The 144179-nt window shown below is 33.9% G+C and overlaps 13 protein-coding genes and 3 long non-coding RNA genes across 25 annotated transcripts; 6 read left to right on the forward strand and 10 right to left on the reverse strand.

The window, feature by feature from the left end:
- Positions 1–15314: 15314 nt before the first annotated feature.
- LOC148550123 (uncharacterized) lies at positions 15315–16050 on the reverse strand. The gene is made up of 2 exons (XM_088492516.1): positions 15449–16050; positions 15315–15336 (listed from the first exon to the last, which is right to left on the reverse strand). Exons 1-2 carry the CDS (start codon positions 16048–16050, stop codon positions 15315–15317), a joined length of 624 nt encoding a protein of 207 aa, XP_088348642.1.
- Positions 16051–22908: 6858 nt separating this feature from the next.
- Positions 22909–23644, reverse strand: LOC107606465 (uncharacterized). Its single transcript, XM_088492515.1, has 2 exons — positions 23043–23644; positions 22909–22930 (listed from the first exon to the last, which is right to left on the reverse strand). Exons 1-2 carry the CDS (start codon positions 23642–23644, stop codon positions 22909–22911), a joined length of 624 nt encoding a protein of 207 aa, XP_088348641.1.
- LOC107608002 (uncharacterized) lies at positions 23036–38753 on the reverse strand. 3 transcript variants are annotated; one of them, XR_015891982.1, is made up of 3 exons: positions 37894–38603; positions 36848–37649; positions 23036–23115 (listed from the first exon to the last, which is right to left on the reverse strand). XR_015891982.1 is itself a non-coding variant. In XM_021106866.2 (3 exons), the coding sequence occupies exons 2-3, from the start codon at positions 38228–38230 to the stop codon at positions 36931–36933; spliced, it is 1056 nt and encodes a 351-aa protein (XP_020962525.2). In that variant the 5' UTR covers positions 38231–38251; positions 38612–38753; the 3' UTR covers positions 36780–36930. The 3 variants fall into 3 exon arrangements, 2 of the variants coding, with proteins under 2 accessions (XP_020962525.2, XP_088348640.1); XM_021106866.2 differs by lacking the exon at positions 23036–23115 and adding an exon at positions 38612–38753 and having other exon boundaries at positions 36780–37649; positions 37894–38251; XM_088492514.1 differs by lacking the exon at positions 23036–23115 and adding an exon at positions 38612–38746 and having other exon boundaries at positions 36780–37649; positions 37894–38255.
- Positions 33041–33507, reverse strand: LOC107606464 (uncharacterized). The gene is made up of 3 exons (XR_015891970.1): positions 33390–33507; positions 33246–33303; positions 33041–33126 (listed from the first exon to the last, which is right to left on the reverse strand). It is a non-coding gene; the product is annotated as an uncharacterized LOC107606464 (long non-coding RNA).
- Positions 38754–41941: 3188 nt separating the features above from the next.
- LOC107606463 (cellulose synthase-like protein E6) lies at positions 41942–62938 on the forward strand. Of its 3 annotated transcripts, none has more exons than XM_021106870.2 (9): positions 42203–42339; positions 42576–42667; positions 43630–43969; positions 44339–44479; positions 49282–49413; positions 49488–49700; positions 50374–50604; positions 60808–61155; positions 62286–62938. In XM_021106870.2, exons 3-9 carry the CDS (start codon positions 43646–43648, stop codon positions 62823–62825), a joined length of 1929 nt encoding a protein of 642 aa, XP_020962529.1. In that variant the 5' UTR covers positions 42203–42339; positions 42576–42667; positions 43630–43645; the 3' UTR covers positions 62826–62938. The 3 variants fall into 3 exon arrangements, with proteins under 3 accessions (XP_020962526.1, XP_020962529.1, XP_020962528.1); XM_021106869.2 differs by having other exon boundaries at positions 42206–42339; positions 42579–42667; XM_021106867.2 differs by lacking the exon at positions 42576–42667 and having other exon boundaries at positions 41942–42339.
- A 1395-nt stretch (positions 62939–64333) lies between these two features.
- LOC110262490 (cellulose synthase-like protein E1) lies at positions 64334–69522 on the forward strand. 3 transcript variants are annotated; one of them, XM_021106871.2, is made up of 8 exons: positions 64334–64903; positions 65806–66121; positions 66680–66820; positions 66920–67054; positions 67279–67491; positions 67593–67820; positions 68355–68702; positions 68823–69522. In XM_021106871.2, exons 1-8 carry the CDS (start codon positions 64596–64598, stop codon positions 69387–69389), a joined length of 2256 nt encoding a protein of 751 aa, XP_020962530.2. In that variant the 5' UTR covers positions 64334–64595; the 3' UTR covers positions 69390–69522. The 3 variants fall into 3 exon arrangements, with proteins under 3 accessions (XP_020962530.2, XP_088348906.1, XP_088348907.1); XM_088492780.1 differs by having other exon boundaries at positions 64695–64903; positions 65853–66121; XM_088492781.1 differs by having other exon boundaries at positions 64695–64903; positions 65856–66121.
- On the reverse strand, positions 69435–70768 carry LOC148550124 (uncharacterized). Its single transcript, XR_015892060.1, has 3 exons — positions 70533–70768; positions 70087–70172; positions 69435–69588 (listed from the first exon to the last, which is right to left on the reverse strand). It is a non-coding gene; the product is annotated as an uncharacterized LOC148550124 (long non-coding RNA).
- A 13363-nt stretch (positions 70769–84131) lies between these two features.
- Positions 84132–90113, forward strand: LOC107608720 (cellulose synthase-like protein E1). Its single transcript, XM_016310430.3, has 8 exons — positions 84132–84621; positions 85727–86045; positions 87001–87141; positions 87241–87375; positions 87944–88156; positions 88243–88470; positions 88930–89277; positions 89396–90113. Exons 1-8 carry the CDS (start codon positions 84314–84316, stop codon positions 89951–89953), a joined length of 2250 nt encoding a protein of 749 aa, XP_016165916.1. The 5' UTR covers positions 84132–84313; the 3' UTR covers positions 89954–90113.
- Positions 90114–90232: 119 nt separating this feature from the next.
- On the reverse strand, positions 90233–92098 carry NOI (RPM1-interacting protein 4 (RIN4) family protein). 2 transcript variants are annotated; one of them, XM_016310431.3, is made up of 3 exons: positions 91945–92098; positions 91040–91228; positions 90233–90603 (listed from the first exon to the last, which is right to left on the reverse strand). In XM_016310431.3, the coding sequence occupies exons 1-3, from the start codon at positions 91948–91950 to the stop codon at positions 90559–90561; spliced, it is 240 nt and encodes a 79-aa protein (XP_016165917.1). In that variant the 5' UTR covers positions 91951–92098; the 3' UTR covers positions 90233–90558. The 2 variants fall into 2 exon arrangements, with proteins under 2 accessions (XP_016165917.1, XP_016165918.1); XM_016310432.3 differs by having other exon boundaries at positions 91040–91225; positions 91945–92082.
- A 2021-nt stretch (positions 92099–94119) lies between these two features.
- Positions 94120–100150, forward strand: LOC107609258 (NOL1/NOP2/sun family protein / antitermination NusB domain-containing protein). Its single transcript, XM_088493217.1, has 16 exons — positions 94120–94336; positions 94465–94527; positions 94686–94840; positions 94959–95069; positions 95280–95345; positions 95734–95817; positions 95905–95991; positions 96215–96306; positions 96623–96683; positions 96786–96845; positions 97028–97088; positions 97161–97268; positions 98854–98972; positions 99056–99213; positions 99304–99400; positions 99487–100150. The coding sequence occupies exons 1-16, from the start codon at positions 94189–94191 to the stop codon at positions 99616–99618; spliced, it is 1602 nt and encodes a 533-aa protein (XP_088349343.1). The 5' UTR covers positions 94120–94188; the 3' UTR covers positions 99619–100150.
- LOC107609259 (uncharacterized) lies at positions 97371–98674 on the reverse strand. The gene has a single exon (XM_016311147.3). The coding sequence runs from the start codon at positions 98632–98634 to the stop codon at positions 97789–97791; it is 846 nt and encodes a 281-aa protein (XP_016166633.1). The 5' UTR covers positions 98635–98674; the 3' UTR covers positions 97371–97788.
- Positions 100151–101457: 1307 nt separating the features above from the next.
- On the forward strand, positions 101458–103900 carry LOC107608194 (uncharacterized). Its single transcript, XR_001612759.3, has 2 exons — positions 101458–101825; positions 102546–103900. It is a non-coding gene; the product is annotated as an uncharacterized LOC107608194 (long non-coding RNA).
- Positions 103901–105147: 1247 nt separating this feature from the next.
- LOC110264445 (organ-specific protein P4-like) lies at positions 105148–105681 on the reverse strand. The gene is made up of 2 exons (XM_088493563.1): positions 105599–105681; positions 105148–105485 (listed from the first exon to the last, which is right to left on the reverse strand). Exons 1-2 carry the CDS (start codon positions 105644–105646, stop codon positions 105258–105260), a joined length of 276 nt encoding a protein of 91 aa, XP_088349689.1. The 5' UTR covers positions 105647–105681; the 3' UTR covers positions 105148–105257.
- A 1633-nt stretch (positions 105682–107314) lies between these two features.
- LOC107610076 (Concanavalin A-like lectin protein kinase family protein) lies at positions 107315–110183 on the reverse strand. Its single transcript, XM_088493677.1, has 3 exons — positions 108703–110183; positions 108276–108605; positions 107315–108117 (listed from the first exon to the last, which is right to left on the reverse strand). Exons 1-3 carry the CDS (start codon positions 110084–110086, stop codon positions 107675–107677), a joined length of 2157 nt encoding a protein of 718 aa, XP_088349803.1. The 5' UTR covers positions 110087–110183; the 3' UTR covers positions 107315–107674.
- A 278-nt stretch (positions 110184–110461) lies between these two features.
- Positions 110462–114894, forward strand: NMNAT (nicotinate/nicotinamide mononucleotide adenyltransferase). 3 transcript variants are annotated; one of them, XR_015892189.1, is made up of 11 exons: positions 110462–110761; positions 110848–110918; positions 111052–111125; positions 111543–111628; positions 111910–111993; positions 112125–112209; positions 112666–112745; positions 113081–113182; positions 113288–113346; positions 113450–113610; positions 114576–114894. XR_015892189.1 is itself a non-coding variant. In XM_016309962.3 (10 exons), the coding sequence occupies exons 2-10, from the start codon at positions 110851–110853 to the stop codon at positions 113550–113552; spliced, it is 738 nt and encodes a 245-aa protein (XP_016165448.1). In that variant the 5' UTR covers positions 110462–110761; positions 110848–110850; the 3' UTR covers positions 113553–113677. The 3 variants fall into 3 exon arrangements, 2 of the variants coding, with proteins under 2 accessions (XP_016165448.1, XP_016165447.1); XM_016309962.3 differs by lacking the exon at positions 114576–114894 and having other exon boundaries at positions 111055–111125; positions 113450–113677; XM_016309961.3 differs by lacking the exon at positions 114576–114894 and having other exon boundaries at positions 110476–110761; positions 113450–113677.
- Positions 114895–130597: 15703 nt separating this feature from the next.
- Positions 130598–135798, reverse strand: LOC148550125 (uncharacterized). Its single transcript, XM_088493376.1, has 4 exons — positions 134822–135798; positions 132053–134489; positions 131666–131959; positions 130598–131575 (listed from the first exon to the last, which is right to left on the reverse strand). The coding sequence occupies exons 1-4, from the start codon at positions 135796–135798 to the stop codon at positions 130598–130600; spliced, it is 4686 nt and encodes a 1561-aa protein (XP_088349502.1).
- Positions 135799–144179: the final 8381 nt, after the last annotated feature.

The following is a 144179-nucleotide window of genomic DNA, read 5'->3' on the forward strand; positions in this document are numbered from 1 at the left end:
ATAACGGGTCACTGCACCAGCCCTTTTTGGCCATTAAGTTTGAAGTCCCACATCGGTGATATCTATTGAAGAACAAGAGTATATATAATTAATGATACAATTGGGCTTGAATGGGTGTTTGTTGACCTGTTCTCTCGTACCGAGTTGGGCCTCGGTTGTGCCTGACTCACAACACTAAAGGGATAACGGGTCACTGCACCAGCCCTTTTTGGCCATTAAGTTTGAAGTCCCACATCGGTGATATCTATTGAAGAACAAGAGTATATATAATTAATGAGAAGTAATGATGTTTGCCAAGCTTGGCAATGCAAGGCATTATGATGTTACAATTGGGCTTGAATGGGTGTTTGTTGACCTGTTCTCTTGTACCGAGTTGGGCCTCGGTTGTGCCTGACTCACAACACTAAAGGGATAACGGGTCACTGCACCAGCCCTTTTTGGCCATTAAGTTTGAAGTCCCACATCGGTGATATCTATTGAAGAACAAGAGTATATATAATTAATGAGAAGTAATGATGTTTGCCAAGCTTGGCAATGCAAGGCATTATGATGTTACAATTGGGCTTGAATGGGTGTTTGTTGACCTGTTCTCTCGTACCGAGTTGGGCCTCGGTTGTGCCTGACTCACAACACTAAAGGGATAACGGGTAACTGCACTAGCCCCTTGAATGGGTGTTTGTTGACCTGTTCTCTCGTACCGAGTTGGGCCTCGGTTGTGCCTGACTCACAACACTAAAGGGATAACGGGTCACTGCACCAGCCCTTTTTGGCCATTAAGTTTGATATAATTAATGAGAAGTAATGATGTTTGCCAAGCTTGGCAATGCAAGGCATTATGATGTTACAATTGGGCTTGAATGGGTGTTTGTTGACCTGTTCTCTCGTACCTAGTTGGGCCTCGGTTGTGCCTCGGTTGTGCCTGACTCACAACACTAAAGGGATAACGGGTCACTGCACCAGTCCTTTTTGGCCATTAAGTTTGAAGTCCCACATCGGTGATATCTATTGAAGAACAAGAGTATATATAATTAATGAGAAGTAATGATGTTTGCCAAGCTTGGCAATGCAAGGCATTATGATGTTACAATTGGGCTTGAATGGGTGTTTGTTGACCTGTTCTCTCGTACCGAGTTGGGCCTCGGTTGTGCCTGACTCACAACACTAAAGGGATAACGGGTCACTGCACCAGCCCTTTTTGGCCATTAAGTTTGAAGTCCCACATCGGTGATATCTATTGAAGAACAAGAGTATATATAATTAATCAGAAGTAATGATGTTTGCCAAGCTTGGCAATGCAAGGCATTATGATGTTACAATTGGGCTTGAATGGGTGTTTGTTGACCTGTTCTCTCGTACCGAGTTGGGCCTCGGTTGTGCCTCGGTTGTGCCTGACTCACAACACTAAAGGGATAACGGGTCACTGCACCAGTCCTTTTTGGCCATTAAGTTTGAAGTCCCACATCGGTGATATCTATTGAAGAACAAGAGTATATATAATTAATGAGAAGTAATGATGTTTGCCAAGCTTGGCAATGCAAGGCATTATGATGTTACAATTGGGCTTGAATGGGTGTTTGTTGACCTGTTCTCTCGTACCTAGTTGGGCCTCGGTTGTGCCTGACTCACAACACTAAAGGGATAACGGGTCACTGCACCAGCCCTTTTTGGCCATTAAGTTTGAAGTCCCACATCGGTGATATCTATTGAAGAACAAGAGTATATATAATTAATCAGAAGTAATGATGTTTGCCAAGCTTGGCAATGCAAGGCATTATGATGTTACAATTGGGCTTGAATGGGTGTTTGTTGACCTGTTCTCTCGTACCGAGTTGGGCCTCGGTTGTGCCTGACTCACAACACTAAAGGGATAACGGGTCACTGCACCAGCCCTTTTTGGCCATTAAGTTTGAAGTCCCACATCGGTGATATCTATTGAAGAACAAGAGTATATATAATTAATGAGAAGTAATGATGTTTGCCAAGCTTGGCAATGCAAGGCATTATGATGTTACAATTGGGCTTGAATGGGTGTTTGTTGACCTGTTCTCTCGTACCGAGTTGGGCCTCGGTTGTGCCTGACTCACAACACTAAAGGGATAACGGGTCACTGCACCAGCCCTTTTTGGCCATTAAGTTTGAAGTCCCACATCGGTGATATCTATTGAAGAACAAGAGTATATATAATTAATGAGAAGTAATGATGTTTGCCAAGCTTGGCAATGCAAGGCATTATGATGTTACAATTGGGCTTGAATGGATCTATTAAAGAACAAGAGTATATATAATTAATGAGAAGTAATGATGTTTGCCAAGCTTGGCAATGCAAGGCATTATGATGTTACAATTGGGCTTGAATGGGTGTTTGTTGACCTGTTCTCTCGTACCGAGTTGGGCCTCGGTTGTGCCTGACTCACAACACTAAAGGGATAACGGGTCACTGCACCAGCCCTTTTTAGTAATGATGTTTGCCAAGCTTGGCAATGCAAGGCATTATGATGTTACAATTGGGCTTGAATGGGTGTTTGTTGACCTGTTCTCTCGTACCGAGTTGGGCCTCGGTTGTGCCTGACTCACAACACTAAAGGGATAACGGGTCACTGCACCAGCCCTTTTTGGCCATTAAGTTTGAAGTCCCACATCGGTGATATCTATTGAAGAACAAGAGTATATATAATTAATGATACAATTGGGCTTGAATGGGTGTTTGTTGACCTGTTCTCTCGTACCGAGTTGGGCCTCGGTTGTGCCTGACTCACAACACTAAAGGGATAACGGGTCACTGCACCAGCCCTTTTTAGTAATGATGTTTGCCAAGCTTGGCAATGCAAGGCATTATGATGTTACAATTGGGCTTGAATGGGTGTTTGTTGACCTGTTCTCTCGTACCGAGTTGGGCCTCGGTTGTGCCTCGGTTGTGCCTGACTCACAACACTAAAGGGATAACGGGTCACTGCACCAGCCCTTTTTGGCCATTAAGTTTGAAGTCCCACATCGGTGATATCTATTGAAGAACAAGAGTATATATAATTAATGAGAAGTAATGATGTTTGCCAGGCTTGGCAATGCAAGGCATTATGATGTTACAATTGGGCTTGAATGGGTGTTTGTTGACCTGTTCTCTCGTACCGAGTTGGGCCTCGGTTGTGCCTGACTCACAACACTAAAGGGATAACGGGTCACTGCACCAGCCCTTTTTAGTAATGATGTTTGCCAAGCTTGGCAATGCAAGGCATTATGATGTTACAATTGGGCTTGAATGGGTGTTTGTTGACCTGTTCTCTCGTACCGAGTTGGGCCTCGGTTGTGCCTGACTCACAACACTAAAGGGATAACGGGTCACTGCACCAGCCCTTTTTGGCCATTAAGTTTGAAGTCCCACATCGGTGATATCTATTGAAGAACAAGAGTATATATAATTAATGAGAAGTAATGATGTTTGCCAAGCTTGGCAATGCAAGGCATTATGATGTTACAATTGGGCTTGAATGGATCTATTAAAGAACAAGAGTATATATAATTAATGAGAAGTAATGATGTTTGCCAAGCTTGGCAATGCAAGGCATTATGATGTTACAATTGGGCTTGAATGGGTGTTTGTTGACCTGTTCTCTCGTACCGAGTTGGGCCTCGGTTGTGCCTGACTCACAACACTAAAGGGATAACGGGTCACTGCACCAGCCCTTTTTAGTAATGATGTTTGCCAAGCTTGGCAATGCAAGGCATTATGATGTTACAATTGGGCTTGAATGGGTGTTTGTTGACCTGTTCTCTCGTACCGAGTTGGGCCTCGGTTGTGCCTGACTCACAACACTAAAGGGATAACGGGTCACTGCACCAGCCCTTTTTGGCCATTAAGTTTGAAGTCCCACATCGGTAATATCTATTGAAGAACAAGAGTATATATAATTAATGATACAATTGGGCTTGAATGGGTGTTTGTTGACCTGTTCTCTCGTACCGAGTTGGGCCTCGGTTGTGCCTGACTCACAACACTAAAGGGATAACGGGTCACTGCACCAGCCCTTTTTAGTAATGATGTTTGCCAAGCTTGGCAATGCAAGGAATTATGATGTTACAATTGGGCTTGAATGGGTGTTTGTTGACCTGTTCTCTCGTACCGAGTTGGGCCTCGGTTGTGCCTCGGTTGTGCCTGACTCACAACACTAAAGGGATAACGGGTCACTGCACCAGCCCTTTTTGGCCATTAAGTTTGAAGTCCCACATCGGTGATATCTATTGAAGAACAAGAGTATATATAATTAATGAGAAGTAATGATGTTTGCCAGGCTTGGCAATGCAAGGCATTATGATGTTACAATTGGGCTTGAATGGGTGTTTGTTGACCTGTTCTCTCGTACCGAGTTGGGCCTCGGTTGTGCCTGACTCACAACACTAAAGGGATAACGGGTCACTGCACCAGCCCTTTTTGGCCATTAAGTTTGAAGTCCCACATCGGTGATATCTATTGAAGAACAAGAGTATATATAATTAATGAGAAGTAATGATGTTTGCCAAGCTTGGCAATGCAAGGCATTATGATGTTACAATTGGGCTTGAATGGGTGTTTGTTGACCTGTTCTCTCGTACCGAGTTGGGCCTCGGTTGTGCCTGACTCACAACACTAAAGGGATAACGGGTCACTGCACCAGCCCTTTTTGACCATTAAGTTTGAAGTCCCACATCGGTGATATCTATTGAAGAACAAGAGTATATATAATTAATGAGAAGTAATGATGTTTGCCAAGCTTGGCAATGCAAGACATTATGTTGTTACAATTGGGCTTGAATGGGTGTTTGTTGACCTGTTCTCTCGTACCGAGTTGGGCGTCGGTTGTGCCTGACTCACAACACTAAAGGGATAACGGGTCACTGCACCAGCCCTTTTTGGCCATTAAGTTTGAAGTCCCACATCGGTGATATCTATTGAAGAACAAGAGTATATATAATTAATGAGAAGTAATGATGTTTGCCAAGCTTGGCAATGCAAGGCATTATGATGTTACAATTGGGCTTGAATGGGTGTTTGTTGACCTGTTCTCTCGTACCGAGTTGGGCCTCGGTTGTGCCTGACTCACAACACTAAAGGGATAACGGGTCACTGCACCAGCCCTTTTTGGCCATTAAGTTTGAAGTCCCACATCGGTGATATCTATTGAAGAACAAGAGTATATATAATTAATGAGAAGTAATGATGTTTGCCAAGCTTGGCAATGCAAGGCATTATGATGTTACAATTGGGCTTGAATGGGTGTTTGTTGACCTGTTCTCTCGTACCGAGTTGGGCCTCGGTTGTGCCTGACTCACAACACTAAAGGGATAACGGGTCACTGCACCAGCCCTTTTTGGCCATTAAGTTTGAAGTCCCACATCGGTGATATCTATTGAAGAACAAGAGTATATATAATTAATGAGAAGTAATGATGTTTGCCAAGCTTGGCAATGCAAGGCATTATGATGTTACAATTGGGCTTGAATGGGTGTTTGTTGACCTGTTCTCTCGTACCGAGTTGGGCCTCGGTTGTGCCTGACTCACAACACTAAAGGGATAACGGGTCACTGCACCAGCCCTTTTTGGCCATTAAGTTTGAAGTCCCACATCGGTGATATCTATTGAAGAACAAGAGTATATATAATTAATGAGAAGTAATGATGTTTGCCAAGCTTGGCAATGCAAGGCATTATGATGTTACAATTGGGCTTGAATGGGTGTTTGTTGACCTGTTCTCTCGTACCGAGTTGGGCCTCGGTTGTGCCTGACTCACAACACTAAAGGGATAACGGGTAACTGCACCAGCCCCTTGAATGGGTGTTTGTTGACCTGTTCTCTCGTACCGAGTTGGGCCTCGGTTGTGCCTGACTCACAACACTAAAGGGATAACGGGTCACTGCACCAGCCCTTTTTGGCCATTAAGTTTGAAGTCCCACATCGGTGATATCTATTGAAGAACAAGAGTATATATAATTAATGAGAAGTAATGATGTTTGCCAAGCTTGGCAATGCAAGGCATTATGATGTTACAATTGGGCTTGAATGGGTGTTTGTTGACCTGTTCTCTCGTACCGAGTTGGGCCTCGGTTGTGCCTGACTCACAACACTAAAGGGATAACGGGTCACTGCACCAGCCCTTTTTGGCCATTAAGTTTGAAGTCCCACATCGGTGATATCTATTGAAGAACAAGAGTATATATAATTAATGAGAAGTAATGATGTTTGCCAAGCTTGGCAATGCAAGGCATTATGATGTTACAATTGGGCTTGAATGGGTGTTTGTTGACCTGTTCTCTCGTACCGAGTTGGGCCTCGGTTGTGCCTGACTCACAACACTAAAGGGATAACGGGTCACTGCACCAGCCCTTTTTGGCCATTAAGTTTGAAGTCCCACATCGGTGATATCTATTGAAGAACAAGAGTATATATAATTAATGAGAAGTAATGATGTTTGCCAAGCTTGGCAATGCAAGGCATTATGATGTTACAATTGGGCTTGAATGGGTGTTTGTTGACCTGTTCTCTCGTACCGAGTTGGGCCTCGGTTGTGCCTGACTCACAACACTAAAGGGATAACGGGTCACTGCGTGCCTGACTCACAACACTAAAGGGATAACGAGTCACTGCACCAGCCCTTTTTGGCCATTAAGTTTGAAGTCCCACATCGGTGATATCTATTGAAGAACAAGAGTATATATAATTAATGAGAAGTAATGATGTTTGCCAAGCTTGGCAATGCAAGGCATTATGATGTTACAATTGGGCTTGAATGGGTGTTTGTTGACCTGTTCTCTCGTACCGAGTTGGGCCTCGGTTTTGCCTGACTCACAACACTAAAGGGATAACGGGTCACTGCACCAGCCCTTTTTGGCCATTAAGTTTGAAGTCCCACATCGGTGATATCTATTGAAGAACAAGAGTATATATAATTAATGAGAAGTAATGATGTTTGCCAAGCTTGGCAATGCAAGGCATTATGATGTTACAATTGGGCTTGAATGGGTGTTTGTTGACCTGTTCTCTCGTACCGAGTTGGGCCTCGGTTGTGCCTGACTCACAACACTAAAGGGATAACGGGTCACTGCACCAGCCCCTTTTGGCCATTAAGTTTGAAGTCCCACATCGGTGATATCTATTGAAGAACAAGAGTATATATAATTAATGAGAAGTAATGATGTTTGCCAAGCTTGGCAATGCAAGGCATTATGATGTTACAATTGGGCTTGAATGGGTGTTTGTTGACCTGTTCTCTCGTACCGAGTTGGGCCTCGGTTGTGCCTGACTCACAACACTAAAGGGATAACGGGTCACTGCACCAGCCCTTTTTGGCCATTAAGTTTGAAGTCCCACATCGGTGATATCTATTGAAGAACAAGAGTATATATAATTAATGAGAAGTAATGATGTTTGCCAAGCTTGGCAATGCAAGGCATTATGATGTTACAATTGGGCTTGAATGGGTGTTTGTTGACCTGTTCTCTCGTACCGAGTTGGGCCTCGGTTGTGCCTGACTCACAACACTAAAGGGATAACGGGTCACTGCACCAGCCCTTTTTGGCCATTAAGTTTGAAGTCCCACATCGGTGATATCTATTGAAGAACAAGAGTATATATAATTAATGAGAAGTAATGATGTTTGCCAAGCTTGGCAATGCAAGGCATTATGATGTTACAATTGGGCTTGAATTGGGTGTTTGTTGACCTGTTCTCTCGTACCGAGTTGGGCCTCGGTTGTGCCTGACTCACAACACTAAAGGGATAACGGGTCACTGCACCAGCCCTTTTTGGCCATTAAGTTTGAAGTCCCACATCGGTGATATCTATTGAAGAACAAGAGTATATATAATTAATGAGAAGTAATGATGTTTGCCAAGCTTGGCAATGCAAGGCATTATGATGTTACAATTGGGCTTGAATTGGGTGTTTGTTGACCTGTTCTATCGTACCGAGTTGGGCCTCGGTTGTGCCTGACTCACAACACTAAAGGGATAACGGGTCACTGCACCAGCCCTTTTTGGCCATTAAGTTTGAAGTCCCACATCGGTGATATCTATTGAAGAACAAGAGTATATATAATTAATGAGAAGTAATGATGTTTGCCAAGCTTGGCAATGCAAGGCATTATGATGTTACAATTGGGCTTGAATGGGTGTTTGTTGACCTGTTCTCTCGTACCGAGTTGGGCCTCGGTTGTGCCTGACTCACAACACTAAAGGGATAACGGGTCACTGCGTGCCTGACTCACAACACTAAAGGGATAACGAGTCACTGCACCAGCCCTTTTTGGCCATTAAGTTTGAAGTCCCACATCGGTGATATCTATTGAAGAACAAGAGTATATATAATTAATGAGAAGTAATGATGTTTGCCAAGCTTGGAAATGCAAGGCATTATGATGTTACAATTGGGCTTGAATGGGTGTTTGTTGACCTGTTCTCTCGTACCGAGTTGGGCCTCGGTTTTGCCTGACTCACAACACTAAAGGGATAACGGGTCACTGCACCAGCCCTTTTTGGCCATTAAGTTTGAAGTCCCACATCGGTGATATCTATTGAAGAACAAGAGTATATATAATTAATGAGAAGTAATGATGTTTGCCAAGCTTGGCAATGCAAGGCATTATGATGTTACAATTGGGCTTGAATGGGTGTTTGTTGACCTGTTCTATCGTACCGAGTTGGGCCTCGGTTGTGCCTGACTCACAACACTAAAGGGATAACGGGTCACTGCACCAGCCCTTTTTGGCCATTAAGTTTGAAGTCCCACATCGGTGATATCTATTGAAGAACAAGAGTATATATAATTAATGAGAAGTAATGATGTTTGCCAAGCTTGGCAATGCAAGGCATTATGATGTTACAATTGGGCTTGAATGGGTGTTTGTTGACCTGTTCTCTCGTACCGAGTTGGGCCTCGGTTGTGCCTGACTCACAACACTAAAGGGATAACGGGTCACTGCGTGCCTGACTCACAACACTAAAGGGATAACGAGTCACTGCACCAGCCCTTTTTGGCCATTAAGTTTGAAGTCCCACATCGGTGATATCTATTGAAGAACAAGAGTATATATAATTAATGAGAAGTAATGATGTTTGCCAAGCTTGGAAATGCAAGGCATTATGATGTTACAATTGGGCTTGAATGGGTGTTTGTTGACCTGTTCTCTCGTACCGAGTTGGGCCTCGGTTTTGCCTGACTCACAACACTAAAGGGATAACGGGTCACTGCACCAGCCCTTTTTGGCCATTAAGTTTGAAGTCCCACATCGGTGATATCTATTGAAGAACAAGAGTATATATAATTAATGAGAAGTAATGATGTTTGCCAAGCTTGGCAATGCAAGGCATTATGATGTTACAATTGGGCTTGAATGGGTGTTTGTTGACCTGTTCTCTCGTACCGAGTTGGGCCTCGGTTGTGCCTGACTCACAACACTAAAGGGATAACGGGTCACTGCACCAGCCCCTTTTGGCCATTAAGTTTGAAGTCCCACATCGGTGATATCTATTGAAGAACAAGAGTATATATAATTAATGAGAAGTAATGATGTTTGCCAAGCTTGGCAATGCAAGGCATTATGATGTTACAATTGGGCTTGAATGGGTGTTTGTTGACCTGTTCTCTCGTACCGAGTTGGGCCTCGGTTGTGCCTGACTCACAACACTAAAGGGATAACGGGTCACTGCACCAGCCCCTTGAATGGGTGTTTGTTGACCTGTTCTCTCTTACCGAGTTGGGCCTCGGTTGTGCCTGACTCACAACACTAAAGGGATAACGGGTCACTGCACCAGCCCTTTTTGGCCATTAAGTTTGAAGTCCCACATCGGTGATATATATTGAAGAACAAGAGTATATATAATTAATAAGAAGTAATGATGTTTGCCAAGCTTGGCAATGCAAGGCATTATGATGTTACAATTGGGCTTGAATGGGTGTTTGTTGACCTGTTCTCTCGTACCGAGTTGGGCCTCGGTTGTGCCTGACTCACAACACTAAAGGGATAACGGGTCACTGCACCAGCCCTTTTTGGCCATTAAGTTTGAAGTCCCATATCGGAACAAGAGTATATATAATTAATGAGAAGTAATGATGTTTGCCAAGCTTGGCAATGCAAGGCATTATGATGTTACAATTGGGCTTGAATGGGTGTTTGTTGACCTGTTCTCTCGTACCGAGTTGGGCCTCGGTTGTGCCTGACTCACAACACTAAAGGGATAACGGGTCACTGCACCAGCCCCTTTTGGCCATTAAGTTTGAAGTCCCACATCGGTGATATCTATTGAAGAACAAGAGTATATATAATTAATGAGAAGTAATGATGTTTGCCAAGCTTGGCAATGCAAGGCATTATGATGTTACAATTGGGCTTGAATGGGTGTTTGTTGACCTGTTCTCTCGTACCGAGTTTGGCCTCGGTTTTGCCTGACTCACAACACTAAAGGGATAACGGGTCACTGCACCAGCCCTTTTTGGCCATTAAGTTTGAAGTCCCACATCGGTGATATCTATTGAAGAACAAGAGTATATATAATTAATGAGAAGTAATGATGTTTGCCAAGCTTGGCAATGCAAGGCATTATGATGTTACAATTGGGCTTGAATGGGTGTTTGTTGACCTGTTCTCTCGTACCGAGTTGGGCCTCGGTTGTGCCTGACTCACAACACTAAAGGGATAACGGGTCACTGCACCAGCCCTTTTTGGCCATTAAGTTTGAAGTCCCACATCGGTGATATCTATTGAAGAACAAGAGTATATATAATTAATGAGAAGTAATGATGTTTGCCAAGCTTGGCAATGCAAGGCATTATGATGTTACAATTGGGCTTGAATGGGTGTTTGTTGACCTGTTCTCTCGTACCGAGTTGGGCCTCGGTTGTGCCTGACTCACAACACTAAAGGGATAACGGGTCACTGCACCAGCCCTTTTTGGCCATTAAGTTTGAAGTCCCACATCGGTGATATCTATTGAAGAACAAGAGTATATATAATTAATGAGAAGTAATGATGTTTGCCAAGCTTGGCAATGCAAGGCATTATGATGTTACAATTGGGCTTGAATTGGGTGTTTGTTGACCTGTTCTCTCGTACCGAGTTGGGCCTCGGTTGTGCCTGACTCACAACACTAAAGGGATAACGGGTCACTGCACCAGCCCTTTTTGGCCATTAAGTTTGAAGTCCCACATCGGTGATATCTATTGAAGAACAAGAGTATATATAATTAATGAGAAGTAATGATGTTTGCCAAGCTTGGCAATGCAAGGCATTATGATGTTACAATTGGGCTTGAATGGGTGTTTGTTGACCTGTTCTCTCGTACCGAGTTGGGCCTCGGTTGTGCCTGACTCACAACACTAAAGGGATAACGGGTCACTGCACCAGCCCCTTGAATGGGTGTTTGTTGACCTGTTCTCTCGTACCGAGTTGGGCCTCAGTTGTGCCTGACTCACAACACTAAAGGGATAACGGGTCACTGCACCAGCCCTTTTTGGCCATTAAGTTTGAAGTCCCACATCGGTGATATCTATTGAAGAACAAGAGTATATATAATTAATGAGAAGTAATGATGTTTGCCAAGCTTGGCAATGCAAGGCATTATGATGTTACAATTGGGCTTGAATGGGTGTTTGTTGACCTGTTCTCTCGTACCGAGTTGGGCCTCGGTTGTGCCTGACTCACAACACTAAAGGGATAACGGGTCACTGCACCAGCCCCTTTTGGCCATTAAGTTTGAAGTCCCACATCGGTGATATCTATTGAAGAACAAGAGTATATATAATTAATGAGAAGTAATGATGTTTGCCAAGCTTGGCAATGCAAGGCATTATGATGTTACAATTGGGCTTGAATGGGTGTTTGTTGACCTGTTCTCTCGTACCGAGTTGGGCCTCGGTTGTGCCTGACTCACAACACTAAAGGGATAACGGGTCACTGCACCAGCCCCTTTTGGCCATTAAGTTTGAAGTCCCACATCGGTGATATCTATTGAAGAACAAGAGTATATATAATTAATGAGAAGTAATGATGTTTGCCAAGCTTGGCAATGCAAGGCATTATGATGTTACAATTGGGCTTGAATGGTGTTTGTTGACCTGTTCTCTCGTACCGAGTTGGGCCTCGGTTGTGCCTGACTCACAACACTAAAGGGATAACGGGTCACTGCACCAGCCCTTTTTGGCCATTAAGTTTGAAGTCCCACATCGGTGATATCTATTGAAGAACAAGAGTATATATAATTAATGAGAAGTAATGATGTTTGCCAAGCTTGGCAATGCAAGGCATTATGATGTTACAATTGGGCTTGAATGGGTGTTTGTTGACCTGTTCTCTCGTACCGAGTTGGGCCTCGGTTGTGCCTGACTCACAACACTAAAGGGATAACGGGTCACTGCACCAGCCCTTTTTGGCCATTAAGTTTGAAGTCCCACATCGGTGATATCTATTGAAGAACAAGAGTATATATAATTAATGAGAAGTAATGATGTTTGCCAAGCTTGGCAATGCAAGGCATTATGTTGTTACAATTGGGCTTGAATGGGTGTTTGTTGACCTGTTCTCTCGTACCGAGTTGGGCCTCGGTTGTGCCTGACTCACAACACTAAAGGGATAACGGGTCACTGCACCAGCCCTTTTTGGCCATTAAGTTTGAAGTCCCACATCGGTGATATCTATTGAAGAACAAGAGTATATATAATTAATGATACAATTGGGCTTGAATGGGTGTTTGTTGACCTGTTCTCTCGTACCGAGTTGGGCCTCGGTTGTGCCTGACTCACAACACTAAAGGGATAACGGGTCACTGCACCAGCCCTTTTTGGCCATTAAGTTTGAAGTCCCACATCGGTGATATCTATTGAAGAACAAGAGTATATATAATTAATGAGAAGTAATGATGTTTGCCAAGCTTGGCAATGCAAGGCATTATGATGTTACAATTGGGCTTGAATGGGTGTTTGTTGACCTGTTCTCTCGTACCGAGTTGGGCCTCGGTTGTGCCTGACTCACAACACTAAAGGGATAACGGGTCACTGCACCAGCCCTTTTTGGCCATTAAGTTTGAAGTCCCACATCGGTGATATCTATTGAAGAACAAGAGTATATATAATTAATGAGAAGTAATGATGTTTGCCAAGCTTGGCAATGCAAGGCATTATGATGTTACAATTGGGCTTGAATGGGTGTTTGTTGACCTGTTCTCTCGTACCGAGTTGGGCCTCGGTTGTGCCTGACTCACAACACTAAAGGGATAACGGGTCACTGCACCAGCCCTTTTTGGCCATTAAGTTTGAAGTCCCACATCGGTGATATCTATTGAAGAACAAGAGTATATATAATTAATGAGAAGTAATGATGTTTGCCAAGCTTGGCAATGCAAGGCATTATGATGTTACAATTGGGCTTGAATGGGTGTTTGTTGACCTGTTCTCTCGTACCGAGTTGGGCCTCGGTTGTGCCTGACTCACAACACTAAAGGGATAACGGGTCACTGCACCAGCCCTTTTTGGCCATTAAGTTTGAAGTCCCACATCGGTGATATCTATTGAAGAACAAGAGTATATATAATTAATGAGAAGTAATGATGTTTGCCAAGCTTGGCAATGCAAGGCATTATGATGTTACAATTGGGCTTGAATGGGTGTTTGTTGACCTGTTCTCTCGTACCGAGTTGGGCCTCGGTTGTGCCTGACTCACAACACTAAAGGGATAACGGGTCACTGCACCAGCCCTTTTTGGCCATTAAGTTTGAAGTCCCACATCGGTGATATCTATTGAAGAACAAGAGTATATATAATTAATGAGAAGTAATGATGTTTGCCAAGCTTGGCAATGCAAGGCATTATGATGTTACAATTGGGCTTGAATGGGTGTTTGTTGACCTGTTCTCTCGTACCGAGTTGGGCCTCGGTTGTGCCTGACTCACAACACTAAAAGGATAACGGGTCACTGCACCAGCCCTTTTGGCCTTTTATTTTTGTTTATAATTGAATTTTTTTAACAACAATTAAAAAAAATTGTCTTCATATATTTTCTTTTGCACAACCATTAAATAATTTTTTCTATTCATATTTTTTTGGAAAACAAAATTTTAAATCCAATAAAAATTAAATTTCACACTAGTAAAATAGTACTCCAAAATTTATATTGTTGACAAAAAAATTCACAAAAAATATTAACAACAAATAAACTTTCTTATAACTTTTAAATTTCATTAATTAGGTCGAGTTTTATAATTATCTAAAATAAACTACTAAAATGGTACTCAAAAATTTATATTATTAACAAAAAAAATTACAAAAAATATTAACAATAAATAAGCCTCTAAAAGATTTAAAAATGAGGCGAAAAGAATCAGATATATATATTTTAAAAATAGATTTTAGAGATCAAATTTTTTATTCAAATATTTATAACATTGTTCTAAATTCTTCGCTTGACAAGTCTCACCTCGGTCATATATATTAGAGCACACGGGTTTATAAAACTTATGAGAAGGTGTAACATTTTTTGAACTTAATATCGCAAGCTTGTGACCTGAGTGGGGGCATTATTGTGATGGAACATGGGTTTGGATATTCTTGGTTGGGCTAAATGGATTTGCAATATGCTGTCCTGTCCTCTCCAAGTTGAGAGTTGGGTCTCGGGACTTGGGTGTAGGCGAGAGGGTAAAGGGTTAATAGGCTGCTGCACCCTCGGCCCACATGGCCTGGTATGTTTTGCTCATAAACCATCACTTTTTTTTTAACTAATTTCTTTTTAATAAAAACTTTAGAAGTAGATTATAGTTGAATTTTTTTTAACAATTAAACAATGTTTTCCGTTCATAATTTTCTTTTGCACAACTATTAAACGATGGAATACTTTTTTTTAACAACTGTTAAATAATTTTTTTCATCCGTAATTTTTTTTTGAAAAATACTTTAGAATCAAACAAAAATTAAATTTAACACTAACAAATTATCTAGCTAATCAATTTAATCCTTAAAATTTTTAAAATTGATTAATTAAGTCGAGTTTTATAATTATCTACTTTGACATTGTTAATAAAATGACAATAACAACGTCGTGCCAATATGGTCCAATATCTTTTGAATTTTTTTCACCAACATATATCGATAAACTTTATTTTAATTGTTATTCAATAATTAATTTAGTCATGAGTTTTATAATAAAGTAAATTAACTTAGTCTCTTATGTAGATTATTTCTTTGATGAAATTAGTAAAATCCTAAAATAATGATGATCATTATCTTTTTCTTCATTGATTAGGTTAAGGAATCAATAAATAAGGGATTTGAAATAATAATAAAAAAGTGGAAATGCTTTGTGTCACTCATGCTTCCAACCTTCCTGCAATCATATGATTCAACAAATAAATTGTTAAGCATTACATTTTTTTCCAGATTGCTACAAACATTAAGCATAAAGCTTACAAGTTAATCTCATTTTCTGGCTTCCATATCCGAACAAGTTTGTCATAGAATGAGCAAGTAGCCACAATTGGTTTGGTTCTCTCAACTCTGTGATTTGCTTCACCTTTCTGCCAATCTGCTCCATATGCCAGGGAATCATGCTTCTTGTAAGTTTCCAACACTTGCGCTTCGTTGCCCTTGATGGACACAATTGCAAAACCATTGTGCATACATGCAGCCAAGACCAAGTTTGGAATGTAGGGATGGTGCTTCACCCTCCAAACTCCTCCCCCTAAGCCAATTGAAGTCTCATTAACAGGTTTTGAGATTGTTCTCAAGTCCCATACCCTCAAGGTTTCGTCGTAGCTACCGGTTACTAAGCTATTTGGATCATGAGAACTCTTTTGAATGCAACAAACACCCATTTTATGAGCTTTGGAATTCTGAAATACCAGATTGGAAGGACCATCCCTTAAATCCCAACAACTGAATTTACAATCATCAGAGCCAGTATATACCAAATTTGGTTGGTGGATATCAAATGCGGTTGTCCAGAGTTCAAAGTCATGTGCCTTCCATTCTTCTTGTATTTCCAACTTGGATTCAAGGAAAGAAACAATGGATACAGAGCCATCAGAAAGCCCCACGGTCATGGATGTGCCTGAAGGGTTCTAGTCCAAATCTGAGAGAATATTAGAATAAGATGTCAGTTATACATGTATCAGTTACTGTCTAATCTTTTTGGATAGTGCCATTTGTGGGGGTTTGGATTTCACCTACAAATAGGATAATGTGTTCTTTCAAATCTTAATTGTCGTTGTTATTTCTTAACTTGCACAAGCTATGACCCATTATCAACTGAGGTAGATGTGGATATATATTATTAATTAATTTATTATGGTACTATATACTATACTATATACACCTTAAAGTTGTGTTATTTTATTCCACTTCCTTTGGAAAATGAAATATTAATGGTATGCTTTGAGTTTGTACTTATTGAGAATGAGAATGTTTTGAAGCAAAGACTATGAATTGGGATGTTTGTTAACAAAGATGACTCATCTCATGCATTTTCTTTTTGGGGCTCATGTAATGATATCTTCTGTACTGATAACGATATATACTGTAAAATTGCAGCAAAAATTTTAGTACTACTATGACATGATAGTGAATTTATTAACCGAATCCCCAAGTTATTATGAGTGTTGTTTCTTTTTCGGTCTTGAGTTATTGTGAGTTATTTATCAATCACCTTTATTTTCTTCTTCTATACTTTTCATAGATTTATATTCAGAAGGAAACGGTCCATGAAATGATTTTTGGCAAACACAATATATTAATTACTTTTAAAAATTGTGTTTATGAGCAATGAAGATGTTCATATAGTTGCACTTAAGCTTCCTAGTTCTTAAGAGGAATGGAAAAGATGCAATATAATATATACTTTAACCACATAGAATTTCCCTTAAAAGTAAAGTATAAGCTAGGTATAAGTAATTTTTAAAAAGTCAATTATAAACTAGGTATAATGAATAATGCAGTCCACAATTTCTCATTGCAATTGGAATCAAATTTTTTCCTCCAAAATTAAGGAATTTTCTCTTCTTCCTTACTTGTTTTACAATCAAAATGTGTCACATAACATTATCTCATTGTAATTGAAATTAAATATTTTCCTCTAAAATTAAAGAATTATTTCCTTCTCTTTACTAATTACTAATTTAGTAATTTTACAACAAAAATATGCCACATGTCACTCCCTCGTTGCAATTGAAATCAAATATTTCCCTTCAAAATTAAAAGAGTTCTCCTCTCCTCACTCTTTCTTTTTCTATTTCTCTCATTCCTTCAATCACTCTATCTATTTTAAATATCATTATCAATATCAATGACTAATGACTAATTTGACAATTAAAATATGCAAAATGACATTCTTTAATTGTATTAAAATTAAAATTGAAATATACCTATATTATGTATCATATATTACTATCTAATTTAATAATCAAATGTGTCACATGACACTTTCTTATTAAAATTGAGAGAAAATATTTTTTTTTTCAAAATTAATAAACTCCATTCCTAAATTCTCTCATTTAATAACCTACTAAACGCGCTGCTTATTTTACGTGTCTCTTTAACAGACTTTTAAATCTATTCAAATCAATTAACGCGCAAATATATAACTTCCATTTTTCAAAAGATTTCGTTTTTTTTTTTCGAGTTTCTTGCCAAATTTGTTGGATCTCCTTCGTGCATTCTCTCTTTGCTTCGTTTTTTTTTTCGATTTTCATAGTTTTTGAAATCAAGTTTTGAAGATAATGGAACTTTAAAAATACACCCAAACGATTACATAAATACACACAAACGGTTACAGAAAGTATTAGAGAAATACAACTAAACAGTTACAGAAATATACCCAAAAGATTACAGAAATACACCCAAAGATTTAAGAAATACACCCAAAACAGGGAGAGACAGTATATTTCTTCTTGAAATCTTTTAATGTTTTGCTGGTTAAGGATGAGGCACATGACAGAGACAATTTAGAAGAAAAATCTAGAAGAACAGTAAAACAGTATCTTGAATAATGTTTCTTCCTTTTTTATAATGATTTTTTATGGAGATTTGTATATTTTCTTCTTGATTTCTTCTACTTTTTGCGAGGAGTTGGAACGTTTCTCCAGAATCGTAGTTTGTTTCGAATGTCCCTTGAATCTTGACGGTTTGCATTTTGATTGAGGAAGAAGAGGAAGAGTGAACGTGTTGTGGAAAGGTGATTAAGGCGCGTGCGTTGGACGCTTGATTCTAAAAGAGTGGTGCGCGTATTTTTTTCTTAGACTTAGAGCAACTTGTATAGCTTGTAAACCAAAAAGACTTGTATGTATAGCAAGCCTCCTATTATTATTATTATTATATACATAATTTTTTTATTTAATTTTAAATTTTCACCGCTTATATTTATAATCTATATTTTCATTTCTCTTCTCTTCATTCAATATTCCTTACACACGCTTCGGCCGGCCTGCTAACTGACAACCTCGGCTTAACTTCTTCATGTTCCAACACATTTTTCGGCCTTTCACTGCTGTGTGTGCTTGCCATTTTGCTTCAATACATCAGATTCATCTTCAAACTTGACATGTGAAATCATTTCATAATCATGATCTGCTGTTCTATGTCCTCGGCCACGACCTCTACCTCTCCCCCTACCCCTACCCCTTCCTCTGCCACTAGTATTTCTGGCCTCTAGCTGCGCAAATTATAAGATAACATAAAAAAAAAAACTGATATATTGCTGCGGATTCATACGAGAAAAAGGAGAAGTCATATAACTTTTAATTTGAAGTAATTTAAAACATCAGCAAAATAACCACCTTTTAGTTTGACTGCGTGAATGGTTATCCAAAAGTACGAATATGATTGGACAATTGTGTAGAAGTTTTACACTGTCAGTGCATCAAAATTAAATTTATAAAATAAAATAAAAATATTACAAGCTTAAATTAAGATGGGAAATAACAATCTAAATATTGTCCTTATCTCTCATGGATTTTAATTGTATTCTACCTAAGTGCATCACAAATCAACTAGACTATAGAAAATATCAATCATTGTTCCATTCTTCTCTTTGAATGGAGAGGAGAGGCAGGAAGAATATAGAAGACTAGCCATTTTCTCCACTGTTTGTAGAACATGATCCTTTAGGAATAAATTATTATCAAATACGTCTTGTTGATGCTATTTATTTTGTTGTTGCTAATTATCAATACATTAAGAGCAAAAATCAGGTTGAGTAAACTATTAGAAGGCCAGTTTTGTTAGTAGAACTCTAATATATAAACACTTTCTCAACTACCATACAAATATGAGCAAAAATTTATGACAGTCATCTCCTTGAGAAATTGACAAGACATCATAAGAAAGAAGCTCTTACAAGAACAGATATGTAAGAATCCAGCTTTTGTAAATTTTGATATATAGAATTGATAGCATCCCTGATTTCACAATCTGTCCACTAGGAATCCTCCTGATTTATTTCCGGCAGCTTCTTAATCAGTAGTGGAATTGAATAGCTTCCATCAACAGAAGAATTAGTCTGAAAAGTGAATGTTGGTTCCAAGAAGAAAAGGTTAAATATGGAAAAAAAATTGCCAAATACAAGTTGAAATTTTACTGGAGTAAACTGTACTTTAACAAAATTTGACCGACAGCAATGAGAATAACATGAAAAAGGAACAATTAGTTTATTCATGTATACCTGATGCGCTGCATGTAGGTGACCAATTGAACTTTCTGTTAGTGTTGCAAGTGTGAGGAGTGTTGAAGTTAGTCCCACATCAAAGAAAGCATAGAAGAGTGAGGAGTTTATAAGATGAGAGACCCATTAATTTGACACTTTAAGATTTTGAGTTGGATATGGTATCTTTTTATTTTATGTTCTCTTGCTGTGGATCTTTCACCAACTCCTCTCCAATTTTATCAACTTCCACATAAAACTGAAAGCCAAGTCAAGAGTTTAAGTCAACAACTGAAATCATAAGTTTATGTCTCAACTTGATGAAAATTACTTAATAACAAAACTACATTCCTTGATGTGATCGCAAAAAACAATTATTATAATGATTTAAAACTAAGGGGGGAATTTTCAGCAGAGCACACCTGAGCTAAGAATGTTGCCAGAGCATATCTCAAGCTACTCAAAACCGTTACCCTCTCATGTATGAAAAGTTGAAAACAGATCCTTAAGCAGCATTTCCGCACAACAACTTAGCTGTTTGGTTGATAAAAGCGCTCGGACCCCTCTCAAAAACCATGAAATAAGCTTTACTAGCATCCGATTTCTGAACACATAAACAAGTTACAAGCATAAATATTTGCAGAACACACACATATTTGAATATCATGACTAAAGATGCTGAAAAACTGTAAATCTTAAAGAGTGTATCAAAACAAAATCATGATAATAACGAATGAAAACAATAAAATAAAATGAAATAAAACCTCTGATTTAGATTGCCAGAACTGGAGATTCTTCTCTATACTATGCAAGTTCAACAAAACATGTTCCAGTATATCCTCCAATACACCATGCACTCTAGATTCCTTTATGATCCTGCAAGATAACATCATCATAATCAAAACCTAAACCTAGCATTCATTGCACGTGAAAAAAAAAAGAATTATACAACGCGGAGAAATTAAATTCACGAGTAGAATCGAAGCACGTGACATCGATTTCAATTCAGTTAGAAGTTATCGGAAAATGAAAATGAGCATACATGGAAGAGTCGCGGAAATTGGAAGGGAGAGGAAGAGGTATGCATTGGCGGTGGTGGATTGATCGAAAATGAGCGGCGAGGTTGGAGAGGAAGCGGAGGAGATTGGATGGTGGAAGGGGTAGAAAGCGCGAAGATGGTTGCGGAGGTAGTTGGAGTAGAGTGAGACGATGGCTACGTTGCTGGTTTTGGTGGATTCGGTTTCCGCCATTAAGTTTGAAGTCCCACATCGGTGATGTCTATTGAAGAACAAGAGTTTATATAATTAATGAGAAGTAACGATGTTTGCCAAGCTTAGTAATGCAAGGCATTAAGATGTTACAATTGGGCTTGAATGTGTGTTTGTTGATCTGTTTTCTCGTACCGAGTTGGGCCTCGGTTGTGCCTGACTCACAACACTAAAGGGATAACGGGTCACTGCACCAGCCCTTTTGGCCATTAAGTTTGAAGTCCCACATCGATGATATCAATTGAAGAAAAGTAATGATGTTTGCCAAGCTTACTGCACCAGCCCTTTTGGCCATTAAGTTTGAAGTCCCACATCGGTGATATCTATTGAAGAACAAGAGTTTATATAATTAATGAGAAGTAATGATGTTTGCCAAGCTTGGTAATGTAAGGCATTATGATGTTATAATTGGGCTTGAATGGGTGTTTGTTGACCTGTTCTCTCGTACCGAGTTGGGCCTCGGTTGTGCCCTTTTGGCCTATTTGGCCTTTTATTTTTTTTTATAATCAAATTTTTTTAACAATAATTAAAAAAAATTGCCTATTTGGCCTTTTATTTTTTTTTATAATCAAATTTTTTTAACAACAATTAAAAAAAATTGTCTTCATATATTTTCTTTTGCACAACCATTAAATAATTTTTTCTATTCATATTTTTTTGGAAAACAAAATTTTAAATCAAATAAAAATTAAATTTCACACTAATGAAATTTATAGCTAATCAATTTAATCTTTATAACTTTTAAAATTCATTAATTAAGTCGAATTTTATAACTATCTAGAATAAACTAGTAAAATAGTACTCCAAAATTTATATTGTTGACAAAAAAATTCACAAAAAATATTAACAACAAATAAACTTTCTTATAAATTTTAAATTTCATTAACTAGGTCGAGTTTTATAATTATCTAAAATAAACTACTAAAATGGTACTCGAAAATTTATATTATTAACAAAAAAAATTACAAAAAATATTAACAATAAATAAGCCTCTAAAAGATTTAAAAATGAGGCGAAAAGAATCAGATATATATATTTTAAAAATAGATTTTAGAGATCAAATTTTTTATTCAAATATTTATAACATTGTTCTAAATTCTTCGCTTGACAAGTCTCACCTCGGTCATATATATTAGAGCACACGGGTTTATAAAACTTATGAGAAGGTGTAACATTTTTTGAACTTAATATCGCAAGCTTGTGACCTGAGTGGGGGCATTATTGTGATGGAACATGGGTTTGGATATTCTTGGTTGGGCTAAATGGATTTGCAATATGCTGTCCTGTCCTCTCCAAGTTGAGAGTTGGGTCTCGGGACTTGGGTGTAGGCGAGAGGGTAAAGGGTTAATAGGCTGCTGCACCCTCGGCCCACATGGCCTGGTATGTTTTGCTCATAAACCATCACTTTTTTTTTAACTAATTTCTTTTTAATAAAAACTTTAGAAGTAGATTATAGTTGAATTTTTTTTAACAATTAAACAATGTTTTCCGTTCATAATTTTCTTTTGCACAACTATTAAACGATGGAATACTTTTTTTTAACAACTGTTAAATAATTTTTTTCATCCGTAATTTTTTTTTGAAAAATACTTTAGAATCAAACAAAAATTAAATTTAACACTAACAAATTATCTAGCTAATCAATTTAATCCTTAAAATTTTTAAAATTGATTAATTAAGTCGAGTTTTATAATTATCTACTTTGACATTGTTAATAAAATGACAATAACAACGTCGTGCCAATATGGTCCAATATCTTTTGAATTTTTTTCACCAACATATATCGATAAACTTTATTTTAATTGTTATTCAATAATTAATTTAGTCATGAGTTTTATAATAAAGTAAATTAACTTAGTCTCTTATGTAGATTATTTCTTTGATGAAATTAGTAAAATCCTAAAATAATGATGATCATTATCTTTTTCTTCATTGATTAGGTTAAGGAATCAATAAATAAGGGATTTGAAATAATAATAAAAAAGTGGAAATGCTTTGTGTCACTCATGCTTCCAACCTTCCTGCAATCATATGATTCAACAAATAAATAGTTAAGCATTACATTTTTTTCCAGATTGCTACAAACATTAAGCATAAAGCTTACAAGTTAATCTCATTTTCTGGCTTCCATATCCGAACAAGTTTGTCATAGAATGAGCAAGTAGCCACAATTGGTTTGGTTCTCTCAACTCTGTGATTTGCTTCACCTTTCTGCCAATCTGCTCCATATGCCAGGGAATCATGCTTCTTGTAAGTTTCCAACACTTGCGCTTCGTTGCCCTTGATGGACACAATTGCAAAACCATTGTGCATACATGCAGCCAAGACCAAGTTTGGAATGTACGGATGGTGCTTCACCCTCCAAACTCCTCCCCCTAAGCCAATTGAAGTCTCATTAACAGGTTTTGAGATTGTTCTCAAGTCCCATACCCTCAAGGTTTCGTCGTAGCTACCGGTTACTAAGCTATTTGGATCATGAGAACTCTTTTGAATGCAACAAACACCCATTTTGTGAGCTTTGGAATTCTGAAATACCAGACTGGAAGGACCATCCCTTAAATCCCAACAACTGAATTTACAATCATCAGAGCCAGTATATACCAAATTTGGTTGGTGGATATCAAATGCGGTTGTCCAGAGTTCAAAGTCATGTGCCTTCCATTCTTCTTGTATTTCCAACTTGGATTCAAGGAAAAAAACAATGGATACAGAGCCATCAGAAAGCCCCACTGTCATGGATGTGCCTGAAGGGTTCCAGTCCAAATCTGAGAGAATATTAGAATAAGATGTCAGTTATACATGTATCAGTTACTGTCTAATCTTTTTGGATAGTGCCATTTGTGGGGGTTTGGATTTCACCTACAAATAGGATAATGTGTTCTTTCAAAGCTTAATTGTCGTTGTTATTTCTTAACTTGCACAAGCTATGTCTCATTATCAACTGAGGTAGATGTGGATATATATTATTAATTAATTTATTATGGTACTATATACTATACTATATACACCTTAAAGTTGTGTTATTTTATTCCACTTCCTTTGGAAAATGAAATATTAATGGTATGCTTTGAGTTTGTACTTATTGAGAATGAGAATGTTTTGAAGCAAAGACTATGAATTGGGATATTTGTTAACAAAGATGACTCATCTCATGCATTTTCTTCGCTTTTTAATATTGATATTGGACCCATGCCGGTGTATGAGAATGATATGGGGGTGGGAGGTGTCTAACAAAAATGTGGGTTCAGGGTAGTAGGAACTCGGACCCTTCGAGGACAGCAAGCAAAACCCACGGTCCGATTTCTTTGCGTTTGTATCTGCTTGGAGTGGAAGCAAAACCCACGGTCCGATTTCTTTGCGTTTGTATCTGCTTGGAGTGGAACTCGGACCCTCCGAGTTGCATGCAAAATTCTTCCTTGTGATATCGTTGGGTCCGATTTCATGCATACGAATTTTCATCTCTCACCCAAACAAATCGGACCATTCGATTTGTTACTAAAAATTTAAAATTCAAAAAAAACGCAGGGTCCGATTTCCTTCTGCCCAAACTGACAAAAAACCTGTCCCACAAATATGTCTGTTTCACCCCTAAATCATATCGGAGCAAAGCACACACATGCCCCCATTTCCAAAAAATTGAGCCCATTTTCTTTTTGGGGGTCATGTAATGATATCTTCTGTACTGATAACGATATATACTGTAAAATTGCAGCAAAAATTTTAGTACTACTATGACATGATAGTGAATTTATTAACCGAATCCCCAAGTTATTATGAGTGTTATTTCTTTTTCGGTCTTGAGTTATTGTGAGTTATTTATCAATCACCTTTATTTTCTTCTTCTATACTTTTCATAGAGTTATATTCAGAAGGAAACGGTCCATGAAATGATTTTTGGCAAACACAATATATTAATTACTTTTAAAAATTGTGTTTATGAGCAATGAAGATGTTCATATAGTTGCCCTTAAGCTTCCTAGTTCTTAAGAGGAATGGAAAAGATGCAATATAATATATACTTTAACCACATAGAATTTCCCTTAAAAGTAAAGTATAAGCTAGGTATAAGTAATTTTTAAAAAGTCAACTATAAACTAGGTATAATGAATAATGCAGTCCACAATTTCTCATTGCAATTGGAATCAAATTTTTTTCTCCAAAATTAAGGAATTCTCCCCTCTTCCTTACTTGTTTTACAATCAAAATGTGCCATATAACATTGTCTCATTGTAATTGAAATTAAATATTTCCCTCTAAAATTAAAGAATTATTTCCTTCTCTTTACTAATTTAGTAATTTTACAACAAAAATATGCCACATGTCACTCCCTCGTTGCAATTGAAATTAAATCTTTCCCTCCAAAATTAAAAGAGTTCTCCTCTCCTCCCTCTTTCTTTTTCTATTTCTCTCATTTCTTCGACCACTCTATCTATTTTAAATATCATTATCAATATCAATGACTAATTACTAATTTGACAATTAAAATATGCAAAATGACATTCTTTTATTGCATTAAAATTAAAATTGAAATATTAAAATTAAAATTGAAATATATCTATATTATGTATTATATATTACTATCTAATTTAATAATCAAATGTATCACATGACACTTTCTTATTAAAATCGAGAGAAATTTTTTTTTTCAAAATTAATAAACTCCCTTCTTAAATTCTCTCATCTATCTCCATTTTTTTATTTCTCTCTACTATTTTTACTCTATATATAATTTATATTTTATATTAGTAATTTGACAAATCAAAATATGTCATCGGATATTTTTTTACAATTAAAATAAAATTTTTCTTCCAAAATTAACAAACTCTCACTCTCATTCTCATTCTTCATCTTTATCTTTCTCTCTCTTTTCTCTCATTCTTCTATCTTTCTCTTCTACAGAAAATAAAATTGACAAAATAATATAATTTAAATAAAAAATATTATTATTAGAGAAAATCTCTACATACAAGTGTTTTGCGTTTACAAGCTTTACAAGTCTGAAGAGAACGAAACCCACTAAACGCGTTGCTTATGTGACGTGCCTCTTTAACAGACTTTTAAATCTATTCAAATCAATTAACGCGCAAATATATAACTTCTATTTTTCAAAAGATTTCGTTTCTTTTTTCGAGTTTCTTGCCAAATTTGTTGAATCTCCTTCGTGCGTTCTCTCTTTGCTTCGTTTTTTTTCGATTTTCATGGTTTCTGAAATCAAGTTTTGAAATCGTTTTAAAGATAATGGAACTTCAGAAATACACCCAAACGATTACATAAATACACCCAAACGGTTACAGAAAGGATTACAGAAATACACTCAAACGGTTACAGAAATACACCTAAAGGATTACAGCAATACACCCAAAGGATTTAAGAAATACACCCAAAAGAGGGGGAGACAGTATATTTCTTTTTGAAATCTTTTAATATTTTGCTGATTATGGATGAGGCATATGACAGAGACAATCTAGAAGAAAAACCTAGAGGAACAGTAAAACAGTATCTTGAATAATGTTTCTTCGTTTTTTTTAGTGATTTTTTATGGAGATTTATATCTTTTCTTCTTGATTTCTTCTACTCTTCGCGAAGAGTTGGGGGGGAATGCATGATAGTTAGTATTTAGTGATTTTTTATGGAGATTTATATCTTTTCTTCTTGATTTCTTCTACTTTTCGCGAGGGGGGGGGAATGCATGATAGTTAGTATTAGTCAAGAACAGTACCGGTTGTTCCACGTGATCCTTATAAAAGCCAACTGTAGAATCCTTTGCTTTTTGAACCCAATTATCAAGATCAGAACTTCCCATCAAACTACTATGTCGCAAGAGCCAAATGGAACAGGCAGACAGACCAATTGCACCACATGTATAGCCGATCCAATATTGGGTTATTTTCCTTGGTTTTCTGTGGTTGGTAACCTGAAAAAAAATAGAAACAAAAAATTCTAGCAAAGAATTTTGTCAAAGTCATTCGTAAACCAACTAGTTTTACCCTAACAAATAGTTGATTCATTGTTCAACTCATTGTTCTCCATTTCAACAGCCTCTAAGGAGCCAAGGAGGCAAGGTTGGAGGGAGGAGAGACTATAGAGGCTCAAGTAGTATCAAGCATGTATGTACTCATGAATTATAAAGTCCAACAAATAACACCTGATGGTAGGGTTTACTAATTAACTTCTTCACAATTCACAAAGTTAAGAAAAAGGGTCCTAACAGTTGGTTCACAGGTGAAGACAGGAGAGACAGGGAGAGAATGTGATAAAATAACAAGATGAAAAGTTTGGTAAGCCAACTCTGGGAAAAACCACATTTGAAAACTATAATCAGTTAATCACCAACAAATATCTATCATTCCGATATCTGAGACAAGGAGACTCTAGTAATACATAGTGATTAAACAGCAATTCCTTTAGAGGACTCCGTAGTGTGTCTTTTGTAAATGTTACAGAAGAAAAATAGCTATGAGTTCACGAGTGCTAAACAGCAATGGAAATAAAAATTACCAATACTAAAAGAATTAGCTGCTGGAAATTGAACGATGAACTTATGAGGAATAGATCCTTTTTTATTCTTGCTCACAATCTTAAGTTACAAATAGTTTACAATTTATACTTTATACACAGTTTAACCATTAGAAGGCCAGTTTTATACTTTTATTAGTAGAACTCTAATATATAAACACTTTCTCAGCTACCATACAAATATAAGCAAAAATTTATGACAGTCATCTCCTTGAGAATTTGACAAGACATCATAAGATAGAAGCTCTTACAAGAACAGATATGTAAGAATCCAGCTTTTGTAAGTTTTGATATATAGAATTGATAGCATCCCTGATTTCACAATCTGTCCACTGGGAATCCTCCTGATTTATTTCCGGCAGCTTCTTAAACAGTAGTGGAATTGAATAGCTTCCATCAACAGAAGAATCAGTCTGAAAAGTGAATGTTGGTTCCAGGAAGAAAAGGTTAAATATGGAAAAAAAATTGCCAAATACAGGTTGAAAATTTACTAGCATCCGATTTCTGAACACATAAACAAGTTACAAGCATAAATATTTGCAGAACACACACATATTTGAATATCATGACTAAAGATGCTGAAAAACTGTAAATCTTAAAGAGTGTATCAAAACAAAACCATGATAATAACGAATGAAAACAATAAAATAAAATAAAACCTCTGATTTAGATTGCCAAAACTGGAGATTCTTCTCTATACTATGCAAGTTCAACAAAACATGTTCCCGTATATCCTCCAATACACCATGCACTCTAGATTCCTTTATGATCCTGCAAGATAACATCATCATAATCAAAACCTAAACCTAGCATTCATTGCACGTGAAAAAAAAAAGAATTATACAACGCGGAGAAATTAAATTCACGAGTAGAATCGAAGCACGTGACATTGATTTTAATTCAGTTAGAAGTTATCGGAAAATGAAAATGAGCATACATGGAAGAGTCGCGGAAATTGGAAGGGAGAGGAAGAGGTATATATGCATTGGCGGTGGTGGATTGATCGGAAAGGAGCGGCGAGGTTGGAGAGGAAGCGGAGGAGATTGGATGGATGGAAGGGGTAGAAAGCGCGAAGACGGTTGCGGAGGTAGTTGGAGTAGAGTGAGACGATGGTTACGTTGCTGGTTTTGGTGGATTCGGTTTCCGCCATTAAGTTTGAAGTCCCACATCGGTGATGTATATTGAAGAACAAGAGTTTATATAATTAATGAGAAGCAATGATGTCTGCCAAGCATTGGCATCACTATTATACAATTGGGCTTGAATGGGTGTTTGTTGACCTGTTTTCTCGTACCGAGTTGGGCCTCGGTTGTGCTTGACTCACAACAATAAAGAGGGAAAATGGGTCACTACACCAGCCCGCCTTTCATTTTTTTTATTAATTGAATTTTTTTAACAACAATTAAAAAAAATTGTCTTCATATATTTTCTTTTGCACAACCATTAAATAATCTTTTCTATTCATATTTTTTTGGAAAACAAAATTTTAAAATCAAATAAAAATTATATTTCACACTAATAAAATTTATAGCTAATCAATTTAATCTTTATAACTTTTAAAATTCATTAATTAAGTCGAATTTTATAACTATCTAGAATAAACTAGTAAAATAGTAATCCAAAATTTATATTGTTGACAAAAAAATTCACAAAAAATATTAACAATAAATAAACCTCCTTATAACTTTTAAATTTCATTAATTAGGTCGAGTTTTATAATTATCTAAAATAAACTACTAAAATGGTACTCGAAAATTTATATTATTGACAAAAAAATTTACAAAAAATATTAACAATAAATAAGCTTCTAAAAATTTTAAAAATGAGGCGAAAAGAATCAGATATATATATTTTAAAAATAGATTTTAGAGATCAAATTTTTTATTCAAATATTTATAACATTGTTCTAAATTCTTCGCTTGACAAGTCTCACTTCGGTCATATATATTAGAGCACACGGGTTTATAAAACTTATGAGAAGGTGTAACATTTTTCGAACTTAATAACGCGAGCTTGTGACCTGAGCGGGGGCATTATTGTGATGGAACATGGATTTGGATATTCTTCGTTGGGCTAAATGGGTTTGCAATATGCTGTCATGTCCTCTCCAAGATGAGAGTTGGATCTCGGGACTTGGGTGTAAGCTAGAGGGTAAAGAGTTAACAGGCTGCTGCACTCTCGACCCACATGGCCTGGTATCAGTTATCACTGTCTAATCTTTTTGGATAGTGCCATTTGTGGGGGTTTGGATTTCACCTACAAATAGGATAATGTGTTCTTTCAAATCTTAATTGTCGTTGTTATTTCTTAACTTGCACTAGGGGTGCACATGGGGCCGGGTGAAGCCGGGTTTGCCGTGACCCGAACCCGACCCTAAATAATGATCGGGTCTATTTATGAGACCCTTACCCGATCCTAGACCCGATGAAATCGTGTTACTTTCGGGCCACACTTAAGCCGGGTCTAAACCGGGTGAAGCCCGGGTCTTGATCAAGTTTATCACGACATCACCAAAAATTAGATTCTACATCTTTTAAACCTCTAAATTTTGGAAAATAATTATTCCATAACATTGCAACATTCACATAATAATAATTTAGAATCTAATAATAATAATTTAAAGTTTCATAATAATAATTATATCAATTACACATTAAACATTCAAAGTTCAAAAGACAATTAAAACAAAGTTAACAACCAACACAAGATTAACATAATAATAATAATTTATATTGTCATACCAACCAATAACAACAAAATATTAAGTAGTAAACAACTACACGGGTCCAACGGGTCGAAACCAGGTGACCCGAGGCTTGGCCCGAACCCGATTTAATAAATAATCGGGACCATCAATTAAAATTTCGGGTCTGACCGGATCATAACGAAACCGAACCAAATTAATCTCGAAGTCATCGGACCCGGTCCGGATCTTCGGGCCAGACCGGGTCTTGTGCACCCCTAACTTGCACAAGCTATGTCCCATTATCAACTGAGGTAGATGTGGATCCATATTATTAATTAACTTATTATGGTACTATATACTATATACACCTTAAAGTTGTGTTATTTTATTCCACTTCCTTTGGAAAATGAAATATTAATGGTATGCTTTGAGTTTGTACTTATTTAGAATGAGAATGTTTTGAAGCAAAGACTATGAATTGGGATATTTGTTAACAAAGATGACTCATCTCGTGCATTTTCTTTTTGGGGGTCATGTAATGATATCTTCTGTACTGATAACGATATATACTGTAAAATTGCAGCAAAAATTTTAGTACTACTATGACATGATAGTGAATTTATTAACCGAATCCCCAAGTTATTATGAGTGTTATTTCTTTTTCGGTCTTGACTCTTGAGTTATTGTGAGTTATTTATCAATCACCTTTATTTTCTTCTTCTATACTTTTCATAGTTATATTCAGAAGGAAACGGTCCATGAAATGATTTTTGGCAAACACAATATATTAATTACTTTTAAAAATTGTGTTCATGAGCAATGAAGATGTTCATATATTTGCCCTTAAGCTTCCTAGTTCTTAAGAGGAATGGAAAAGATGCAATATAATATATACTTTAACCCCATAGAATTTCCCTTAAAAGTAAAGTATAAGCTAGGTATAAGTAATTTTTAAAAAGTCAACTATAAACTAGGTATAATGAATAATGCAGTCCACAATTTCTCATTGTAATTGGAATCAAATTTTTTCTTCTAAAATTAAGAAATTCTCTCATCTTTCTTATTAGTTTTACAATCAAAATGTACCACATAACATTGTCTTATTGTAAATGAAATTAAATATTTTCCTCTAAAATTAAAGAATTATTTCCTTCTCTTTACTAATTTAGTAATTTTACAACAAAAATATGCCACATTTCACTCCCTCGTTACAATTGAAATCAAATCTTTTCCTCCAAAATTAAAAGAGTTCTCCTCTCCTCCCTCTTTCTTTTTCTATTTCTCTCATTCCTTCACCACTCTATCTATTTTAAATATCATTATCAATATCAATGACTAATTACTAATTTGACAATTAAAATATGCAAAATGACATTCTTTAATTGCATTAAAATTAAAATTGAAATATTAAAATTAAAATTGAAATATACCTATATTATGTATCATATATTACTATCTAATTTAATAATCAAATGTATCACATGACACTTTCTTATTAAAATTGAGAGAAAATATTTTTTTTCAAAATTAATAAACTCCCTTCTTAAATTCTCTCATCTACCTCCATTTTTTTATTTCTCTCTACTATTTTTACTCTATATATAATTTATATTTTATATTAGTAATTTGACAAATCAAAATATGTCATCGGATATTTTTTTACAATTAAAATAAATTTTTTCTTCCAAAATTAACAAACTCTCACTTTCATTCTCATTCTTCGTCTTTATCTTTCTCCCTCTTTTCTCTCATTCTTCTATCTTTCGCTTCTACAGAAAATAAAATTGACAAAATAATATAATTTAAATAAAAAATATTATTATTAGAGAAAATCTCTACATACAAGTATTTTGCATTTACAAGCTTTACAAGTCTGAAGAGAACGAAACCCACTAAACGCGCTGCTTATGTTACGTGCCTCTTTAACAGACTTTTAAATCTATTCAAATCAATTAACGCGCAAATATATAACTTCCATTTTTCAAAATATTTCGTTTCTTTTTTCGAATTTCTTGCCAAATTTGTTGGATCTCCTTCGTGCGTTCTCTCTTTGCTTCGTTTTTTTTTTATTTTCATGATTTCTGAAATCAAGCTTTGAAATCGTTTTGAAGATAATGGAACTTCATAAATACACCAAAACGATTACATAAATACACCCAAATGGTTACAGAAATACACCTAAACGGTTACAGAAAAGATTACAGAAATTCACCCAAACGGTTACAGAAATACACCCAAAACAAGGGGATACAGTATATTTCTTCTTGAAATCTTTTAATGTTTTGCTGGTTAAGGATGAGGCACATGACAGAGACAATCTAGAAGAAAAACCTAGAAGAACAGTAAAATCATATCTTGAATAATGTTTCTTCGTTTTTTCTGGTGATTTTTTATGGAGATTTGTATCTTTTTTTCTTGATTTCTTCTACTTTTCGCGAAGAGTTGGAACGTTTCTCTAGAATCTTAGTTTGTTTTGAATGTTCCTTAAATCTTGACGGTTTGCGTTTTGATTGAGGAAGAAGAGGAAGAGTGAACGTGTTGTGGAAATGTGATTAAGGCGCGTGCGTTGGACGCTTGATTCTAAAAGAGTGGTGTGCGTGTTTTTTTCTTGGACTTGAAGCAACTTATATAGCTTGTAAACCAAAAAGGCTTGTATGTGTAGCAAGCTTCCTATTATTGTTATTATATACATAATTTTTTTATTTAATTTTAAATTTTCACCGCTTATATTTCTAATCTATATTTTCATTTCTCTTCTCTTCATTCGATATTCCTTACACACGTTTCGGCCGGCCTGCTAACTGACAAACTCGGCTTAACTTCTTCATGTTCCAACAAATTTTCCGGGCTTTCACTGCTATGTGTGCTTGCCATTTTGCTTCAATACATCATATTCATCTTCAAACTTGACATGTGAAATCATTTCATAATCATGATCTGCTGTTCTATGTCCTCGGCCACGACCTCTACCTCTCCCCCTACCCCTTCCTCTGCCACTAGTATTTCTGGCCTCTAGCTGCACAAATTATAAGATAACATAAAAAAAAACTGATATATTACTGCGGATTCATACAAGAAAAAGGAGAAGTCATATAACTTCTAATTTGAAGTAATTTAAAACATTTGATACATTACCATCTTATTTCTCTTTTGCTCCTCATCGCTGTCATTATCATCACCTTCCGCAACTTTCCTGATGTAAGATATAAGATAAACAAAATTCAGCGAGAATAGAACATTTTCAAAATAACAAACAACAGAATCAAGCAAAGCACAAACCTCCTCTTAGGGATAGAACGATCATCACCCGTCGCACCAGAACCACCTAAATCAGGAACCTTGTTGAGAATATCTTTCAGAAAATCAAACACATTAAATGTCTGGACACAATGCTTTATGCAAAGGCAAGGATTCAAGTAATTGAAGCTATTATCTTTCAAGGAATTATGGAAGTATAAGTACAAGTAAAATTTAGATAGTAAAATAAAGAATTTAATTTTGATGAGCAGTCAGTGTAAAGCAGTTCTACACGTGAATTCAATTACGTATTGTCACATCAGCAAAATAACCACCTTTTAGTTTGATTGCGTGAATGGTTATCCAAAAGAACGAATATGATTGGACAATTGTGTAGAATTTTTTTACTGTCAGGTGCATCAAAATTAAATTTATAAAATAAAATAAAAATATTACAAGCTTAAATTAAGATGGGAAATAACAATCTAAATATTGTCCTTATCTCTGATGGATTTTAATTGTATTCTACCTAAGTGCATCACAAATCAACTAGACTATAGAAAATATCAATCATTGTTCCATTCTTCTCTTTGAATGGAGAGGAGAGGCAGGAAGAATATAGAAGACAAGACAATTTTTCCATTTCAACAGCCTCTAAGGAGCCAAGGAGGCAAGGTTGGAGGGAGGAGAGACTATAGAGGCTCAAGTAGTATCGAGCATGTATGTACTCATGAATTATAAAGTCCAACAAATAGTTTACAATTTATACTTTATACACAGTTTAACCATTAGAAGGCCAGTTTTATTAATAGAACTCTAATATATAAACACTTTCTCAACTACCATACAAATATAAGCAAAAATTTATGACAGTCATCTCCTTGAGAAATTGACAAGACATCATAAGATAGAAGCTCTTACAAGAACAGATATGTAAGAATCCAGCTTTTGTAAATTTTGATATATAGAATTGATAGCATCTAGCATCCCTGATTTCACAATCTGTCCACTGGGAATCCTCCTGATTTATTTCCGGCAGCTTCTTAAACAGTAGTGGAATTGAATAGCTTCCATCAACAGAAGAATCAGTCTGAAAAGTGAATGTTGGTTCCAGGAAGAAAAGGTTAAATATGGAAAAAAAATTGCCAAATACAGGTTGAAAATTTACTAGCATCCGATTTCTGAACACATAAACAAGTTACAAGCATAAATATTTGCAGAGCACACACATATTTGAATATCATGACTAAAGATGCTGAAAAACTGTAAATCTTAAAGAGTGTATCAAAACAAAATCATGATAATAACGAATGAAAACAATAAAATAAAACCTCTGATTTAGATTGCCAAAACTGGAGATTCTTCTCTATACTATGCAAGTTCAACAAAACATGTTCCAGTATATCCTCCAATACACCATGCACTCTAGATTCCTTTATGATCCTGCAAGATAACATCATCATAATCAAAACCTAAACCTAGCATTCATTGCACGTGAAAAAAAAAGAATTATACAACGCGGAGAAATTAAATTCACGAGTAGAATCGAAGCACGTGACATTGGTTTCAATTCAGTTAGAAGTTATCGGAAAATGAAAATGAGCATACATGGAAGAGTCGCGGAAATTGGAAGGGAGAGGAAGAGGTATGCATTGGCGGTGGTGGATTGATCGGAAAGGAGCGGCGAGGTTGGAGAGGAAGCGGAGGAGATTGGATGGATGGAAGGGGTAGAAAGCGCGAAGACGGTTGCGGAGGTAGTTGGAGTAGAGTGAGACGATGGTTACGTTGCTGGTTTTGGTGGATTCGGTTTCCGCCGTTAAGTTTGAAGTCCCACATCGGTGATGTATATTGAAGAATAAGCGTTTATATAATTAATGAGACGCAATGATGTTTGCCAAGCATTGGCATCATTACTATACAATTGGGCTTGAATGGGTGTTTGCTGACCTGTTCTCTCGTACCGAGTTGGGCCTCGGTTGTGCCTGATTCACGACAATAAAGAGGGATTTCAGGTCACTACACCAGCCCTTTTGGCCAATTGGCCTTTTATTTTTTTAATAATTGAATTTTTTTAACAACAATTAAAAAAAATTGTCTTCATATATTTTCTTTTACACAACCATTAAATAATCTTTTCTATTCATATTTTTTTGGAAAACAAAATTTTAAAATCAAATAAAAATTATATTTCACACTAATAAAATTTATAGCTAATCAATTTAATCTTTATAACTTTTAAAATTCATTAATTAAGTCGAATTTTATAACTATTTAGAATAAACTAGTAAAATAGTATTCCAAAATTTATATTGTTGACAAAAAATATTAACAACAAATAAATCTCCTTATAACTTTTAAATTTTATTAATTAGGTCGAGTTTTATAATTATCAAAAATAAACTACTAAAATGGTACTCGAAAATTTATATTATTGACAAAAAAATTTACAAAAAATATTAACAATAAATAAGCTTCTAAAAAATTTAAAAATGAGGCAAAAAGAATCAGATATATATATTTTAAAAATAGATTTTAGAGATCAATTTTTTTATTCAAATATTTATAACGTTGTTCTAAATTCTTCGCTTGACAAGTCTCACCTCGGTCATATATATTAGAGCACACGGGTTTATAAAACTTATGAGAAGGTGTAACATTTTTCGAACTTAATAACGCAAGCTTGTGACCTGAGTGGGGGTATTATTGTGATGAAACATGGGTTTGGATATTCTTGGTTGGGCTAAATGGGTTTGCAATATGCTGTCCTATCCTCTCCAAGTTGAGAGTTGGGTCTCGGGACTTGGATGTAGGCTAGAGGGTAAAGGGTTAACAGGCTGCTGTACTCTCGACCCACATGACGTGGTATGTTTTGCTCATAAACCATCACTTTTTTTTTTTAACTAATTTCTTTTTAATAAAAACTTTAGAAGTAGATTATAGTTGATTTTTTTTTAACAATTAAACAATGTTTTCCGTTCATAATTTTCTTTTGCACAACTATTAAACGATGGAATACTTTTTTTAACAACTGTTAAATAATTTTTTTCATCCGTAATTTTTTTTTGAAAAATACTTTAGAATCAAACAAAAATTAAATTTAACACTAATAAATTATCTAGCTAATCAATTTAATCCTTAAAATTTTTAAAATTGATTAATTAAGTCGAGTTTTATAATTATCTACTTTGACATTGTTAATAAAATGACAATAACAACGTCGTGCCGATATGGTCCAATAGCTTTTGAATTTTCTTCACCAACATATATCGATAAACTTTATTTTAATTGTTATTCAATAATTAATTTAGTCATGAGTTTTATAATAAAGTAAATTAACTTAGTCTCTTATGTAGATTATCTCTTTGATGAAATTAGTAAAATCCTAAAATAATGATGATCATTATCTTTTTCTTCATTGATTAGGTTAAGGAATCAATAAATAAGGGATTTGAAATAATAATAAAAAAGTGGAAATGCTTTGTGTCACTCATGCTTCCAACCTTCCTGCAATCATATGATTCAACAAATAAATAGTTAAGCATTACATTTTTTTCCAGATTGCTACAAACATTAAGCATAAAGCTTACAAGTTAATCTCATTTTCTGGCTTCCATACTCGAACAAGTTTGTCATAGAATGAGCAAGTAGCCACAATTGGTTTGGTTCTCTCAACTCTCTGATTTGCTTCACCTTTCTGCCAATCTGCTCCATATGCAAGGGAATCATGCTTCTTGTAAGTTTCCAACACTTGCGCTTCGTTGCCCTTGATGGAAACAATTGCAAAACCATTGTGCATACATGCAGCCAAGACCAAGTTTGGAATGTAGGGATGGTGCTTCACCCTCCAAACTCCTCCCCCTAAGCCAATTGAAGTCTCATTAACAGGTTTTGAGATTGTTCTCAAGTCCCATACCCTCAAGGTTTCATCGTAGCTACCGGTTACTAAGCTATTTGGATCATGAGAACTCTTTTGAATGCAACAAACACCCATTTTATGAGCTTTGGAATTCTGAAATACCAGATTGGAAGGACCATCCCTTAAATCCCAACAACTGAATTTACAATCATCAGAGCCAGTATATACCAAATTTGGTTGGTGGATATCAAATGCGGTTGTCCAGAGTTCAAAGTCATGTGCCTTCCATTCTTCTTGTATTTCCAACTTGGATTCAAGGAAAGAAACAATGGATACAGAGCCATCAGAAAGCCCCACTGTCATGGATGTGCCTGAAGGGTTCCAGTCCAGGTACAAGCACATAGAGTCGCTGATTTTTTCACTGATCATATGCTTTAAATTAATCCCTGCCATAGCATCAATATTTATCAATTGAAAAAACTCTTATTAGAAACATTCCTTGGCAAAATAGAAACTTATGTCATAGAGAAACCAAATCCTAGTGCACTATTATTGTAATTGAAAACAAAAGTGCTACAATTACGAATAATACCTGCTATCAAGCTTAGAAAGAAATGAAGATCTAAAGTTGGATTGGTTTTGAAATATTCAAATAGTGTTAAGGAAGCTTAATGAAGAATATATCAATACCTTCAACCCCGTTACAGCTACTTTCCAGCACATGAATTCTCAAGTATCCATCAGCATCAGCTTGAGAAAGAAAAGGATTTGAATGCTGTCCGGGCGGGCTCCACTTTATGTCGAAAATGCCAGAGGTCTCCACACTGCAAACCAAGTCAAGGTGGTCATCACCACCAGCTATGTCACTGCCATCAACACTGAAGAGAGAAATGCTTCCATGTCGACTGGGACGGTCACCTTCTTGGAGATTGTATGTGGAGGCAGCCAGAACATGGTGGTACGAATCATGTGGACAAAACTCCACAGCATCAGCATTGCCATCCAAATAGTAATGTGCTATATCCATAACAAAATGGGGTTTGTCCAACTACCTTAGACACCAACCACGCATTAAACAAAAACCAAGTCATGTGATTGAATCAATGAACGTAAAATCGTTAACAAAAAGCTACATTGTTGACAATCAAAGTAGAAAATAAAGATCAAATGATTGATAAGTCAATATATCTTCTTAAAATAGTAATTATTCATAAGAAAACAAGGGAGTGACGTGATTGGGAACTTATATCAAACACATGGTGGGCAACTTATGAAGTATCAGCATAATAACAAGTAACAAACACCATAATATACAAACTCAAAGACTTCTCTTTCTCCTAACATATTCTCATTTATCTTTTTCAATTTGATCAAAAAAATCTATTGCTGCTTTACGTGATTTACAAACCTTTTCTTTGGTCCAAGTGTTTCTTCTTCTTCTTCTTCTTCTTCTTCTCTCTCTTTCTCTTTGGGCCTGTGCTTTTAAAAAGAAAAAAAATATTCCTAGAATTCGTTTCCTCTGACCAAAAAAACTCTTTGTTCTAATAAATTTTTGAATAATCACTCAAATTAAATTTTAAAAATGTTAGATAGAATACATTTCTAAAAGATAAAAAAAGATAGATTTTCTTATGGAAGAGATTAATTTTTTAATAATACCTTTAATTTATTAAAAATTATTTATTTAGTGTACATGTTGAAAATTTTATTAAAATTAATAGAAAGACTAATTTATTTAACAAAAAACATTTTTGAAAAATTAAAACGGTGTCCCACACTCCCAATTATTGAAGGATATATATTTATATATTTATTTTTAATTAGAACTATCATTGCTGAGTTGCAGTCATACCATACATTCATAGCTCAATTATTAATTTATTATTGTACCTTCAATTTTTCCTTTTGACTGTTAGCTCCAAAGTCAAAGCACCATGTTTATTTTGGTTACTCTTTGACAAGTCAATGATAAATTTATTCTAAATCAAAATTTTATTTAAAAATTTATTGTTAGTCAATTAATTATTATATACACAAAATAAAATTTAAATTTTTATATTTATTTAAATAGATAAATAAATTAACTACTAAACTAATTCAAATGGATTAAAGTAGCATGTTTATGATCATGACTCAATCTCATATGATTGCCACATTTGTATGCGTTAATTGATATTGGCAATTATTTCGATCACTTTTGAAAATTTAAATGTAAATTACTTTTATTAAATAGTATCATATAATAAATTTATGTTAAGCATTTTTAATACATAAAATATCATATACCTAATCAATTTAATTCATATTAAAAGTTTAAACAAAAATTAATTAAACTTTTGAAACATATATAAAATGTAATGTGTTATAAAATGATACAAATATTTTTTTTTCAAGCTGTATAATCTTATTAGAACAAAAAATAATATAATAAATAACTATTTAAAGTTCAATAAAAAAAACTTTATATCTAAATAGAACATATAAAAATAATTTATTTTATCCATTAAATATATGTACTAATAAACCTATTATATAATGTTATATATAATAAAAATTTATCTATCCTCTAATTTTCACAAAACGCAAAAACATGCAATTGCCTTGTAGCTATTAAACAGTGACACATATACGTTTTTTTTTTTTTTTTACCAAAAATATGAAGACTCGAATCCGCAACCTTTTAGATGAGAATGAGAGATTATGTCATTTGAACTATTAGCACTGAAACACACACGTTGTTATAGATAGATTAGAAAAATGTGATATCCACAATCAACACATTACAAATTCTTCACAAAAGCTTGCGTGATTAACAATCCAATTCTAATGAATAATGAGGCCGTGTGTCACAATCCAGTTCTAATGAATAATTGAATATTTTGCTATGAAAATTTTAATATTATTTATTTTATTATATTTTATATATATATGGGAGTAGTTGTAATCTTTTCATTTGTGGTGTCCATCACTAATTATTAAACTAATTAAACTAATCAAACAAGAGAATTTGCTACCACACAACACAACACAGAATATATCAATATATAAAAATATAAAATATTTATTAAATAAATTATAATAATATATTAATATTTTATAAATATTAAAGTATAAATTAATATTGTAATTATTTTTAATATTTTTTAATTATATAAAATATTTAAAATAATTTTTATTTTAATAAATAATAATATATATTATTTATAAATTTATTTAAAAAATATAAATTAAAAATAAAATATGTGATAATATTTAAATATATTTAAAAAATATTTTTTATTTTTATTAACATATGAATAAATATGGTATCCAAAATGTATGTAAGACGTAAACGGCTAATTTTTTTTGTTATGGAAGTAGAAGTGGTGATATATCTTAACATTATAATTTTTTGTGTTTTTAAAATTGGAAAAGTACACAAATCGGAGGGTCCAATTTCTATACCTCAAATTTTTTAATTTTTTTACCACAAATCGGACGGTTCGATTTCTGTACCTCTACAAATCGGACAGTCCGATTTGTGTACCTCTAAAAATCGGACGGTCCAATTTCTGTACCTCTAATAAATTGGACGGTCCAATCTCTGTTTCTCTAGTTAAACAATTTCACATTTAATTATAACATTCTAACAATCCACATTTTAAAAAAATACCACTACGACTCCAATATTAAAAATAAAATACACGACGCAAACATAACAACTCAGCAAGTGTTCTGACTATGACCTTTGCTGGCTTTGCATTATTGCATTGTCACTTCAATAAATAATAACAATGACTCTTATCAAATGTATGTTTGGACATTATTATGTTTAGATAACAATGACTCTCTCTCTCTTTCTATCTCTCTCTTAGATCATCACGTGCGATTTTTGTTGAATAATTGGATTTGACCATTTTAACTTTGTAGAGGATTCGGATCAACCGTAGTGATTTCATGTTTGAAAACAAGATTTGCCTATGATATCCTTAATTGCATTTGCAACGTCACTTGAAAATGAATTTTATAATGTCTTAGTTCTGTTTTTTTTCAACGTTCTTCTTCTTTTAATTTAATATTCTTTCCTAAGATTGGATTATTACTTTATTAGGTAATTACTTTTTGTAACTTTGATAGAATAATATTCTATTTCTTGGGTTAATTTGATCTTTATTGTCTAGCTAGCTATATTATAAATTTTTCTCTTTTAGTCAATAAAATCATTTTCTAATATATATAATTCATATAATAATACTACTTTTATCATAATAACCAGATAGTAAAATATATACATTAATATTAAAAAAGAATTGAAAAAGCTAAGGTGATAAATAAAACAAACAATAATGCTAGGAATTAAGATGGTTCAGCCAAAAATCAACCAAATATTTTTGGGTGAATCCAAAATTTTTACGTGTACGGTGTTTATACTATATATTAGGATTTTTTTTTTCTTTATAAATTGGATGATTTTGAATCTGTTTTCTGATTTATCATGTTTTAGGCATTTGAAGAGAGGAGGAGGATGAAGAGATCAATTTCCATGATTCACGTTGCAATGATACATTTCCTCCTAATTTGAATGTAGTGAAACATTTAATAACCAATATTTTAAATCATAAATAAATAAAACTAATTATTATATTTATAATTAATTAAGTTGTTCTATTTTTGCCTGATTTAAAGTTGGTTCCATATACTTTTCCTAAAACAAATGTTATATTCTTAATATATAATTTGCAGCATATATAGTAGCATAGCCAAACAAATTACAACACCTTCATCTTCATTTCATCAAAGTGTGAGTGAGAGAGTGTGTGTCTTTTCAGAGAGAGAGAGAGAGGGGAAAAAGAGAGAAATCAAGATGAGAGAAAAAGAAGATGATGAAATTATTGTTGGTGCTCCTTTATTGTTTGAGACAAAAGAAGCAAGATTCAGAGGTGCTTACAAGTTGTTTGCATCAACAATATTGGTATCCATATCTTTGATTTTGTTCTACAGAGTAACAAACTTCCCAACAGCAACAAGAACAGAATCATGGGCATGGATTGTTATGTTGGTGTCTGAGATTTTGTTTGGATTGTATTGGATCATCACTCAATCTGTTCGTTGGAGAATAGCTTTTCAATCTCCATCCAAACATACCCTTTTACAAAGGTAATATAAATAAGGTTTCTATGAATATATTCATCATTACTATATTATTCAACCTTAATTTATTAGCTTTCTATTCCTAGTCCCTTTCTCTAAACTTCTCAAGTATTAATTAGTGCTCTTTCTAATTATGTGTTAACATTAATTAATTCCCCATCATATCACATAGCCATCTCCATGTTTGAACATCTCTCTCATCGGTGTTTAGTTGCTTTTTTTAATTGTTTGGTATTGGAAAGAAGAAAGACAAAAGAAACGGAAGACAAGAAAGAAAAAACAAAAGAAGCCTAAGCTATGTCCTGCTGCATGAGAGAAAGCCAATCATCTAAAGGTTGGAGTCTATCACTTTATTAGTATCATAGTGAATTAGTACAAATCTGAATGAGGCTTGATTACACATCTTTAAATAAAAAAAAATTCTTTAAAAAAAATCATATTCTACATGCTGTATCAGCATATTCTCTTGATTTACTAAAAGATAAACCTCAGTAGAATCAGTTTTGCATTGAAAGAAGCACCATGCTCTAAACTCATCCTTACCTGCGGGTATCCAACCCATTCAAATAGGGTAGACTACCCGACTCGCTTCGGATAAAGTAGGATAGAATTTGAGTATGTCTGCGGGTAGGGTAGGATACGGATTTAGAATGTACTCTATCCTATTTTACCACCACTTCATATATAACACATATTTTATAAAAAATTGGTATATAGTGAAGGAAGTGAAAGTTGAACTTACAATCTCCTTTGTATAATGACTTACAATAAATAAACAACCATTAAAACTAGTTAGTTAATTTAGTAATTTAAAGCATTAGTTTTTTATTTTTTATGTTATTAATATGTATAAAATTCAAAATGATTGAATTTTATATTTATTTTAAAAAAATTTGATATTTTTACGAGTAAGATAGGATAGAGTAAGGTTTAAAATTTTAGGGTGCAGGTAGGGTTAGGGTTGAGAGATTCTCAACCCACGGATACCCTACCATACCCTACCAAATGTCAGCCCTATCCATAGCCCAATCCATATAGCCCATAATTAGGAATGAAAATAGATCAAGCGGTCTGTTAGGAGCTTGCAGTCTAATTTGTATTTAGCATGATTTGACTTAGCTTGTTATAAAATAAACACAAATTCTTGTAAAAGTTTTGATATATTAATAGAATAAGTTCAAACTTACTAATTAGTCTTTTTGGCCAGTTAAAATATAATTAAATATATAAATAATTTTTTATTATTAACAAAATTATTAGATATCGTAAAATTTGTATATGTTGTTATATATGCAGATATGATGAAGAGAAAATGCCAGGGGTGGACATTTTTGTGTGCACAGCTGACCCAAAATTAGAGCCACCATTAATGGTGATTAACACAATATTATCAGCAATGGCATACAATTATCCTTCAAATAAGTTGAGTGTGTATCTCTCTGATGATGGAGGATCAGAGTTAACATTCTATGCACTCTTCAAAGCTTCCATTTTCTCAAAACATTGGTTGCCATTCTGCCGAAAATTCAATCTTCAAACTAGGTCACCTCACGCTTTTTTTTCGCCCCTAAATCATAATTATCATAGCCATCATCATGATCATGATGACTTTCACAAACAATGGTTATTTATCAAGGTATGTATGTAGTGATATTTTTTAAAATAAAATTAAAATATTGATGATGACAAAATTATTAAATAAGCCTTTTTCCCTTGAAAATTAAATATTTGAACACATGGTTTGAGTAATAATAAAAATTTGGAACTTTTCATCGTGTATTTGAATGTATCAACAAATAATTTTTAAAAATGTACCGATAATACCTTTTTTATATTATTATTATCATTAAATTAATTTATATGTTTATGTATATTAGTAATGTTTAAGCATTAGATCTTAATTACTTTTATTATTGCAAAATATAATACATAATTATATATATATATATGTATGTATTTGATGAAGCGTTTCAATAATTTTGCATTGAAAAAAATTATATGGCAGAAATTATACGAAGAAATGAAAAGTGATATTGAAACAACATTAGCAAAGGGTAAGGTTGCAGATGGTGAGAGGAATTTTCACAAAGGTTTCAAAGAATGGAGTTCGAAAACCAAAAAGCAGGACCATCAGTCTATCGTGCAGGTATATATATAGCTAAATTAGTTATTTATTTATTTATTATTATATATAGTTGTTTAATTTAATAAGCTAAGTTATTAGAAGGGATAAATGATCAAATTTATCTTAAAAGATTACTCGTTTTTTAAGTTAGTTCTCAAAAAATTTTTTTAATCAAATTCGTCTTTCAAAAATTTTAAATTAATCATATTAATCCTTCTGTTATTTTCTTTGTTGACGATGCCAAAATTTATTAATGTGATATGTTAAGTGATATTATATACAATATATAAATAGGAATTTTAATTGACTATTAGTATGATAAGTTTATAAAATTAGATTAAATTAAAACTTAATTGAGGGAATAACTTAAAACATTGAAATCTCTCGATTTAAGGTTGATTTGATCTGATTTCATAAACTATCATGTTAACAGCCAATTATGATTACAAAGTGTGTATTATAGTGTCACTTAGACTTAGTTTGGTAAAGCTTTTACTTTTTAAAAGTAGCTTATAAAAGCTAACTTTTAAAAGATGACTTTTTAAAAGTTGTAGCATTTATGTTTGGTAAATTAAATTAAAAATTGCTTTTAATATTACAAGCAACAACAATTGCATTTGGTAAAATAGCTTTTAAAATTTAAAAATACTATAATAGACATAAATACAAGCATTAAATTTGAAAATTAGTTAACATATGAGGTTATATTAGACTTTTAAATTTTGAAAAACACAAGCCAACTTTGAAAAGCTCTATCTTAGGTGCTTTCAAAAGTATCCCGATCTTTTAAAAGCTGCAAGCACAAGCACATGATCTTTTTTATTTACCAAACACAAAATGAGGAGCTTGTGTAACACCCTACCACACAAAGCTTTACGCTTAAGTCGTAAAACAGAGGTGATGTGGTATTACGACCTCTAAAATAAAATAAGTACATATAATAGCAGAAAAGTTATAATATGCTAGGAGCCTTGAAGAAAAGGGGGAAATAAAAATCGCACAATAAAGGCGCAACGCTCAAGGAACGAGTTAACTTACGTGCTAAGAAAACCATAACTATCAAACATAAGCTAACAGAAGTGGGAATAGAGTGCCAAAGATACAAAATATCAAGCTCCTAACTCAGCCTGCGAAGTCAAGACTGGCCGGAGAATATTTACACATATATATACATACATATCCAAAACCCAAAAGTACATATACACAATCCTGCCTCTCCATAAACCTCTAAGAGGATCAAAAGAATAAGTCATGCGGAGAGAAAACTAAGTACATATATATACATCATAGCATAACAAAATATCCCAGTAACCACTTCGCTTCAAGAGTCCAGACGCCTAACGAGATGCCTCTCGACCTGCATCTGAAAAATAACAACATAGTATGGAATGAGAACCGGAGGTTCTCAGTATGGTAAAGGTGCCACACACATAATATATAAGGTCCTGGGAATGCCAGAGGCAATCCTAAAACGCCGACACTCAGATTATAGAGCTTAAAGTATTAAACAGAAGCCATAAAAGGTGGTTTCCTAAAAATATTTAATCCTAACTTAACTTAACCTTAACTCTAAGTCCTATACTGCCATTCCTCCATACCTCCAACTCCATCATGCATTTTCACGGACAAATAGACAGATAAAGGCAAACACAAGAAGGTTACAACTACTGCAGGTAACAAATACACATTTAGCATGGAAAATACAGATAGGCACACCCAATTAGAGCACAAGCAAGTAATTCAAGTAATATGCATATGATGCATGCCTGTCCTATGGCTGATGAGGCTCATCTGTCGGTTATCCAGCCAACCCGACAAGTCTGAATTGTCCTTAGACTGTCCCCCGACGTGCATCCCCAAGAGTCTATGCATAGATTTTTCTCAAATAATCAATATTGCTCAATGGGGGTAACATTCCCGGGAATTTATATAGTGCCCGGTCACACTTACGTCGTAGGGTCAACAGAGTATCGAGTTTCCAACCTGGTATACGTGGTGGCAAGCCACGGCACTTAATCCAGGGAATCTCGTATCTCAGATTATTCAAATTCATAAGCCATATAAATAATTCAATTATAATTCATCAACATCCACATCATTCTCAATTGCATCTCATTCATCATCATACATTAAACATATTCAATCCTTATCCTTCATTATATCACCTCCCATTCCATCCATCAATAGTTTCAATTCAAAACATAATTCATTCTTTTCTAAGAATCAAACTTCAAACTTAAAACATACTCACTTTCTTAATAACTCAAAATCAAACCTTATAACCTTTAAATCTAAATCTCTTTTAAATAATCATCTAAATAAAATCTCTAATTTTTTATAAAATTTCGGCAGCATCTCCTCTAAAACTCGGACTTTGCCACCCTGTTCGGGTGCAAACCTGTATTCTTTTCAATTCAACATACCCTTTCTCATCATCATAACAACCACCACAATAAATCTACCTCAAATCAACAATTAAACTCATACAATATTCAAATCCAACAACCAAAATTCAACTAAGGATCATAGTTCACAAATCCTAGGCTTTTAACACAAAATACCTCATTATCACAACAACCTCCACAATAGTTATACCTCAAATAAATAATTCACCAAATCATTAGTTAATCAACAATAACATTCAACCATAATTCTCTCCAAATTAACATAACAACATTCACCATCCAAAATTAAAAACTAATTATCCAATAAACTTCAACCAAATATATTCATCGACAAATTACTAAATATTAAATATACACCTGCATTCCAACTTATCCTATGGTCATCTAGTCTAAGTTTTCACAGAACATTATATATTAAATGTAAGAAACCTAAACCATACCTTAGCCGATTTCCACGTAACGACCAAAGCTATTTATTCAAAACCAAAACAGCCCCTCAAAACTCAACTAATCCGCTTCCTCCAAGTTCCAGTATTCACAATTTCAAGCTCCAATTATTTATTTTCAACCTAATACACATTCATAATACATATATACCCAATTTAATACTCAAAGCTCAAATTTAATGAAATTAAAATAGAATTATCGTATCCTCACCTTACCCAAGCTTCACATAAGCAAGAGTGAACGTTTCTCTCAAGCTAATTGGATCCTAAAACATCAGAAATCAAAGAAATTCAACATTCCCACTTAAAATTCGAAAATTGGGGGAAATGAGAGGCTGAAGTGGAATATCAAGTTACCTATGAAATTGTTCCGGTAGAAACGTAGAGCTCGACGCAGTGAATGCGTGGCCGCAAACGGTGCGACGATTGGAGCTCGAACGGAGGAATTACGGGATTTGGAACTTTGCCGTAAAGGTTCGGCGTTCCTTTCCTCTCCCTGGAGCTCAGCTGCGTCCTTGAGGAAATGAGGGAAAAAGAGCCCGTGGCTCTTTTTAATGGGCTGGTCCGGTTGGACCGATAGCCCGGTTCGGATTCGGTCCAACCGGTTCGGTCCTTTCGGTCCAATTTTGGACCGTTTTCTTCGAAATTAGTGTCAAAATTCTCGTTTCGATGAGCTCTACCCTAATTTAATATAGCATTCACATTTCTAATCCTCCTTATTAAAAACTAATTTATTAACTAATTATCTACTAATTTAACCGGGGTTTACAGCTTGAGCTTTTAAAAAGCACAAGCACCTCTTCGAAAAGCTTTACCAAACCAAGCCTTAATGTGTCACATTAACAAATTTTAACGTCGTTAGCAACAAAAATGACGAAATGACTAAAATAACTAATTTAAAATTTTTAAATGAATTTAATTTTTAAAAAATAGAGATAAATTTAAAAAAGGATAAGTATTATTTTGATCATTAATGTTTACAGTCAAAATCAAATTCATTCCAACATTTTTTTTTATTTGAAATAATCCAAAAATATTTTATTTCATATTAAAACCATCATTTTTAATAAAATTTTTAATTTTATTACTAAATTATTTCTATTTTAATAAAAAAAATATATAATTTTTTTTTTAAAAGAAAAGAACACAAGGGGAGGAAAGAAAAGGGGAAAGGACGCAAAGGGGGAGGAACAGGGGAAAGGGGAAGGGGGGAGGGGGACGGAGCCGGTAAAGTTTGGAGTTGCCATTGCCATTGGGAATCAGAGCTTGCAAGGGAGAGAGGAGACGCGAGCCAGGGAGAGAGCTCGCCGTCGCGCTCCACCACTGTCGCCGCTGATACCGACCTCGCCATCACTTTGCGTTCTCGTCGCTGCACCTCGCCGCCTCACCGTTACACCTCGCCGTCTTGTTGCTGCACCTTCTCGTTTTTGCTTCTGCTTCTGCTTCTTGCTTAGTCTTCTGCGTTTTGTGTTGGCTTTTGCTTCTTGTTTCGATTTTTGCTTTATGCTTTTGCTTGAGCTTATGCTTCTGCTTCTTCTGCTTTTGTGTCTGCTTTTATTTTTATTTTTGCTTTTGATTTGTTATTTTTTTATTTTATTGTTGTTGTGTATTGATTTTATTGTTGAATTTGATGTTGTTTCTGAATTTGAATAGTTTATTATTGTTAGTGTTCTTGAATTGATTATTAGTATTTGGTGGGGGTAAGGAAGGTGGTGGTGGTGGCAGTAAAGGTGCTGGTAGTGATAGAGGGTATTTTTGTCCGTAAAAAATTAAAAGGACAATTTTAATATTAAATAAAATATTGGGGACGATTCATAATCTAAAATAATATCGAAAACGAATTTAATTTTAATTATAAATCTTAGAGACAAAAATAGTACTTATCTCTTTAAAAAATAAATGATTTTTCAAAAACTAATATGATTATTTACTCTTATTAGAAATATGATCATTTATTATTTGATTTTCCCAGATCATAATCGATGGAAGGGATAAAAATGCTGTAGATGAAGAGGGAATACAATTGCCAAGAGTTGTATACATGGCACGTGAGAAAAGACCCAATTACCCTCACCATTTCAAAGCAGGAGCTATGAATGCATTGGTATATATCAAGATCAATTTTTTTTTTATCATAGAGTAATTAATTATACATATTAATTTATTGTTATTATACAGATAAGAGTGTCATCGGAGATAAGCAATGGTCCCTTGATTCTGAACTTGGATTGTGACATGTACCCAAGTAACGCAGATACAATTCAAGAAACACTATGTTTCTTCATGGATGAATCCAGAGGCCAAAACATTGCTTATGTTCAATTCCCACAAAACTATAATAATCTCACCAACAATGATCACTATGCCAGTTCTTGCCTTGCCACAGATATGGTAACTGGTTAACCATATTTTTATATAAAAATAATAACCTAGAATTGTTAGACTAAATTTTTTACTTATGAATAATTTTAATATAAAAATATTTGATTATTTTAGTATTTTATATTGTTATGGTATATTAACATAAAGCATCTATGATATTTTGGAAAAAAGATTTTAAAAAAATAATTAAAAAATAAATTTAATACATAATTTGGATTATTTATTGAGATATTTATTCCTAATAATTTAATATTAAAAAAATTAAATTTTTAATTGAATGGACATATTTAATTAAAATTATTTTTTGATATAATATGTATCTACATTTTAACTATTATCATCATAAAATATCTTTATTAGAGGGAACCACTTAAATAAAGACGTTTAAAATATTTTTTTTAAAAGCATTTTCTAATCATTAAAATTTAACATATATAATCGATTAAGCTGTATTATTTTTGTCAAAATTAGATAAGACAAATTAATTTGACAAAAAAACTAATATACCAAATTTTAAAGCGATCTAAATTAATATTTTTTTATAAAAAACAACTACAATATCTTTATTATAAAAATATAAAATACAATATTTTTCATCTTTTCTTTTCTTATTCTTACGTAATTTTATTATCCCTCATCATATAGTGACACTATTAATTTGTTGTGTATGTACAAATTAAAGATTGAGCTGGCTGGAATAAGTGGACATGGAGCTGCCCTGTATTGTGGAACAGGGTGCTTCCATAGAAGAGAAAGCCTCTCTGGATCTCACTTTAGAGATTACAAAGCCAAATTGGATCATATGATTATGAACACCAAAATAGAAGATAATAGAACAGTTGATGAATTGAATGAAGCATCAAAACTTCTTGCTACTTGCACCTATGAGCATGGCACCCTTTGGGGGAAGGAGGTATATATTTATTTATATTGGTATTTATTTGGAAATTAACAAATTTATTGATTACTTTAATTATTATTTCACAATTTGATATGCTTAACTTTGTGTTCTATGATATTTTAGCATAGATTTGAGAATTTAGTTTTGATGCACTCGTACATTTAATTATGTATTACTATATTAATAAAAATAATTAATTTTTTATTAATTGCGTGAATAGTCATAAAAAAAACAAATGTGATTAAATGTGATGGTTTTAGATAAACTTGAGAAGGGGGTTGAATCAAGTTAGTTTAAAATTTAGAGTTTCAAACTCTGTTGCAGTGGAAGCTTAAGTTGCAGGAGATTATTTGAAATTATCTCATACGCAGAACATTAAAAGAGCAGAGAAGAAGAGAAAGGGGCCAGCATGTATCCTGGTTCGGATTCTCAGTACCATGAATCCTACGTCCAGTCTCCACCACAAACCATGGTGGAATTTTCACTATAATCCTCAGATTACATACACCAATACTATTGAATTACTCCCTAATCCAACTAGTATCTACCCCAAGCTTTCTTCACCAAAGCTTAGCAACCCCAAAGTACTAACCCAACTTGGAAGGGGAATCTACACAGATTCAATTCTCACCAAGTGCTAACCCAACTTGGCAAGGGGAACTAATCCTAGTTCATACACCCAAATTACATCAGAAAACAAACAATGGTTATTTTGCATCACTCATGCATTTTCTCTCTTGGCTTTTGAACCTCACATAATAGCCTTTTCTCAAAACAGAAAATAACGCAAGACAGCCATAACAAAAAATTCAGAATTAAGCTTGAGTAGAAGAAAGAGATTCCAGCTCTGTGTTAGAGATGGTGCTCTGAATGTGTGTGCTCTCTTCCTTGGCTTGAAATGTTGGAGTGAAGCTTGTTATATATCTTCAACTTGGCTTCATTGTAGCTTCATCCTTTTGCTTGTCCTTGCTGCCCGTTGGAGCTGGCACAGCTAGCAAGCTGTCCTTCTTCATCATGCTCCACTACCCCTGCTGCTGGAGGAGCTCGTCCACCACCTCTGTGGTCCTTGGTTTTATTTTCTTCCTTGGCATGCTCTCCTTTTTCATCCTGCTCCATGATCTCTGCCATACGAGGAGCTTCACCCACTACCTCTGCTGCTTGGCAAGTTTGTGTTTTGTTTAACCACCAACAAAGTGTTGCTCTACTATTGTCATTGGGTTAGTGGGGTGTCCTTGTGTCTTGTTGCTTTGCTAGAGCCCCAGCTGTCCTTGATGTTGACAAATGTCCTTGTCTTTCTTTTCTTTTTGCCAAATGCATAACCTTTTATTCTTGCTGAATGGTGCAACAAGAATGAGGAGTATTAGTTCTTTACATGGCTGAAGCTTGCTAGACTTGGGCTGATGCAATGTGGACTTGGACATTTGGGCCTGCATCACTAACACTCACATTAAACAATATTGGGCTTTCAACCCAAAACAATGTTTGTCATCATTTATAAAATCCAAAATCAAACTTAGACTTAACAATCTCCCCCTTGATGACAAACATGATAAAATAGGAAAATTAAAGACTAATTTAGAAGAGTTAAGAACGCTTCCCTTTGATGACATTCAGATTGTGAGTTGCTCCCCCTGAATGCTAGCATTACTCCCCCTTAATCATGGCTTACTCGCAACTTCTGACAATGAGGGGGAGGACAATGGAACCTCTGATGAATCCAACTCTGATGCCTAGCTCATTTTATCTCATATGTGATTATGATTTAGTTTCCTTTTGAACTTGTTTAATATTTTGGATGACTATAAAAACCCTTAACTACTCTGCTACTTAAACTATATGCACCAGCCACTAACAAATTTTGTGCAGGTTGTTTTTCGTTTCCTCCCTTGATGACAAAAGGGGGAGAAAAGAAAAGGAATGTTAGCTTTGGTTTTGGGATTAATAGTAATAGTTAAGAACACTTCCCTTTGATGATATTCGGATTGTGAGTTGCTCTCCTTGAATGCTAGCATTACTCCCTCTTAATCATGGCTTACATCTTTACCTGGACAAAACTTAAAAAAACAGCCAAGACCAATATTTCCAAGAAATATATCATAGTAATGAAAGCACAGAGCAATTAACACTAATCACAACATAGGGCAAATCATAGCACCACAAAACATTGTTCTTAACTATTACTATTAATCCCAAAGCCAAAGCTAACATTCCTTTTCTTTTTTTTTCCCTTTTGTCATCAAGGGAGGAAACGAAAAATAACCTGCAAAAAATTTGTTAGTGGCTGGTGCATATAGTTTAAGTAGCAGAGTAGTTAAGGTTTTTTATCGTCATCCAAAATATTAAACAAGTTCAAAAGGAAACTAAGTCATAATCACATATGAGATAAAATGAGCTAGGCATCAGAGTTGGATTCATCAGAGGTTCCATCGTCCTCCCCCTCATTGTCAGAAGTTGTGAGTCCAACTTCTATATCCTCCACAAAGTCCCTCAGAATCCAAATTCTCTCCTTGGTCTTCTTCAGAGCATTTTCCTCCATAACCTGGTTCCTTTTGCGCTCGGCACCATGAGTGAGAAGAAGGTCAGTAAGATTGATGAACTCCTCAAGTACGTTCTTCAGAGTGCGTGTCATGACCGTGATTGTGGTGGAAGTTGAAGGGAAAATCAGAGGATCCTCATCATCAGAGGGAACATCAGTGCTGTCATCAGTTTGGCGACGCCTGAGTGCTGTTTTCTTTACTGCACCACCCCCGTTTATGTATGAGTTACAATCTTTTGAAATTTCAGCCCCAAAATCAACATTGTAATATTGAAAAAAATTTGTAAGAAGCATGGCATAAGGTAAAGCATTTTTGGTACTGACACAAGCATGCATATGTCTCACAAGCAAGTAAGCAAAAGAGATAGAAGTTTTGAAAAGAAGTGCAAACAGAACCAGTGTGTCACAAAATGAGACGCGTTAAAAATAGCCATATTTATATAGCACTGGTTTGTAGAAGATGAAGGAGTGGAGAGTGTAGTATGAATGGATGCATGCAGTGGGAAGTTATAATAAGCTTTAGAGAAGTGTAAAGGTTGCACCTTGAAAAGATAAAAATTCAAACTTTGAAAACGTTTTGAAAGTTACAGCTGTAACCTTTGTACGTTTGAAAATAAGGATAAAAAAGTAAACAAAGTTGAAATTAATGTATGGATGCAAATGAAGTGAAGCCCAATTAAACAAAGTGCCAATGCCAAAAAAAAAATTTGAGACTGACAAAAAATGAGGTAAGACCAGTTGTCTCAAAAAATTTAAGTTGAATTTAAGCCAAAAAAAAATTGAAATCCCACTATTCATAAAGACTTAGTCAAGAAAAATTTCAAATTCCCAAAAATTGAAAAAGTCCCAAAGTTTTCAATAAAGAAAAGCCCATGGTTCCAAAGACTTTTTCAGCACTTGACGTCCATCAATCATTATGATCATATTTGAATCCAATAGGTTCACAGTGAATTAATGAAGTTTACTCATCATCTGCCAAAAAATCTCACCGCGATTTATGAGACAAAACATAAAAGATCTCATTATCAGAAACATTAAGAAAACAGAGATGAATTAAGAATGCCCAGTTCAGTTTGTAACTTGCAGAACCTTTCCTCTATCAATGGTTTGGTGAAAATATCAGCCAGCTGACCCTCAGAATTAACAAACTGAATATCTAAATTTCTATTTTGCACATGTTCTCTTATAGAATGAAAACAAACTTCAATGTGCTTTGTTCTTGAGTGCAAAACAGGGTTTTTGGAAATATTAATAGCACTCATGTTGTCACAAAATAATGGAATATTTGAGACATTCAGTTTATAGTCAGCTAGTTGAGTTTTCAGCCATAATAATTGAGAACAACAAGAGGAGGCTGCAATATACTCAGCTTCAGCTGTTGAAAGTGCTATTGTAGCTTGCTTTTTGCTAGACCAAACAATGAGAGATTTTCCAAGAAAGCAGCACATGCCACTTGTGCTTCTTCTATCAATTCTATCCCCAGCAAAATCTGCATCACAGAAACCCATTAATTGAAATGAATCAGTCTTAGGAAACCATAAACCATAATTAGTGGTACCAAGCACATATCGGATGATCCTCTTCACAGCTGAGAGGTGGGACTCCTTAGGCTTTGATTGAAACCTTGAGCAAACTCCAACACTTTGAATGATATCAGGCCTTGAGGAGGTTAGATACATTAAAGAACCAATCATCCCTCTGTAGCGTGTCTCATCAACATCTCTACTATGTTCATCCTTATCAAGCTTGATGTTAGGATGCATAGGGGTTCTCATTGGCTTAGCACAGTCCAGCCCAAACTTCTTGACAAGTTCCTTTGCATATTTTTTTTGATGGATGAATATGCCTTCTGCAGTTTGCTTGATATGCAAGCCTAGGAAGAAATTGAACTCTCCCATCATGCTCATATCAAATTCATTGGTCATAAGCTTAGTAAAATCTGCACACAAATTCTCATTATCCGAACCAAATATAATATCATCAACATAAACTTGCACAAGAATAAAATGATCATGATAATTCCTAATAAATAAAGTGGTGTCAGTGGCTCCTCTTTGAAAATTATTTTTCAACAAAAATGAGCTAAACCTCTCATACCAAGCTCTAGGAGCTTGTCTCAAACCATATAAGGCCTTAGCTAGTTTGAAAACATGGTTAGGAAAAGATTTGTTTTCAAACCCAGGTGGTTGAGCCACATAAACCTCTCTATCTATTATGCCATTGAGGAAAGCACACTTTACGTCCATTTGGAATAGCTTGAAGCCACAATGAGCAGCATACGCAAGGAGCAATCTGATGGCTTTCATTCGAGCTACAGGTGCAAAGGATTCATCGAAATCAATCCCTTCCTCTTGATCATATCCTTGAGCAACCAATCTAGCTTTGTTTCGGACTATGGATCCATCTTCACCCAACTTGTTTCTGAAAATCCATTTGGTGCCAGTGACTTTATTTCCATTTGGATAAGGCACCAATGACCAGACCTAGTTCTTCTCAAATTGCTGCAATTCCTCCTTCATAGCTAACACCCATGAAGGATCAGCAAGAGCTTCTTGGATGTTTTGAGGTTCAATCTTCGATAAAAGAGCAATGTTATTGGATTCGGCTCTTTTCAAAGATGAACGAGTAGTCCTACCAGAGGATGGATTTCCTATTATGAACTCTTCAAGATAGTTTTTCAGAAACCTCCATTCTCTTGGTCTTCTTGACTGGTTTGAGGATTCAAGTTTCTCTTGATCAACAATGGCCTCTGCATCAGTATTTTCTGCAGCAACAGGAGATAATTCCAAATTGTCTCCTGTAGAATTGGAATTTTCGTTGCTAGCAGGTGCAGCTTCATGAGAACTTGAATTTTGTTGAACTGACTCATCGTTCTTGGGTAATTCAGCTTCAAAATCTGGACTATCATCTATGTAAACACTAGGAACAATGTTAGACTCACAGAATGTGACATGCATGGTTTCTTCAACAGTTTTGGAGTTCTTGTTATAGACTCTATAGGCCTTGCTATTTGTGGAACAACCCAGAAAAATGCCTTCATGCGTTTTAGGATCAAATTTTCCTAAATTTTCTTTGATATTTAGAATGAAACACTTGCAGCCAAACACATGAAAATAACTAAGATTAGGAGAATGCCCTTTCCAAAGTTCATATGGGGTTTTCTTCAAAAACTTCCTAATGATGGTTCTATTTAAAACATAGTAAGCTGTATTCACAGCTTCAGCCCATAAGAACTTGGGGATTTCATATTCACATAACATAGCTCTAGCCATTTCTTGTAAACTTCTATTTCTTCTCTCAACAACACCATTTTGTTGAGGTGTTCTTGGACAAGAGAAGTTATGTGATATGCCTTGTTCATCACAAAAAGATTCAAAGTATTGATTTTCAAATTCTTTACTATATTCACTTCTAATTGAAACAATTTTTGAACCTTTTTCATTTTGAATCTTTTTGCTGAACTTTTCAAAAATAGAAAAAGCCTCATGTTTATGAGCAAGAAAGAACACCCAGCCAAATCTAGTATAGTCATCCACAATTACTATGCCATAACTCTTTCCTCCAAGACTTTGAGTTCTAGTAGGTCCAAACAGATCAAGATGCAACAACTCCAATGGTTTCTTAGTAGAGACATCTTCCTTGGGTTTGAAAGAGGTTTTAATTTATTTACCCATTTGACAAGCATCACAAATGATGTTCTTATCAAATTTTATATTAGGAAGACCTCTAACTAAGCCTCTCTTTACAAGCTTAGAGATTTGGAACATGCTAGCATGTCCTAACCTCTTATGCCACATCCATTTTTCAGATTCCATTGAAGAGAAACAAGTTACATTTTGAACTTTTAGATCATATAGAGTGATACCATAAATATTGTCACTTCTTTTGGCAACAAATAAAACAGCCCCTGTTTTCTCATTTATGACTCTACAATCAGATTTTCTAAAGGTTACAGCATATCCAAGATCACACAATTGACTTATGCTCAATAGATTATGCTTTAACCCATCAACTAAAAAGACACTATCAATGTAAGTTGAAAAATCTTTGCCAACCTTAACAATGGCAATTATTTTACCTTTACTATTATCTCCAAAAGTGACAAATTCTCCATTATACTTGTTGAGTTTAATGAAGAAAGTATCACTTCCGGTCATATGCCTTGAACATCCACTATCAAGATACCACATGTCCATTTTCTTCTTGGATGCAAGGCAAACCTGCATGTTCTTCAACTAACCTTAGGTATCCAAATCCATTTGGATCCTTTGATGTGAAATCTTCTTGGTTGCCCAAGAGCATTATAATCATGAACAACTTTATATAATTTACTATCATTACCAAAAGACTTAAGAAAGATGAAACATTGAGGAGGATCATGACCATTTCTATTGCTCTTGTAGCAATGATTCTTGCTTACTGATTTTTGAGTTTTGCTGAATCCTTTTGGTTTAAAAAGCTTGGAAGAGGAGGCTTCAGATTTTTTAAAGTTTTGTTTGAAAACAGCCTTGTTTTCCTCTATGAATCCAAGTCCAGATTTTTCAGATCCAAACCTTTGACTAGCAAGTAGTTTGTTCAGATTTTGAGAACCTTGAACAAAATTTGCTAAGTCTTCATTCAAATTTTTTATTTGTTCATTCAGCTTTTTGTTTTCAGAAATCAAATCAGTGAAAGCAGTAACTTCATGCTTAAGTTTGAATTTTTCTAATTCAGCTCGCAAGACAATGTTTTCTTCTTTTAAAAACTTTTCATTTCTAGTTTCATTTGCCTTAACCTTTTTCAAAAGAAGATCATTTTCTGTCCTTAAAGCCTCATTTTCTTTCTTACATTTTGCATACTTATCCAAGAGTTTCTTAGAGTTCACAGAAATATCTTTGATAATGTAGTGCAATTCATCAATAGATAAGTCAGAGAGATCTACCTCATCTTCATCATTATGATCTGCCATCAGACATAGTTGAGCTTCTTGATCTGAGCTCTCTGAGCTGGTGTCGTTTTCCAAGTCCTCCCATGTTGCCATTATCACCTTCTTTTTGTCTTTCTTGAATTTTTCGCCTTTCTTAAGTTGAGGGCAATCTGTCTTGAAGTGACCAGGTTCCTTGCAGTGATGGAATGTGAACTTGACTTGCTCTCTCTTGACATCTTTGGATGAAGAGCTTCCTTTGCCTTTGCTTTTGTATCTCATTATTCTTCTCATTTTTCTTGCAAAGAGCACCATTTCTTCATCTGAGAAATTGTCATCAGATTCTTCTCCTTGGGCTGTCATTCTTGATTTTAGTGCTATACTTTTCTTTTTGTCATCTTTGTCTTGAGACATGTGAGTGGTTTCATAGGCCAGCAGCTTGCCTCTTAGCTCATCATAGGTGATTTTGATCAAATCATTCCTTTTAGAGATGGCTGTGCTTTTTACTTCCCATTTCTTAGTGAGACTCCTTAGGATCTTCCTCACTAAGGTTTCTTCAGAGTATCTCCTTCCCATGGCATCCAGATTATTGATGATTATTGAGAACCTTTCGAACATTTGATCGATGCTCTCATCCTCCTTCATGCTGAACATTTCATACTCCTTCATCAGCATGTCAATTCTGGTCTCCTTCACTTGCTTAGTGCCTTCATGAGTGAGTCTGAGCTTGTCCCATATTTCTTTAGCCATTTTGCACCTTGACACCTTTCTGAACTCTTCGAAACTGATTGCGCAGTGCATCAGGTTGATTGCCTTGGCATTGAGTTCAACCTTCTTCTTTTCTTCATCTGTCCATTCGCTGTCCTCCTTTGCCACAACTTCTCCATCAGCATTCTGTTTGGTGGGAACGTTTGAACCGTTGAGAATGATCTTCCAGATGTTGTAGTCGATCAACTGCACGAAGATTCTCATTCTCTCTTTTTAGTAAGAGTAGTTGCTGCCATTGAAGTAGGGAGGTCTATTATTGGAATGCCCTTCAGTGAGAGTGAAAGCCACGATGTTGGGATTCATGTTGTTGGCCATAGATCTTTGCTTCAAGCTGTGAAGCTTGACTCCTTGAAACCTTCCTCCTGATACCAATTGATTGTTCTAGATGAACTTGAGAAGGGGGGTTGAATCAAGTTAGCTTAAAATTTAGAGTTTCAAACTCTGTTGCTGTGGAAGCTTAAGTTGCAGGAGATTATTTGAAATTATCTCATACGTAGAACATTAAAAGAGCAGAGAAGAAGAGAAAGGGGCCAGCATGTATCCTGGTTCGGATTCTCAGTACCATGAATCTTACGTCCAGTCTCCACCACAAACCATGGTGAAATTTTCACTATAATCCTCAGATTACATACACCAATATTATTGAATTACTCCCTAATCTAACTAGTATCTACTCCAAGCTTTCTTCACCAAAGCTTAGCAATCCCAAAGTGCTAACCCAACTTGGAAGGGGAATCTACACGGATTCAATTCTCACCAAGTGCTAACCCAACTTGGCAAGGGGAACTAATCCTAGTTCATATACCCAAATTACATCAGAAAATAAACAATGGCCATTTTGCATCACTCTTGCCTTTTGAACCTCACATAATTGCCTTTTCTCAAAACAGAAAATAACGCAAGACAGCCATAACAAAAAATTCAGAATTAAGCTTGAGTAGAAGAAAGAGATTCTAGCTCTGTGTTAGAGATGGTGCTCTGAATGTGTGTGCTCTCTTCCTTGGCTTGAAATGTTGGAGTGAAGCTTGTTATATATCTTCAACTTGGCTTCATTGTAGCTTCATTTTTTTGCTTGTCCTTGCTGCCCGTTGGAGCTGGCACAACTAGCAAGCTGTCATTCTTCATCATGCTCCACTACCCCTGCTGCTGGAGGAGCTCGTCCACCACTTCTGTGGTCCTTGATTTTGTTTTCTTCCTTTGGCATGCTCTCCTTTTTCATCCTGCTCCATGGTCTCTGCCATACGAGGAGTTTCACCCACTACCTCTGCTGCTTGGCAAGTTTGTGTTTTGTTCAACCACCAACAAAGTGTTGCTCTGCTATTGTCCTTGGGTTAGTGGGGTGTCTTTGTGTCTTGTTGCTTTGCTAGAGCCCCACCTGTCCTTGATGTTGACAGATGTCCTTGTCTTTCTTTTCTTTTTGCCAAATGCATAACCTTTTATTTTTGCTGAATGGTGCAACAAGAATGAGGAGTATTAGTTCTTTACATGGCTGAAGCTTGCTAGACTTGGACTGATGCAATGTGGACTTGGACATTTGGGCCTGCATCACTAACACTCACATTAAACAATATTGGGCTTTCCACCCAAAACAATATTTGTCATCATTTATAAAACCCAAAATCAAACTTGACTTAACAAAATGATTGTGTAATTTAATCTCTCAATGCATAATTGAAATTAATAAACTCTAAATTTTATTTCATCTCTTAATTATAAAAATTTTGATATTATATCATAATAAAACTACTTATCTTAAAAATTTAAATTATTAAATAAGAACACATAAATAATTATATATATACTTATATAACTATAAGTTTAATTTTCATATTATCATTATAAATAAATTTTATACAAATAACTAATCGGGTATTATCACACCAACAAAAATAATTAATTTTTAAATCTACTACTTAATAAAAAAGTCATCTAAATGAATGATGAGTCAGATTGAATATCTCTATATATATAACTAACAAGAAAATATATAAATTATAATAACTTGTAGATGGGATTGGTGTATGGGATTCCAGTGGAAGACATAGCAAGTGGGCTTGCAATAACATGCAGGGGATGGAGATCAATATACTATAATCCAGAAAGGAAAGCATTCATTGGTGTAGCTCCAACAACCTTAGATGTTGCACTTGTTCAGCATAAGAGGTGGTCGGAGGGGATGTTCCAAATTTTCTTATCAAAGTACTGTCCTTTCATTTATGGGCATGGCAAGATCAACATTGGTATTCAAATGGGGTATTGTGTCTACCTCTTATGGGCACCTTTGTCACTTCCTACTCTTTCTTATGCCATTCTTCCTCCTCTTTGCTTGATTCGTGGAATACCATTATTCCCACAGGTTTGCTTTCCATTCTTAATTAAAGAGAAAGTTCTAGGCATTATTATTGCTATTGATTTGAATTAGGATTGAACTTGGTGTATGTTGTCATGCACTGAGATAATTTAATTTAAGTTTAATCATTTTGTTCGTCGTTATAGTTTTATTAATTTATAATTAGATTTTTATATATTTTTTTAATTAAGTTCTTATACTGTTTTTAATTTTATAATTAGATCTTTTAGTGTAAAAAATGTTAGAATTAATTGAATATTTATTCACAAATTGAAGGTATTTAACTATTTATAATTAAAAATTTAATTAGATCATTAATCACATATATTTAAAAAAAATATTATGTTAATTTTAATATTTTTTATATAAAAATTACTTAATTATAAAATTAAAAGCAGTGTTAAGACCCAATTAAAAAAATATATAAAAACCTAATTAAAAATTTGATAAAATTATAAGGATTAATAGAATAATTAAATCATTAATTTATTGTAGTACATATATATCTCTAAGATATTTTTCTTTGACTTAATCATTATTTGCCGAATCAACTTTGTGAAGGAGTCACCAAAAAAAACTTTGTGAAGGAAGTTCATAAACAATTAAGGATATTAGAGTGATCCATAACAAAATGATCAGACGAATAATAAATTACCAAAATAAATTAAATTTTGTGCATATGCTCTAAAATAATCAAATAGTACAAATCTTAGTATAATTTTACATCAATAACTTTTGCTAAATATATACTATTAAATTGTTATAAATCAAATTTAAATTATGAGTTTAATTTTAATTAGCTGAGAGTATTTATATGGTTTTTCAATTGAATTTATACATCTAAATGAAATTTAAGTGGTGGATTTAAAAATAAATCATTTTTATTAATATAATAATATAATTTTATATAAAAAATTTTATGTATTATTAGTGTATCAAAATTAAATTCTTAAATCATTCCAAAAAATGATACAAATAAAAAACAAAAATCATATACCTCAAATAAAGCTAATACTTAACAATTTCTCCATATTCCTTAATTATATTTGATATTCATTAGTTTTTCCTAGCTAGCACTTAACTAACTTATTTTAATTAATTCTTTGTATTTTAAATATGTATGTCTTAATTTGCAGCCTACAAGCCTTTGGTTCCTTCCCTTTGCATATGCATTTGTAGCCAACAATGTTTATAGCCTATGTGAGGCATTGAGTTGTGGATCCACAATAAAGAGTTGGTTGAACTTGCAAAGAATGAGATTCATAAGGAGAACCACTTCCTATTTCTTTGGATTCATTGATACCATAACAAAGCAATTGGGACTATCACAAACAAATTTTGTAGTAACAGACAAGGTTGTCACCGAGGATGTTCAAAAGAGGTATGAGAAAGAAATCATTGACTTTGGAGGATGTTCATCAATCATGTTGACCATGTTGGTAACATTGGCATTACTAAACCTTCTTGGTCTTCTTGTGGGAATTAGGAGAATTATTATGGGACAATTGATTATGATTATTCAAATTGTGATTAGTGCAATGATTGTAATGGTGAATTTACCAGTTTATGAAGCTCTTTTCATTCGTAGTGATAAAGGTAGCATATCAAGCAATGTGATGATTAAGTCCTTTGTGTTGGCCTCAATGGCATGCTTCATTGCAACTTTTGTCCTCTAATTATTGTAGAGCTTAAAGTCAAAGAAATGTGCAATAATGAATTAATGATATTGAAGTAGTGTATATTTGTGTTCCAATAATATATATTGATAAAAATCTTGAATCTCTCTCAATCTCTTTCCAATTTTGTTTTAGCTTATTGGAGTTCTTAATATATATTTTATTTTGCAGCCAGAGTTTTGTTATTATTAGTATGTATTTATTCACAATTTCACACTCAATAACTCAACCTCTTTATTTTTTTAAAAATATGTGCACAAGTTAAAAATATTGAATTTATAAAAATTAAAATATATTTATAGAAAAATATTAAATAATTTATTTTTTTTCGTATTTTACTAATATCTTTTTTCCTATGCATTTTTCTAATTATATATTATTGAATAAGAATCTAAATTTTAAAAAAAGAATATTTTTATAATTTTAAATTATATTATTATTTGTAAAAAAAATAATTTCATAACTAAACAATTATTTGAAAATGAGAGAGTATTAGAATAGAAACAACTCCAACATCTCTGATCTAATAGTAATAAATTAAGTGAATATTAGTATCATAATATAAAAAAAAAATCGAGAAAACATTTATAAAAGAAAAAGTTTAGGAGACAATAATTTTATTAAATTTTGATCAGTATGTAATTAGCCAAACAAAAATGAATAATTCCACACCATTAGATAAAATCTAACACCATTAAAAATATTATTAATAGCTACTTAATAGTTACAGATCATAAAAGCTGCTGGCGCATATCACCGCTCTTTATAAAAAAGAGAGGGTTAATAATGTTGATAAGGCAATGCTACATGTGATCCAAATTGAATGTATAAAAGATATCAATGTTCAGCTAAACTTATCCATCATGCATTGCCTCATTCAGAAAATGAAAAGACAGAGAAAAAATGGTACCCTTTTTTGTCTCTAGGCCTCTGTAATCATAGTGCAAAAAGCAATCACAAGCCACAACCTTAATCATTATTCCAAACACGCATTCTAAACTTTTCCTAATTACATGACTAGTAAGATATACCAATGAAAACTAGTTAATTAACTGTCAATAGATAACATTTAAAAAAAAAAATAAGTATACTAAAAATATTGAAATATACCTTGACGGCTTGGCCAGAATAATATCATTCCACCAAGAGATTCTCAACCAATATTGCTTCAGAAACACTCAATTTTGTTTCAAAATAAAGATATTTAACATGTTTCCTACTCTCTACTTTATTTATTAGATAAAGTATATTTTTATTTTCAATATTCTTAACAAGTTTTAAATATATTTTTAATATTTAATTTATTTCAATGTTATCTTTAATATTTTTAGATAAATTTCATTATGTCCTTTCCTTTATTTTTTTTTTTAATTTTACATTTCCTTTAAACACATCATTGTTGTCTTTATTCTCATCATCCGAAATTAAAAAAAAAAACTTTATTCTTTTTTTTTTAAAGTGTCTTTATGTTTTTCTATGAAGGTAACTATCAATGAAAGAAGTTAGCTATTTATCAATGCAAGCCTTTGTTGCCTGTTCTTGTATCACTATATATATATATATGCTGTATTTCTTCCTCTAATAATACAAGTTATATATGATTACACTTTACATTCTTTCATCACTCTATATATATATGTTAACTAGCTTATTATTAGTTTTGCAATAATAACAAGTTTTATTTTGAGAAAAGAAAACTTGTATTATTGTTATTATTAATAATTGTTATATATATTTCGAAATACATAGAATTAAACTCATTAGAAAGATATGGTTGTAAAGAGGAGTGATGATGAAGAATCATTGTTTGAGACAACCAAATCAAGAGGGAGCTTCCTACATAGGCTCTTTTCACTGTCTTTGTTTGTTGCCATCTGCTTTGTCTATGCTTACCGGTTGACCCACATACCCACCGGAGGAGAAGACCACGGCGGCGGCGAAGATTACTACTATGGGACATGGACTTGGCTCGGGTTGCTTGCGGCGGAGCTGTGGTTCGGCCTCTACTGGGTCTTGGCTCAAGCCTTCCGGTGGAACTTAGTGTTTAGGAAAACCTTCAAGAACAGACTTTCTCAAAGGTATCATTTTAAATGTTAGTAAAAAATTATCAAAATTTATTATTTTTAGTTTTATTTAATATATTTTATAATAAATAAATATTAAATAAGATAATTTAAATTATTTAAATAGATTATTTTTTTTCTCTTTAGTATTATTACTGTTTACATTATTAGTCCTTCTAACCTCTTTAACATTATGGCCTTGCAAATGGTAAAAGTTCAACATGACTCCTCTTTTATTATTACTTGAATGTATCACTTGTATATATATCAATAGTATTTATCTGAATACTAAAAATTAATTATTAATTATATATTATGTATACTTGTATAGAAATAAATATTTAATATTTCATAATTAAAAAATATATTATTATAAACAAATTTAATTTAATTATTCGTTTATTGTAGATTTAATTATTTTATTATAATAAATTAAGTTTGATTATTTTAATAACATGTGAATCAATATATATAAATCTAAATAAATATATAATAAATTTTTTAGTAACGGAATTTTAGTTTATACATAGAGAATTTTTGTTGTATAACTACATTTTACTATTGATAAAAGAGAGAAGAACGACAAAAACCACCCACATAAAAGATCTATCAATATATATATCAAAGTATAATAAAAATTGAACCAAAAGATATTGTTGTTATTAATTAATAATAAAATATTTATATATGTATTAGTAAGATATATTTAACATATATAGTAGTGAATAATTAAGTAAATACATTTGTCAACGAGCTATAACTCAAATGACATAATCTTCTCATACTCACCTAAAAATTGTGGATTCTTGGAAAAAAAATTAATTTAATACATTTGTAGTGATAATAAGACAATCAATAAAAATATATAGGAGTAGATAGTATAATAATTATAATTAATGGTGTAAATTAAATAACAGATATGAAGAAAGCAAGTTACCAAAAGTGGACATATTTGTGTGCACAGCAGATCCAGATATTGAGCCACCAATAATGGTGATCAACACAGTCTTGTCTCTTATGGCTTATGACTATCCTTCTGAGAAGCTGAGTGTTTATCTCTCTGATGATGCTGCTTCTGATCTCACTTTCTATGCTCTTTTGGAGGCTTCTCTCTTTGCCAAGCATTGGTTACCTTTCTGCAAGAAATTCAATGTTCAACCTACCTCTCCAGCTGCTTATTTTAATAATATCCTTCTTCACCATAATCATGCTAAAGAATTCGCAAACATTAAGGTATAATCATGTAACTTTAATTTAAAAAAAAAAATAGCTAGATCTTCCATGATAGTAAACAGTAGATATAGATGTCTTTCTGTCTATGAATAGTTTAAAACGAAATGGAGTATCTATATATTTCATTATTTATAGAATTATAGTAGTACATGTCTTGTTGCTGTTACATGAATATGAAAATGATATAAATTTAGACAGTAAAATATTTATTATCTTTTAAATTTCCATGACTATTTTTTATAGGTAGACACATCAAAAATAATTAACAATATATATAAATATTACCATTAAATTGATAAATAGATAGAAAGATATCATATGTTCATCGTTTATTATCGGCAGATTAAATTGGTATTTTTTTTCTAAGACTAATTAATTTAAAGTCAAAATTTTTAAAAATCTAATTATCACTTTACTCTTATATATTAAGACCAAAATATAAAAACGCTTTAATATATAATTTGTCCTTAAAGCTATAGGAAAAATTAAATTTTATTATAATGTCACGTTGTACTTACTTCTGACAATGCAATTTTGTGTTCATATTTAATGGTATAGAAATTATACGATGAGATGAAAAAGAGAATTGAAGATGCAACTAAGTTGGGAAGAATAGCGAGTGAAGAACGCTCGAAGCATAAAGGATTTTCCCAGTGGGATTCATATTCTTCTCGACGTGACCATGACACAATTCTTCAAGTATAATATAGTAACATTATTTATTATACAACTTTTTCTATCAATTAATTAGGTAATCATTTATATTAATTAATTAATTTGATATTGTTATGATAACAGATAATACTGCATAAAAAAGAGCCTCATAATTCTAAAGATGAAGATGGGAATTATTTGCCAACTCTTGTGTATTTGGCTCGTGAGAAGAGACCCCAATATCATCACAATTTCAAAGCTGGAGCCATGAACTCCTTGGTATACATGTTTTATCATAATTTCACAGTCATCTAATAAAATTCATGCGTTTAGATAATATTTTAAGTAATAATTTAAAAAATTAGTTATTTTTATTGATATTGTAATATGCGATTAGTTATCTGTCTGCATAAAAATTAAGTGCTAATTTTATTAATCCATAACTATATATATGCTACATTATATTAATTCTTCTTATGTTGCAACTAATTAATTAATTGTAGCTAAGGGTGTCATCAGTGATTAGCAATGCAAAGATCATTCTAAATGTAGATTGTGATATGTACTCAAACAGTTCAGAATCAGTAAGGGATGCTCTTTGTTTTTTGATGGATGAAGAGAAAGGCCATGAAATTGCTTTTGTGCAGTTCCCTCAAAAATTTGACAACATTCTCAAGCATGACATATACAGCAGCACTCTATTAACATTAATTGATGTGAGTCACTCCATCTTCACCAATAAAAATAAATTGAAAGATATTCAAATGATTCATTTTTTTCTTGTATTGATTATTATTTCTATTATTATTATATGAAGGTGGAGATGCATGGTGCGGATGGTTATGATGGCCCTTTGTACATCGGAACATGCTGTTTTCATAGAAGAGATGCTCTATGTGGGATGAAGTTCAGTGATAGATACAAGAATGACTTATTAAAGAGTGAGAGAGACAATTGCATAGGAGTAAACTTGAATGAATTAGAAGTAAAATCAAAGGCTCTAGCAAGTTGCACCTATGAAGAAAACACACTTTGGGGAAAAGAGGTGCCTTATATTTCCATATCCTCTCTTAATTGAACAAAATCCCTATTTATAAAATGAAAATTTCATATAGGAGCAGAAGTTTACCAGGATATATTTATTTGCGATCTTATAAAAGTTGGTAAAATATCGAATGATTCGAAAAACAAAAATGCTACGTGTATACTAAAAATTAATCACTGAATTAGTCTTCATAAATTTATGTATAAATAAATGTTTCACATCTTTCAACTAAATAATCAGCCATTAGAATTATCAATCATGTTATAGTAGATTCAAACCTGCAATAGACGAATAATTAAATTTGATTACAGAAGTATAGTAAAAAGAATTATGAGATGCTAAATACATATTTCTATATGTGGTAACTGATTGGTAGCTGATTTTTTATGTGCATGTAACATGATTGTTTGAAAAAGTAATTGAATCTTAAGAAAGTGAAAATTTCTTAATAAGATTCAATAAGATATTTAAACTTTAAAGATTTCTTAATATGCAGACTAAAAATTAGTGAATAATGGTTCAATCTAAATGTAGATGGGTGTGATATATGGGTGTCTAGTGGAGGATGTGATGACAGGATTGTGTATACATTTACAAGGATGGAAATCAGTGTACTATAGCCCACCAAGGAAGGCTTTCTATGGTGTTGCTCCAACCACCTTGCTTCAAGCACTTGTTCAGCACAAGAGATGGGCTGAAGGAGAACTTCAAATTCTTCTTTCTAAGCATTGTCCAGCATTCTATGGCCATGGAAGGATCAACTTAGCCCTACAAATGGGATATTCTTACTACAATTGTTGGGCACTCACCTCCTTATCAAAGCTATGTTACTCCATCATCCCTTCACTCTATCTCCTTAGAGGCATTCCCTTGTTTCCAAAGGTAATGTGATTATTTAGAAGCATCTTGCAAAACTTGCGTTTTTGTTGTATAACTTCATAATAAAAAATGTTTTATGTACTCATTGTCTTATACACTGAATACATTTCTTGTGCTGATCAGATGTCTAGCATATGGTTCATACCTTTTGCATATGTAATAGTGGGTGAAAGTGCTCGCAGTTTGTTGGAGTTTGTGTTATTTGGAGGCACAATCCAAGGTTGGTGGAATGACTTAAGGATGGTGCTGTACAAGGGAACAAGCTCTTACCTATTTGCTCTCATAGACAACATCTCCAAGTTATTTGGCCTTCCAGATTCTCCCTTTACAGTCACAGCTAAGATCATGGAGGAAGATGTTTCCGAACGATACGAGAAACAAGTTATGGAGTTTGGAGCAGCTTCTCCATTGTTCACTGTATTGGCAACACTTGCATTGCTCAATTTGTTCTGTTTACTTGGCATCTTGAAGGAGTTAGCCCTTAGTGAAGACTGGTTTGAAACTTATAAGAAAATGTCATTGCAAATTCTGTTGTGTGGGTTCTTGGTACTTATCAATATTCCTATATACCAAGGACTTTTCTTAAGGAAGGATAAGGGCAGATTGCCAAGCTCTATTGCCATTAAATCAACAGTATTGGCTCTAAGTATATGCATCCTCTTCAGCATGTTGAAAGATAAATTGTTGTAATGTCTGCATTTGTCTTTTATTTGGAAGAGAAAAAATATAATTTCATAATGAAGGGATTCTTATTGTCATTTGAAGGAATTGTATAATGTTTACTTTAGAAAGATGTTGGATATAAACATGTTCTTCTGTTCAAGCTTTTAGACAGGAGCAACCACTACTATGATTCTGCAGGAGGATTCTGTCAGCAAAACCATTTCTTCTGAAAATCAATTCATTCATGAGAAGGTTAACACGCTATACCTTACGATTAATTCAAGTACCATGCATCTATTCAATGATTACATTGCCATTTGACTATCTAAACTTGGACAAAGAAATAGAAACACCTTCCTGAGTTAGTTCTACAAATGATCCCTGAGCTAGAACAACAAACTACACAGACAAGAATGATAAGGTTCATTACTTCATTACCTTATTACCTCATATACATCAAGGTGCCAAGTTATCTAGCTACAATACACTTGTACTCAAGACAAGTTAATCCAACATAGAGCTGAGCTTGTTAACTAACATTGTTCCTAAATCCGTTGAAATGCATACACATGCAACATAGAGCAGAGCTTGTTAAGTAATAATGTTCCTAAATCCCTTTGAAATACATACACATGCATTATATACAATACACACACAGACAGCCACTCAAATATCCTAAACAATAGGAAACATTAAAGACATGCACAGGTTTAGAACATCTTACACTCGCAGTTTTGCCGGGATCTAACAGCTGAAGCTGGATCATTAACATCCCATTCACCAAACTTAAGGTAGTGGCTGACCCTTTTCCTGCTGTATATTAAGTCAACTTAGTCAACCAACATTCAAACCTGGTAAACTTCAAAATTAACAAATTCACATTTTTCAATACAAAATTCAAAACTAAACCTGATAATTTAATCATAAACTTGAACTATATGGGGATTAGAGAAACTAATCTAAAAGCAATTAACTAACACATCTAACCCGTTTCTATACTAATTGTTAATAAGTTGAACCCTTCCCTCTCTGTGAGGTATATTTTCTCTCTTCTCTTTCCCCCAATCCTAGGTCCAGATTAGGGATGCTCTCTGCAATAAACTACATAATCTAACTCCGCAGTAAAAGATGTTCAGTCATCAATAGTGTTCAGTTCAGTGTATTGTTAACCTTATCTTCTCTTTAGATCTTAGATCTGAGATATTTCCAAAGTCCGTTGTTGTTTCATCAGAGTTTAACCTAAAATTCGAAAAATCTAAACGCGGATCATATTACCAAAATCAATCATCGAAATTACAAATAAATCATAAAAATATAGCGATTATCGAACCAAAATCACGGAAATCGTAGCAGAAATAGCTAAACGCAATCATCGTCGAGGAATCGAACAGAGCAAACAGAACCGATTAAGATATTTCCAATTTTGTTTTAGCTTATTGGAGTTCTTAATATATATTTTATTTTGCAGCCAGAGTTTTGTTATTATTAGTATGTTTTTTTTTTTTTTTGTGTCTTTATTGGTATGTGTTTATTCACAATTTCCCGCTCAATAACTCAATCTCTTTATTTTTTTAAAAAAATATTTGCATAGGTTAAAAATATTGAATTGATAAAAATTAAAATATATTTATAAAAATCTTAAATTATTGTTGTTTAGTATTTTACTAATATCTTTTTTCTTCTTCATTTTTCTAATTATATATTATCGAATAAGAATAGAAATTAAAAAAATATATAATATTTTTATAATTTTAAATTATATTATTATTTGTAAAAAAATATTTTCATAACTAAGCAATTATTTGAAAATGAGAGAGTATTAGAATAGAAACAACACCAACATTAAAAAAAAAATATCAATGTTTAGCTAAACTTATCCATCATTTCATCATTAAAAAAAATGGTCATTACCAAATTAGCCTAAGAATTTTAAAAATAGATAATTTTTTTAAAATAATGCACAAATTAATTTTTAAAGTTTTATTTCGGTAAATAAATCAATTTTCAGTTTATTTTTTAGTATAGTAATTATTCAGATCAGTTTTCAAGAATTTTAATAGCAGATATTTAAATTTTCAAAAAAAATTAATACAAAAATCAATTACCAATATTTTTTCCATTAGACATAATAGTTTTTCGTAAAAAAAGTAAAATAAAATTAATATTACTATTAATTGCACAATAATACTGTACCATAATTTTTTGTATTATTGGACAAAATTAATAATATATATATATATATATATATAGTCACTCATTAATAATAATAATAATAATAATAATTGTTACGGTGGGTAACCAGAGATTAGTGGGCCGGATGGCGTTGGTTGGCCCAAACGTGTGAGGGAGGTGACTATCGAGTGAACCTGAAACTCGGTGTTCCTCCGTCCGACTTGTACGTGTGAAAGAATGGGGGGTGGTACCTGCAAAGACACTCCGATGCCTAAGTTAGCAAGAGTGTGAGCAAGTTTAGAATGTATTGGACTTAGTGATACCTGAGGGATGTCAGGGTATTTATAGTGGTGAACCAATAACCACCGCTGAAGTAGTGCCACCTTTTTAGGTGGATAACCGTTCCCATATCTTAGGGAGGTTAAGATATGGCTCTATGAAGTGGTTAGAGAGTTTCTAGGGGCAGTTACTCATTCGAATGAGTGTTATCTGCCAGCTAACCCTCGTATCCGACTTCTTTGGAGCAGGTCGTGTTCAGTACCGACTTCTGGGGATGAAGGCTGGTACTGGGTGAGGGCCAACCCTTTGGGTTGGGCCTTTTTGCTTGGATCCTGGACCTTTATTATTGGGCCAGGGTATGAACAGTGCCCCTACTCGAGCCCAATTTCTTTTTAGGATTTGGGTTCGAGTATTCAACTCGGGGTCGTAGCCGATTTGCAAGAGGACCGACGTGATGGTTTAAGAACCGACGTGGTTTTTCGTGACCTTTTGGTTCTGACAGTTACGTCTAATCAAGCGTCGTGTCCATTAGGGGTGTGCGTAGGGATTTAATGGCCTTGGTAACGGTGCATCTTCATTAATGATTGCCCCAATTTTACCATTATGCCCCTAACGTCTTTATAAATACTTTCCATCTCTTTCGTTGTTTCGTTTCTGCAATCTTTCAAATTTCCCTTACATTTGTTCGTGCTGCGTTCTTGCGTTTCAAAGGCTTTTATTTCCTCCAGTCTTGATTTCAGACTTAAAGGTTAGCCTTTCCCCTTCTGTAACATGCGTTCTATTTGCGTGTCTTTATCTTGTAGGTAGATTTGGTTTGTAGGCTTTAGTTCCGTGCCCCTTCCCTTAGAGATCGTGTGTTGATTTTCCTTTTCTTTTGTAGGTTTCTTGTCACCCTTTTTTAAGAAAAGAAATGGCTTCCGTAGACGCTCTCTCCCAGTGGGTTGATGTTACGGTCCTAGGGGAGGAGCCCTCGGTTGATACTGAATTTATCACCCACCTGCGTACTCACTATAGAATTTGTACTTCTGAAGAAGATGAACCGAAGTACGAGTTGATAGTTCCGGGTCCAGAAGACCGGGTTTGTTTCGGGAGGGCCGACGAGACGGCCCCTCATTTCTTTTTATGTATGAGAGCATGGTTACTCGTTTGGGCATTTTTCTCCCCTTTTCAGAGTTTGAAATGTCTGTGTTGCGTCATTGCCGGGTTGCCCCCACCCAGCTTCACCCCAACTCTTGGGGTTTTTTGAAAATTTACCAATTCATCAGCCAGGCCTTAGAGTTTCCGACTTCTCTGAGGATTTTCTTCTATCTCTTCCATATGACCAAGCCCTTCAGTGGGTTAAATAATAAGCAACAATGGGTGTCCTTCCGTGCCATTCAAGGTCGGAGGCTTTTTACCCTTTTTGACGAATCCTTTCATGATTTCAAAAACTATTTTTTCAAAGTTCAAGCAGTAGAGGGTCACCACCCCTTTTTCCTGGATGATGATTCTTCTCCCCGGTTCTCTTTATATTGGCTAGAGGCCTCTCCCTGCGAGAAATATGGTCTGGACGACCTGGATGAGGTGGAGGCGGCCATTGTGGGGTTCCTCCGAGAAGTGTGGGGGAGGGCCCCATATTTGGATACCAAAAAGTTTCTCCAGGGGTCGCCGACCTTTGTCCAGTCACAACTAGGTAGCTTTTTGCGTTTTTCATTTATCTCTGACTTGCAACTTCTTTTACCGACTTGTCTGATCAATTTGTTTTTGTAGAGATGGCAAAGAAAAATGCTCAAGAGTCTTTCCAGAGGGTTCAGGAAGCCAAGGCGAAGTCTCGCGCCAGATCTGGTGGTGCTAGGGTGGCTGTCTCTCCTTCTCCTCCTCCTCGGAATGTTGGGACTTCCTCCCAACCTATTGTGATTTCTTCCTCTGCCTCCTCTCTGCCACCCCCTTCCGCCCGACCTACTCCCGAACCAGAGCTAAAGAAGCGCAAGACCTTGGAGTCCGGCGCTTCTGGTGAGGCGGACGCTCTTGCGTTCGTCCGAAAGAACATCTATCCCCATGCTCGTATGAGTATGGATGATGTTTCTGTTCGGCACTACCTCACCACTGTGGTTGAGGAGAGTCTCAAGACGGCGGGGGTTTGTGGCAAACTCTTGGATATATTTGAGAAGACTCCTATCAGCTCTTTAGGGACGACCTCGAGGGTCGAGGAGCTGGAGGGTAGGCTTCGCATATATCAGGAGCATGAGAGGGAGTTGGAGGGGAAAGTCGCCAAACTGAAGGAGGAGAGGGACAGCCTCCGGGAGAAGGAGCAGAAGTTGCAAGCCCAATGCAACATGGAGGTAGGTTTGAGGAAAGCAGCGCAAGCCAGCTATAACAGTTTATTTGCTGATCTTGTGTCTGTAAAGAACGACTTGCTGAATGCTCGGAAGGCCTACACCGAGTTGGAGGACTCTATTGCGGATGGTGCTGATGAGGCTTGGAGGATTTTCAAGGAACAGGTCGGAGTTATTGCTCCTGACTTGGACCTTTCTCCTTTGGACCCTGATAAGATTGTTATTGATGGTGCCATCGTGGATCCTCCTGTCCCCATAGTAGAGTCTGAGTCTGATTTAAAGACTCGGGGGCAGAGGATCGTAGAGTCCCCTCCTCGCTCTAAGGACGCTCCGAGTTCCTCTACCATTCCTCCGACTTCCTCTTCGACTCCTGCTCCTGGCGTTCCCCCTGACTCTGCTGGTGGTGATCCTCTTAAAAAGTGATTTTGGTTATTGGGGCCCGGCCTGTGGGCCCCTTTTTTTAAACTCTTTATATTTATTTGTTGGTGTTTTGAACAATTTTTTGGCCTTTTAGGGCCGTAAACAAAACAATTTATGATGCCTTTTTTAATAAGGGTTTAATTTAGCGTTAAATAAATGCCCTTTTTGGATAAGGGTTTTGAGTTACCTTATGCGCGCATGCTTTTTCTGTTCGTGGTTCTTTTGATTCTTTGATCTTTTCTAGAAAAACCTTTTCTTTGGGGCTTGCCTGCTTTTCTGAATCTCCTTGATCTTCAAGGCAGCTTTACAATTTTTCTTAGTTTTTCCTATCTCTTTTTGTTATTCCTAGTACTCAATTTCGTTTTATTGAGCTTTTCGTGACTTAGGCTACTTTTGCGATTCATTTTAATTTTACTTGGTTTCGCCTTCTGACTTATGAGTCGGACTGCTCCCGAGTTTATCATGATCGACTTCTATAGCCTCTTTACGCCGACTTGTACCTCGTCGTTTTATCCTGACGACCATCTAGGCCGGTTCATGGGATTTTCACGTTTTGTCGAGCTTAAATCGGCGCGTTTCGTAGAAAGAGAAATAAAAAAGGGAATTTAAAAGATATATTTTAAAATAAAAGAGATCTTTATTAGTTGAGGAGGTACCTTATTGCTACTAAGGGCTTTTGATAATTTATTTCCCTTAGCCCCTACTATGATGCCTCGTTAAAAACCCTTCTCCAGAAAAAACCCTTTGATTCTGGGAAAAAATCATGAAGCTGGGAAAAGAGTACATCAAGGAGTAGAGTTTGCTTTTAACTGTAGTACCTTTTCATATTACAAGCATGCCATGACCTTGGTAACTCGGTGCCGCCTAAGTCGGTCACCTTATAATAGCCCTTTCCTAAGACCTCCTTGACCTTGTATGGTCCTTTCCAATTAGCAGCGAGTTTTCCCTCCCCCGATTTGTTGACTCCAATGTCGTTTCTGATTAAGACTAAGTCGTCAGGGGTGAAACTCCTTCGAATGACTTTTTTGTTGTACCTTGTAGTCATCCTTTGTTTCAACGCTGCTTCTCTTATCTGAGCTTCTTCTCGGACTTCAGGGAGCAAGTCGAGCTCTTCTTTGTACCCCTGTATATTCCTGATCTCGTCGTGGAAGATCACTCTTGGGCTTTGCTCATTGACCTCTATTGGGATCATGGCTTCTACGCCATAGACTAGTCGGAAGGGTGTTTCTCCAGTGGCGGATTGGGGGGTTGTTCTGTAAGCCCATAGTACTTGTTGGAGCTCTTCAGCCCAAGCTCCTTTCGCCTCTTGTAATCTTTTCTTCAGCCCTGCCAGCATGATTTTGTTGGCTGCTTCGGCTTGCCCATTGGATTGTGGATGTTCCACTGAGGTGAACTGGTGTTTGATGCTCATACTGGCTACTAGGCTTCTAAAGGTGGAGTCGGTGAACTGGGTTCCGTTATCCGTGGTAATGGAATAAGGTATCCCATACCTTGTGATTATATTTTTGTAGAGGAACCTCCGACTTCTTTGTGCAGTGATGGTGGCCAGTGGCTCTGCTTCTATCCACTTTGTGAAATAATCTATTCCCACTATTAGGTATTTAACTTGTCCTGGCGCCTGGGGAAAGGGACCTAATAAATCCATTCCCCATTTTGCAAAGGGCCATGGAGAAGTGATACTAATGAGCTCTTCTGGGGGAGCCACGTGGAAATTTGCATGCATCTGACATGGCTGGCACTTTTTCACAAATTCTGTGGCATCTTTCTGTAAGGTTGGCCAGTAGAATCCAGCTCGGATCACTTTCCTGGCCAATGACCTGGCTCCGAGGTGGTTCCCGCAGATTCCACTATGTACCTCCTCCAACACCTCGGTGGCTTTTGAGGTTGGTACACACTTTAACAATGGTGTTGATATCCCCCTTCTATAGAGAACATTTTTCACCAAGGTATAGTGTTGTGCTTCCCTTCGGATTTTCTGGGCTTCTTTTTCCTCCTTAGGGAGGATGTCGAATTTTAGGTATTCGACTAAGGGGTTCATCCATCCGAGGTTTAATCCGACCACTTCAAAGACTTCTAGTGTGTCTTCCGTTTTTACCACTGAAGGTTCCTGGAGAGTCTCTTGAATCAGGCTTCTGTTATTTCCTCCCGGCTTGGTACTTGCTAGCTTGGATAGGGCGTCTGCTCTGCTGTTTAGATCCCGAGTTATGTGTTTCACCTCGGTTTCTGCAAAGCGCCCCAGGAGCTCCGAAGCTTTTTCCAAGTACCTTTTCATATTTGGGTCCTTTGCCTGATATTCCCCACTTATTTGGGAGGTCACTACTTGGGAGTCGCTGTATACCATCACCTTCATAGCACCGACCTCTTCTGCCAGCTTCAATCCTGCGATCAAGGCTTCGTATTCTGCCTGATTATTTGAAGCTGGGAATTCAAACTTGAGGGAAACCTCTATCTGGGTTCCCCTTTCATCTACCAATATTATGCCTGCGCCGCTTCCTGTTTTATTGGAGGATCCATCCACATAGAGTTCCCAGGTAGTCGGTTTGTCCTCTTGGTCCCCTGCATATTCTGCAATGAAGTCGGCGAGGCACTGGGCTTTAATCGCCGTCCGAGTTTCGTACTTCAAGTCGAACTCGGAGAGCTCTATTGCCCATTGGACCATTCTTCCTGCAACATCCGTTTTTTGGAGGATTTGCTTCATGGGTTGGTTTGTGCGGACTCTTATTGTGTGAGCTTGAAAGTAAGGCCGCAGCCTTCGTGAGGCTATTACTAAGGAGTAGGCAAACTTTTCTAATTTGTGATACCTTAGCTCAGGGCCCTGTAGAACTTTACTGATGAAGTAGATAGGGTGCTGACTGACCTCATCTTCTCTTATCAAGGCTGCTGAGACGGCCTTGTCTGCCACGGATAGGTATAGGACGAGGTCTTTTCCGGCTATAGGTCGGGTCAAGATAGGAGGTTGGCTTAAGAATCTTTTGAACTCCTGGAACGCCTCCTCGCATTCGGGAGTCCACTCAAACTGGTGCCCCTTTTTCAGTAGGGAGAACAGTGGAAGGGATCTTAATGCTGATCCTGCCAAAAATCTGGAGAGAGCTGCTAGTCGGCCGTTCAGCTGTTGGACCTCTCTCAAACAAGTCGGGCTTTTCATCTCTAGGATAGCTCTACACTTGTCGGGATTGGCTTCGATCCCTCTTTGTGTTAGCATGAATCCTAGAAATTTTCCTGCCTCTACTGCGAAGGCGCACTTTGCAGGATTTAGTCTCATCTCGTGCAACCTTATGGTGTCAAAGACTTGCGAGAGGTCGGATAGGAGGTCGACCTTCTCCTTGGTTTTTACTAACATATCGTCGACATATGCTTCCATTAAGCTCCCTAAGTGGGGGGCAAACACCTTATTCATCAGCCTCTGATATGTGGCCCCTGCATTTTTCAACCCAAATGGCATGACCACGTAGCAATAGTTGGCTCTGGGCGTGATGAATGATGTTTTTTCCTGGTCTGGTTCATACATCGGGATTTGGTTATATCCGGAGTAGGCGTCCATGAATGATAGGTATTGATACCCCGAGCTAGAGTCCACTAGGGTGTCAATACTTGGTAGTGGATAAGGGTCCTTGGGACATGCCTTATTTAAGTCGGTGTAGTCGACGCACATTCTCCATTTACCATTTTGTTTTTTGACTAGCACTGTATTGGCTAGCCATGTTGGATATTTGACTTCTCTGATGAAGCCGGCTTCTAGGAGTGCATGTACTTGCTCTTCTACTACTAGGGCTCATTCTAGACCGAGCTTGCGTCTTCTTTGTTGCACAGGTCGGGACCCTGAGTAGACCGAGAGCTTGTGAGACATGAGCTCGGGATCTATCCCAGGCATGTCGGAGGCCTTCCAGGCGAAGAGATCTGAGTTATCTCTTAGGAGCTTAATCAACCCTTGTCTCAGGGTTTCCCCTAGGTTGGCTCCTATGTGAGTGTTTTTTCCTTCCTCTTCGCCGACCTGAATCTCCTCAGTTTTTCCCCCGGGCTGTGGTCGCAGTTCTTCTTTAACCCTTGCTCCCCCGAGTTCTATTGTGTGAACTTCTTTGCCTTTTCCTCTCAGGTTTAGGCTTTCATTGTAGCATTTTCTTGCTAGCTTCTGATCTCCCCTCACCGTTGCTATCCCTGCTGAGGTCGGGAATTTCATGCAAAGGTGGGGTGTCGATACCACCGCTCCGAGTCGATTAAGGGTAGCTCTGCCGATTAAAGCATTATAGGCCGACCCCACGTCGATGACTATAAAGTCTATACTCAGAGTCTTTGATTTTTCCCCCTTTCCAAAGGTGGTGTGGAGGGGCAAAAATCCTAGTGGCTTTATTGGCGTGTCACCTAATCCGTACAAGGTGTCGGGGTAGGCTCTTAACTCTTTCTCATCTAAACCTAGTTTGTCGAAGGCGGGCTTGAATAGGATGTCTGCCGAGCTTCCTTGGTCTACTAGTGTTATGTGTAGATGGGCATTTGCCAGGATCATGGTAATTACCACTGGGTCGTCGTGCCCAGGGATTATTCCTCGCCCATCTTCCTTTGTGAATGAAATGGTTGGGAGGTCGGAGGACCCCTCTTCAACCTGGTAAACTCTCTTGAGGTGTCTCTTACGAGAGGATTTCGTGAGTCCCCCTCCCGCAAACCCTCCTGAGATCATATGGATATGTTTCTCCGGAGTTTGTGGTGGTGGGTCTCTTTTGTCCATATCATCTCGCTTTCTTTTTCCATGACTGTCCGACCTTTCTATGAGATATCTGTCAAGCCGACCTTCTCTGGCCAGCTTTTCTATCACATTTTTAAGGTCGTAACAGTCGTTTGTAGAGCGCCCATATATCTTGTGGTACTCACAGTAATCACCGCGGCTCCCCCCTTTTTTATTTTTAATGGGTCTGGGGGGAGGCAGCCTTTCAGTATTGCAAATTTCTCTGTATACGTCCACTACGGGAACTTTCAATGGAGTATAAGAGTGATATTTCCTTGGCCTGTCGAGGCCGAGTTCTTCCTTCTTCTTCGCTTCCCTCTCCCTCTCTTTCGTTGAGGGAGAGTGCCCAAGTCGCAAACTCGGGTTTCTTAGCCTAGCGTTTTCTTCCATATTGATGTACTTTTCAGCTCTTTCCTGTACATCATTTAAAGAGGCGGGGTGTCTCTTTGAGATGGATTGTGAGAAGGGACCTTCTCTAAGACCATTGACTAGCCCCATGATGACTGCTTCGGTGGGCAGGTCTTGAATCTCCAAACATGCTTTGTTGAATCTTTCTATATAGGCCCGTAAGGGCTCCCCGACCTCCTGTTTTATTCCCAGGAGACTTGGTGCATGCTTTACTTTGTCCTTCTGGATGGAGAACCTCATCAAGAATTTTCTTGAGAGGTCTTCGAAACTGGTAATCGACCTCGGAGGGAGGCTGTCGAACCACTTCATCGTTGCTTTTGACAAGGTTGTCGGAAAAGCTTTGCATCGCGTAGCGTCAGAAGCGTCGGTCAGATACATCCGACTTTTAAAGTTGCTCAGATGATGCTTGGGATCGGTGGTTCCATCGTAGAGGTCCGTATCGGGGCTTCTAAAGTTTCTCGGAACTTTCGCCCTCATTATGTCCTCGCTAAACGGATCTTTCTCTCCTAAGGGAGAATGTTCTCTATCGTCGTGGGGATTCCGACCTTTGAGGGAGGATTCTAACCTTAAGAGTTTTCTTTCTAACTCTTTTCGTCGCTCCATCTCCTCTTTTAGGCTCTTTTCAGCTTCCCTTTGTCGTTCCCGCTCCTGTTCTAGCTGTTCGAGGCGGCTATGGATTAATCCCATAAGTTCACTAGCGTGGGAGGGTCCTTCTTTTTCTGATTCGCGCCCCTCCGAGGAGTTCACCTTCGGATTTTTGATTCCGGAGGTGCCTTCCCTATGTTGGTCATTGACTTCCTGGTGGAGGGTCTGATCTGCCTCATTGTTTCCAGTGTTCAAATTCTCTTGTTCGGAATCTGTCTCCACATGACCCTCTTCAGGGGATCTTTCCGCCATCACTGGTTGATCTCACGGGTCCCCGGCAACGGCGCCAATGTTACGGTGGGTAACCAGAGATTAGTGGGCCGGATGGCGTTGGTTGGCCCAAACGTGTGAGGGAGGTGACTATCGAGTGAACCTGAAACTCGGTGTTCCTCCGTCCGACTTGTACGTGTGAAAGAATGGGGGGTGGTACCTGCAAAGACACTCCGATGCCTAAGTTAGCAAGAGTGTGAGCAAGTTTAGAATGTATTGGACTTAGTGATACCTGAGGGATGTCAGGGTATTTATAGTAGTGAACCAATAACCACCGCTGAAGTAGTGCCACCTTTTTAGGTGGATAACCGTTCCCATATCTTAGGGAGGTTAAGATATGGCTCTATGAAGTGGTTAGAGAGTTTCTAGGGGCAGTTACTCATTCGAATGAGTATTATCTGCCAGCTAACCCTCGTATCCGACTTCTTTGGAGCAGGTCGTGTTCAGTACCGACTTCTGGGGATGAAGGCTGGTACTGGGTGAGGGCCAACCCTTTGGGTTAGGCCTTTTTGCTTGGATCCTGGACCTTTATTATTGGGACAGGGTATGAACAATAATAATAATAATAATAATAATAATAATAATAATAATAATAATAAAATTATAGAGATAATTCTGTAAGAAATTCAAGATTAAAATTATTTGATTTTTTGTATTTAATATAATCAAAAGATGTTATTTTAAGAAACATGTTTGTATTAAAAGAAAATATTTTAATTTGTATTTCAAAGCATCATTATTTACCTTACTTATTTCTAACGAAAAGAGTGTATTAATATACTAATGTCATCGTCCGCATGCACAAATCTAAGTTAATAATAATAAAAGTCGACATATGATAAAAGTAAAATAGACGGGGACTGTTATGTTGGCAGAGAAAAACGCTGCGGATTGATTTATATATTAATTTTTTTTTAGATTAAAATGTTCGCTTTTAATCTTTGGAGACTGATTTGGATAATTACTTTGCCGAAAAATAAACTGAAAACTTATTTATCTGGTGGAATAAAATTTTAGGAATTGATATGTGTATTAATTTTTTTCAAAAATTAAAATATCACCTTTTAAAATTTTTAGGGACTGATTGAAATAATTACTCAAAAAAAATAAAGAAAGAAAAAATGGTACTCTTTTTTGTCTTTAGGGCTCTGTAATCATAGTGCAAAAAGCCATCACAAGCCAAAACCTTAACCATTATTCCAAACACGCATTCTAAATTTTTCGTAAATGCCGAAGAGTCTTACCTCAGGTGGCATTTCACCTCTCCTCATCATTAAGGTCTAGAGTTTAAACTCTAAAAAAAATGTATTTGAGAAGAAAAATGTGATAAATATGTAAAGAGTGTGTGAGTGTGTTGTGTACTTAAAATTGAAGATTATTCAATCTATTGGGGTACCTAAGATTGAAGGTTGTCTAATTCACTGGAAAAAAAAAAAAAAACCTTTCCTAATGACATGACTAATAAGATATACTAATGAAAAGGAAAAGTATAGAGTACCAACATATTATCTGCCAACTCTTATTTATAATTGTGTTTCATGGAAGTGTGATCGTGGATGTGTCTAATAATTAATATATTTTAAATACATATATAAAGAGACACATCCAGAAAATATATCTATAAAGAGTAAAGACACTTCTATTAAACACAGTTATAAAAAAGATATTTTTATTAGACACATCTACGAACACACTTCCATAAAACACAATTATAAATAAGAGTTGGCAGAAGTTGGCAGATATGCTGTTGGTAACGTAGCGAAACCGCAATGAAAATTAGTTAATTAACTGCCAATAGATAACATTAAAAAAAAAAAACACTATACTACAAATATTGGCCTCATTGGCATGCTTCATTGAAACTTTTATCCTCTAATTATTGTAGAGCTTAAAGTCAAAGAAATGTGCAATAATGAATTAATGATATTGAAGTAGTATATATGTATATATTGTGTTCCAATCAATAATATTGATAAAAATCTTGAATCTCTGTCGATCTCTTTCCAATTTTGTTTTAGTTTATTATTAGAGATTTTATATATATATATATATATATATATATATATATATATATATATAATAAAATATATGTTAGAATATAATATAAATATGTATTAAAAATAAATTAAATCACATATATTTATACACAAATATATTAATAATTAATTTTAGTATACGAATAATATTTTTATATATATATTGTCTTAATATATATTTTATTTTGCAGCCAGAGTTTTGTTATTATTAGTATTTATTTATTCACAATTTCACACTCAATAACCCAATCTCTTTATTTAAAAAAAATATTTGCATAAGTCAAAAATATTGAATTTATAAAAAATTAAAATATATTTATAGAAAAATCTTAAATAATGTTGATAAGGCAATAATGCTACATGTGATCCAAATTGAATGTAAAAGGTATCAATGTTTAGCTAAACTTATCCATCATTGCCTCATTAAAAAAAGAAAAAAGAAAAAGACAGAAAAAATGGTACCTTTGTCTTTAGGCCTCTGTAATCATAATCATATAGTGCAAAAAGCCTTCACAAGCCACAACCTTAACCATTATTGCTTGACCAGAAGATAACTCCTTGACCAGAATAATATAATTCTAACAAGAAATTCTCAACTAATAATATTGCTTCAGAAACCCTCATTTTTGTTTCAAAATAAAGATATTTAACATGTTTCCTATTCTCTACTTGTATTTTTAGATAAAGTATATTTTTATTTTTTTATATTCTTAACAAGTTTTAAATATATTTTTAATATTTAACTTATTTTAATTTTATCTATAATATTTTTTATAAATTTCATTATATTCTTTCCCTTATATATATTTTTTAAATTTTACATTTCCATTAAGGGGATACTCTCATAATGACGCTTAAAATGTCTTTTTTTAAAGACGCTTACGTTTCGCATTATTATTGGACGTATTAATGAACCGGTTATTTTAAATTTCTTAACAAATTAGAATAAAATTAATTTTTTTATAACAATAACAATAAACCTATTTTTTTCAGAGATTTAATTGTATTTTTAATTTTTTCGGAATTTAAATGTCTACAAAATAAAAAATCAGGGATATATTTGTCTTTTTATAAAAAAGTTTAAAGATATTTTATTTAGATTGTGTAATTTGATCGGATCAAATCAGGTCTAATAATTATAATACAAACAATTGGGTTTATTATTATTGCTATAATAAACCGATTTTGTTATAGTTTATTAAAAAAATAAATTATTAACCAGTTTAATAAAAATATCCAATAATAACATGACACATGTAAACGTCTAAAAAAAAAAAAGACATTTTTAATATCTTTATTAAAGTGCTCTTCTTCCGTTAAACACATCGTTAATGTCTTTATTCTCATCACCGAAAAAAAAAATTATTATTTATTTATTTTTTTAAGTGTCTTTGTGTTTTTCTTTTAAAGTAACTATCAACGAAAGAAGTTAGCTATTTATCAATGCAAGCCTTTGTTGCCTCTTCATGTATCACTATATATATATGCTGTATTTCTTCCTCTAATAATACAAGTTATATATGATTACACTTTGCATTCTTTCATCACTCTATATATGTTAACTAGCTTATTATTAGTTTTGTAATAATAACAAGTTTTATTTTGAGAAAAGAAAACTAGTATTATTGTTATTATTATTAATTGTTATATATATTTCGAAAAACATAGAATTAAACTCATTAGAAAGATATGGTTGTAAAGAGGAGTGATGATGAAGAATCGTTGTTTGAGACAAGCAAATCAAGAGGGAGCTTCCTACATAGGCTGTTTTCAGTGTCTTTGTTTGTGGCCATCTGCTTTGTCTATGCTTACCGGTTGACCCACATACCCACCGGAGGAGAAAACCACGGCGGCGGCGAAGATTACTACTATGGGACATGGACTTGGCTCGGGTTGCTCGCGGCGGAGCTGTGGTTCGGCCTCTACTGGGTCTTGACTCAAGCCGTCCGGTGGAACTTAGTGTTTAGGAAAACCTTCAAAAAGAGACTCGCTCAAAGGTATCATTTTATATTTTTTTTCTCCAAAATTGGAAGATTCTAATTTGCAACTTTTAGGTGAGTATAGGAAAACTATAATATTTGAATTATAACTTGCTGACAACTATCATTTTACATTAAGAAGATGAAGTCGACTTCATGTGAAATTGATACCTGAGAACCGTTAGATGAAAATTTAATCAAATCAGTTAAATCATTTAATGACTCTTGAGTATCAACTTCACGTAAAGTCGACTGCACCTGAGTTTCCACCTAAAAAAATATTTAATAACAAAAAATATTAATAAAAAATTGTCAAAACTTATTATTTTTAATTTTATTTAATATATTTTATAATAATTTAAATTTTTTAAATAATTTTTTTTGTCCTTCTTATTATTACCGTTCACGTTATTAGTCCTTTTAACATCTTTGACATTATGACCTTTTCAGCATGACTCCTCTCTTATTATTAAGTGAGTGTATCACTTGTATATATATATATATATATATATATATATAGTATGGGGAGGGCTAGGTAAATAATGATTATGTTGAATAATATGAACAATCACCAATTAAATAAAAGTACATTATATCCTAATTTAATGCTACTAATTAAATTTAAGATTAATTTACTTTTTTAAGCCTATTAATTCACATTGTTCACACATTATTTAAAAATATTGTTGGTTACTTATACTTTTTCATATAGTATTACCTGTATACTAAACATCAATAATCAATTAATTATTATGTATAAAAATATATATTTAATATTTTATAGTTAAAAATATATCATTAAAAACAAATTTAATTTGATTATTTGTTTATTGCAGGTTTAATTATTTTATTATAATAAGTTAAGTTTGATTATTTTAATAATATATGAATTAATAAATAAATATATAATAATTTATTCAGTGGTTGAATTTTAGTTTATATATAGAGGTTTTTGTTGTATAACTAAATTTTACTATTGATCAAAGAGAGAAGAATGACAAAAGCCACCCACATAAAAAGATCTATCAATACATATATCAAAGTATAATAAAACTTGAATAATAAAAATATATAGGAGTAGATAATATAATAATTATAATTAATGGTGTAAATTAAATAACAGATATGAAGAAAGCAAGTTACCAAAAGTGGACATATTTGTGTGCACAGCAGATCCAGATATTGAGCCACCAATAATGGTGATCAACACAGTCTTGTCTCTTATGGCTTATGACTATCCTTCTGAGAAGCTGAGTGTTTATCTCTCTGATGATGCTGCTTCTGATCTCACTTTCTATGCTCTTTTGGAGGCTTCTCTCTTTGCCAAGCATTGGTTACCTTTCTGCAAGAAATTCAATGTTCAACCTACCTCTCCAGCTGCTTATTTTAATAATATCCTTCTTCACCATAATCATGCTACTAAAGAATTCGCAAACATTAAGGTATAATCATGTAACTTTAATGTGTATATATATATTCTTGGGTGAATAGTGAAATTAGTTTCTAAAAAATGTATCATTCTCTAAATTCATTCTTAAAATTTTTTATCAGTTTTAATTAGTCTTTCAAATATTACAAATTAATTATTTTTGTTTTTCTGTCACTTAATTAATAATTTCTGTCAATAATTGATGATATAAAACATTAACTGATGATAACTAGTATACATGACACCTGTGATCTGACATGTCTAATTGTATATTCTGTATAAATATGTTTATGAAAATTTATCAATTTAGTCTATTTTTTAATTATATAATCCTTAATTGTATCCCATAAAAAAATAATCCTTAATTGTAATACAACCTAAGGACACTAAATTAATAAATTTTTATAAATTATTTGTTTTGGTCTAATTAAATATATTAGGTGTCATGTTATGATATGAATTAATATTCCATGCCATTAATCGTTTACGAAAATTATTCATTGAGTAACTGAAGAATAAAAATGATTAATTTATAATTTTTAAATGACTAATTTAATTGATAAATTTTTTCATAAGATAAATTTAAGAGAAAATGATAAATAGGTCCCTAACCTTTTGCTCCGCGGACATTTTCGTCCATGACCATTGAAAAATACTTTTAAATCCCTGACCTTCACAAAACTTAGACGGATCGATCCCTGACGGAGGCATTTGGACGGAGGGATTGATCTGTCCAAATTTTGTGAAGGTCAGGGACTTAAAAGTATTTTTCAATGGTTAGGGACAAAAATGTCTACAGGATAAAAGGTCAGGGATATCTTTATCATTTTCTCTAAATTTAAAGAACGAACCATATTTAATATATAAATTATCATTAAAGCTATAGAAAAATTAAATTTTAGTATAATGTCATGATGTACTTACTTTTGACAAGACAATTTTGTGTTCATATATATTTAATGGTATAGAAATTATACGATGAGATGAAAAACAGAATTGAAGATGCAACTAAGTTAGGAAGAGTTGCGAGTGAAGAACGCTCGAAGCATAGAGGATTTTCTCAGTGGGATTCATATTCTTCTCGACGTGACCATGACACAATTCTTCAAGTATAATATAGTAACATTAATTATTATACAACTTTTTCTATCAATTAATTAGGTGATCATATATATTAATTAATTAATTTGATATTGTTATGATAACAGATAATACTGCATAAAAAAGAGCCGCATAATTCTAAAGATGAAAATGGGAATTATTTGCCAACTCTTGTGTATTTGGCTCGTGAGAAGAGACCCCAACATCATCACAATTTCAAAGCTGGAGCCATGAACTCCTTGGTATACATGTTTTATCATAATTTCACAGTCATCTAATAAAATTCATGCGGATAATTTTTTGAATAGTAATTTTAAAAATTAGTTACTTTTATTGATATAGTAATACACGATTAGTTATTTGTTTGCATAATAATTAAGTGCTAGTTTTATTAATACATACTAGGATAAAATATGTTTTTTGTCTTTAAAATTTGCGATTTTCTTCAAAAATATTCCTAAAATTTAGTTACGTTTAATTTTGTCCTTAAATTTTTGATTTGTATCAAAATTATCTCTTAACATTAATTTCATATAAAATGTTAGGAACAAAATTAAAAATTTCTAAAGGTAATTTTGACACAAATCGAAAACGTTAGGAACAAAATTAAATTAATCAAAAACGTTAAATACAAAATTGAATAAGATTAAACGTTAGGGATATTTTTGAAAACAATCGTAAATATTAGGGACAAAAAGTATACTTTATCCATATATAATATATATGCTGCATTAGTATAAATTATACCAATTTCATTAATGAAACATTATATTAATTCTTCTTATGTTGCACCTAATTAATTAATTGTAGCTAAGGGTGTCATCAGTGATTAGCAATGCGAAGATCATTTTAAATGTAGATTGTGACATGTACTCAAACAGTTCAGAATCAGTGCGAGATGCTCTTTGCTTTTTGATGGATGAAGAAAAAGGCCATGAAATTGCTTTTGTGCAGTTCCCTCAGACTTTTGAGAACATTCTCAAGCATGACATATACAGCAGCACTCTATTATCAATTGTTGATGTGAGCCATCCCCTTCATCTTCACCAATATAATGAATTGAGAAATATTCAAACTTGTATTGATGATTATTCTACTACTATATGAAGGTGGAGATGCATGGTGCGGATGGTTATGGTGGCCCTTTCTATATTGGAACATGCTGCTTTCATAGGAGAGATGCTCTAAGTGGGATGAAGTTTAGTGTTGGATACAAGAATGACTTATTAAAGAGTGAGAGAGACCATTCTATAGAAGAAAACTTGCATGAATTAGAAGTAAAATCAAAGGCTCTAGCAAGTTGCACCTATGAGGAAAACACACTATGGGGAAAAGAGGTGCCTTATATCTCCATATCCTTTTTTAGTTGAACAAAATCCCTATTTATAAAATGAAAATTTCATATATGAGAAGAAGTTTATTCTGATATATTCATATGCACGCGTATAAAAGTTGGTAAAATATCGTATGATTTGAAAAATAAAAATGCTATACCTATACAAAAAATTAACCACTAAATCAGTCGTTATAATTTTTGTGTATAAATATATGTTTCACATGTTATAGTAAAATCAAACTTGTAATAGATGAATAATCAAACTTGTTTACAGTAGTATAGTAAAAAAATTATGAGATGTCAAAAATATATATTTTTATATGAAGTGGTTTATTGATGGTTGATTTTTTATGTACCTGTAGCATAATTATTTGAAAAAATAATTGAAATTTTTAAGAAAACCAAGATTTCTTAATATGCATACTACAAATTAATGAATAATGGTTCATTCCAAATGTAGATGGGTGTGAGATATGGGTGTCTAGTGGAGGATGTGATGACAGGATTGTGTATACATTTGCAAGGATGGAAATCAGTGTACTATAGCCCACCAAGGAAGGCTTTCTATGGTGTTGCTCCAACCACCTTGCTTCAAGCACTTGTTCAGCACAAGAGATGGGCTGAAGGACAAGTTCAAATTCTTCTTTCTGAGCATTGCCCAGCATTATATGGCCATGGAAGGATCAGCTTAGGCCACCAATTGGGATATTCTTACTGCAATTGTTGGGCACTCACCTCCTTATCAAAGCTATATTACTCCATCATCCCTTCACTCTATCTCCTTAGAGGCATTCCCTTGTTTCCAAAGGTAATGTGATTATTTAGAAGTATCTTGCAATTGCGTTTTTGTTGTATAACTTCATAATAAAGAATGTTTTATGTACTCATTTGTCTTATACACTGAATACATTTCTTGTGCTGATCAGATGTCTAGCATATGGTTCATACCTTTTGCATATGTAATAGTGGGTGAAAGTGGTCGCAGTTTGTTGGAGTTTGTGTTATTTGGAAGCACAATCCAAGGTTGGTGGAATGACCTAAGGATGGTGCTGTACAAGGGAACAAGCTCTTACCTATTTGCTCTCATAGACAGCATCTCCAAGTTATTTGGCCTTCCAGATTCTCCCTTTACAGTCACAGCTAAGGTCATGGAGGAAGATGTTTCCGAACGATACGAGAAACAAGTCATGGAGTTTGGAGCAGCTTCTCCATTGTTCACTGTATTGGCAACACTTGCATTGCTCAATTTGTTCTGTTTACTTGGCATTTTGAAGGAGTTAGCCCTTAGTGAAGACTGGTTTGAAACTTATAAGAAAATGTCCTTGCAAATTCTGTTGTGTGGGTTCTTGGTACTTATCAATATTCCTATATACCAAGGACTTTTCTTAAGGAAGGATAAGGGCAGATTGCCAAGCTCTATTGCCATTAAATCAACAGTATTGGCTCTAAGCACATGCATCCTCTTCAACATGTTGAAAGATTAAATTATTGTAATGTGTGCATTTGTCTTTTATGTGGAAGAAAAATAAAATAATTTCATAATGAAATACGGGATTCTTATTGTCATTTGAAGGAATTGCATAATGTTTACTTTAGAAAGATGTACTAGAAGATCCATGGTGAAAGAAATTCGCTATCTTCTTAGCTAATTGTACGCAATAATACCATTTTGATTATAATTATATTATGTATAATACAGAATATTTAGGAAAGTAAGGTATGCATCAAATCAGGTTTGTAGAAAATCAAAGGAATAAAATCTGTTGATAAAATAAGATTTGTTTAAATTATACAACAAGGAATACAATGTGAGAAGCAATCACTATAGGCCATAGCGCAAGACAGAGAAAAAAAAGGAAGCAATCTTTGCTCCTAATTATAAGGCACCACATCAATACAGATACGTACAGATAACATAATAGTCTGTTTTCTTAACTCTCCCCACAGTGCAACTCACTTTTACAGTACATAAACTTATATTCAAACAGAATTCATTTATGGCTCTGTAGCTCAGATCTTGGAAACACTGGGAGCTAGTTGGATATAAACATGTTCTTCTGTTCAGGCTTTTAGACAGGAGCAACCAATACTATGATTCTGCAGGAGGATTTTGTATGCAGCAAAACCATTTCTTCTGAAAATCAATTCATTCATGAGAACGTTAACACGCTATACCTTACGATTAATTCAAGTACCACGCATCTATTCAATGATTACATTGCCATTTGACAATCTAAACTTGGGACAAAGAAATAGAAACACCTTCCTCAGTTAGTCTACAAATGATCCCTGAGCTAGAACAACAAACTAGACAGACAAGAATGATAAGGTTCATTACTTCATTACCTTATTACCTCATATACATCAAGGTGCCAAGTTATTTAGCTAAAATATACTTGTATTCAAGACAAGTTAATGCAACATAGAGCAGAGGTTGTTAACTAATAATGTTCCTAAATCCATTTGAAATACATACACATGCATTATATACAATACACACACAGACAGCCACTCAAATATCCTAAACAATAGAAAACATTAAAGACATGCACAGGTTTAGAACATCTTACACTCGCAGTTTTGCCGGGATCTAATGCAGGCTTGGCAGTATGAGGATCAGCTTTTCCGGGTGACTCAGGTTTGCCACCAGTCTTCTTCTCATCCCTAGCTTTGTTAAAGATTACAGTGTACCCTTCCGCTGAAGCTGGATCATTAACATCCCATTCACCAAACTTAGGTAGTGGCTGACCCTTTTCCTGCTGTATATTAAGTCAACTCAGTCAACCAACATTCAAACCCTAGTAAACTTCAAAAGTAACTAATTCTCATTTTTCAACACAATTCAAAACTAAACCTGATGATTTAATCATAAACTTGAACTATCTATGGGGACTAGAGAAACTAATCTAAAAGTAATTAACTAACACATCTAACTCGTTTCTATACTAACTGTTAATACATTGAACTCATCCCTCTCTGTGAGGTGTGTTTTCTCTCTTCTCTTTCCCCCAACCCTAGATCCAGGTAAGGAATGCTCTCTGCACTAAACTACATCATCTAACTCCGCAGTAAAAGATGTTCAGTCATCAATAGTCTTTGGATAAAGAGCAAAGCCACCTAACAGTGTTTAGTTCAGTGTATTGTTAACCTTATCTTCTCTTTAGATCTTAGATCTGAGATATTTCTAAACTCCGTTGTTGTTTCATCACAGAGTTTAACCTAAAATTCGAACAATTGAAACGCAGATCATATCACCAAAATCAATCATCGAAATTACAAAAAAATCATAAAAATATAGCGATTATCGAACCAAAATCACGGAAATCGTAGCAGAAATAGCTAAACGCAATCATCGTCGAGGAATCGAGCAGAGCAAACAGAACCGATTAAGAGAAACATAATCGGTACAAATTTAGAATGACGCTAATCAGAAAATTCCAAAGAGGAAGAAAAAAAATGAAATAGGAACACATACCGACATGAATACCGGATTGGAAAGATTTTCCGGGAAAAGAAAAAAGAGTGGGAAAAATAAAAGACGAGAAAATTTCAGAGACGAAATGAAAAGAGAGTGTGCGTCTTTTGAGAGAGAGAGAGAGAGAGAAGAGCGAGAATGGTTGGGACTAAGTGAAAGAAATTTTGGAGGCGCAGTGTTTGAGTTATAACGGCGTTTGCGTAACGTGTTAAACGGATGCCACTGTGAAGAAGGAATCAGTGACGGCGCGTCCAAACGGCTCCGTTTGACTTTAACGCTGTATTAGACTATTGAGTAAAACAGAAAAAAACAGAAAGAAAAAGTTTAGTAATGGAATCTATCTACTAATTATGCTTAACGCTAATGATAATCCTAAATTCCTAATGCTTATATAAAAATGTTTTAGAGTAAAGTATCGTTTTTTGTCCCAACGTTTGGGTAAATTCTATTTGTGTCCCTAACGTTTAAATCGTCCTATTTGTATCCTTAACGTTTATAAAAGTGATTCAATGTTATCCTGCCGTCAATTACACATCATAGTCGCTTTAGTTTGAATTTTAAAAATCTCTTATTGAAGTTAGAATACAAATGTCTGTGATAGAATTGATGATCTACTCTGAAAAATAGCTCATCGAATGTTAAAACTAATTCCTACAACATTTACATGATTCATTTTTTAGGGACATAATTGAATCTATTTGTGGGTATAATATTAAAATCGAACACATCCAAGTGAGACCTAATTGAGAATGAATACATCCAAGTGAGAATAATTGAAAAATATAATCTGATTTGTTAGTATAATTGATAGTAGGATAACATTGAATCACTTTTATAAACTTAAGGATACAAATAGAACTTACCCCAAATATTTGGGACAAAAACAATACTTTAATGTTAGGAGTAGGTATAATAGTTAATTTATTAATTTATTTAAATAAAAGTTAGGAGTTTAAATCATGTTTATATATATAGCAATTTATTAATTTAAAATAAATTCTTAAATAAAATTTAAATTCATAAAAAAATAGTTTTTGATTTACTGAATTGATGGATACGGTAGGAAAAAAATATGGAAAGGTTTTATTGTTGTTAGCATGACCACATCAATCATGTAATGTCCACAACTATTTTATCAATCAATTTATTTAGTTATCAACTTATTGTTATATTTTTTAATTAATTAGTTTGATAAAAAGTAGTAGTAGTGCTCAATTTGTCTATGGTGGTACCCCATAAACTTTGATCATGTGTCAAGAGGAATATATTCTCACAAGTCACATATATCTTTTATTTAAGTCATGGCAAAATGACACTTGCATCAATCCAGTTGTCTTCTTCCTTTTTTTTTAGCTTTAAAGTTTTCCTAAAGTTATGAGTGTGTGTTCCTCATCATTTATTCCTCTTTACAAGGTCCTTTGGAAAATCTAAATTATAGAATTATGCAAATGGAAATACTATTAACTAGCTTATATAATTTTTCTATTATTCTTCTTATTCCACATTTAAGTATATAATTGATTGATAGTTGACTTATAAAAATTTCATATTAAAAAAAAAAAAACCATCGATATTTTGTTAAAAAAAAAAAGAAAAATAATTGAAAAACGAAAATTTTAGCATAAAACTGCTAAAAAATTTTAATTTTGACTTTATTTACATCACTTTCATACATTACACTTTCAAAACTCATGCCCCTATCGCATATTAATTTGTTATTAATTAAATAAATTTTTTATACACTAATTATAATAAAAACTAATGAAATAATATCTTTTAATTTTGACTTCATTTATTTATATCACTTTCATGCATTACACTAACGTTTTAAAAGATGTTGAATGAATTAATTTTATTAATATCTAAGGGGTATTAATTTAAGATGATTAGTAGATAAAATAGATAAATAGATGTTTTAGAAGGAAAAATGAAAATGAAAAAGAGAAAATATGAGGAGCTAATAAAATATTTATATAATGTGTACAATAGAAGTTTAGAGAGTATTAGAGATATAATCATTAGTATTACTTTTTTCCATCAGCTGAAACTTTTGGGATGAGTGGTATCATGCATGGTATTAGAGCGCTAGATTTAAAAGGTCAAAAATTCGAACCTTGGTGAACCCCAATGAAAAATAGTCGGACAAATAGTCCATTGTCTCTTTAGCGGGATCCCATGAAAAAATATCTTTACAACATATCATAATCCAAAAAACATAACGATTCGAAAGAACGAAGCGAAAACATGGCGCAAGTGCTGTACCTGCGTTTGTCTCTCCCTGCAGAACCCCGAAAATTCTCACCTTCTTCTTCTTCTTCTTCTTCCGAACCTTCACTGAAGCTTCCACAAAGAACTCGAAGCTCCAACGTATCCATTCCTGCCACCGGCAAAGGTAATTAACTATTAACCATAAAGACGAAAAAAAAAAAAAAAAAAAACTTGATTGATGCTTTCACTGCTTCTGCTATTATTCTACCAGCTCAATTACAATGACCCAAGATTAAAAATTGAAACTTTCAGGTGGTTCCAGTCGCTTGCTCAAAACCCAGAAGCTGAATTCAGAGGTTTCTCCTCACAGAGCTGGTATATACTCATTTTACTATCTATGTTATTGTTACCATCAGAATTTGGCTAATGGGGTGCCTTCAGTTTGAACCCTGCATCAGAATTGGTTTATGGTGTTTTCTTCTTGTTCTCTTATCAATTTTTTGCTGTTTTTTTTGGCTACTATAATGTTGCAGTCTCAGCTGTGAGATTGATGAGGATAGAGCTTGGTGGTGCTTTTGCTGACCTTCTCAATGAGAAAGGCAAAGGTTCTGGCGAGAATGAGATGGGATATGTCCAGAGAACGCTCGGCTTTCGAACCCGGGAATTGAATCATCATGATCTTAGATTGGTATCACTTTCAACCATTCTCTGCTGTACTCTTAAAATTTTCATGTTGTGGTCAATGGTTAGGCTTGAAATTGAAGTATTTTGGACTTTGATTCTTATTTAATTTTTAAATTACATAGGTTACTGACATTGTTGGCGGCACAATTCGTTGGAGAAGATATCTTGATCATCTGATCAGTTCACTTTGTCATGATAAAGATATATCTAGTATGGAACCTCTTCTCTTACAGGTGATAAAAAATGTTCTGTCACATATTTCTTATGAGCATGTTTGCACCATGAGTCTTCAACTGAGTAAATCCTACTAAAGAAAAACCTTGACCATTGTTTTAGTTTGGCATTTCTCAATATAGAGTTTGTAGGTGAAAGTTTTGCAGCAAAGATGGCTGGTGTACTCAAACATTTATTGATCTGAGGCCTTATTGCATTGTCTGTTTCAGATTCTAAGAATAGGATTCTATGAGATTGTCAAATTAGATATGCCGCCATATGCTGTTGTAGATGAGGTATGTCTTTCTGTTCATTTGATCCCTTGTTTCCAGGTAAATAGATTGGGTTGATGTTGCTTGAAGCTCAAGCAGTATCAGACAGAAAGAATTATCATCTGTTGAATTTATCTATTTATCTTTTATGTTGTTTACAGCCATTAGAGATTATTTGTCTTATGATAAATTGTTGATTCTTGGTATAAAATTCAACTTCAATTTCTTATGTTAGGAAGAATTCATTTGTAACAGTAAAGTCTGGTATGGCTTCATTAAATTTTAAGTTTGATACAGGTGTTAGGAGACAGCTGTTCTTGCATTATTATTTATTATTATTAAGTGACAATAATTGTTTTTCAAAGTCCAACCTTTTCTTCATTAAATTTTGATATACCGAATGGAAATGCAGAATGTTAGGCTTGCCAAAGTTGCGCTTAGACCTGGTGCCGGCAACATGGTCAACGGAATCCTCCGAAAGCTAGTTGCACTCAAGGTTTTCCTTTTCACAAATTTCATAAACTCTATGAGTGGAGAAACCATGAAGAGTTTATAAACTCCATTATTGTTGTTTGGCTTGCAGGAAGATGAGGTTCTTCCTTTGCCCAGAGTGGAGGGTGATGATCGTGCCCAAGCCCGTGCTCTAGCAACTCTATACTCACACCCAGTTGTTAGTGTGTAACTGACATGTCTTTTTTGTGCCAGTTATAACTTCATGATAGGCCAGAATTAAGAATCAGTAACGAATAAGGAATAAACCAATTCTTTAGTTGGCACCAGTGTCAGAAAAATACAACTTGATTAAACTAACACTATGAAGAGTAGCAGAAACATTGTCATATGTCAAACTTATAACGATAAACATTGAATATTTTCTAATTTCTTGTTTGTAGTGGATGGTAAGGAGATGGACAAAATATCTTGGCCAGGAAGAAACCATTAAATTGATGAAATGGAACAACAGTGAACCCAGTTTCAGCTTAAGGCAAGTAAATATGTTGCTTCCTTTTTTCCTTTGTTCCTTATAAAGCACCATATAAGTGTATAACTGATAGGTTCAAGGGACTAGCAGAATTAGGGGATCTAACTAACTGTTGAGAGAGTTTTTCTCTCCTGAACTAACAGACTTGCAGATTTTTCTCTAACTGCCTCAAAAAACTAACTAACCCTAGTACTTATAGGCAGCAGGCCAGCAGCAATTAGGAATAAGGAATTAAGCAGTGAAAATCAAAAGCCAAACCGGTTTCTATCAACAACACAGAAAATGAAAACTGAAGCTATATATTTTGTGTTTGTCTCAGAGCAAACCAGGCAAGAGGTTTTTCGAGAGATGACCTTGTGATGCAGCTTAATGCATTGAAGGTAGTACTGATAATTTTTCTTGTATGCACAATCCTTTCCTTTTGCATTTTACCTTTTCTTCCATGGATAATCTGGTCTTTTCTTCCTTTTCTTAAACTTCAGGTCCCATACAGTGTTTCACCACATTTGGATGAATTTGTTCGCGTCAAAACCGGATTGCAGGTATGACAGTGAGGAGATGAGTTGATTATATGACTATTTTCATATGTGAATGTTGTTAATTGCATGGTGGAGACTGAACTCTAATACTCTATCTGTATATAACTTCTGATTTACATTATCAATTGTGAGAGTTTTAGCATGCCTAGATTATGTTACTGAATATTTGTACTTTCATATTTCAGACTGTAATTCATGCCGGATTACTCAGAAAAGGGTTATGTTCAGTTCAAGATGAAAGTGCAGGTCTGGTTTTCATCTTTTCATGTAGCAGACTCTACTTAGTGAGGGATGAAACTCACAGATTGATGATTTCAGGTCTGGTAGTCTCTATTGTGGATCCTCAGCCGGGTGAAACTGTGATTGATTGCTGTGCTGCTCCTGGTGGAAAGACCTTATACATGGCCTCTCGTTTATGTGGCCAAGGTAAATTACTCCTCCTCCTTAATCCACTTTATATTTTGGTGAGAACCATGGTGGCCATCACAGAATTTTGAGAATTGAGACAAAACCAGAGGTTATATATTGAGAGAACAGTAAAAGGTGAATACAATTTGATACAATAGATCTTTTATACACCAACAAAACTATAACCAATCAGCCAATCACAACTCAGTTACTAATCTCTGTTAACATTTCTAACTAACCCCACAAAGGAAGAATCTGATTTGAGAAGACTAATACAGTTGCTTCCTCAACAAATTATCAAATGCCAAAGACTAATACAGTTCAACCACTAAGCAGAATTTGACCAATATCAAGCTTCATCAATTGGAGAAACAAACATCAAAAGCTACCAGAGCTATTTCAAGAAATTTGAACTAAATGCTTAACCACCTTCAAACAAAGTAAAAAAAGAAGCTAAAGTTGAACTTAATCAACAGTTGCAGAAGCTATACCAAAAATATGAAACTTTGAAATGAAACATGGAATTATGGTTGAAACTTCACACTTCTGAAGGAGCAATCAAACCCTTGGGAACAAAGCGGTAAACAAGAACACCAACCCTAGCACCATCGGAGGGAGCACAAGTGTGCAAAACGTCAACGTTGAAGAGCTTCTTCGCTTTCTTGAAGAACGCCGATTCCTTCTTCCACCTCTTCATGTGAGCCATCACAAACACCGTCTCCTTCTCCTTCTTCTTCATCTCTTTCTCCTCCTCAAACCCTAACAACAAAAAACGCAGCGTTTCGAGGAGCGGTTCGTACAGGTGGTCGTGATAAACCACATCCGAAGCCAGAACAACGTCGAAATCGCGCCCTATCTCTGCCACGTCATCAACATTTCCCCATCTCAGCGCCGCGACAGTTACGGCGCCGCCATTGGACGTAACAACTTCTTTGTTGGCGTCTGTGTTGAATTGGAGATTCGGAACGACGTGAGGAAGGTCCGTGATGATCACATTGCCGCCGAGCGTGGCGGCGGCGACGATTCCGACGATTCCTGTGCCGGAGCCTAGCTCGAGGATCCTGAGCTGGCGCTGGCTGCCGGAGAAAGCAGCGGAGAGGGGGCTGGTGGAAGGGCTGGAACGGTAGCTATCAAGAAGAGAGATGAGTGCGGTGGCGGCGGGCCAGAGCTGGAAGGAGAGTCCCTCGGAAGGGAGCTGGCGAATCACGACCGTTGACTCGATCGAACGGAGTGAGTAGCTCTGTTGCTCCGGTGCGCCGTCGTGTACGGTTGTTAAGCTGTTAGGTTGTTGTTCGTGGTGGTCTTGGTCGTTTAGGACGGTGGTGAAGGGGTTTATTTCGTCATCGTCATCTTCCTGAGTCGCCATTGCGCTTTCGTTCTTCATTTTAGGGTTTTTTATTTTTGAATCCCTTTTTATATTCGAAGTGACTGAGCTTTCATTTCTTTGAAGCAAGTTGCCAACTTGCAAAGAAAACAAAATATTACTATTTATCTATTGTCAATTATTTATTCCGCCTAAAAAATTAAGCCACAAAACTAATAGTTTCTTGCTTAGTTTGTTTAAAACTTGCATTGCACGCAACTAACGATTTGTGTTTTGCAGGTTTGGTATTTGCAGTTGATGTAAATCGTGGCAGATTGAGGATTCTCAAAGAGACAGCAAAGTTGCACCAAGTAGACGGCGTTGTTACCACCGTCCACGCCGATCTTTGCGTGTTGACGGTACGTTGTATCGCGCCGTTATCACGTTGGAATCGGAGGAATTGTTTCTTTCTAATATGTTTTGTTTGTTTTGGATTATCCAGGATGGTGAAGCGCTAAAGAGTAACAAAGTTTTGTTGGATGCTCCATGCTCTGGGCTCGGTGTTCTTTCGAAGAGAGCGGATTTGCGATGGAACCGGAAGCTGGAAGATATGGAAGAGCTGAAGAAATTACAGGACGAGCTCCTCGACGCGGCGGCCAAGTAAGGCCAAGATTCTTTTCGGTGTTCCCTTTGTTTATTATGATTTATGAACATCAAAAACTTGATAATTCTTCTTTTCCACAAGTGTAGATTGGTAAAACCTGGTGGAGTATTAGTTTATAGTACATGCTCCATAGATCCTGAAGAGAATGAGGAGAGGGTAGCAGCATTTCTTCTTAGACATGCGGTAACCGTTATCATAAAATTCTTGTACTATGGCTTCTACTCTCAATTTTTCTGAAGTGCTAATCGATCTTTATCTGAATTTTTCAGGAATTTCGCATTGATCCTGTGGACAGATTTGTTCCACCTGATTTTGTGACGGACAGTGGTTTCTATTTTTCTAACCCGGTAAAGCATTCGCTCGATGGCTCCTTTGCTGCTCGATTGGTGCGCGCTTCCTAAAAATCAACTAGGGAAACTGACCCTCGGCGACTGTCCCCCATTTCGGGTGGCATTCAAAGGAAAACAGAGCGGCTGAGTTGCTGCGGCCGCGGTCCGTCTCTTTACAAATCCAGGGCAGACTTTCTGATTTCTCATCCATGAAAAAAATTTATATCCAAGATGTCTGCAACTTCAGTTTCATCAGGCTGGTAATCCTTAACAACATACTTGCAGTTTTGAATGGCAATCCATGCTTCAAATTTCCTCCAACATACTTTCAAAGCATCATGATTTCTATCCGAGCAGGAAATTTTTGTAGGGACAATAATCAACATACTTATGCTGCTTTAGGGAAATTGATTGAAGCAAATTTGAGTAGCTGTTAACAAGTAAATTTTTTTTTTTCCTAACTGTTATGCAGCTGTTGTAGCCCACAATTTTGTAGATAATTTCAGGGACATATTGATACAGTGTGTTTTTATTGTTCATCACACTTGACACACTTAGAACTTGAATTGAATTTGAGACAATTTTTTTTTTATTTTTTCCATAATTTCTCAACTCATTGAGTTAAAGATTAATCCATTGGGATCACGAGTACATTTAAGAATCTGTACTAAAAAATATTATTAAAATTATTATTAAACATTTCTCTTATTAAAGAAAGATTTTCAAGTGTACCGTCATGTCGGTATATCAGTGATTTTTAACCGTTGATCTTAATTATATATATTATATATATTTTTTATAATTAAGATCAACAGTTAAAAATAACTGAAATACCAGTACGACGGCACACTTGAAAATTTTCTCTGATTAAAAATGTAACAAATTTTCTTAATATTAATAGTGTCTCATGAAGTTGTTTGGCATTTCGAGGTGTATCTTTAGCACTGGAAGCACTCAGTAATTAGATTATATTCGTATCTTAGGCACTGAGGATTTATGGTTTGAAAAGTGAGGTGCAGTTTGGACAAAATGGGAATGCAAATAAAATAACCTGGAAACTGGAAAGGACAAATTTGCCATGTCACATGCAACATTGTATAACCCACAAAAAGTCAAATATTACAATTCAGCCGTTTAATGTACATAGAAATTAGTAACATTGACAGCCATCCAAATCTTTAATACCGGAAAAATAAAAAATAAATGTGTTTCAAAATAAACACTGAACAGCCACCCATTGTCAGATATAAATTAAACAAAGCAGCCACCCACTGAATTATTAGTAATTAATCTATCATCTATGTGCGACCTAGACTACTATTATCTAACTGTCAAAGTTCAATCTACTTTTAACTTCTTATTTACAGAATTTGACATACATCATTGTTACTATTATTTATTTATTTATTTTGGTTGAATCTAAAGACATCATTATGTTGCTTGTTAAGAAAAGAGTATTTATCATTTTAAATGAGTAGTTGGCTTTGATTTTTAATTTTTATATAATACTAAATATATTATATTAGAATGCCAATTGTTAATTAATTAAATAATTGTTTAAATGTAGAATTAATTTATATCCATGGAAGAATGTTTTCCCAGTCATCCTAGGTATCCCTACTTAGATGATCACACACAAGAATTATATTGACAACCAACTAATTACTATTCTATTAGATAAAAATAACTAATTTTTACACCTACTAATTATTTTTCAAAAAGAAAAACCCTTTTAATATATATAACAAAATAGATTAGATGTTTTGTCCATATATACAAAACGCTAAGATAAAATCTAATTAATTTTATATAATAAGTAGGTAATGAAGAGAAGACACAAATTAAAACTAGGCCAATAAGCAAAATGCATTTAGCCAAATCAAACACCACTCATATATCATATAGTCGGTTAAATATATTGTGACATTGATATATAAGACCACCACCTATGGCGACCTATCCAAGGTGATTTTCTAGCACCTTTCAGATAGAGTTTCTGTTTCATACGTTTCTCTCTCTCTTCAAAGTTCAAACCCTTCATCAATTTCATCTTAGCTCCTTATTCATTCATTCTCAATACATCTTCTTCAATCAATAATTTCCTTTCCATTATAAATTATTTTTCTCTTTCCCCCTCTAAGATCTTGTGCCCTTCTCCTCAGATTTATTTATTCTACTATATATCTTTCCTAATAAATCTAACTCTATATATAGAGAGAGTTAAATTTATGATCAATATGTTCAAGAAGAGACAAGATCAGATACATACATATATGCAGGTGAATTATTCATTCTTATTTCTTAATCAACCATCTATATTATTCATCGTTGCTTTTAATTTTGCATATTTAGTATAGATGCGATGAAGTAGCTCATTGTAGAGATTACTTTTGATATTCTATAGTATTGTTACCTTATCAAGATTTATATATCTAGAATGATAAAAATTTACCTACAATTAATTTTATGTGAAGTTGATAATTGATCATCGTTAAATGATAATTTAGTTAAATTTGTCAAATTATTTCATGACTCTTAACTTCAGGTGTGTTCGACTTCACGTGAAATTGATAGCCGAGAGCCTTTAGATAAAAATTTAGTCAGTCAAACCATTTAAAGACTTTCAACTATTACTTCACGTGAAGTCGACTGCACTTGAGTTTCCACCTAATATAAAATGTTATAGCAAAAGGAGAAGATAGATAATAAACACATCTCCTTATAACTTAAACCCTAATAATTATATCTTAAACCCTAGTTCTACCTAATCCCTCTAATAACCTCGTCGCTTGTCTGTGTTTCATTAGGTTTAAGAGGAGGAGTACTTAAGTAGGACTTCAACCATGTTATTCCTATAACTTCGTATTAAATTAGTTATTAAGCAAGAATAATTTCATATTTAATTGCACCAAAAGCTGCATATGTATGCCTATATGTGTGCGTATATGGTTTCACCTGATGAATATATTGTTGATGCTGTTTTAATTTTGTTGATCAAGGAGAAGAGTGATATACAATTAATGGTCACAAAACGTTGCAAAAGAGGATGATATACAAGTGTTTGGACGTTGAGGAGATTATAAATGTTGACAGAAGAGAGAGAGCACAACCCGAGAAATGGTCAAAGAATCTTTTACCTTTGTTGGGAGTGTGCTTTCTATTCTTTTGTCATCATCTTTGTCTTTGTTTATATGGTATACATCTTTTTTTCTCTTAATAATCACTACTATATATCTTAATTACCATTCAAGCCAACTAGCCAAGGTATGTAATGAGGTTATAAATTTTCTTTCTACTAAAATAGTGAGAATAAAATCGAGTTGAGTTGATTTAGTGGTTAGTTTACTAGTTCGAATTCTGTTTTGTGCATAATGCAGTAATTTATTGGCCAATAATAAACCTTTAAATAAAGATCAGTACCACGACAGATTAATTTTTAACTTGTCGGGATAGAAGATAAGTATTGAAAATTAATTTTTAATTAGTCAATAATATTAATTAATTATTTTTTTCATTATAAAAGTTCTTTTTTAGTTTAAATATTTAGGATTTATAGTTAATAATTTAAAAAATAACTAAAGGTTAACTCTTTAATTGAACTCAAATGATAAATATATATTATGAGAATAAATATTGAACATTAATTTTTAATTGTAAAAACACTTATTTTTTTTAAAAAATTAAGATTTAACTAAAGTTTAAGATTTCATGCAAAGTATGTGGATAATGATAATCATATTCCTCTGTTTAGTTTTTTGTTCACAAACAGAAAAACCATAGTGTTAATGGTTATAGAGGCTCTTTGTGAAAAATCTTGATTAATATTTGAGACTTGATATGAAATTTATAATTTTTAATATAATTATATTAAGTGTATATTAAAATTAGTTATTATTGTAGAATATATATTAAAATATAAAATATATATTAAAAATAAATTAAATTATATATATAATAATTAATTTTATTAATTGATTTATATTTTAGTGTACAAATAATATTTTTATTTTAGTATATGTGTATTTATAACTATTAGAAAGTATGTACGGTGCAAGAAGCTAAGAATGATCGAGAATGATGATGGTGATGGAGCAGAATCAAATCAAGCAACAGCAACATGAAATTAAAGTCAATTTCTGTAATTTGGCTTTTTCAGAAAGACCAATATTTGTGCCAACCTTTCATGTATACGGTCGCTACTTTAGGAGAAAATAAGGATCTGATCTGATAAGATAATGTTTATAGTCAACTTTTTCTTTTATTGGTTTGTGGAAATTAATATCTGCTTTAGAGAAAATGACTCTTAAAATATCTTCTTCTATTTATTAATATTATTGTACAATATTTCTTGTTATCATCTTCTATTTTAGGAGGAGTAGCATCAATTCCTGTGCATGTCTACAACGTGTCATCCAAAATGTTCTATTTTTCTGCTATGATCATCTCCTTGAAACTCCAAATTAAAACCTATGTTAGCATATTAAAAGTCAGAACAAACGAATTTGTCTTGAGTAACATTTTTAATTAATAATCTTATATGGTTGTTAATCAAAGATGAGAATAGATTTTTTTAATTGAAAAAATAAAGTGTACTTTTTAATTTTTTAATATTTTTTATATTTTTTAATCTTATTTATAGAATTAAGTGTGAACACTTTATTAAGTTTGAAAAAAAATTGAGAGAATCTATTTTTATTAATATACTAAAAATTAATTACTAATTAATGTATATTTATATATATTTATACATATTAATTTATATATTTTTTAATTAAAAAATTAATCATTAGAATAATTAAATTTATTATAATAAATGAATTAAATTTATAATAAATAAATAATCAATTTTATTTACACTAATTACATAGCATGATTATATCGATGATTCACATACTTGTTTATTAGTTTTTTTTTTGTTTACTTGACTAAATGGATCTCATGAAAGCTTAAAATTATTTTGTTTGTTGAATAATGTGTAAAAGCGAAGGAAAAAGACAATCTATGTAGTATTAAGAAATAGTTTAATTCTAAGCATATCTGCTCAAAGTGAAATAAATTAAAACTTATGAACATAATTTATAAAAGAAGAAAAAGAGGAGAGAAATCATCAATTGAATTTAATTTTGAACGGCAGGTGCTTGCTTGTGGAGTATGTAACGTCATAATAAAAACTTACAGATGCAACGTACAAAGAGATGAACCATTCCCTCAAAAAATAAATAAATAAATAAATGAAGCATTTACTCATTTGTTCGTGTGGGAATGCAGAGAATCAAGGAAGCAACAATTATACAATGGCGACAGAGTTAGCCGCTGAAGTCAGAAATTTAATCTTTAAACTTATTTATTTTTTAAAAAATATAAACATTCATAATTAAAAAAATAAAAAATTACTTAGACATAAAAATAACAAACGGTTAAAACTAAAAGTATATTATTTTTTAATAATAACTACAACAAAATACTTTAAAATTTAATCTCTAATTTTTAAAAATATATATTTAATATATAATTTGTTGTTACCATCTTAATTGTACAGACTTTCTTGTTTCACCTTTGGATATAACTTGCGAAGGAAAAAAAAGGGAGAAAAAACATAACATTCACAAAAAACAAAAGTAATATACTTAACACACGTGCATGAACTAACTAAGTACATGCATGATTATTCCACAGAGTCACAAACTTAAACAAAACGTTTTTCAAAAGACTTATGCTTTCTGCTTCTTGGGTCCAACATGGCTGTGATAGAGTATGACATTAGGCTTAATGTCAAAGTCCTTCCTAAATTGATCCTTATTTTTTCTTGCATGTGATGATGAAACTTGTGGATCTTCAACAAGAAGGTCTTTGATTGCTTCAGGCATAGTTTGCTTATCCATCATATCCTTCCAATATTCACCTTGATCTTTTCTCCCATGGCACACATTATTTGCAACCTAGAAACAAGGGAGAAGAAAAAGAAAAGAGAAACAAATTATGTGTATAGTTTGATATCATAAAACTTAAAAAGGATTTATATAAAATGGATAAAAAAATTTTGAAGTTTTACCAAGAGAAATGAGAAGACTAGAAATAAGGCAAAGGTGGAAGACTTCATTTTTTTTCCCTTCAATACAAATGTGTTGTGATGGGAGTGGGACTACTCCTTGTGCCTTTATATATTATAGGAATATAGGCCAACAATTAATTCAAAATGGAAGATACAAATTCCAAATATGACATTACAAATTCCGAAGGAAAATTTTGTCATCCGTTCCCTATATTAAAATTTAATAAGTGTGCTTTAATTCAAAATTGAATGTTACTTAGAGGTTAAAAAACCAAGTCAAGTGGGTCAAACCAGATTAAACATTTTTAACCACACAATTTAAAAGGATTAGATTGCGCCAACAACAAACCAATCAGAAGTAAATCCTAGGGATGTCAATGGGGGCGGAGCGGGGGATGCCTCCCTGCTTCCCGTCCCTGCCCCCAGAAATAATTTCTGTCTCCGTTCTGTTTTTCACCATAGAGGAATAATTGTCCTATTCCCATTCCTTGCGTTCCCCCGTATTTTTCGGAGGCCCCACTCTCCATCTTTCTATGTTTAACATTCATATGGAAATTATAATAAAAAATATCAAAAAAATAAACTAAAAAATATTATTACAAACACACAAATATATTTTATCTAAGATTATAAGTCAAAAAATATAACATAACAAATCATAGTCCATAAAATAAAATCTTGAACAACAGGGTTAAGGTTTTTTAATGAGTAAAATTACTAAAAAAATTTCTATATTAGAAATAAAGTAAGGATTATTAAGTTAAAAAATTCGAAAAATTATCGGAAATAGGCAGAGATTTTCGCTCAGGTTTCCGCACCTGTTTCGGAAAAATTTCGCTCCCCATCCCCATTTCTACAGAAAAATTTTCCACCATTGGGGCTCCATTCGGAGCCGTGGAAATCCACGGTTCATGGAGATTTTTGACACCCCTACTAAACCCAAATCCAAATATCACTTTGATACGGTGGTAAAACCTTCCTATATTGAAAACATAATTCTAAAGTCAATTAATCCATGCCCTCCATGTCCAAAAACAAATAGGACAATGAACGTAGGATAGGACAATGAACGCAAAGACGCAAAGACAACAATACAAATATGAATGTTTTTGTATTTTGTTTGGTAATAAATTAAAATAAATTATGAAAATTTAATTTATTTTATATTTTTTATAAAAAATTTAAAAAAAGATATAATGATAAAAAATATAATTATAAAAATTGAATAAAATAATAAATAATAAAAAATAAATTGTGTGTCTTGTTAGTGTTTATATATTATTTCTGTTAAAAATGACACAAAATACATTAATTCAGTGTTTTTAGACACAGTGTCTCTGTTTATGTCTTATTTGCTAATCATAACACAACCCTATTTCACTCTCTCAAAAGAGGAGGCCCCTCTCGCAAAAAAAAAATGTTAATAAAAATCTTTGTTCCATTGAAACTCTTGATGCCAAATCCAGTTCAAATTTAGCTGATTTTACACCATAGATGAAGTTAATGTTGGATTTTAGTAATCCATAATTCAAGAAGTTTGTCCCTTTCAATAAAGTTCATGTGTACTTGTGTATACACTCCAATGATGATGATGCTCATATGCATATAGCCGTTGCAAAAAGTTCCATTTCTTGGTGACATTTTCTTTCCAAAACTCACATGGTCAAATGCCACTTTTTTAGGTACATATGGGACAGAATAATTTAAACACAGATGTTCTGTAAATATTGCAGTGAACCATGCCAAATAATAATGAACTGCTCCATTTCTATCAAAAGAAAGCATACATAATAATGGTCTTTACGGTTTAATTTTGTACACTTAAAAGGAATTTGCAAACAAAAATTAGTTTAAGTGTACACACTATACTACCTAAGCTTATGTGCCTTGAACATATAAAGCATGAAATCAATGAAGTTCAATGGATTAGCTTTGAACTTCAATCAATGAACCATGACGACATCAACTTTTCTTGCACATCATATTCAGACTTATGGAACAGCAACATTACACAAAGAATTAAAGGGCAAAAGAAAAAAAAAGGAATTAAAGAATCAAATTGGAATTATTATAAATTCAGCAACTTGATGATGAATCAATCTTGATCTCACACATGCTCTGGCTGGTGTTGAACTCTTCAGTATCAGACACAATGTCATCAATTGTGCATGGCAAATCTGAAGAGAAGGTTAAACTTGGCTTCACTTTAGGAACACTAATTGGTGCAGCTTCATTGTTGAGAATCTGAAGCACCTTCCTCATTGAAGGCCTCTCAGCACTATCTGGGTTAGCACAACACAACCCCAAAAGCAAAAGCTTCCTCATCTCTTCCTCAACAAACTCACCATTAAGCCTCTTATCTGCAGCATCAATAACCTTCCCTTCAGAATGCAACCCCCAAACCCAATCCACCAAATTCATCATCTTTTGCCCTTCCCTCTCAATTGGCCTCTTCCCACAAGCCACCTCAAGAATCACCACTCCATAGCTAAACACATCAGTCTTATCGGTCGCTTTACCTATATTTAACAAATATGAACACTACTATTAAACATGATAATAATTTCCTCAATAATTATATTAGAGACCATAGATTGTGCCACATATCAGATAGACTAATAGATTGTGCCACATATACAGAGCAAAACTAAAGCATTTGAGCATCATAGAGCTTTACCATATTGAAGATACTCAGGTGCAAGGTACCCCATTGTTCCAGCAGTCAAAGTAGAAACAGGACTCTTGTCATGATCCATAAGCTTTGCCAAACCAAAATCACCCAACCTTGGATTGAAATTCCCATCAAGCAAAATGTTGCCAGTTTTGATATCCCTATGAATCACCCTTTGTTCACATTCTTGGTGAAGGTAAACAAGAACAGAAGCCAAACCAACAGCAATGTTCACCCTATGAGACCAATTCAACAACCTTCCCCTCTCAGGTTCCTTGTATAGCATCTTGTCCAAGCTTCCATTAGGCATGAAATCATACACAAGAAGCAACTCACCTACATTGCACGAACACAAGTATAGACACATAAATTCGACAATTTTATGAAAAAATAGTTACAAATTTAAGTTTGAGCATCATAAGGATCCACTCACCTTTCTCAACACACCAACCTTGGAGCTGAACCAAGTTCTTGTGCCTCAAACCAGCAATGATTGACAACTCAGCAAGGAACTCAGTTTTCCCTTCATGAGAATGCCTTGATCTCTTAACAGCAGCAATGGTACCAGAAGACACAAAGAAAGCTTTGTATACAGTCCCAAAAGAGCCATGACCAATGATTCTGCTTGGATGAAACTCCCTCGTTGCAGTCTTCAGATCCTTGTAATCAAATTGCCTTGGACACGTAACAAACGATTCAGCCTTAAAACTTGTCACACTGTTGATCTTAGAATTATTGTTGTTACCACCTCTCTTTATACCCTTCCATTTTCGAACCGCAAAGAACACCAAAATCGAGAACAGAACAAAGAAAAACGCAGGACCCGCAACCGCAACAGCAATACCAATTTTCCTCCTCTTGTTCTTGTTCTTTCTATCTCCATCATCATCGTCGTCGTCGTCATCATCATCACCATCACCTATACCGTCATTAGAAGAAGAAGTTGTAGCAGGTGGAAAATTAACAGTGGCACCATTTCCCGTTACTCCAACGGTGTTATCAGAAACATTGTGAGGGTTCAAGTTCTGTCTTTTAGGGACGAAACCGAAGCTCTTGAAGCTCCAACGCTCGATCAAGTGAACCTCGGTGCTTCCACTGGTGGAGCCTGAGAATCCAACGTAAACCCTTTCTTCTTTCAAGAGCTTGGAGAGATCGACGTTGCGCACTGTGAGAACAGGGCTGGAGGGTTTGGAAGAAGAAGAATAGCTCAAGAAAACCGTTAAGGTTTCTTTTTCAGTGCTGTAATCGATCCAAGACGTTATTGTGTTGCCGGATTTAAGGTCAATGCCGTGGGTTATAGGGTCAACGGTGGCTATGGAGTTCAAAGAGTTGAAGTTGAAGCCGACGTGGTTCTGGTTAGGGTCGTGGAAGGCGGAATCATCGCGCGTGTCGAATTCGACGGCGAGGAAGCGCGTGGAGGTAGGAAGACCGAGGCGACCGGCGGGGGAGGCGGTGGCGGAAGCGGTGGTGTTGGAAGGGGAGAGGAAGAAGGCGATGCCGTCGCCGAAGGAGGAAGGGTTGAGGTTGGTGATGGAGAATGAGAAGGTAGTGGAGAAGGAGGAGGTGGTGTTGGTGGGTGGGTCGAAGAGAGGGATAGGGTGGTCGTAGAGGAGGGCGCCGGAGGAGGTGGTGGGGACGTCGGTGGCGCGTGTGAGTCCGACGAGTCCGTTCCTGAGGTAGGAATCTCCGACGAGGGTTATGTTTCGGAGTGTGAAAGAAGAGAATTCGAAACTGACGTTCTCTGCTGAAACAATCAATGAGGTTGAGGTTAACAAGAAGAAAAAGAAGAAGAAGATTATTAGAATGGTGGAGTGCATGGTTGAGAAACAGAGGTTGAAGATAGTTTTCTCCAAGAATGGAGTAAAGAGAAAAAGAAGATGGTGGGAACAGAAAACAGAGGGAGTTTAAACCGTTACAAAGATGGCGCCTCTGTTTCGTTTTATAAAATGAATTATTTTATTATTATTATTAGGGTGTATTGTATTCTGCTTATGTTGCCATATAGCCGTTATAAATATACTGTTAAACATTACATTATTCACATTTAAAAAGGAAGAGATTATATTATATGACTCACTTCATCATCTTTTACTTGGGCCAGATATACTCATTTCCAGGCCCAAAATCCAACAAACATGGCCAAAAAGGCCAAAAATATTAACAAAAATTAGAACTAAGTAGAACCTTGCTCTGTGCTTGGTTTAGAGTGGGGTTTTGTTTCCTGGACTTGCTGACTTGCAACTAAAAATAAAGAAAGGATAATATAATTGGATTTGTGGGTGTATATCGTATAGCACACAAGGTGTTTGATAAAAGTTCCCAAAGGCTCTTCCATTTCTTATTTATCTGGTGCATCATTTCTCTACTTTGCCGTTGGTTCTACGCTCCGTAGCCATCCAGCTTCCAATTCCAATCCAATAACATTAGAGAAATTCTCTTCTTTCTTCATCACATCAGTGACGTGATTTCTACGCTTCATTGATTAAGAAAAAGTAAACATTGCTTTCTTTCATATTCGTAATTCCATTCTTCAGCTTCTACTATAACTTTATGATTTCTTGTTTGTAATGTGTTCTAGCTAATGGATATTCCGTTGCCGGTGGATAAATTAGCTTTGATCAACAATGAACCCTCTCCAAACACAACCAAGTATGTTCCTTATCTTATTATGCATTTCTTTGGTTAATGTAATGGTCAATTTTGTGGTTGAATTATTCTGTGAACTTCACTATCAATTGTTGAGTTTATGACATACTTTCTGTATCTCTGTCCAAAAAATCAGCAGTAAGATATATGTTGTTCTTGTCGCTACTGGGAGCTTCAATCCACCTACCTTCATGCATTTGCGAATGTTCGGTGAGTTCCATTTACGCCTCACTTTCTTTTCCTTATTTACAGCTGAGTTGCCAGTGCTTTGTAGCTTTAAACTCTGAAAAGTTAATATGATGAATGAGAATTGTTATTGAAATTAAAAGCTTTGCAAAAATGTTCAAATAAGTTGTGGAATTTGGATGAGAACCAATTTATACATGTGGATGTGGTGTCTTCTTATATTGTCAACTTCCTTAAGTTATGAGGTCTGAGTTTATACTAAATAAATCAGCAGAGGGGAGCAATCTATGTTCATAATTTTACCTTTAGTCTCCCCGACTACTACTTAATGAAAATTCATTGATATAATTTCTTGGTATTTTATTTTTGTATTTATTCATTTTTTACTTCATTTATATAATGTAATCCCCTCCCCCTCCTTTTTATTGATATTAACGTTAGAGCTTGCAAGAGATGCACTGAATTCAGAAGGTTACTGCGTAATTGGAGCTTACATGTCTCCTGTGAACGATGCATATAAGAAAAAGGTACACTACTATCAAATGTGCATCTGTATAACTTCTTAATAAGGGAATATATGCTTGCCATGTGAGAAACACTGAAGTTATTATGAGTCAATAGGCAATCTATTTGAGATTTGGAAGACTCCTTGAAATTTTATTTTTAATTTTGTAGAAATTCTATGAGAACAAAGCTTAACTTTCTTTTATGCATCTATTAATATTTCTCTTTTATTCGCCTTTTTAAATGAATATATCTCCTTCGCAGTTGCACATTCTAATATTCTGCCTCTTTTATGCTGGTACAGAACCTAATATCTGCTGAACATCGAATGCAATTATGTAATCTAGCATGCAAAAGTTCAGACTTTGTAATGGTTGATCCATGGGAGGTAAATTAGCCCCTATCTATCTGCCAGTTTGCAAACATTCCTTTATCACCCGTGCAAATGTGAGAAGTACAATGGTCTGGTGGCCTCATTTCCTCATATTTTGAATTTTTATATGGTTGTAACTCCAATAGGCAAATCAAAGCACCTATCAACGCACTTTAACCGTGCTGTCCAGAGTCCACAGTTCAATATGTGGGAAAGGATTAATATCTAGAGGTATGTTCTAAAACAAAACTTTAACAAAGAAAAGTTTCTGTCCGTATAAGATTTCTCCCCAGCCCACTGTTAATATGTAAACCAAGGGAAAGAAGAAGAAGCATAGTGGTTATCTTAATCTCCTTTAAGAGCGCTAGTCCCCACTATTGATGAAATTTTAAAATTGAATGCTTAAGGTTATGTTTTCATTTTGAACGCTTTGTTATTTAAATAATTATTGAATTGGTTTCAATATTAGGGCATGTTTTACTCCCTGTAGTTTTTCAGAATTTCTTGGTGCTACGACAATACATAGTCAGCCAGCTTATTTTGATTGTGTTCTACTAAAGCCTTCAGTTTTTCTAGATGCTTATTGTTATTAAATGGGGATGTAGACTAGAAAGAAACTTTGATATTTTCTTTTCACGTTATAAACATTTCAAATAGAATAACTTGCCTTTTTATTTGTTAGTCCAGGAACCCTCAAGGTCATGCTTGTCTGTGGTTCTGATCTGATTCATTCTTTTAGCATTCCAGGATTTTGGATTCCTGACCAGGTAAATATTCAATACATAAATATAAATGTTGTTTATAATATCAATAGCTTCACATTGAATCATTTGGTGAATCTAGGACATAAATGCAATTCTAATGGGACCACATAATATTTTTGAAAACCATCCACAGATGGTTGTGGAATTCAAAGATAGGAATTGGATTGGTTATGTTTCTGTGGAGTCTTATTGTTAGAATTGATAAGATTAGTGAGCTTAGAAGTTTACCTCTACTAGCACCTATATATGATAATAGCAGATAGAGTTTAAATATGCTTGTTAGTTGTTAGTGATAGATTGTGGAAGTAATGGACTATGATTTGGTGATTTCACTTTAGGTTAAGAGTATATGCAGAGATTACGGAATAGTCTGCATTCGCAGAGAAGGACAGGATGTTGAGAAGATTATATCCGATGATAAAATTTTGAAGGAGAATCAGGTATATCAGACTTATATAACTTGTCCAAATTGCTTATCACTTCAGAATGAACTTTTGCTAGTTAGCTTTTATACTTATCATCAAATTCGCCATTACGATTTTTAGGCTAATATCAAAGTTGTGCATGACCTTGTACCGAACCAAATCAGTTCAACGAGATTAAGGTAATCCTATGACCTTGTTTGCTTCTATAAGAGTTTAGTACAGTGATTTAACAAAAGACATATTATTTTGTTTTTGCTGTCTTTACTAATTGTCTAATTTCAGGGACTGCATTGCAAGAGGATTATCAATAAAATACCTGACAGCAGATGAAGTGATTGATTATATCAGAGATCAGAAATTATACTTAACCTTGGATGATAAATAATTAGTAGTGTTGTGATATGATGAGGTTTATTCACCTTATAATCTGTAAGAATTGTGATGTAACTATGAGGCCAATATTCAATAATCAATTACTAGATGAAAATCAAACTGCATGCAAGTTACCAATATTACCTTAACTTGCGTTCAGCATCTTCTTAATCATTCAATTCAATTACCCTGTATTTTGAAGAATAATTAGAGTCTTAGCCAACAATAATTCATTACAATAGCCATGAACAGAGTCAAAAGTTTTGCATGTTCTTATTCCATAGTAGTTCTTACAATTGCATGGTTCTATTCTACTACTTAACCATTGCTTTGTTCTTCTACCAACTCAAAGGAACTTGTCACGATTGAGGTAAGCAAGAGGATCAAACTCACTCCCTCCAACATTGTCACCACTAGTTGACCAAGCCCCACCACCCAACCTGAACCCACCACAAACCTTCCCAGTCTCCCTTGGGTCATACTCACTCCTACACACAAAGGATGTTGGTCCACCAACACCCCCACGTGTAGGGGTTGGTGGTGGAGCAACATTCTCGTCAGGGCGTTGAGGAGCATCAGTGTAGTGTGCCTCAGCGCCAATATAGCGCACATGGCTAAGATGAGCCTTGAGAAGCTCGGCGTAGTTGTCGAAACCAAGGCTCGACATGGCCCATATGATGTCCTCAGCAGCAAGAGTCCTACGTTGCTCGGTGTCACAATGCCCATTTGCTTCGTAGGTAACTATTCCTATGAACTCACAAACGCAGCTACGAACAATTTCTTTGGTGTCATCACAAATCTTTGCATGCTTTGGAACAATTTGTCTCATATCCTATGCACGCTTGACATGGGCAACGTTATCAGGTTTTCTTCTTTCTGTTGCTTCCTCCTTCTTGAGTCTAAAAGAAACTAAAAAAGTAAATAAAGTCAAAAAAAAAATAGTTGCATTATTAAAAATACTTTAACCATTTACTTTCACATTTGTTTTCTCTAAGAAATTCTCGTACCTTATAGTTGGATGACATTGACATAGTAGAAATATTTAATAACAATTAAAAAAGATGGAGGATTATATATATATATTCAATTTATTAAAATTTAATGGAGATTATGAAGGTGGTCAAGGTCAAGGTAACAAACTCCATAAAAGAAAAAAGGACAAAAATCTTATAACTGTGTGAGGTGGCATAATCAGTGTGCTTTAATGCACATATGATCTAGTCAATTATTCTGTTATAAGTTATAACTAGTCAGTGTAACGCTAGAAATATCTGAATGCATGAATAAGATAATAATAATAATAATAATAATAATAATAATAATAATAATAATAATAAACACAAGTTTATATATAAGCATTGACGGATGTATGTATGTGCCTCTGGGGGCAAGCGCCCCACTCCAATTTGATCCAATTTAAAATTTGTATGAATAGTATATGAAAATAATATTTATTTGTTCTCACTCAATTATTAAATTTGTCTTTATAATACTTTTTAATTTAATTTTTAATATTTTATAGTCAATTTAAGAATTTTATATTAAATATCGTTAGAATGATCCATTCTCAATTTAAATAAAATTTATTATTTTTTTTTAGAAATCGATTCGAAAAAGTATTATTTATCTTTTTTTTATATTATTTTTAATTTTTTCTCCGTAACAATTGTATTAATTAAAAAAACTTTTTCAACTATGAATTTTAATAAGAATTGACTTATTTCTAATTGTATGAGAAGTAAATTTTTAAGTAATTACTGATATATATATATATATATATATATATATATATATATATATATATATATATATATATATATATATATATACTGACACGGACACGGAACACGTCGACACGCGAATTTTAAAATCTTACATAACACGGGGACACACATACATATAAAATATAAAGTATTTTTTAGATAAACCGTAATAATATTTTAATATTTTATTGATATTAAAATATAAATAAATTTTTTAAATTATTTTTAATGTCTTATTTTAATTATATCAAGTATTTAAAATATTTTTTGTTTTAATAAATAATAATATATACTATATCTAAATTTATTTTAAGAATATATATTAAGAATAAGATCGGACACGCTGAGACACCACATTTCTCTCAGACATTTCATCGAACACCTTCCTCGCATTCCCCAAACCACCCAAACTCCGTGAGTAGGAGTCAACAAGAGCCGTTTCCACAACACACCACTCCTCAAAACCAAATTTCACAATCTAAGCATGCACGGAATCGGTGCCACGTGGCTCCATAACCTCAGGGCAAGATTTGAGAACACGTCGCCGTCGCCGTCGTAATTGTGGCTGAGGAGAGGACAGATCGAGCGAGGAAGAAGAACAGAGCTCCTCACCACCAAAAGCTCGACGACGGTGATGGAGCCCGACGCCGATAGAGCAGCTCTCCGGCGTCACTCTTCCCTGCCGTCACCACCTCCTTCTTCCTTTCCTTTCTTCTCCCTCTGTTCCTCTCTTCTCTCGTCCTCTCTCTCATCTCCTCGTTTTGTCTCTCTCTCTAGTCACGACACAATGGCGACAGCGACGGCGGCGGCCGCACTCTTCCCTGCTGTCACCTCTCTTTTCTTTCTTCTTCCCCTCTATTTCTCTTTTCTTTTGTTTGTTTTTTGCTTTCTTTTTTTTTTTTCTATTTTAGGTAGTGATAAGGGGTGGGGTGGGGTGGGTGGGGTATTTTTTTAAAATATTTTTTATTTTTATTTAAAGGGTAAAATTATCTAAAAAATTTTGTTTATAGACAAAATGATGATTTCATAATGTTTTGTAACGTTAAGGATGATTTTAATAACAAAAAAAGGTATGGGACGAATTTGATTTTCACCCCAGACCTTAGGGACGAAAACAGTACTTAACCCTTAATATTAAATGCCTTAAGGGAAACAAAGAATCAAGTGCAATTAACTCAATTAATATATATTATCACTACCGTCCATTATTATTATTATTATTATTATTAAATATAAAAATTAAATTATAAAAATAATATTAAGTATTGATTACAAGAATACCTAATAGTAAAGAATATGATATTATAATTAATATGATTAATAAGTGGAGTTGATAAGAATATGATAAGTGGAATGATAAGATAGTGGGATAAAAAATAACAGAAATGTTTGGTAACCAAAGAAAATCAGCCAAAAACAGCCATAACTTTCCTTATTTAGCATTCATTAATTGTTGCGACAATTAATTAATGCTAAATAAGGCAAATTCTGACTGTTTTTTTTGTCTACTTAACATTATCCAAAAGATAAAACTGTTATTAAGTGATGTAAATAAAGTAAATTATAGAAAATTTTGGCTAATTATGGCTGAAAATTTTTTGTTACCAAACTTTTTCCTTTTGTTATTAGGTTCTAATTTATCCTACATGGATACGTAATTGTGGGCCTCAAGTGCTTAAATTAAATGTCTATAATCTTTCAATCCCGCTACGATATCAACAACATTTTTGCCAATTTCTGTCAACTCTTATTTATAACTGTGTTTAATGAAAATATCTTTATAAATGTGTCTAATAAAAATATCTTTTTTATAGTTATATTTAATAAAAATGTCTTTATAAATATATTTTCTGAATATGTCTCTTTATATATGTGTTTAAAATATAATAATTAATTATTATTAATAATAAATTAACAGATAATATGTTACTACTCCGTACTTTTCTATAATCTTTTTACAGAATCCTATGCTAGGTTTTATAGAGAGAGAAATTAGAGGAAGAATCAAGTAATAATAAAATTTTAAATCTTTTACTTGGATAAAAGAAAGACAAGAATAAAAGGCTAAAATATTACGAAATAAAAAATATTACATACATCCTTAATTTTTTCATTTGTCTTAACGTATTTTATACCTACTATAAATTTTAAATTGTCTTCCATCTTATATGTTTTTTATATAAATTTAATTTTAATATATTATTAATATAAAATAATTTTATATGTATATTTAAAATGAATAATCATAAATAAATGAATATAATTAAAAAATATATAATTATTAACACATCAAAATAAACTTTTTATATATATATATATGAAATATTGATGATAACAAAAAAAAAGTAATGTGCAAATCATGATCAATTTCTTTCTGGTTACAGACTACATTTAGTGGATAAATGTTTTCTTCTTTCCTAGGGAGTAGGGATGAGTCATCTCATTGGGAGAAATTAACTCCACTATGGAAGGTGATGGTAGTGCAAGAATTACTACTATTACGAAAACAATGACAAGTCATAAGCTTAACTATACTTTATATATATATATATATTTGTCTTCTTGTAATGGTTATAAATTTATGTGTCAATTTGGTTCAATCGATTAAACTGATGTTTGTTAAAATCTTGCTGCAAACTATTATGTAAATTGTTGATTCATCGTTATTAATTAGTGCACTATGCTATCCACTAAAATAATATAAGGTACGAAAGAAAAAAAAAACACAACATTTTTCAAGGAAAAAGAAAAAGTTGATGGAACAACAACTAACAATTTGCTAGCATAGTAAAGACTAACAATGAGATTCATGCCAGATTGAATTCTTTCAAAAAATTTGGTGTCATCACAAATCTTTGCATACTTTGGATTTTGGAATAATTTGTCTCATGATCCTATGCACACTTAAGTCTAAAAGAAACCAAAAATAAAAAACAATCTAGAAAAAAAATAGTTAGATTATTAAAAATACTTTAACCATTTACTTTTACATTTCTTTTCCCTAAGAAATTCTCATACCTTATAGTTGGATGACGTTTACATAGTAGAAATATTTAATAAAATTAAAATAGATGGAGGATTAAAATTTAATGGAGCTGAAGAAGGTAGTCAAAGTCAAGACAACAAACTCCATAAAAGAAAGAAAGGACAAAAATGTTATAAAATAACTAAATAAATAAGGAAGAGGTAACAAGAATAAAAATATAAATAGAGAGAAGTATTGCAATGCAAAAGAGAGAGAAAGAGAGTTGTTTATTGCTTGTTGTTGTAATTCTCTTCGGGCTTTAGCCTCCTATTTATAGATACAAAAGTTCAAACATTCAAAACTTCATTTAATATCATTTTGGCTTGGGAGCTTCATTTCTCATAGGGAAAATCAGCTGCCCATATATTGAATGGGCATCCACGTCCTTTTGAACTTATCACAACACTCCCCCTTGAATGACCATTCAAGATTATGCCTCATTAAAACCTTACTAAAGAAAAATCCAGTGGGAAAAAATCTTAGTGAAGGAAAAAGAGTACAATATCCTTTGTGATAGGGACTGCCTCATTAAAAAACTTGTCAAGAAAAACCCAATGGGAAAAAACCTGACCAAGGAAAAAAGAGTACAGTCTCCCCCTCTTATCGACATTATTTAATGTCTCAAAATCGACGCATCCCAATCTCATGTACCAATGTTTCAAAGGAGGATTTTGGGAGTGACTTTGTGAATAAATCTGCCAGATTGTCACTTGAGCGAATCTGTTGGATATCAATTGTCCCTTGATTTTGAAGATCATGAGTGAAGAAGAATTTGGGAGAAATATGCTTTGTTCTATCACCTTTGATGTATCCACCTTTAAGTTGAGCAATGCATGCTGTATTATCTTCAAACAGGACAGTTGGAGCTATCTTATGATCAATCAGTCCACATGATGACAGAATATATTGGATCAAACTCCTGAGCCAAAAACACTCGCGACTAGCTTCATGTATCGCTAGTATTTCGGCATGATTAGAGGATGTTGCAGCAATCGTCTGTTTCGTGGACCTCAATGATATAGCTGTTCCACCATATGTAAACAGGTATCCTGTTTGAGATCTTCCTTTATGTGGATCAGACAAGTAGCCAGCATCTGCATAGCCAACTAATTGTGACTTGGATCCATAGGGATAAAACAATCCCATATCAATTGTTCCATGAAGATATCGAAAGATTTGCTTGATTCCGCTCCAATGTCTTCTGGTTGGAGAGGAACTATACTTTGCTAGTAAGTTTACAGCAAATGATATACCGGGTCGTGTATTATTAGCAACATACATTAGTATTCCAATGGCACTAAGATATGGTACTTCAGGACCAATGATATCTTCATTCTCTTCTTTAGGGCGGAATTGATCCTTTTACACATCCAAAGATCTTACGATCATTGGGTACTCAATGGATGTGACTTATTCATATAAAATCTTTTCAAAATCTTTTCTGTGTATGTTGTTTGATGTATAAAGATCCCATTTTTTGTATGCTCGATCTGCAGGCTGAGACAAAATTTAGTCTTTCCAAGATCTTTCATCTTAAACTCTTCTTTTAGAGTTTTTATAATTGTTGGAATCTCTTCAGGAGTCCCAATGATATTTAAATCATCAACGTACACAACAATTATAATGAATCCAGATGTAGATTTCTTTATGAAAACACATGGACAAATATCATCATTCTTGAATCCATTTTTGGCCAGATACTCAGTAAGACGATTATACCATATTCGTCCAGATTGTTTCAGACCATATAAAAATCTTTGCAATTTGAGTGAGTATAACCCTTGCGAATATTCATTGGATGGTTTAGATATCTTTAGTCCTTCAAGGACTTTCATATAGATATCCTGATCTAATGAACCGTATAAATAGGCTATTACCACATCCATTAAATGCATATGCAGTTTATGATATGCAGATAAACTGACCAAATAACACAATGTTATCGCATCCACTACAGGGAAATACGTTTCTTCATAATCTATACCGGACCTTTGTGAAAAACCTTGTGCCACAAGTCAGGTTTTGTAGCGCACAACTTCATTTTTCTCATTTCGTTTTCTCACAAATACCCATCGGTATCCAACAGGTTTTATATCTTCAGGTGTACGGACTACAGGTCCAAAGACTTCATGTTTTGCAAGTCAGTCTAATTCAACCTTCATGGCTTCTTCCCATTTTGGCCAATCATTTCTTTGTCGACATTCTTTGATTGATCTTGGCTCAAGATCCTTACTTTCATGCATGATATTTAATGACACATTATATACAAATATTTCATTGACAATTGTCTTATTTCGGTTCCATTTCTTTTCTGTAAAGACATCATTTATCGAGATCTCGTCATTTTCACAATTCTCAGGTACCTGAACGTTTTCTGGCGTTAAAACTATATCAGAATTTTGGACAACTGCAGGTGTCTTTACTATGTCTTTTTCAACAGGAATAGTATTTATCTCTTTTCTCTTTCAAGGATTTTTGTCTTTGGAACCGACAGGCCTGCCACGCTTCTGGCATGAATTTGCTTCAGTGGCTACTTGTCATACTGGGACATTAATTCGAATTGGGGCATTTTCCACTAGTATATAAGATTTATTTATCCTCTTTGTATCGGAAAATGCATCAGGCAATTCATTTGTTATTCTTTGCAAATGTATAATCTTTTGAACTTCTAGTTCACATTGCCCTAATCGAGGATCTAAATGAATCAAGGATGATGCATTCCAATTAAGTTCCTTTTCAGGAAGCTTATTTTCTCCCCCCTAATGTTGAAAATTTTGATTCATCAAAATGACAATCTGCAAACCGGGCTTTAAATACATCTTCGATTTGTATCTCAAGATACCTCACTATAGAGGGAGAATCATATCCAACATATATCCCCAATTTTCTTTGGAGTTCCATTTTGGTACGATTAGGTGGTGTAATAGGAACATATATCGCACACCCAAATATTCTTAGATGGGAAACATTTAGCTGCTGGCCAAAAGCTAATTGTATAGGAGAGAACTGATGATAACTCGTTGGCCTCAAACGAATAGGTGCTGCGGCATGTAAAATAGCATGCCCCAAACTGAGGTTGGAAGATTTGTTCTCATAAGTAAGGGTCTAACAATTAATTGGAGGCGTTTAATAAGTGATTCTGCTAACCCATTTTGTGTGTGAACATAAGCTACTGGATGTTCAACACTTATTCCATTAGCCATACAATAAGCATCAAAAGCTTGGGAAGTAAATTCACCAGCATTATTAAGACGAATTGTTTTGATTGAATTTTCTGGAAATTGTGCTTTTAATCGAATAATTTGAGCCAGTAATCTCGCAAACGCCAGGTTGCAAGAAGACAATAAGCACATATGTGACCATCTCGAAGATGCGTCTATCAGGACCATAAAATATCTAAAAGATTCACATGATGGATGAATAGGTCCACATATATCATCTTGAATCCTTTCTAGGAATTTAGGGGACTCAAATCCAACCTTTACTGGTGATGGTCTTAAAATTAACTTTCCCTGATAACATGCAGCACAACAAAATTCATTAGTTTTAAGAATCTTCTGGTTCTTTAGTGAATGTCCATGTGAGTTTTCAATAATTCTCCTCATCACGGTTGTTCCCGGATGACCCAATCGGTCGTGCCAAGTTATGAAATCATTTGGACTAGTAAACTTCTGGTTTACAATGGCATGTGATTCAATTGCACTAATTTTGGTATAATATAACCCAGATGAAAGCGAGGGTAATTTTTCTAATATAACTTTCTTATTTGAATCATGAGTTGTGATACATAAGTACTCATGATTTCCCTTATTCATAGTCTCAATATGATATCCATTTCGGCGAATATCTTTAAATCTCAATAAGTTTCTTCGAGACTTGGTAGACAATAGTGCATTATTTATTATTAATTTTGTTCCTCCAGGAAACAAAATTATAGCTCTTTCGGAGCCTTCTATCACATTACCCGAGCCAATAATAGTATTAACACATTCTTCTTTTGGCACAAGATGGGTATATATTACTTTTAAGAATAGTGTGCAAACTTGCACTATCCGCAAGGCAAATATCTTCAGAATATGTCCTTGTCATTTTTCTTCAAAAACAAATAATAATAATAATAATAATAAAATGAGTAAAAGTACATGCACAGTAAAATTATTCACATGAATACTTAACAAACACACATATTAAACTATTTCATCATTGATCAAATAGCCAATATTTTCTTCAGGATCCTCAAAAAAATTAGATACATCATAATGAGTGGTGGAATTTTCATAATTTGAAACAAAATTTATTTCATTTTCTTTGTCATCCTTTTTCAAGGATGCTTGATAAAGATCAACTAGGTGCCTTGGGGTACGACAGGTACGTGACCAATGGCCCTTTCCACCACAACGGAAGCATTTATCCTCAATTGATTTACTTTACCCATTGTTTCTTTCTTTATCCCACTTCTGGTGAGATCCTTTCTTGTGAACATAATTCATTTTCCTTCCATAATTTTTCTTGTTATTAAAACCTTGCCATTTACCTCATCTGGGGTTATAATTTGCCACATTTGCTTCAGGAAATGGGGTGGCGTCAACTGGACGCGCTTCATAATATTTTTTAAGAGTAACTCATTGTTGCGCTCAACAACAAGAAGGCAAGAAATTAGCTCAAAATATTTTTAAATCATTTTTCTCGATACTGCTGCTGCAGGAGCATATTCGAGGCATGGAAGGTTGAGAAAGTTTTCTCTAACATATCGGGCTTGAGGAGGTATCACCGTCTTTTGATGATTGTACCTTTCTTCAAGGTCTTTCCACAGATCTGTAGGATCTTTTAATGTGGGATATTCATTTTTTCAATCATACGTCAAGATGACAACAAAAGAAAATCATGGTTTTGGCTTTAACCTTCTGGGATGTATTATTTTCAGGCTTAATGGTATCTTCAAGATCCATTGAATCAAGACGGATTTTAGCATATAGTATCCATGATAAATAATTATTTTCAGATATATCAAAAGCATTAAATTCAAGATGAAAGAGTTTCGACATAATAAAAATTTGTTACCTGAAGTCTTCCTAAAATATCGTTAGAGCTTCGTGCTGATACGTGTTATAAAATAACTAAATAAATAAGGAAGAGGTAACAAGAATAAAAATATAAAGAGAGAGAGAGAAGTATTGCAACATAAAAGAGAGAGAGAGAGTTGTTTATTGTTTGTTGTTGTAATTCTCCTGAGACTTTAGCCTCCTATTTATAGATACAAAAGTTCAAGCATTCAAAACTTCATTTAATATCATTTTGGTTTGGGAGCTTCATTTCTCATAGGGAAAATCAGCCGCCCATATATTGAATGGACATCTACGTCTTTTTGAACTTATCACAACAAAAAATCTTATATCAATGTGAGGTGGCATAATCAGCGACTGCGCTTTATATTATTAGATATAATTTTATACCATTAAAAATATTAATAATGACTAATGACTATAAATTATAAAATTTATTGGTCTTTAACACTCTTCTAAAATAATAATAAACACAAATTTATATATATACGCAATATTGTAATATTATTTTATTTAAAATTGATGACCAATGGAGTGAGTTAACCATTGAAATCAATATGAAATTGAAAACTTTCTTAAAAATTTGTGAAAAATCAAACTCAAAATAAAGCCCATTTTATTTAAAACTGATGAACAATGGAGTGAGTTAACCATTGAAATTAATATGAAATTGAAAACTTTCTTAAATATTTATGAAAAATCAAACTCAAAATAAAGCACAAAAGAAGAGAATTATAAGAATCTACAAATAAAATGTCATATTTTCATAAATATAGATTATAGTGTCATAACAAAAATATATTACCCATAAGAAACAATAACGAAAGTGGGGCTTTTACGAGGGCTTGAGTTTTGAGGTTCACCAGGGTGAGATGAAGAACCACCAGTCTCCATGTTCTTGCTCTTCGAGAAATAAATAAATAAAAGAATTAAGTCTTAGAAAATTATTTTAATTTTTTAATTTGTTTGTAGACAATATATATATTAATTATAATCACAAATTATGTTATTTTAAATTAAATGACTTATATAAAGGTGATCTCATTTATTGTTATAAATACTAAATTGAATAAGTTATTATTACTTTTGATTTGGAATTTAATGAGAATAAAACCAGATATTATTTTTTGCTCTTTAAATAATTATTTTTTGGATTTGGACTTTAGATACTATTTTATTTGGGTTTTAGGGTTTAATGAGTGTCATACTCAAATATAAATAGGCCTTCAGAGTTTCGGTCCCCAATATACTAAAGCCGTCTTTTGTTGTTCTTTTCTCATCAAAAGAGTTACAATTCAATCGCCTAAGAATACAGAAGACTTTGGTTGAGGAAAATCGAAAGAACTACAAGACTGAATCTTTCCATCAATTTCTAATTTTTACGAATAAAGGTACGCTTCCCCATTATGATATATTTTTTGATGATTCAATATGGATAATTTAGATTATTAAAATTAATTTATTCCAACAAATAATATCAGAACCATCCATGATTTAGTCATAAAAAATATCAGTTTTATATTATTTTGTATGGATAGATATATATGTATGTGCACGTCATATATAATTGGTACTGATCCACGAGCACAAAGATTAACTTTTTTTAATGCGAACGCCCTGAATTGCAATTATTTAAAATATATATCATTACAACCGAATATGAACTCTTGGCATTTAATTTGGTTTTAAAATATATATGTCATCGTATCCAATTTTTTTGATATAATAATAATTGATTTATTCTAAAATATTAGTAGAGTATTATTATGATTGTTTTAAATTTAATTGTGTTTATCATTAATTTGGTATAAAATTAAATAATTATTCTCTTAGGATATAAGGATTATTGTACCCATTAATTTTATAAAAATTTGGTTTTGGAATAAATTGATTGACTATTATATATGCTGCCAAATTAGCCTTTTTTGTGAAAATTGATTTATTTAAAATATTAAGAATATGGTGTTATGTAATTTATGCGAATATTGGTCGGCCCAAAAGAAGGTCTATATTTAGTCGAATTACATACACATATTGATAGTAAATACATGTTTGGGTAACAAATTAAGAATAAATTAATGCTTATTATTTATGCGGACAATAATCGGCCCAAAGGAAGTTTATTGTTTGGCCAAATAATAAGCATTGCACATTTTTGTTTATTTTCTATTAATTATGTGGTCAATAATCGGCCCAAAGGAAGGTTATTGTTTGGCCAATTAATAGAAAATATATGCAGTAATAAATAGGTTACGAAGTTTAAGTTTCCATATGCGCATTAAGTCGGTCCAAAGAAAGGCTTAATGTGTGACAGGAATTTTGACAATATTTGATTACTGCAATGAGAGTATCACTTACAGTTAATTTTTCTATTCAAAGATTGAAAATTAATGTTGTTCTAGATATCTCAATATGAATTTTTCTCATTATTTAACTTATGTTTACTGCATGTTCTTTTGTTCTAATCCAGAAACTATGGCTTTAGCTACCAATGTTTATGCACAAATTAGCAATATTCCTATGCTGAATGGTTCAAACTTTAAAGTTTGGAAGGATACCGTGGAGATTGTCCTCGGTTGTATGGATCTAGATATAGCTCTTTGAGATGAGAAACCCACTTCCACTCCGAAAAACCTTAATGAGGTTAAAATAGAGAAGTGGGAGAAATCCAATCGAATGAGCATTATGATCATGAAACGCTCAATTTCTGAGGCGTTTCAGGGCTCAATTACTAAGGATAAAGATGCCAAACAGTTCCTAAAGGATGTTGAAATTTTTTTTATTAAGAATGAAAAGGCGGAGGCAAGTAGTCTTTTGAGCAAACTTGTTTTCATGAAGTATAAAGGTAAAGGGAACATAAGGGAGTACATTATGGAAATGTCTCATCTTGCTTCAAAATTGAAAGCACTAAAGTTAGAGTTGTCTAAAGATTTACACGTGCATTTCATTTTGATTTTCCTTCCTGCACACTTTGGGCAATTCAAAGTGAGTTATAACACTCTGAAGGACACTTGGTCCTTAAATGAGCTTATATCTCACTGTGTGCAAGAAGAAGAGAGGCTATAGCAAGATAAGACTGAAAGTGCTCACATGGCTTTATCTTCTCAGTATAAAACAAAGCGTGATACTACTGCGGATGTGCCTTCTCAGCAGAAAAAGGCTAAGAAACAGGATCAAGTTTCAACTTGTTTCTTTTGTAAGAAGGTGGGACACATGAAGAAGGATTGTACCAAATATGCCACCTGACGTGTAAAGAAGGGTATAATTCTTACTTTCATTTGTTCTGAGGCTAGTTTAAGTTATGCCCTTGTTGATACTTGGTGGGTAGATTCTGCTGCTACTACTCATGTAAGTGTTACTATGCAGGGTTGCCTATGGACCCGACCGCCAAGTGATGCTGAAAGATACATCTATGTGGCAGACGGCAATATAGTTGCAGTCAAAGCTATAGGAACCTTTAGATTATGTTCCACGAGTGGATTTTACTTAGATTTATTAGAGACATTTTATGTACCGTCATTTAGACGAAATTTGATTTCTGTTTCTCGTTTGGACAAATCAGGTTATTTTTGTTCGTTCAGAGACAATAAAGTCAGTCTCTTTTATAATTCAAATAATATTTGCTTTAGTCATTTGGTGGATAATCTATATAGGCTTGACCTAAATTCCTATAATAATGAAATACTGCAAACAGATACAAAACGAAAATTAAATGAGAATTTGGCATCATTATGGCACAAACGCCTAGGTCACATCTCTAAATAGAGAATTCAGAGGCTCGTGTCGGATGGAATTCTTGGACCCCTAAATTTGGCGGGCTTTGAAGTCTACATTGAGTGCATAAAGGGGAAAAAGACAAACGAAAGGAAATTAGGTGCCGAGAGAGCTAAAGATGTCTTAGAACTGATACATACCGATATATGTGGCCTATTTCCTACTGTCTCTTGGAATGGATAACGGTACTTTATTACGTTCATAGATGATTACTCTCGTTACGGGTATCTATATTTAATTCATGAAAAGTCCCAAGTTTTGGATGTTTTCAAGTCTTTCAAAGTTGAAGTTGAACTTCAACTTGGAAAGAAAATTAAAGCTGTCAAATCTGATCATGGTGGTGAATACTATGGAAGATATGACGGTTCAGGTGGGCAACGTCCTAGGCCTTTTGCTCTTTTCCTAGAGGAGTGTGGTATTGTTCCGCAATATACCATGCCAGGAAAATCTAACATGAATGGTGTTGCAGAGTGAAGGAACCGAACTCTTAAGGACATGGTGAGAAGTATGATTAGTCATTCTTCCTTGCCTGAATCACTCTGTGGAGAAGCCTTAAAGACCGCAGTGAACATCCTTAATAGGCTGCCAAGCAAAGCAGTTAACAAAATCTCATATAAAATTTGGACTGGAAAAAGGCACAGTATAAAGTATTTGCATATTTGGGGATATTCAGCTGAGGCGCGACCTTATAGGCCGCATGAAAAAAAAATTGGACTCAAGGACAATTAGTTGCTACTATGTTGGTTATGCTGAGCGTTCACAGGGGTACAAGTTTTACAATCCTGCATCAAGGTCTATTTTTAAAACGCAAAATGTGAGATTTCTTGAGGATGTTGAGTTTGGGGGGGGGGAAGGAAATATTAGGAATGTTGCTTTTGATGAGGATTTTGTAACTGACACAATGATCAGGTCCTTGTGCCTATTATTGTTCAAGATACAGTTATAATACAAGAGCACAATATGAATCCTACTGTAGATCCAGTTATAATACAAGAGAACAATGAGAATATCGTTGTTGCTTAAGATACTGCTACAGCACAGAAAAATAATGAGAATCCTCCTCAACTCCAATCTATGCAGCAAGCTCAACAACCTCAAGAAGTACCATTAATGAGATCCAACAGAAAAAAAAAAAAAAAGAGAAAATCCATCAATGATCTCAAACAAGCTTCCCGTTAATGGTATCACAAGTTTCATCAAGTTATTACCTCATATGGTTTTGAGGTAAATATTATAGAGAAACGTGTATACTGCAAGTTCAGTGGGGGTAAATGTTTTTTTTTGTTTTGTCTTATATATTGATGACATTCTACTTGCCAGTAGCGATATAGGCTTATTGCATGAAACTAAGAAATTTCTATCGAAGAAATTCGAAATAAAAGATATTGGTGGTGCCTCTTTTGTATTAGGAATCGAGATACTAAGAGATCGCTCTCAAGATATTCTTGGATTATCATAAAAAAACTATATCAAAAAGATTTTAAGTAGATATGGCATGGAAAGATGTAGACCAATGGACATACCTATAACCAAAAAGAGACAAGTTCAGTCTCAAGCAATATCCTAAAGATGATCTTTAGAGGACAGCAATGCATGATAAACCTTATGCATCAGCACTAGGGAGTTTAATGTATGCTCAAGTCTGCACACGTCCCGATATATCATTTATAGTGGAAGTGTTGGATAGATACTTGAGCAATCCGGGCATGGATCATTGGATAATGCGTTGTCTAAAGAGAACAAATGATTACATGCTTATTTATCGGAGATTAGAAAATTTGGAGATCATTGGGTATTCTAATTCCGATTTCATGGCATATGATTGCGAAACTTTGTCACTAAACTTCGTATAGTAGATGACATTGAAAGGTCATTAAAGATATTTTGTGACAATAAGTCAGCAGTAATATACTCCAACAACTATAAGAGCTTGACAAAATCGAAGTATACAGACATCAAGTTCTTAGTTGTCAAGGAAAAAGTTTAAGGAAAAGAGATTTCCATAGGACATATAGGAATAGAGTATATGCTAGCAGACTCACTAACCAAGGAATTGATCCTTAAAGTCTTTCATGAGCACACTGCTCGGATGGGTGTCAATATTTGTGATGCCTTGATTTAGTGGGAGTTTATTTTATGCTATATATCCGATGACAGATATTGAATTATTTTTCTGCAGAATTAAGTTGATGGTTTATTTCATGTTATGTGAAATGTTCATTTTGCAAAATTTATTTTGCGTTTGATCTCAATAAAGTTTTAAAGTTGGACCAACTGGAAATAGACATGCATGAGATCACTTGGCATGTAATTTCTATATTACTCATCCAAATTTGATCTATGTCGTTAAGTATATTAGGATGGTGATTGTCGTGGTTTAGTCACGACATTAATGTGATAAAAGCTGCGGTAGTTCCATATCTAATGTATGAGACGGACCAGATTGTTAAAGTAATGAGAAAAATAGCATTCAGATGCGCACATAAAGTTTATAAGATGTGATTATGTCAGGAAAGAATATATGTATAGCCCAAGTCAGAGATTGTTAGGAAATTATTTTAATTTCCTAATTTGTTTGTGGGTAATACATATATTAATTATAATCACAAATTATATTATTTCAAATTAAATAATTTATATAAAGGTGATCTCATTTATTGTTATAAATGCTAAATTGAATAAGTCATTATTACTTTTGATTTGAAATTTAATGGGAATAAAACCAAATATTATCTTTTGTTCCTTAGATAATTATTTGTATATAAATTTTTATAAATGAGTGTAAATTATTATTGACTAAATAATAATCTAAAATAATAATATTTGTTCATCATATAATATTGTTCTTATTTAGATTAGATGAGAGGCAAAATTTGTTATTTGTTTCATCATAAAATATGTATGTTAATGTAATATACAAAGATTAAATCCTAGTAGTCATAAAATATGAATGTTAATGTAATATACAAATTAAAAATAAAAAAAATTGTTTTCCATTTTTCTTATGTTTCATAATACAATATTAATTAAATCCTAGTAGTCATTAGTTTTGTTATGACTAAGCTATTGTTTTTATCTGAGGCTTATCTTAACAAAATCATCAAGAAACTACACATTTTGGATCCTTGCAACTGAACGAAAAATGCATTCAATATGTTCATTTAGTTGCATTTACCTATTGATCATTCATTTTTTCCATTTTCTATTGTAAGAATAAGAGAAAGAAAGTAATAATAATGGATGACAAACCAGGCAACCCAAGGCTAAGTTATTACTAAAATAATCTCATACTAAAGTCAAGGAAATATAGCTAAAACCAAAAACAGAAATATGCAGACATTTATACCTCAACCCTAATGATAAAATCTAACATTTTTTTTGGGTGAACAACCAAGAGAAAAAATAAAAGAGCAGAAAAGAAAAAGAAAAGAAATCAGGTTCTTAACAGCAAGAGAGGACAAACTACCTCTGGCGACTGGTGCCAAAGGTGAACCTCATCAGCTCCGCTACCTCCAGATCCCATCTTTGTCAACCGATCTGCCACGACATTAGCTTCTCTCGGGATAAGCTCAAAACGAATATCCCAATCCCTTCTTAACTTCAAGTCAAAGATCAGTTGTATCACTTCTTTTTCAAGATGCCAGAGTGGAACTTGCCAACTAGTCACTAGCTCAAAAGCTGATGCGCAATCTGTCTCACAGACAACAAGCTTAAGACCCGCCTCCCAAGCCCAAGCCAAACCTTTCCATATACTCCACAACTCCATCTTGATGACACTAGATCCAAAGGAATTTCCTGAGCATCCCATTACCCATTGACTGGAGCTATCGCGAATTACCCATCCAAAACCAGCACAATCATCTCCCAAGTTCACACTCCCATCACAATTTAACTTCCAAGCACCAGGTTCTGGCAGAGACCAAGACAGAGATTTTAATCCCTGGATGCAACACACTCGATTCTGAGTTGTATATTCAAAATCCATCATGCACCTGCAAGCCTTGTATGCAATTGACCCAGCAGATCCAAAAATTTCCTGAAAATTACCCATATTTCTGTCTTGCCAAATTGACCATATTATAGCTGCAAATTTGGAACAACCTTCATTGAGGAGGCCATGCTTGAACCAATCATGCACCTCGTGAGAGCCAAAGAAACACACATCAGAAAAACCTAGAGAAACCCAAACTGATCGCACCACTTCACAATCCCGAAAACAATGAAGAATTGTCTCCGGAAGTTGATTGCAATGTGTACATAAGGATGAGGAGGAGAGATGTCGCCGAAAACGCAGATATTGAGTTGGTACAGCATCATGAAGGCAAAGCCACACTAGGAGCCTCAACTTTTCAGGGACCCGCGCCTTCCAAAGCCAAAGCCAATTGATATTCCTATCCCAATTCAACTTATTCTGAATTAACCATAAATATCCTTGTTTAGCAGAGTAAAGAGTGTGCTCCTAACTCCAACCCAAATCATGACCAGAAGCCGAAATATGTACTAAACTAAGAATGTCTTCCCTTAAGTCCATAGGAATAAAAGAGTAAATCCTCTCCAAATGCCAAACTCCATCACGGTAAACATCTTCAATGGTCAAAGCAGCCTCACAAATATCAAGAAATTCAACCCTCGCTCCTACTGGCCCAGAGTGCAACCAAGAGTTAAACCAGAAATTCTTAGAAAGAGCTCCCACTTCCCAAACAAACCCTTCCTTTAATACGGAAGCTGTGTGCACAATAGACTTCCATATATACGATGAAGAACCCATTGCTTTAACTGCAAATAGGTTTCTATTCTGGAGGTATTTTTGAAGCATAATCTTGACCCACAGTTTCTCTTAATTCATCAAAATTTGCCAAACTAGCTTTCCTAATAAAGAAAAATTGACCAACCGCAACTCCCGCAAAGCAAGACCTCCAAACTTTTTCGGAGTCGTCAAAACTCTCCAAGATGCTAAATGAAGACCACGGTGATTATGACTACCACACCAAATGAAACTTCTAGTAAACTTATCAATGTTAGAGCACACACCTGATGGAAAAAGGCTTACTTGCATCCTATAAATAGGTATAGAAGATAAAACTGATTTAGCAAGGCAAATCCGACCAGCTTTATTAAGGAAGCGACCTTTCCAAGATGCTAGCCTATTAGTAAGCTTATCAACCACATCATTAAAATCATCTTTAGTAACTCTGCCATGCTTAAGGGGGACACCAAGGTATTTTCCCAGAGAATTAGCAAATCGGATAGAAGAAATACCAGTGAAGAGATCCTTGCGTTGTCTAGAAACATTCATAGAACAGATAGCACGAGATTTGTCAAAATTCACCTTCATACCAGATGCTCTGCAAAAGGTGGCCATAGTGTCCAAAACATGAAGCACTTGAGATTTCTTCGCTTTGCAAAAAAGGATAAGGTCGTCTGCAAAAAGGAGATGGGAGATTACAGGACCTCCCCTAGACACAGTCACTGGTTTCCATCTACCAACCTCCACTTGCCTAGCAATGAGGCAACTCAACCTTTCCATACAAATAACAAATAAATAAGGAGACATCGGGTCTCCTTGCCTCAAACCCCTCTTTGGCTGAAAATCATCCAACCGGTTACCATTCCACATTAGAGAAAGGGAGGAAGACTTTACACATTTCATAATAAGAGAAACAATAGTACCTGGAAAGCCAAACATTAGGAGAGATTGCTCCAAAAACTCCCAGCTCACCCTGTCATAAGCCTTTTCTAGGTCAATTTTAAAAGCAAGAACACCTTTCTTTGATTTGGTTTTCTTCATAAAATGGAGAACTTCCTGGGCTACAATGATATTGTCTGGGGCACCCCTTCCAGGAATAAACCCTCCCTGCAGAGGACCAATGATATCTTGTAGAAAAGGTCGTAACCTCTCCACAACCACCTTAGTTATAATCTTGTAGATGACATTACAGAGGCTGATAGGACGAAACTCTTTCATGCGAGACGGGTTATCAACTTTAGGAATCAGCACCACCAAAGTGTCAAACAGAGCACTATCCAGATCAAACCCAGCGAAAGCCTTCTTAACAAGTTTCCATACCTCTGTACCAACCACTTCCCAATATTCCTTGAAGAAAAAAGCCTGAAAACCATCGGCACCTGGGGCCTTAAAAGAGTTCATGCCTATAACCACCTTCCTAACCTCTTCTTTAGAAACATTTCTTGTGAGACTTTCAATAGCCTTACGAGATAAAGAAGGTAATTCCTGATCTCCCATCACATCAAGTTCTACATGTTCCACATTACAAAAAAGATCTCTATAAAATCCAATTGCACATTCTTCGAGTTCTTGCGGATCAGTACTCCATCTTCCATCCTCCAAAATTAACCCCTGAACCTTGTTACGCTTCCTCCGCATAATGGTTTGCATATGAAAGAACTTAGTATTTCTATCTCCAAATCTGACCCAGTGCTCTCGGGATTTTTGATACCAAAACAACTCCTCTTGCATAAGCAGATTACTATATTCAGCCTGTAACTCCCTTTCTTCCTGTATGAGGGATAAAGCATCAACTCTCTCCATTCGCTGTTGGATACTGGTCACACGCCTCTCCAATTCCCTCTTTCTTTTAAAAATATTCCCAAAGACATCTCGGTTAAAGGCCAAAGCATCATCTCTGACCTGAGAAAGGCAACGAATAGGATTGGGTCTACCCTTGTCCCAAGCACCCCTGACCACCGACAAAAAACTTGGGTGATAAGACCAAGCTACTTGAAAACGGAAAGGTTTTACCCCGACTCTTCTATCATTACCTTGACATCGTATCATAATGGGACAGTGGTCAGAATGCATCCTCGCCAAATTCTCCACATAGCTTTCCGGAAAACGAAAACACCAAGCATCAGTAGCCACAGCCCTATCCAGCCTCTTCGAGATGAACCGATTACCCTGCATATGTCTGAACCAAGTGTACAAAGATCCATGGGCTCCCAAATCAATCAAACCACACTCATCTAGGAGAGCTCCAAACCACTCTGCCCTTCGAGAGACAAAGTTCCCACCTTTAACCTCAGATGAAATAAGGATCTCATTAAAATCCCCAATAGCTAATAAAGGACCTGAATAATTTCTAGAAAAATCTGTCAAAACCCTCCAAGCTTCTTCCCTTTTGCTAGGAACGGGACTTGCATAAATTGCTGCACAGACCCAAGAAAAACCGCCATTCAAAAACTCAACACACACCACTTGCGAACTCGCTGCCACGACATTGCAAGATACTCCGGGCCATGCAGAGAGCACCCAAATACCTCCACTATGCCTCTGAGCTTCATCAATATGAATAGGAGTATAACCTAATCTGTTTCAAAAGACAGCCATCTTTTGGAAAGCACAATGAGTCTCTAAAATGATAAAAACGTACGGATGAAAATTCTTTACCAATTGTTTCAGATGCACCCGAGCCAGCTTATTTCCAGCTCCTCTCACATTCCAAGCTATAATGTTTGCACAATCCATATTAATATTACTTGGAGTGAGACCCACACCTCAGATTATTTGAGGGTAGTGAGTGGGGGGGTCTCCACTGTAACCACACTGTGCCCATTCTCAACCGGAGAATTCTGAAGAGAATTAGGCCTTAATCTCTTTAAATTGCTTTTGAATGGCATTTTAGAAGTCCCCGCGCCTTACGAATAAGCCCCTGCCCGTTCTGAACCAGGTCCTTGCTTGCCACCCGTCACACCTTGAGCAGAGGTAAAACCTGACGAAGCTAATTTAAAGTTCCTCGCTTGTTTTAGCACTTGATTGCCCTTACTTATGTGTAAAGATGATTCAACCACATTGATGCCTTTCATAGCAGGTTCTCCTTTAGCAACATAATTAGAAGATTTATCCACATAAACTTTTTTGGACTTATCCTGGTCATGCCTACCCAAAAAGACCTTCTTGCCCTTTGCCTTTCTTTCCACTTTGGTCCACGTTGTATCCCCTGCATGTGCCCCTTCCATTACATGCACTTCCTTATCCTTATTCTTCTCTATCCCAATTGTAGTACTACCAAAAACAAAAGGCTTCTCAATATTAGAAGAAAATGGCACCTGATCTATCTTCTCATGATCTTGTTCCTTGTCTTCATTCACCCCTGTTTTATCAATGTTCGCTGAAATTGAACTAATCAATTTACAGTCCACACCAACATGCCCATAACAACCACACGTATTGCAGACCAACTCAAGGCTTTCATATTCAACATCCAAAATCCTCCCATCCACCTCAACACTACGAGTAATGGGAACGCCTAAATCAATCTCCACACAAGCCCTCGCATACTTCCCTCTTGCTGCCATCTTAGTTGCTACATCGACTTTCACTGGCTTTCCCACCGGAGCGGCGATCCTCAACATAGCCTTCTCATGGTAGTAACGAATCCCTAAGCCGTAAAAGCGTACCCATACCATGGTGGATCCAAAAACCTCCTCCTCTGAATAGAACTCAGGTGACCATGGTTTTACAGCAAGATAGAACCCAGATATCATCCAAGGACCACCAAGTAATACCCTCTCCCGATCTTCGAAAGCATCAAACTTCACCAGAAAATAACCATTTCCTACATCCAGAACTTGAAACCCACCCTTCAATCTCCACACCATACCCAGCTTATGCACCATTGCCGTGTAACTCATATGCTTGCCCAAGACTTTGACGACAATCGCTTCCTTATATGGTACAGATAACGCCGCCAGCCCTTCTTCTGATAAGATGACCCGAGGAGGATGCGAATCCCGTGGTTCCCTTTGATCACCTTGGCTAGCCTCTCTCCATCTAAAGCCTCATTCCAAAGCATAGGAGACGGAGACTTCTGTCCAGTCACCATGTCGCGGAAGGAAACCTTTTGAAAGCCATGTTCTTCCTTAGAAACCCTAGTACCCTCCTCCTTCTCACCAGATACAAACCCCCGACGCTCTCCCCCTTAGTTCTACCGCTGGCATTACTGGTTACCTCACTGTGTGTCACCCTCTTCGTGAACCCCCGCTCACTCCGTCACTCATACCTAAACCCTAGCAGAAAGAGTACAGAAAGAATACGTCAATGAGTAATTTTGATTAGGATGGGTAGAAGTGAGTTTATAATCTAACATTTATTGTAGCTAAAATATAACATATTATATAGCACTTCTCTCCATACATAACTAACTCTCCTTCAATGTCTCATAATCCTTCATTCAAATTGGTGGCCTCCTTTCCCGTCGTGGTCTTGATGCTCTTGGGCTCATAAGATATAGTACATCAGATGGAACATCATTTCTAGGCGCATCAAGGGATGGATACACATATAGTACATACTTAAACACTTCCAAAACCAGGAGGCCCGTAACCTTTGCGGTAACATTTCTGAAATCTTGTTCTTCCAATGTAAATGGCAATCGGTGTAGCCAAATGTACCTTAATTTGTGGTTAGAGACTAAGCTAGATAGAAAATCAAGGGATAATAACGAATCATTTCTCCTGAGCTCTACCTTAGGAAGGTTAGGGCATTCTTTAATAACTAAGTTAAGACTCTTAATATCAGACCTATGAACACGTAGTGTAGATCAGGACAGTTGTTTGACAGGTTTATCAAAACTTGATTTGTCATTGTTTCGGTGATAAACTCAATCGATTGCAACTTCCTACAACTCCTGAAAACTGCATCTATCCCAACTTCAGAAACTGTTAGGTGAATTTGTTCATTTTTTTCCTAGTTGTTGAACCTTTGTACTACCCTCGTACTCCCTTCGTACTCCCTTCATTCAAATTAAGTGCCGAATTGCCTGCATAGTTATATCACTTTAACACGTTTTCTAGCGCTTCATTTGGAAATGCATTACTGCATATGTTTTTGGAGGAGGAAGCTGACATTATTTTGTTGAGAACAAAAAATGAGTATAGGTATGACAATTCTGAGAATAAGAAATAAGAGGTAAATTCAAAAAAGAAGAAAAACACAAATATCACTAGTAGTGCGCATATTATACATTGTATATTTGTAGGTGTGATTTTAAATTTGCACATTGTGCTGCTTGTTTAACCAGCAATTTTTTCATTTTTTGGAATTTGTTATAACATTTTTTTTATTTGTCCTTTTACTTATAACATTCTATCATCCATTATCATTTTTTATAATTCCCCTAGGTAACCTATATAAAATTTGCTAACTTTTACTGACTCTTATTAAATTAGGTCCAAAATTCATTAACAAAAAAAATCCATTCTAATTTTTTTGGAAGGATCTTTTTTAAAAGCGTTTTTAAAATACGTCTGTCTTTTGTGGTTATGGAGGTGTCTTTTTTGTATTAGATGTATCTGCTAAATTAATTAAAATAATTTAAAATTATTAATTATTAATTGAGTTGTCAAAAGTTGACAAATTAACTCTTAGTATCCAATACTTTTCCAATTTTTTAATATCACTAATTTTACAATTTTTTCCATGTCTTATTGATAAAATCACATCAGATTTGGAATCGCATGATTGGTTATATTATTGTCAATTTTTTTTTCTTATATATCATTGTTTTTGTTTAAGTAGTTAAGATTTAAGAATAATAAATAGTGTGTTCCATCAATTAAGAAATTAAGAAATGAATAAGGGAGTCACTTAGATAAAGACGTATAAAATATTTTTTTTAGATATTTTTTAATAATTAAAATTTAATACATGTAATTGATTAAACCATATTATTTTTATCAAAATTAAATCAGACAAATTAATTTGACAAAAAAATCGGTGAACTACACCTTAAATCGGTCTAAATTAATATTTTTTTTATAAAAAATAATTACAATATCCTTATTATAAAAATTAATAGTGTGCATATTATACATTGTACATTTGTAGGTGTGCTTTTAAATTTACACATTGTTCTTCTTGTTTAACCAGCAAATTTTCATTATCACTAGTGGGACAGCTCATTAATTTTGAAATTTGTTATAACATTTTTTTTAATTTGTCCTTCTACTCATAACATTCTATTATCCATTACTGATTCCTGGACTAAATAAATAACTATGAATGAAAATGTAATAATAATAAGCCTGCCTACAAATAAAAATAAAAATAAAATTTATAACATAGTAATATATTGGCTAGAGAATAATGACTCGTTTTTTTTTTATAAAAGTTATATGGTGAGATTGTATTCTTTATATTTGCAGAGGATCAGTGGTGCACACAGACGCAGTATTGTGGGATTTATGAGATTCATAAACAGCATGTTCATTATTAGGATGATTTTGATCACGATGATCAACATAATATTTTTTTGTGGAGAACATTTTGCCACAAATTTTACACCTATAGAGTGAAGACATGATGAACCACAATCTTTGGAGAATGAAGCAACCACCAATTCAATATGCAAACAACACGGGTAGATTATCTAAGTTGTTTTGAATGAGAAAATAACGGTAGTTCAAATTGTAAGAGAAAATCAAAACCTGAAGATGGAGTTAGCAGCTAATAATCTTAGCTGACAAATCTTGGAGTACTAGAAATGAGTTCGTCTTCGAAGGCAATGAAAGAAAAGAGGAATCGATTTCTGTATTTTTGATCGGCTAAATTGTAATAATAAAATTATTTATTATTAATAGAAAGGATTGAGAAGTATTTTAATTAAAAATAAAAAATTAAAAAATAATTTAATTAGATAAATTGTGTTCCAATCATGTAAATTAGGCATTTATATTGATATGGTATTATAGTAGAAAATAAAAAATTAATAATACATTTAGAGATTATCTTAAGTTCTGTTTTAATTATTATTAATAAATTAATAAAAAAAATTAATTTTTGTTGTTTATAAAATTCAAATCCTTGGTTAGAGTATAAGATATTTATTATTATAAGTTATTATAACTTTTTTTTTTTTTGGTGACTAGGTTATTATAACTTATTACTTATAGGGAGTTTGATTCTTTGATATACAAATTTATTAAGATATTTACAAATAGACACGTTAGTGCCTATAATCATCTAGTTATAAATAATCCTAGTTTTCATTAATAGATATAGAATGTATAGAATATTTTATTTTTACTGCTTTGAATGTTAACATGAAGAAGAAGAAATAAATAAATAAAGAAAATCTGGATACCAAAGAACTTGATTAGTTGATTAGGTGTTAAAGTAGTGTTCCCCTGACATGCGATAAAACATGATTCTTGTAGCAACAACTGCTAATAACGAAAATTAGGATAATGAAAAAATCCAGCCAAATGGTTATTCACAAAAATTACTAGCAATTTGAGACTAAATAAAATTTGTCTACGTAAAATGATAGAAATAAGAAGATAAGTATTTTTTTATTAATCCGTTAAATCTATACGAATATAAAATTATTAATTTATCTTTATATATATATATATATATATATATATATATATATATATATATATATATATATATATATATATCTTAATTTTTTTTAATTTAATAATTCTAATTTCTGTCTTTAAATTCTTTTTTTTAGACCTATTCTTAACTTCAATTTTGTATCTCTCTCTTTCTAATTCATTTTATCTGTCATTTAAGTCTGTTACTACGTAATTTAATTTCATCTCAAAAAATTATATTATATTATTATGTTAGAAGATATTTTATTTTTTATTTTAAATATTATTTTTTATAATTAATATATTATAAATTATGTTAAATTATATTGAGTTAATTATTTTATAATTATTATATTATGATTTTTTTATTAATTTTTTTATTTTCAAAGAATATTCATAGATAGTTGAGTATCTATATTTTACCTAAGGAGATTATTAAATAGAAATTTGTGTTAAAGATAGAGAGGGGGACGTGGGACATTTTTTTAAAACGGAAGTGATGAACAGAAAGAAGATCTGCCATACTCATACAAGTATCTGTTACCATCTCTAACTAATAAAAGAAATTTTACTTGAGCCAATTTGAGAAGGAATATGTAGACGTCATCTGCATTGAGTCCTAAGATAATGAACCTATTTCAGATTTGGAATTTTAACAGTAGACCTCATCAGTTAGTCTTATTCACTTGAGTTAATATTTTGAGTCATTACTGTAGCAAATACTATACTATTAAATATTATTACATTTAGTATATATAAACGTTGAATATATTTATTAGAGATTTTTTAATCGAACTAACAAAAAAAATTCTAATTATCTTCTTTTTTCTCTCTTTTAATTTTAAATAGGTTTAATTATTATATTGATCCCTATAATTTTATAAATTTTCAATTAGGTCTTCATACTTTTTTTTCAATTAAGTCTTTACACTACTTTTAAATTTGTATTTAGAGTTTAGGATTTACCAAAGAATATTAATCAATCTAATAGCTTTTGTAATAATATAAGTGTATAAGTTTAAAAAATAAAAAAATATGTCATAAAATGTGAAATTTTAATTGATAACAACATTGATCATATTGTTTTGATTTGATGAATAAATATGATACTAACAATCATATTATTTTGACTTGATGAATGAATATGATACTAACAAATAAAGTTATCACATTTAAATTTCAACAAAGATAAATCTCTGTAAGTATTGGTTTCAATGAGAATTGTTCTAATTTCAAGACAAATAATATTTGTTTTATCGTATTTTCTAACTCGGCAGGTCAAATCGGAAACTAATTCACCACGAATTGAAACTTCAGTTATTAAGAGTCTGTTACTAGCTAATGAGTTGTTATATACACAAGGTGAATTCAAAACCTTAATAATTACTTAAGTGGACGAGTAAAATAACCACTCAATCAATTTAAATTAATTAAAACAAATATTAATTATTTTTAATATTTTGAATACTAAAAATTAATAAACTTTTTATTTTAATGATAATTTTATAAAATATCAATAGTAATAATTATTATATAGTTTTTGTTTAATTTTTTTAATATAAAATATTAATTATCGTGTGCTCGCACAGAAACATATACTAGTCTAGTATAAATGTATAATTATAGGCTTCTAAGTTTAGCTTTTTTTATTGTTTTGGACAAAAAGACAGATTTTTTATACGTTAATGTCTTTAAATAAAATAAACTAGTTTGTTTTGCGATAATTAAACTGGTCTGTTTGTTTGTCATTTCTGTTTAGATCGTCTCTTTTGTTAATGGTTCCTTGGTCTTTTTATAATTGCACAAGAATTAAAAAAAAAATCACTCAATTACAAATCTATTGTCAGGAAGATTGCTCGATGACAAGAGATTGGAAAGTTTCTTTTATTCTGGCACAAAACATAAGTTAAAAAAAATGATGAGTATGTTTTAAAAATTTATAAATTTTTTTTTGGTGAAAAATTTTTTAATATTAATTTTTATGAAAAAATAATTTAAAAAAAGTGATGGATATGTTTTAACGTTTATAAAAAAAATATCAAAAAATATTTTTTATATTAATTTTAATACAAAATATAATTTTAGAAGAATGATGAATATGTTTAATCTTTTTAAAATAAAAAATAAAAGGTATCTTAATTTTTTTGAAATGAACTCGAAATTTTAAAATAAAATTTTGATTTTATTTTGTAAGACAATAAAAACTTTAAAGACAAGGGATTTTGATCGTTTTAATATCAATACTAAAATACTATTTTTTCATAATAATAAAAAGTTCTTTAATCTTTTCAAAAATCAACCATATAAAGATATTTTAGTCTCTTTATAATTGATTTAAAAGATATATTAATTTTAAAGAATATATAATTTTTTTTATAAAGTAAATATATTTGTTGATGTGGGTTTTATAGTTCACACGTCAATTTTTCATTATATCAACACATTTATTTTTTAATGTATCAAAGCAAATACCTTAATATTTTATTGGCTTTATTTTTAATGTTCAAATTTGACACTTAACTAATTTGATAAAACCAAGTTCCAAGTATGAATAGGTAGGTCTAATGTATAATTAAGGTATATAATTTGAAAATAAATTATAAAACAAAAATAATATTACATAATATAAAGATTATCAATTAAATCATAAAAATATAACATTTTATTATTAATTTAAAAATATATATTTTTAAAATATGGTTTTGAATCAGGTCAGTTTTATGAAAAGTGTAATCTAAATGTAAACCACAAACAATAATATAAAAAAAATGTAAACCGATAAAGAGAAAAGTATAGGTAAAATATGTTTCTAATTTCAGATCAATTCTGTACATTCTTTAACAGCTAAATATATATTTTTTTTTTGGTGCTATTGAATTATTATTATTATTAATTTATTATATTATGGATTATATTTTATGGAATCAAAATTTTTTAAAATAAAAAATTAGTAAAGTTACGTTATAAAGGAAAAAATTAATCACTCTTAAATTAAGATAGTAGAACACGTATATTTTATAAAAGTTATAAAATTAACAATGATTAATTATTTATTTTATTATTTTACTAACTTTTTTACTTTAAAAAATTTTAATTCTATTATATGACAATATTTTTTAGTATTTGATTAACAAAACAAATTTAATTCTAATCCAATTAGAATCGTGCTGCCTGGATAAATAAACAACAGAAACTCACACTTTTTTTAGGGCTTCATTTGGAAATGCATTACTGCATATCATTTTGTTGGAGGAAGATGATATTATTTTGTTGAGAATAAAAAAAGAGTATAGATATAAAGGAAGATGTAGAGAAAAGAACTTAGAAAGAGAGAAAATGAGGAGTCACAATTCAAAGAATGAGAAATAAGAGGCAAATTCAAAAAAGAGAAAAAACACAAATACCACTAATACTCTAATAGTATGCATATTATACATTATACATTTGTAGCTGTGATTTTGAATTTACATATTGTGTTTTTTTGTTTAACCAACAATTTCTCATAATCACTAATGGTGGACAGCTCATTAATTTTAGAATTTGTTATAACATTTTTTTATTTGTCCTTTTATTCATAACTTTCTATTATCCATTATAATTTTTTTAATATCACTAATTTTACAATTTTTCCATGTCTTGTTGACAAAATGACGTCAGATAGACTTGGAATCCCATGATAGTTTATAGTTTTTTCTTACATTACATGTCATTGTTTTTGTTTAAGTAGTTAAGAATAGTAAACTGCGAGCTCCATCATCTAAGAAATAAATAAATGTGAATTTTCTCTTTGTTTATTACTATATATAGACTTATAAAAAAACTTCATCATGAGTCATGATAGATAGACTTAGAGTCGTGATGCCTGAATAAATAAACACCAAATGCTATTTATAAACTAAAATAGCTACTATATATTTATATATATATTATTTAATTTATTTTTAATATATATTTTATATTATAAAATAAAATATCATTTTAATCATTTATATTTAGATAAATTTTAATTTAATTTTTAATATTTTAAAAATTTTATTTTTGTCCTAAAAAATTTTAAAGATCACTTAAAATATTAATTTTTATGTTTTCATATGCAGATATAAATTATAATTTTAATTATTTTTTTATTATTACTGTTTGTATAAATTATTCTTTAATGTAATCTTTTTATTACAATAACATAAATTTAATATTTATTAGATGGACGCCAAAAATGTGCTATGCATATCAGGAATAGAACGAGTTAAGTTTTAAAGTAGTCCTTGAATTTGCACTCAAGTCTCAAAGTGATCCCTGAAGTTAATAATTACTCAAATTCGTCCCCAAATTTATACTCCGGGACTCATACCCTAATAATATTAACTAACCTCTTCGTCGATGTATCCAGCCACGTGAGCAACGCCATTTAGCCGGTATAAACGAGCTTCGTCCTCTATACCTCCACCACCTAAATCTCACCAAAACCTTCAAACTTCTCCCTCAAACTCTCTCTGAACAACCAAGGTGCAACTCAATTTGGTTTGGCACAAATGATCCGTGATGATTACCCACGGATTCTATATTTATACCACCTAACATGTAAACCGTGGTAGTCAGGAGGGTTTATGTACATGGCTTCTTCTTCATAAACTGTGGGGACCAAACATGGTTATGTTAGTTTTTTTTTCTTAATAAACCGT

The sequence above is a fragment of the Arachis ipaensis genome, chromosome B7 (genome assembly GCF_059453495.1).
Source record: "Arachis ipaensis isolate K30076 ecotype BB chromosome B7, ASM5945349v1, whole genome shotgun sequence".
Classification (NCBI taxonomy): domain Eukaryota; kingdom Viridiplantae; phylum Streptophyta; class Magnoliopsida; order Fabales; family Fabaceae; genus Arachis; species Arachis ipaensis.

Coding starts and splice junctions, on each gene's coding strand:
- LOC148550125 (XM_088493376.1), bottom strand. CDS start 135,798: ATGGTGCATAAGCTGGGTATGGTGTGGAGATTGAAGGGTGGGTTTCAA. Junction 134,490..134,821: donor GAACGGGCAGGGGCTTATTC/GTAAGGCGCGGG, acceptor CTTTTGAAACAG/ATTAGGTTATACTCCTATTC. Junction 131,576..131,665: donor GGGAAGACATTCTTAGTTTA/GTACATATTTCG, acceptor TGGTTAATTCAG/AATAAGTTGAATTGGGATAG.
- LOC148550123 (XM_088492516.1), bottom strand. CDS start 16,050: ATGACCGTGGGGCTTTCTGATGGCTCTGTATCCATTGTTTCTTTCCTT. Junction 15,337..15,448: donor TTCTATGACAAACTTGTTCG/GATATGGAAGCC, acceptor CATATGATTGCA/GGAAGGTTGGAAGCATGAGT.
- LOC110264445 (XM_088493563.1), bottom strand. CDS start 105,646: ATGAAGTCTTCCACCTTTGCCTTATTTCTAGTCTTCTCATTTCTCTTG. Junction 105,486..105,598: donor TAGTCTTCTCATTTCTCTTG/GTAAAACTTCAA, acceptor CCTTGTTTCTAG/GTTGCAAATAATGTGTGCCA.
- NMNAT (XM_016309961.3), top strand. CDS start 110,851: ATGGATATTCCGTTGCCGGTGGATAAATTAGCTTTGATCAACAATGAA. Junction 110,919..111,051: donor CCCTCTCCAAACACAACCAA/GTATGTTCCTTA, acceptor CCAAAAAATCAG/CAGTAAGATATATGTTGTTC. Junction 111,126..111,542: donor CATGCATTTGCGAATGTTCG/GTGAGTTCCATT, acceptor TATTAACGTTAG/AGCTTGCAAGAGATGCACTG.
- LOC107608720 (XM_016310430.3), top strand. CDS start 84,314: ATGGTTGTAAAGAGGAGTGATGATGAAGAATCGTTGTTTGAGACAAGC. Junction 86,046..87,000: donor AAGAATTCGCAAACATTAAG/GTATAATCATGT, acceptor TTAATGGTATAG/AAATTATACGATGAGATGAA. Junction 88,471..88,929: donor ACACACTATGGGGAAAAGAG/GTGCCTTATATC, acceptor TTCCAAATGTAG/ATGGGTGTGAGATATGGGTG.
- LOC107606465 (XM_088492515.1), bottom strand. CDS start 23,644: ATGACAGTGGGGCTTTCTGATGGCTCTGTATCCATTGTTTTTTTCCTT. Junction 22,931..23,042: donor TTCTATGACAAACTTGTTCG/GATATGGAAGCC, acceptor CATATGATTGCA/GGAAGGTTGGAAGCATGAGT.
- LOC107609259 (XM_016311147.3), bottom strand. CDS start 98,634: ATGAAGAACGAAAGCGCAATGGCGACTCAGGAAGATGACGATGACGAA.
- LOC107609258 (XM_088493217.1), top strand. CDS start 94,189: ATGGCGCAAGTGCTGTACCTGCGTTTGTCTCTCCCTGCAGAACCCCGA. Junction 97,089..97,160: donor AGTTCAAGATGAAAGTGCAG/GTCTGGTTTTCA, acceptor TGATGATTTCAG/GTCTGGTAGTCTCTATTGTG. Junction 99,401..99,486: donor CATTTCTTCTTAGACATGCG/GTAACCGTTATC, acceptor TGAATTTTTCAG/GAATTTCGCATTGATCCTGT.
- NOI (XM_016310431.3), bottom strand. Junction 90,604..91,039: donor ATCCCGGCAAAACTGCGAGT/GTAAGATGTTCT, acceptor ATTGATTTTCAG/AAGAAATGGTTTTGCTGCAT.
- LOC110262490 (XM_021106871.2), top strand. CDS start 64,596: ATGGTTGTAAAGAGGAGTGATGATGAAGAATCATTGTTTGAGACAACC. Junction 66,122..66,679: donor AAGAATTCGCAAACATTAAG/GTATAATCATGT, acceptor TTAATGGTATAG/AAATTATACGATGAGATGAA. Junction 67,055..67,278: donor CTGGAGCCATGAACTCCTTG/GTATACATGTTT, acceptor AATTAATTGTAG/CTAAGGGTGTCATCAGTGAT.
- LOC107608002 (XM_021106866.2), bottom strand. CDS start 38,230: ATGGATATAGCACATTACTATTTGGATGGCAATGCTGATGCTGTGGAG. Junction 37,650..37,893: donor TAGCTGTAACGGGGTTGAAG/GTATTGATATAT, acceptor ATGCTATGGCAG/GGATTAATTTAAAGCATATG.
- LOC107610076 (XM_088493677.1), bottom strand. CDS start 110,086: ATGCACTCCACCATTCTAATAATCTTCTTCTTCTTTTTCTTCTTGTTA. Junction 108,606..108,702: donor AGGTTGGTGTGTTGAGAAAG/GTGAGTGGATCC, acceptor CGTGCAATGTAG/GTGAGTTGCTTCTTGTGTAT. Junction 108,118..108,275: donor ACCTGAGTATCTTCAATATG/GTAAAGCTCTAT, acceptor TGTTAAATATAG/GTAAAGCGACCGATAAGACT.
- LOC107606463 (XM_021106867.2), top strand. CDS start 42,047: ATGAGAGAAAAAGAAGATGATGAAATTATTGTTGGTGCTCCTTTATTG. Junction 42,340..43,629: donor AAACATACCCTTTTACAAAG/GTAATATAAATA, acceptor TTATATATGCAG/ATATGATGAAGAGAAAATGC. Junction 44,480..49,281: donor ACCATCAGTCTATCGTGCAG/GTATATATATAG, acceptor TGATTTTCCCAG/ATCATAATCGATGGAAGGGA.